A 144,179-nucleotide genomic window follows, 5' to 3' on the forward strand; every position below is an offset into this window, starting at 1 on the left:
CTTTAAATAAAACACTGCAGTCTTTCACTTGTACTGTATTTATTCAGTTACAATTCCAGATGTTTCTCATAATTCCAAAAATAAAATACTGAAATCAACATTACTGCAATTACATTACAGTAGTGAAATTCATATGACAGGAAATTCAGTTACTGTAAAGCAAAAATAAAACAAACTGAACTTCACACAAAAGAAGTTACATGTATGGATCCTGCCGTCTGTCGGGGACGGGCCACAGGACCTCGTCCACATCGCAAGCAATATCTTCTCTGGCTAAACATCGGGGAAAAAATCCCCTTGTGTGTCTAATCCATCCCTGAATTGACCTGATTTCAATATCTCCGCAGGCCTGTTCCATTGCTTGTGAAAGTGGCATTCGGGCGTGGGGTTGGCGGTCATAGACGCGCCATCTCCATGCTGAAAAGAACTCCTCTATAGGATTCAAAAATGGGGAGTAAGGGGGCAAGTACACCACTTCAAATCCTTCATGATGAGTAAACCAGTCTTGGACCAGAGCAGCCCGGTGGAAACTAACATTATCCCACACAACAACAAACCTGGGCTGCTCTGGTCTATTCTGTATGACGATGTCATGTAGACCATCAAGAAATGTGAGTATTTCCTGTGAATTGTAGGGCCCCAATTTGGCATGACGGTGCAGTAGCCCTTGAAGGCTAATGGCAGCACACAATGTAATATTTCCTTCACGTTGCCCAGGGACGAGCACAATTGCCCTTCGGCCAATAAGATTACGCCCCCGTCGTCTGTTTTTTGTCAGATTGAATCCAGCCTCATCAATGTAAATACACTCATGAGGCTGAGCAGCTCCATCCATGGCGAGCATTCTCTGCAAGAAAAAGTACATATTACTGTACTGTACAGTACTGTATGGATAGCATTACTCAAAGTACACAACTACACTGATACAGAATTGAACCACCTCATCACACAGGGGCCGGTTTAGCTTTCTGAATATACAGTGTCAATGTGGTACTGATCCAATGGTACAGACTCAGCTATTTGACTGCTCCTCTTTTGTATTGTAAATGTAGAGGACTGAAACACTTACCTGTACGTATTCACGTCGAAGTTCCTTCACTATGGCATTGTTCCTTTGAAATGGAACCCTGTACAGTTGTTTCATTGTGATATGGTGCTTTGTCAAGATGCGTCTAATGGTGGTAATGCATACTGTATTTATATTGCCAAAACTCTGTCTATCTGCAATTATGCGACTCTGTAGCTGGTGGAGACGGATCGCATTATTTGCCCTGACCATGTCCACTAATGCAAGTTCTTGTTGTTCAGTAAATAGGCGTTGACATCCACCGCCAGTAGGTCTTCTGATCATTCTGTAGAAAACAATGCAACCAGTATTTGGAATCGTTTTGTTCTATTTTTCAGTACTATACAAACTGTACTTTACTGTATTTACTGTACTTGTATTACAGTACTGTAAAACATCTCAAGACATGATTATATGTGTCACAACACAAGGAGCCACCCTTCAGTACAGTACTGGTGTAACAGTACATGTACGTTACATATACATGTAAGATGAGACAGTACTGTAAATACTCAAGCTACATTAATGTAGTAGAGGAATTAAAGACATACCTGTTTTCCTGTCTGAGTGTCCTTATGATGGATGCGACCGTGAAACGGCCAAGATTGGGGTGGACTCTCTGTCCAGCTTCCCTCATGGTCAGACCATGGTTTATGACATGGTCCACCACAGTTGCCCTAATGTCATCAGAAATTATGGTCCTTGCATGGCCTCTTCGTCCACGTCCTCCTCTTGCTCTGCCTCTAGCTTCCCCCCCCCCCTCCATGCTGGCAAGTTCTCCAAAATGGCTTAGCTAAGGCCTTTTTGTAGCTGACTGATTGGTGTTCAGTTTTGTTAGTAATTGTTTTCAGGTGTGTGTCTAATTGTTTTCAGTGACAGACTGTGTTTTGTATTTTGAATAGCTGTGTTTTCCCAATGGTACTGCGAGATTTACTTTTTGAACAAAGTGTCTTATGTATGAAATAGTGTGTTGTGAGCAGGAGCTAGTGTTTTGCAGAATTGCAACCAAAGTGCAAAGCAGCACTTTTGTCTAAGGTATGGTTACACTTTGTTTAAGGCAGAGCCACAACAACTTCAAGTTGGGTTCCTTTGGTTTTAGCATCTGTCAATCGTGTTTAAGCAAATGGCTAAAACTGTATAATGATCCAACGTTTGCGGCGCTCCGGATCTTGGGGAATCCTGTAGATGGCTCATTCCTTATGTCGTCCGCGTCTGTTCTGCATCCTGGGGCACAACAGGAATCTACCATATTTCCCGTTTGATTGAGTTTTCTGACAATAACAAATAGTCCAGCTGCCGGCTTCTGCATGCCAATATGGCGCCGTTTCGATTTGAACTGTTGCATGCCGGCAGAAGTGACGTCAACTCCCGGAGCTCTATACAGATGAAGTAAGCACAAGATAACTTACTGGAAGAAACTGAATTATTATCATGAGAACCAGAACAAGACAGCCTGATAACAGTCATGTGAAAATAACAGTTAAAAAGTATGTATGTGTAATAGAAACAAAAATATATTAGAATTAGTGTAACTCACTGTGATCCAAACAATAAATCAGCCATAGCTGATTAGCAATCATGAAATGAGGTCTGGGAGTTTTTAAGTTTCATTCTTTTATTACTTTTTTTCTGAGATCTGTTAAAAGGTCACCATGGCAGCCTGTGTGTCTCCAACATCAGCTACACAATGCAGCAAGTGTAAGTTCCAAATACCTGTCTTGACCACTTCATGAATGGTTTTGTACTTTAAACAGCTAGGCCAAACCTGTTATTTTTTTTCTCCATAGCCATTTGGATCATCGGTGACCGCTGAGTGAGCCATGGTGCTCAGAGAGCTGCAGAGACCCTCTGACACAACTTTGGCCTCCCTGACGTCCGTGTCTCCTGGTTCGGTTGGGGCGGACTGAGGTGGAAAGACCTTCTCCCCTTCTTTTTCAACTCCATGCATGGAAGAGCAGCTCCTGATGTCCTTCTCATCCACTGTGGCGGCAATGACATGGGGGTGGTCAGCAGTGTGAATCTGGTGAACATGAAGAAGGAGGACCTGCACCGGCTTCACCTTCTACACCCTCATATCACACTGTTGAGAACTGTTCTTCCTTCACAACCCAATGTTCCACTCACTCTTCAGCTCTCTGGGCCCCTTTTATTATTTTAAGTATTCTTTAAATGTACCGACACTTTGTGTCCTGTTATTTTATAAAATGTGATGTAAAAAATAAATGTTTTTGCTCAATTACTAGAATTTCTTTGGTTGAGACAAAAAAGGAAGGAAGAATCATTTATGCCAAGTTTTTTTTACAACAGGCCCATTTTAAGTCCAACAGTTTCTTAGCAGCCAATAGAAATGTGTTCTTTACTAACTTTACTTGGTTTAAAAATCTTACTAAAATAAACAGAGTGCCTTATTGCAAAACCCAATCATACTTGTTATGTAAATATTAGCTTTGTAGATATTTTTTTACAGATAGATATTTGTGTGCTAAAAAAACCATAAACTTAAATAATTTGTCATTCTTTATTGAAAAACAACAAAATACAGATGAGTGACTGGCCACCTGCTGCTTTTGTTCTCCTGCCAGATGAGATGATGGTTACAGGTGTGAGGATGCACCTTCTGTTATAGCCACATTAGAGGAGTGCAGCCTAGCTGAGGAGGAGAGAAGGAAAAACCACACAGAGTAGAATACTAACTAATAATTACTATTTCTTGTTGTGTAGCTCACCTTACGTGCACTTTAAAACCTGGACCTGTGCCTGCTCACAGCATCCCGTTTGTCTGGTCTTTGGAACTGGGCACAGAGAGGTTCTGGAACAGGAATTTTAATAATAATAATAATAATACATTTTATTTAAAAGCGCCTTTCAGGACACCCAAGGTCACTTTACAGAAAACACGTGATAAAATACAATAAAACAATAATAAAACCCAAACAAGAAAAAACAAAGAGAGAAACAGTTCAATAAAATCAGAGGTTGTAGGCAGATTTAAACATATGTATTTTGAGTTTTGATTTGAAAAGGGTAAAACTGTCGATGTTCCTGATGTCTGGAGGAAGTGAGTTCCAGAGTCGAGGAGCAGAGCGGCTGAAGAGCTTTCAGCCGCTCTGTCTGAGTACTCCTGATATGGGAGAGGATCCACCACCACAGAGTCGAACGGGAGGTCCATAAACTTGTGCAGGTGGAGCTGAGATTGGGGCTGTAAGGCTGGGATCAACTGACGACGCCCGGTCGAACTAGCTACAAGCTAACCTGAAGCTAACCCAAAGCTAACGCGGAGGTGGGAGCTAAGCTAACGGAGGTAGCAACCTAGCTACAACCGGAGTTAACTGTGCACAACACCAGAGCTTCTGAGTTAGAGATACGTCGGGCTGACCGCAGGGTAAAACCGGGTGGAACACAGAGGTCTCCGAGACCTCCACAAGCCGGCAGCTGCACAGCAGACAAGCGCTGCTGCGATCTGAGATGCGCAGAGCTGCCGCTGGGGAGACCCGGGTGGAAAGGTTTCCATCCCAGAGCTCCACAAGCCGGCAGCCCACGCAGCAGACAGAAGCCGCGATCAGACAGAGATGCGCCGAGCTGCTGGGAGGGGAGAACCGGGTGGAAAACATCGGTCTCCCGAGAGCTCCACAAGCCGATAGTCGGAGCCCAGCTCCACCAACATGTTATATTTCAACCCATTTTCTAAAGTGCAGCATTATGTTAAATGCACTGGGTTTTACCCTATTACATTTAAATTTCATGGTTAAACTGTACATGTTAAAATCTAAGCTCAGCTCGGCAGTGACCTAAAATACATAAATATAATTTTACTTACCGAAAAAAATGAAGTAGAGACTCCTTGGACGCTTTATTAGTGCAATTAATGCCACATCAAGTCATTTTGTCCAACAATTGCACAAAAAATATCCAAAAAAAGAATACACAAACACAGAGAGTCAAAATGCCGGAGCAGTTTCCAAGCCAGACCGAGGCTCTACTGAGCCCTTTCCACGGAGCTAGCTCGGTGGTCACGTGGGTCTGAGGCGGCGGTCACGTGTGTCGGATGCTCATTAATTATACAGAATTTTAGGCTTTTAATACACTTAAACAGAAGAGTGAGAAAATATTCACCCCCTCAGAGTTGTCATGAGTGTGAACTAGATCATTTAAACAAAAAACATGTTTTGGTACCAGGCTGTAAACATGTTTATTTCTGCTGTGAAATTGGTATTTTTAACATGGGAGTCTATGAGGATTTGCTTGCTTCTGACACCAGCCCCCAGTGGATGAAGGTGGAACTGCATTTTTTGGTACTTCCGGGTTGGGCCCATTGTGCCGCATTGTGGGGGCTTGGTAATATTGTCTCAATCCTAGCACCATAGTCTCCCTGCTCCGTGATCCTTCTACAGAAACTCACATTCACTCATTTTATTAACTGTAATGTACTTTTGTAGTCTTCCTAGGTTATTAACATGTTTCTTTTTGTCAGACTAGTCAAATGATTTCTCAACAATAAAACCCAATGTTACCTGAGTGTAAACATCTCACCCTGATTGTCGATTATTTATTATACTGTTAAAGTTTTCAGATGTGAGTTTATACACTGTAGTTAGAAATAGTCTGTAATAAGGCTTACAAAAGTAGTATTTTTCCTGTTTAATTAGCTGAATTAACAATAGTTAAAGACAGTAATTTATTATGCTTTAACAGCATCTTTCACAGCGATCACTCTGGGTTACATGATAGCTCTGGTTAACGGATACAGATCATTACAGAACATCCAGCTGAACTTCTTATTCAGACTCAATGACAGACATAGATAGCGGGTTGTGTCATAACGTGAACATAAAGCTTCTGTTTCTGGAGTAGTTCAGGTTTGTGTTGCATGCTGATTTAAAACAAGAAACCAAACATAAAAGGATTTTTTGTAAACAATTCAGGACAAGTCTATGACCCTGCTTTAACATAGTGAAAAGCTTTGTTACAGTACACACGACTTCATAAGGCTAGTAGAAAGCAACACACCACCCAGAATCCTGACAATGTTCACTTAAAATGACAGAAGAAGATCAATTACAATAAAAAGTTTGGCCTTTTCACTAGCATACAGGAAACAAAATCGAGCAAAGAGAACATACTATGCTGACACCAACGAACACAAATGCAGTTTCTGATTCCAGACACTTCAGTCTTAGAGTTGGTCTCTATGAAGCCAGCTCCATAGGCCCCTCCTCCTCACCATCGGCACGGTTAGCCCGAATCTCCATCAGCGTGCGAGCAAAGCGTGCCCAGTCATCAGGGTGGGCCACTGACAGCTGGGGGTCACAGACCACAAGAGAGTTAGCACGGCCAAGTTAAGCATCACTGTGTTGTATTAATCTTATTTATTTAGATCCACAAGGAGACACACTGACTGAACATTACATAAGCTTCAAAAACTCCTGAAAAGTAGAAGAGGTAAACTGAAACACTGCAGGTGTGTTGCTGGAAGAAGACTAAACAATTTTAGGAATGACACAAACAGAATTGTTTGGGAGGAGTTCCTCTGGGAGGATGTTTCGGTACCTTTCTTTATCAGTCCCTGATCCAAAGCAAAAATCTGAGTGAGTCCACACCCTTGTGATGAAGTTCGTCTGATCTCCTTCACAGCATTCCTGATGTTATTCCATCTACCATTATAATAACTGAAGCAGCAAACTTTGTGACAGGTAATGTTTGTGTCATTCTCCAAACTTCTGTCAACTACTGTTCTATACTCGGGCTTTACTTCTCTTCGTCTGCCATTTCTTCTAGACAGCAGTATTCTTAAGGAGTGACAGCTATTGTTTAGAACTGCAGAGATGTTAACAGAAACGTCAGGATAAACTCTAACTTCTCTTTGCTGGCATCACTTAGGTCTAATTTAGGCTTTACTGTGGGACAGAAGCTACAGGATGTCAGCCAGCTGTTCGTATAGCTGGACTGTAAATAATCAATACACTGGTCAGACTTTGGGGTTGTTTTAGAAGGTCTAAAATAACAGCCTGACTACAGCAAGCTTTGATGATGAAGACACACTCTTAAATGATGTCTGGCCTAAATAATTTAAACATCCATAACAGCTAAACCACTGAGACTGGACACTTGGATTTTTACTTGAACTTTCCACACGAGCAATTAAGTCTTAATAGGAAAACCTGACGATAGATATTCTTCAGATAATTTATTTAAAATCAAATTAAACTGAAATGGAAATATTTGAGTCTTTTTCTTTTCCGGGAAATTCTGAAGACATGCAGTAATTCCCAGGACAGCGCTTTGGAAACCGCGGTTTTCTTTTTTTTCAACTTTCTGTTCCCAGTTTTAGCCATACGGGCAAGTCTGTAGTAAAGTAAATACCCACACACACACACACACACACACACACTGCTCATTGGAGTCATAAAAACTTTAAGCCTCACTCACTTTTATGTATGTCTCTTCGTTACCATCAAACCCAGCACAGAGACCACCGGCTCTGCTGAGCCTCCCTCCAGTTTACCACACAACAAAAAGATGCTAAAATTAACTGAGTGGCTAGGCTAACATACAGTCACATAGGGATCTTAACCAGAGACTCTAAAACATGAAGAACATATAGAACGGACAGAGCGGCCGGCTGCTTTGTGGTGGAGAGGCACTTTAAAGGAAAAGGAGGAAAACTCAAAAAAAAATTTAAATAAAAAACCCTTTCAAATTCTCATTTGAGTTTCATGTAAAAGTTTTCTAGTAAATTTATTCCAGCTGTGATAATTTAGGCAGCTTTATTTATTTTAAAGGAAACACAATTCGGAATCAGTTTAGCTTATGTGTGGCGATGCATTTAGAGAGAACAGGCAGGAGGCGGATCTAGTTCAGCTTCACTAAAACGGTGAAATGGTTGCTTTTCACACCCGGGCTGTAATTAAAGCTAAATTCAAAAGAACCTGCATTCACAAAGAATCCAATAATTAGTTTTTAATTTACACTAAAACAAGCTGACTAGAGATGCATGTTTTTCTAAATTTCTTTAACCGGTTATTGACTATCTTAATGGTTAATAAACGGTTAAAGCTTCTATCCGGAGTATTTCTCTTATCCAATGGCACCATCTAGTGGCTGACAAGCATATCACACAAAACCGCTGTTCCTCTGTTTATTTAGGATGGCGACTTCACGTTTCTGTTTGTAAATGTTTTTCTGTAGCTGACAAACTGAGCTAAAACACGCTGTTTTACGAGTATTATTCTCATGTTGTGTTTTCATACATTTATATTTTAGAGACTTTCTTGTCCGTGAAAAGTTCATCAACTCTGCATCAGCCGAGGTGTTCCTTAAATGTGAAGTGTCTTAAGGGGTAGTTTAACGCTATTGGTTAGTTCTGGTCGGTGCTCAGTTTCCTATTGCACAGAGCTCTGCCAGGCAGGGGGCGTGCTTAGCAAAAAAATAAAAAAAATAAGACATATTGCTTATATTATGTCACAGTGCATGATAAGATAATCACTTTTACGGATTTCTGACAAATCATACACAATTTCTGAAAGAGGAAAACTCCGGAAAGCAGCTTTAACCGGAACACCCCCCTTCCCTGACACACACACACACACACACACACACACACACACACACACACACACACACACACACACACACACACACACACACACACACACACACACACACACACACACACACACACACACACACACACACACACACACACAAACCTTTGCCTCTACTCTATAAACAATACAACTAGGGATGGGTACCAGATTTGGTACTTTTTAAGGCACCGACCGACTGAGTACCGATTCACGTCATATGAAACGATGCTTTGTTTCGGTACCCGTTCTTCATAATGAGAACTTGCGAGACAGCAATTGGCCAAGATAGACAGCAGCGCCGGCGCAAGAGCATAATTCTTCAGTCACTGTGGGCGAGCTGTAAACACAGCTTGTAATGGGTAACTGGGTGATGATGAAACCAGCGACAACATTCTAAGTCATCATCTTAATCTGCTTCGGTAGGTAAATAAAATGTTTAAGATAAAGTTAGCTTGATATGTTAGCTTCTATTCAGCTAACAGTGTACTCGCTTTCTCCTCGGTACTCAGAAATCCCGACTAGAAGAAAGCGAACGCGCTCTATAGTTTAGCTTCACTTCACTAAATGCAATGGGCTTTTGGGTGATGATGAAACCAGTGACAGCAATCTAAGTGTGAGGCATCTTTATCTGCTCCAGCAGTAAAATAAACGGTTTAAGATAACGTTAGCTTGATATTTTAGCTAATGATGCATTTGCTTTGTTCTCAGAAATTCCAGGTAGGGAAAATCAACAGTTTGAAAAAGAACAGGGAAAGAAGAGGGTATAGGAGTACATGGAGCTGGTTTTAGTTTAGAAACTGTTGTGGTTTCAGATTTTAATATTGAAGAAGTTTGTACAAGACTACGATGATAAAATACAAACTGTTGTATGTTATTTGTCGTGATATTTATCAAATATGGTTATATGTAGAGAAAAAATATATATTTAATTAAAAAAGAGATTAAAATGATTGTTAAACATTCAAAAGTATCGAAAATTGGTACCGTTGAGTATCGCTATCGATACGTAAGTACCGAGAATCCCCTTAAATGTCAAAGGTACCATCCCTAATAATAATACTTTCCCCGTCTGCTCTTAATATAATTCAGAAGCACAACCCAAGTCCCACACTCATCACAGTGTTTAAAAACTAAAAGGGATGAGAGTTTGATGAGAGCTGATATGTCCATCAGAACCTGCAATGGGCCGTCTGGCATCAAATGGCCATGCTTAGATAAACACTTGAGTTTCCTCACATTGAACTAAATAATTACACATTTCTTTATTTCACTAAACAAATTACTCTTAGGAGGAAGATGCAAGCATGAGCATCATGGGAGGCTGACCTGTTTACTTGCTGGTCTCGGTTCATTTTACTGTGCAGCGATATTTTCCACGTTCTGCCGGGCTCAGCGCTCAGACGTGGGGCTCAGCTTGTTACCTCCCAAGAATAAAATGCTCCCACGCTGCGCTTTTTCTTGACCACTTCATCTTTGTAAATGTGCGATTATTGTAAGTGAAGAGCTATGTTTTTTTTAGTAAACAGAGCTCTTACACCCTCTAGTGGCACTGATGAAGCAGTTTAATTAACTTCCCGTTTCCCAGTGTGCTTAGCGGCATGAAGGTGTTCAGTAGCTGAACCGTGAGTGAGAGGGAACAGTCTGTTCTTGACGCAACTTGTGAACAATCACGAAAATTGAGTTGTTGTTCTTTACTCCTGTCAATACTGACTCAATGCATTCAACTAAGAACTTATAACACACAAAAACAGTTAACCGGGTAATGTTATTGTAACCGGTTATGACCCTGATGGAGGTTAACTGATTAACTACGTACATCCCTAAAAATGACTGAATATTATGAACCAGTTCCTACATAACTGAATGAAACACACTTTGTGTTCCACGCAGACTCTCTGCATGATGTTTGTAATATAAATAAGCGGTACGTGGGTGTTATCTGTACCTCTCCGGTATCGTAGATCCAAACTCTGCCCTCTGAGTCGCCCACAGCCACCTCCCTCCCTCCTGACGACCAGCGGACCCTGTTGAGAGCCGAAGCGCCCTCAATGGTCACGCTGGCAGCCGGCACCTACATAAAGAGGGTAGAAGACTGAGTTTACCACAATGACTCTTTATTTCTGATATTCATTGGTCTCAGTTCGGGCTGCTCTTACTTTACCTGCTGAAACAAGAATCAAAGACATTAGCAGAGCAGAGACATTTTCCTTATCATCAGAGGCATTTTGGCACATTTCCTGGCGGTTCTTAATAAAACAGGACATATTAAACAGCAGCAGAACCAAAGACAAGAAAACTATAAAGATTCCTGGTAGAAAAAAAAGATTAATAATCAATAATTTCACGAACACTAAAGCAGGGCTGTCCACTCTCACACATTGAGCAGGCCACGGGAGAACTGAATTTGCAGTAACAGGTGATGGACTTGCAGTGAGAACTGGACTTGCTACTGGACTTATTTCAAAATTTTACATTTTAGATCAGTAATGTGGATCTTTTTAATTTGCTTATTTTTGTATGAGTGTTAGCTCGTTGTTAGCACTAGCTACAGCAGGCTGCAGCAGAGTTGTTGGCCACAGCTGTAATTCCGATTTGAACCAGTAGAAAGCGAAAGCAGAGAAACTTACCTTGTGTTGATTTAACCCTCTCAGGCTCAAAATAAGTTTTGATAAAAGGACAAACAACTAAGTCATTCAGGAGTACTTCTGAGTAAAAAATGCTCATGAAATACGTATGTGGAGTAACCAGGTAGGTAGGTTTTAACGTTGCAAATCTGCAACGCCTGCCTCCAGAGGGTTAAAGCACAAGTGTGTGAAACAGACAGCATTTCTTTTAGTCTTTTTTACTGATTTGAGACCCAGAAGTTAGCTCTTTTTTTCTTTTTAGGAAATAGCAATAATATCTGATTATAGCCCAAGTCTACCACTTAGAACAGCGTCATCCCGACCCACTAGATGTTAACAAAACAAAGCTGTCAAACGTACAACCCCTCTTTCAGCCCGACACATCCAGTGTGAGTTACTGTAGAATAAATCATACATGAAAGTCATTACGGCTGCACTGACTTTCTTCTTAGTGCTCATGTTGCACCTTTAATAAACCCCCAAAACCATCTGCAGTGTTTCCATAAACTGTTTCTGACATGTGGCAAGCGGGTCTGACACATGTCACCAGTGGAGACAGAGTCCCGGGCATCAGGACTCCTAACACACCAGCCTCTGCGCACACCAAGCAGAGCTGACCACAGACTGGATGCTATTAGCTCGCTAGCCTCCATTCCCCCTGCAAAACTGGATCTGAACGGTTTTGTGTATGTGTGTGTGTGTGTGTGTGTGTGTGTGGTGGTGGTGGAAATGAGAACCAGGCATACTGCAGCTCTGTTAATGCTGTTATGACTCTGTTTTTTAATATGATGGCAACAATGAAAGTCTGTTACTATTAGGCTAGAATTGTGAGTGAGCGAGTGTGTGTTCATGTGTGTGTGTGTTGGATGCATTCGTTTTCGACAGAGCAAATGTTTCTCATAAAGCACATTGTTAGCTGAGTTAAGCCTCGATAATGAACTCTTCCTCCGTCTGTGAAAAGGCTGCTGTTGAGGGAGCCATGGGAAACATGCCGTCTGAGCAGCTGAAGGAGGAACCGGTTGTGATGGACTCTCGTGGCGCTGAGAACAGAAGCTACACAGAGATGTGACCTAAAGTGAGAAGACGTGACTTATATGGCGGAGTGGGGAGAAAATGAGAAGAGTGAGGAAGCGCGTATGTCGTGATGCTGACTTGTATTGAGGTTAAAGTCACTGTGGGTGTTGTCTCCATGGAAACCAAGAGAGAAGGAGGATGGAGGATCCTTTTATCCCTACTTTTACCTGAGTGATCAAAGGCTTGGTGCCAGCTCTGGGAGAAAGACTACTATTTTTCAGAACCATGCTTGGATGTACATATTTGCTTCATATGACAAGATGGAAGAAACGAAACCGTTCTCACCAGTTTACTAGAAACAAGCAGGCCATCAAAAAAGTTTCTGCCTATTAGACACAAGATAAAAGTCCTCTACAATTCACTCACTCACTCACTCACTCACTCACTCACTCACTCACTCACTCACTCACTCACTCACTCACTCACTCACTCACTCACTCACTCACTCACTCATCCTAATGTGGCCAGACTGATTTGACTACAGATTCTGCTAAAAAGGAAACAAAATTTCAGTGTTTCAAATAAAAGAGTTTTACAACTGGCTGGACACAAATTCTGGCTAAAACATGTGACTGAAGTGCTCAACAGGAACCGGAGCTTTCTTAGGACCAGCTTTTCCCATTTCCAGCATTCAAAGCTCCGGCTCTAGCACCAACACGCTGGTGTTACCTCCTAGCCTGGCTAAACATCCTAACCCTAACCCATCCAATGTAAAGCCTGGTTCATGCTTCTCCGTCAGCTCCGCAAGGGACAGACACGCACGGATTGACGGAAGCGTTTTGCTCTTTTACTTCTCCGTCTCCTGGAGTGTTGCAAAGCAATTGCCCGGCAGGACAACAGAGGGCGTAGCGCTGTTCTGTGGTATCCTGTCACGTATCGGTCCAAGATCGTGTGTTTATATTGTGTTTTTGTGTATATAAGAGACTTTTTCACGGACATATATGTCTCTCATTCTCCCACCGCTTCATGCGCTCCCCACCTCTAAACCCACGTTTCCTGTCATTTCCGTCCACAAATAAAACGCTTGCTGCGCATCTTTTCACTCCTCCAGTCACGGGAGAATTAAACGATGATATTTTTAGAGTTTTTTCGCGAGGTATTCTTCAAGCTTCTCCGTGTCTGCCGCTAGTTATCCTCGGCTCTCTTTGCAATGGCAGCGCTGTAAACAACAGCGGCGTCCTGACCAATCACAAGCTTGCGTAATCCGTCTCGTTCAACGGATGTTTAAAAAAGTGGGCTCGACTCCGTACGTACTTGCGTGCCTGCCGGAGCCCTACGCAAGGACGGATAATGGCGCTGCGTGTCTCCGCACTGACGCAGACGGAGAAGCATAAATCAGGCTTAACTAGATAGTCTAGCCTAGGGCTGGGCGATACGGCCTAAAATCTATTTCACGATATATTGAGGATTTCACCTCGATAACAATAAATGGATGATAACTACAGTTATGCACAGAAACAAAAGTTGTCCACTAGATAGGGCTGTCACGTGTATTACGCTGAGTCACATTTTTAGTACAGCTTCATAAAGGGACATGAACGTTGCCAACCTACACCCATCTTATAATGTTTTTATTATCAAATTTATTGACATGGGAAAAATTATCTCGATTAGAGTCAGAAATTTCGATGACAATACATTTTTGATTTTTTGCCCAGCCCTTGTCTGGCCACAACCCATAGAGAAAGCTCAATCTTGGGTTGAGACCTATGGTTGTCTTTCAAACTGTCTCCAAATGCAACTGGACAGCACTACGACCAATCAGAGCAACAAAGAGTATTCATCGCTATAGCAATCAATCAACTGGGCAGTCTGCCGACCATCGCTGAAGAAAAAGAAACAAATACATATTTTTTTCTAAATAAAGGACTATCTTTAACGTATCTTTATCTGCTCTTGACTCAAAGAAAGCCCATGTCTAAATTGTTGATGCCAAAACCAAAACAAATGAGTGCCATTCCTGAGCCGACGCCATCTTTGTATTTTTCCCCCATTGCATGACTCAAATTATTACAGTGATAGCCCCACCTGGTGGATGACTTTGTTTCTGCTCATACATGTAGTTATCATCCATTTATCGAGGTGAAATCCTCAGTATAACGTCATATTTATTTTAAGCCATATTGCCCAACCCCAGCTGATGGAAAAACTCTCATTTAGAACTATTTAATATTTAAATTTTGAAGTTAGGGAGCTTTGAAAGTGTTAAAATACTGGCTTTACCATGTCTTTAGAACAAAAACAATTCAAGAAAATAATGCAATAATTCCACATCAATGGCCTTAAATGCTCCCTTTCTAAAATATGCACTCCCTGAATCCTTCCCTTTTTTGTTATTTTCATGGGACTGTGGACTGAGGACTGGGGCTCCCTGCTTGTGGCCTGCAGCACATCTGTGCGCTCCTCTGATGGGACACAGTGTGGGAGGAAGAAGGTTCTGAGGTTATCTGAATGTTAGACGGAGGTTGTAGAAATGTTGGTGGGGTGGCTGGGCGAGAGCCACGAGGAGAAGATGTCACCCAGTCTGATTTAGAGCAACGCTGTGGGAAACGCCTACAGGGAATCGTGTGTGTGTGTGTGTGGTTCCGGCTGAGCCCCAGCAACAGGCCCTGAGGGACGCCAAACATGCACATCAACACACAACAAGATGACCCTCACTACACACCCATTGTGACCTAAATTCACACACCTCTGTGTCGTTGTTGAGGTTCCACAGGTCCAAGCGACCCATGCCATCCACTGCTGCAAACGTGGCGGGATGCACCGGCGACCACATGACATCATACACATAGTCGGCATTGTCCTCAAAAGAGTACAGGGGCTTGTTGTGCTGAAAGACAGAAGAAAGAAGAGAGGATATCTGTGAAAGAGTGTTTGAGTGGCATGGTGTGAAATAGCACTGAACATAAAAACGGAGAGAGCAGGGATTACAGCAGATGACACACCAGAGATAGATGGAAAAGAGTGAAAAGGAATGGAGAGAGGGAATGAGTGAGCTTCAGACAGAGTGGCGCTGCCTCAGCCTTGGGGCCTGTCTGGGTGCAGAGTCTAATTAAAAAGCCTTGCACATTCACACAGCACCATAAAACCACTGGGAGAGATGAAAGGGACGGGCCCTCCACAAGGTGTACTGTAACCTTAACACAACAGCTGTTGGAGAGATGGGAAAAGATAGGGAACGGGACGAAAGGAGGGGCGGACAATGGACGGGAAAGAGAAGTGATTGAAGTAGGATGTATGTGTGTTTAATACCCACAAATAGGTTTAGGGATCCTGGAAGTTTATTCCCAGGCTTAAACCGCAATCATAAAGTCAGCAGTCTCATAAATACATCAGCTGATCTTCAGTTTTAACAAAAACAAATGTCAGTAAAGATTTCTACCCAAGTGCTGGGACATGGACATTTAAATAGGAAACTTGTCAGTGCTCTCTAGTGGACAAACTGTGTCACAGTGACACAAGCCATTCATGAATGGCTCGAGTAGTTTTGTTCTTCCTGCTTCAGATGTTTGAGCTCAGACTGATGAAATAAACCCAGTCTTGATCAGTTATTTATTTATTTCCCGTGTCCTGTCTGGCTGCGAAGCAGACATAATTGATGTCTGGATGCTGGTGACAAGCCTTACAGATTTACTCTCAGGTGGAGCATCAAAGTGTCTGCTTTTAATGTTACGCCTGATACTTAAAACTTTATTGTTATTGTTTTTGAATGCTTTGTAATTCCGACCAGACACGGAGTCAGAGGTGAAAGAGAAAGGAAAAGACAAAAGGTGGGGAGAGAGGGGGGAGGGGGGTTTCCACAAAAATAAACAATAATGAACAAGAGTCTGCTTCTAGACCTGCAGAAAGAGAAAAAACAGAAAAAAATGGGACACACAACAATACATCAGGAGCAAGCTATCACTGCGTCAGCCTGATGATGAAATATAAAATCAACATTGTTTAACACAGATGTGTATCACAATAATAGGGGTTAAATAATGGAACAATTTAGAAGAAGAAATAAAAGTAAGTACACATATAAATGTATTTAAAATGAATTATAAAAAACATATTCTGAACAAGTATATAGTGGAAAATAGATGATTTATGTGGGTGTCCTTTATTCCAAGGAAAAGTGAATTGTATCAATTGTAAAAAGATGTTTTTTTTTCTTTTTTGTTTTTTTTCCCATATAATTTGGGGGTTTTTGGTGACTTGTACCATTTTGTTTGTTTTAATGTAGGTTTTGTGTTAGATTTAGTAAACAAGTAAAATTTACTTGTATAAAGGGGTAGGGATATATAAGTTTCCACTTCAGCCAACTCCTTTTCAAACACAGAAGAAGGGATGATATGTATTTTTTCTGTTTAAGGTATTTTTTTTAATTATGTATGTTTTCTTTGTTTGAAATAAACTAAACTAATAACTGAACAATCACACGATAATAAATCACAGTGCATTTAGTGGCAACGACAGCTTTAAGACATGTGTTGAACGTGCCCAAGCCCATACTTTTGAGAGCACCATGTGAGCACCTGTGTGTGTACACGCGCTTGTTTATGTAAGGTTTCTCTATAAAAGCGTCCAATAGAGAGTGTGAGGGACCACAGATCTGCCCCCCAAAGATGTGTAGGAGACAGAGGGAGCTCCAAGTCCCAGAGATCAAGGCGCTGCCCCAGAACACAGGAACCCCAAGGAGACTGCAACCAGAAAGGCCCCCGCCCCCCTCGAGAGGCACAGAGGATCGCCCCGGGGGGCCACAACCAGCAGCCGGCAGTCCCGGGAGATATCAGCGACAAGCCCACAGGCCCGCCCGCAGCCTCCCACCCCCTAGCCGGCCGAGCCCGGGACCCAGCGACCCAGGGCCCAGGGGCGACCACCCCGCCGGGGACCCAGCAGAGTCCAGGGACCCAGACCCCACCAGACAGCCACCAGGATTGATCAGGCAGATGCCAAAAATTTTAAACCCCCTGACCCGGGAGCCACGAACACTCAGGCAGACTGAGGCACCACACTCCACACCAGGTGTGGCAGGGGGAGGGGAGACGACGATCTATATCATCAAAAGAAGTCCCAGGAGAAGAAAGGAGCCAAAGGCCCCACCTGACATATACAGTCGTACACAAACACAGTCACACACTCCCTCCTTCATGCTCACACATACACATACAACCCAAGACTTAACCAGACGGCCAGATCTCCCTCCTAGCCTCCAACCCCAGGAAGACAAGCAACAACAGAGGTGTGCTAAGATCCCTAGTCTCCCTCCGCCTGCTCCAATTTAGTGTTATTGTGTGTTGATGAGGTGTATTCCATGGCTGTGGTGAGCGGGCAGTGCGGGCATTGTCTGGCCTATGCCAGCTGATGCCACCGCACCACCCCACTTGCACCCACAGCCCTCGGTGGCACTCGGGATGAGGCTGAGAAATCCCCCTGCCAACTGCCATTGAATGTGCTCACTCCCAAGGCCCTATGTGTGTGTTTGCGTGGAATGTCGTTGGTGGAAGTGTTTAATGTACAAATAAAATTGAGGGGCAGGTTGCCACAGGAATGCGGAAATGGGGTCCCTGACTTGTCCACCCCCCAAGGTCCTATGTGCATGTTTGTGTGATGATGTGAGGGAGCAGGAGGAGAGAAATATGCGGGGATGGGGAGGAATGGCTGGTTGGGCTTAGCCCTCCAAGTAGCCAGCTCTCCCACTGGCCCCAATAGGCACCTCTGTTGTCAAAATGCCACCCAGGGCATGGAGACCCCAGCCCATCTTGCCAGGACCCAAAGCAGCAGCATTGCAGAGCCTCACGGAGTCCGAGGGCACCAACCCAACCCCACCCCAGCAGAATATCTATGCCCATCCCTGCATTTGCACAACTTCCAGAATATATAAGACATGGGACATCCAGGTAAGATTGGGTCCTCCCCCTCCTGGACCTCCCCCTCCCCTGTGATGGGACAGCAGAGGAGCCAAGGTCTACCCGAGGCCCCTGAGCCCGGGTCAGGCACTGCTGCATGTTCCTGCCTTCTTCCCGACAGCATACATGTCAGGACCCGACCCCCAAGGCCCCGCCCAGATCCCCACACGGGGCCGGCCACCCCCACACCCCAAGCCCCCAGGCCCCCACCCAGACCCGCCCAGGGGCAATGCAGCTGCCAAGCAGCGACCCATGGCCGCCGCCAAGACCTCCAAGGGGCCCCACTCACAACCGCCAGTAGTCCACTCCCCGAGGCAACCCAAGCACCTCCAGAGGGGGGCAACGGCCCCCCAGTCCCAGACACCCCCAGTGAACCCACCTCCAGGGAACATCCGGATACTCCAAACTCAGACCCTCCACCCCCTCACCCACAGGACAATATCAATGGTCCCCCATCATCGCTATGTGATGGAACTGATCAAAGGAGCCCAGAGAGATTGATCTGAAGTGGAAGCAGAGGCTATATCAAGTGTAATATGATCTAACAAAAGATTTCTATACTGGTTAATGCAGAGAGTTTCTCTATTTTTCCAATTCAAGAGGATAGTTTTCTTAGCGATGCATATGGCAGTCAGAACCACGTGAACCACAGATGTTTCAATCGGGACATCGTCCAGGTTTCCCAGTAAACAAAGAGAGGGGGAAGTTGGGATATGACATTTCAGAGACTTTGACAGATCCTCACATACTCTACCCCAAAATTCCTGGACAGGTGGGCAGGACCACAGTGCATGAATGTAATTGTCAGGAACGTTGTTTGTGCAGTGTGTACAGGTGTCAGACAACACAAACCCCATCTTGAACATCTGATGACCTGTATAGTGTACTCTGTGTAGAATTTTGTACTGAATTAATTGTAAATTGGGGTGTCTGATCATTTTAAAAGTTTTTAAACAAGTTTGGGACCAGAAGTTCTGGTCAAAGCTGACTGATAGATCCACCTCCCATTTTTCAATAGGGATTACTATTCTATCGTCTATTTTGGACAGTGTCTTATATACTTTAGACAGTAGTTTGGGGGGTTTGAGATTATAGAAGTCTAATACCCTTAGTGGTGTTTGCAATTCTATTTTATTGAGTTTAAATTTTTGTTTGACTACAGATTTAATTTGGTGATATTCTAAAAAGCTATTCTTATCTATTCCAAATTGGGAGACTATTCGATTAAATGGGATCAAGTCCAATCCTTCATATATGTGTTCCAGGTATAGGATCCCTTTATTTTTCCAGTCCGGAAGGTTCATCATTTGGTTATTTTGCAAAATATCAGGATTATTCCAGATAGGTGTGCGTCTGCATGGTACTAGTGAGACGCTGTCATTTTTAGATACTCCCACCATGCTGTCAGAGAGTTGCTGATACTAACACTTTTGAAGCTTAATCAGTTTTTATGCAGCTGATGTTATCAAGGTCACACCTGAGTCAGAAGGACTTCATGTTTCCCAGAACAAAAGGATGTGTGAAGAGCTCACAGCTACTTTATTGTGTGGTTAAACCTCTTCCTCCTCCATCAACAGTAATAAAACCATTATAGGCAGATACCACAAAGTAAACAATTAAATTAAAAAAATATATATTAAATCACAGATCAAAAGCTTCCATTGTTAAGTATAACCACATTTCGCTGTTAAGACATACTGATTTCTACTATTTCAGGCAAGCCTTTTTAGTTATAATATTTCTGCAGCAATGCTTTTATTTAACTGAACCATGATTAGTTTTCTTTTATAATTTAAGGATAGTAGGTAGCTTCACAAATAATAAGAAAAATGAACACAATAATAAAAAATAACTATGTTGACAATGCAAGAATTAGGTTTATGTAGTTATCATCTGACTGGTAAAAATTACTAAAGCTCAGATTTAGTTTGATCCTCATAATTAAAGTGCTGATAATGTTTAAACACTAACACGGTGTGTGTGTGTGTGTGTGTGTGTGTGTGTGTGTGTGTGTGTGTGTGTGTGTGTGTGTGTGTGTGTGTGTGTGTGTGTGTGAGACAGCTAGGATGCCAGGGTTCCTGATGTGTGGAAGGGCTCATAGAAAGGAGACGTGTTGGCCGCAGGGCCAAATGAAAGAATGTGCTTCTCTTCCTCATTCTTGCTACTTTTTTGTCCTCCATCACATTTACGTTCTCACTGTCTCAGTTGTTCTGGGAGTGTACACACATGCACACACTTATGCATGCAGAAACACACCGCCAACATGAAGAAACGGCTGAGGCAATTTTTAAGCCTGGGTTGAAACCGGACAGATGACAGCTTTCTCATCAGCACTATCACTTACTATTTATTTACTAATATAACCCATCTTAGGGCAACTTTCTAAAGTTGGCTCTGGTGTCCATTAGTCATGGTTTTGTTTGATAACAGAACATTTAAAAGCACTACTCTACACTTTTCTACCAAATTCAAGGAAAAACTAATCTGAAAATTGAAACGTAATCCTTGTGGCGCCTCATGAATGAGCAGTTATCGTTGTCTTTTTGTTCTGACGAGCTTCCAGCATGTCTGAGCTAAAAAACAATCACTGACTCCAGCGTTATGCAGCCTTTAAGCCGGAGACGGCGACATGACATGCAGCAACAGCAATCAAATCATTTAAAGTTGTGAAAGAGAAGCCCAGGTGTGCTGTGACAGATTCTCTACATAAACTGGTGATTATTCCTTTGGTGTAACGGTGCTTCTCGACAATCAACCTGATGCCAATGAAAAGCCTGATTAATTCCCTATACTATGAGGTTGGGCTAGGAAGGTGCATCCATGAAATGAGCGACAGCTAAAAGTGTGGCATGCACAACTAAATTCTCCTGGAATATTCTCCTGTTGGTGTCACTCATGTTTGTGTTTCGAGAATAACTAGCCGTGGGTTAGTGTGAGTTTAACATGCAGGCTGAACATGAAATTAGTCTCCTACACCTATCTCCTGCATTAGCTTCTGATAGAAAATAGAGGGTGAAACTCTAGGATTAGAAAATCCTGACAGATCTTCGTCACACTGTCACCTAACATTCATGGAGTCACAAATCTTGACTCGTGACAGGGAAGGCTGCTGTTGATTTAGCGTCCAGGAAACAGCAGAGAACATCTAGACTATAGTAGAAGTTACCATTAGCATTAGCAACTGCACTACACAACAGAACTGTTATTTGTGGAGAAAGAACATGGTAGTGGTAGAGTTGCATTGCTTGCTGTAATCCAATCCAAGGTGAGATGTCCAAATATCAGGAAATAAGACGCCAAATACTGCTTTCTGAGGCTCAACTGTGATGTGGCTCACTTTTAGCTTCTGAAAATGGTGCATCACAGATTTTTTTCCCCCAGAGTATGACTTGCTAGGCATTCATTCCTACTGGAGAAACTGCAAATGTACTGATTTAACAAGTGTTCCACACCTTAAAGAATAAGCAATAAAAAGAAACAAAAAGCAAAACTATGAAAACAATAAAAGACAATGTAACAAGGAGTTAGATGCCTGCCCCGTAACCTGAGGGTTGCAGGTTCGAGCCCGATTTGTTACAGTCATTGTTTCCTTGGGCAAGCCACCCAACCCACCTTACCTGCTGGTTGTGCTCGGAGGGAATGGGTGAGTATTGCACAGTATAAAAGGTATACGATTGATATGATATAAATGTAGCCACTGGTCAGCCTGTCACAGATTTTGACTCTACTGTCCAAATGCAACAGTGCATGAATGTCAAGCTGCTTCAACTCTGGACAAACGCAGCAGTGGCTGCTGCAGCGCGGAGCTTCTGACTGGTTGTGTTGTAAAGCAGCTCGGGGGGGGGGGGGGGGGGGGGGGGTCGTAGAACCCTAGAACTGCTATTTTAAATACATACATTTGCCATTTCTACCAAGATTAAGCAGCTTTTAAAGAAAAGCAATCAAAACAATAGAACAAACATTGTCTATGCCCATAAAGTAAACACTTTTTAGCTCCTTAAATCCTCAGTTTATAGTTCTTTATATCAAGTTTATTTTCACATGAAATGGTTCTCTTTGCAAAAGTATTCCTGCTTGATTTGACCCTTGGATGCACTGAGAAACCTTTAACATTTGTTGACTTTTCTGTGTGTAAATAATCATAAAAGCTGACTGTTACGGCTACCAGCCTGGCCATTGGGATGCAGGAGCCAGGATCACCCAGCCCTGGTGATCAGCCCGACATCGCCCCTCCTCCTCCTCTCTCCCAGGCTGCTGAGGAGCACAGCTGAGCGGAATCCTCCTGATGACCCACACCTGGGATTAAAAGGCTGTGCCTTCAGGGAGGCAGCAGTGCAGGGGTTCTGCTGTCCTCCAGGCCTCATTTTGTTTTCAATCCCTTCATTTGTGATCAGTTTTAACTCTGAGTTGAGGAGTTTAAAGGAAAAAAAAAAACTGAGTGATCCATAGGAATCTTTGGTTGATGTCAACGTAGTTGACTCTGTTTTAAGGTGAACTCTGCTTTAGTTTTTAGACTTTTATCAACTTTGTTGTGTTTTTAAAACACCTTCAGTTTAGGTAAAACTTTTAATAAAGTTTTAACCAGGTGTTTTATATAGTTGGTAAGTTGTCTTAACTGTTAACCTTATAGTGAAATTTTCGTTTTGCATTAATAATGTTCGCCATCTGTTTGCACTTGTTTTTAGAACCTTTTACAACAATTAAACCATTTTAAATCCACTGTCGCAATTCTTATGTTACCCCCTCCTTCACATTTTATCACCTCCTGTCGGGGACGTAACACTAATCTAAATAACCGAATAACGTAATTCTGATTTTGAATCTTGTAGAAATGTCTAAAAGATCCGGATTAATTGCAGCTGGCAGGTCTTTGGCTGATTGACCAACATTTGTCTGTCCCCCTCAGATGGAAGGAAATTAGGTCAGATGTTCAGGAATAACCTGGAAACCTCCAAGGATCAACTCTACCATGAACTGGAAAATTGATGGACCACTCTGTCCACAGCGGACTGAAAGGGCCAAGAGACAAACTCATTTAAGCATGACAGTAATCTGCAGCTGTCCGCATGAAGACAAATGACGCTTTACGGTCCAGCCAGACAATCTGGCCACAGTGAATGGAGTAGTCAGTATGAAGCCTTCAAACCAAAGAACACAACACAGTCATATATGGTGGAACACAATGCTGTGGTACAGGTGTTTTGTCCAGGTGAAGAAGGACTCCCTACAAATCCTTCATCCTTGCCTGAATTACTACCTCCTTACTAAACAGTTAAAGCCTTATGCTCGGGTACACAAACCAGGACCTTCTAAAACAGGGCTGTTCATTTGCGGTCCTCGAGGGTTGGTATCCAGCTCGTTTTGGTTTGAACCCTGCTTCAACATGCCTGATTTCAATTAGTAAGAGATCAACAGGCTTCTGCAGAGCCTGATGAGCTGTTGCACAGGTGATTCAACCACTGAATCTAGCGTGTTGGAGCAGAGAAACCACTAAAACGTGCTGGATAGTGGACCGCTAGGCCCAGACTTGAATAGCCCTGTTCGAGAAGTTCCAAAGACCAGATATAAAAGTCCAGGGGTCTCATTTATCAAACATTGCGTAGAATTCTTACTAAAACCGTACTTAAGCTCAGCAAAAAAAAGTACTTATGCCAAGTAGGTTTGTGATCTATCAAACACGGAGCACGCACAGCTGCACGCAATCTCTGCTTCATAAATCGGAGACTAGCGAAAATGTTTCTCATCTGCATTTTAGTCACATCCCGCCCTCACCACGCTCACTTACTGCCATAAATAGTCAATGCAAAGTGTCTTGTGGATCTCATGCATATACATAAGCCGGCTGTTGCAGCGCTCCGCCAATGACGATGGCGACCGTAGATCAAGGCAGATCAAGGAAGCGCTATTTCACAAGCAGAAGTTACCTGTGGGTGAAGTGGAGAAATGAAAGGAAGTGCTTTTGCAAAACAAATAAGGGAAAATCCACGGTGTGGCACAGCGTTGCTGAAGCTGTCAATGCTGTGAGTTCTTCAGGGAGATCTGTGGCGCATATAAAAAAAAAAAGGTCCAATCGGGATTCGATCCCCAGACTCCCGGGTGAAAGTCACATGCGCTAACCAGTCAGCCAAACAGCGATCTCCCCTGTACAAGTAGCCAGGGCGAATGACCAATCAAGTCACAGTGACAGGACACACACACTGTCAGACGCATGACATTCTGTCTCAACCTGTCCCCGTGCTGATGTTCTGCATTCCGTATTCTGCGCTTCAGGCTGTGTGTGTGTGTGCGCGCGCATGTGTGTGCATGTGGGGGGTCTTGTTCTGTGTGAAAACAAAGCAGTACAAGTGATAATGCTGCAGGATTTCATAATTTTATGGTTCTCAGCAGCAGCACTGCAGGTGCTCTCCATGTCCAAAATGTGCGTAAGCCAGGTTCTTAGTCAACTTAAAGTTGCGCACATTTTTCTGCTAAGTTTTCTTTCATAAATCCCAAAGTTTGCATGGAAAGTTGCTTACGCAGTTTTCCAACCCCGTTTTGTGTGTAAGCAAGCTTGATAAATGAGGCCCCTGGTCATCGCTCTTTCCAGGCTGTTGCAGCCTGACTTTGGAATGATCTTCCTTTATCCTTATGTAGTATTGACAATCTGGACTGCTGAAGACCTTTTTTCTTAAAGCTGCATTTACCAAAATCTTTTGTTTTGAATGTGTAATCATCTTTAATTTGTTTCATGATATTTTACTTTGTTTTTCCAATTTTAATTTATTTCTGTTTTAAGATGATGTGCTTTGTTTTGATCTATGTGAAGCACTTTGTGATTCTCTGCCTGTGAGAAGTGTTATATAAATAAAATTTATTTACGTGAGCGCAAAGTGAATTTCGTTGTACACCTGTGCAGTGGCAATAAAACTATCTTGAATCTTGAATATACCAGCTAACTGGATGAGACATGAACAGATGGATGTTTTACCATTAGGCATAGGTTGGCGGCTGCCTGGGGCCTCTAGCCCTGACTGCTGGCACCCCTCTATTAATGCCACAATGGACTATTCCTTTAAGACACAGATGCACAAACAGGAAGTGATTGGTAGTCATTTCACTCCATCCAGTTAAATGGCCTGTATTTTATATAGCACCTTCTAGAGTCCTGGAACCCCCCAAGGCACTTTACAACACAATCAGTCATTCACTCATTCACACACTGGTGGGGATGAGCTACAATGTAGCCACAGCTGCCCTGGGGCGCACCGACAGAGGCGAGGCTGCCGAGCACTGGCGCCACCAGTCCCTCCGACCATCATCAGCAGGCAACGTGGGTTAAGTGTCTTGCCCAAGGACACAACGACAGTGACAGACTGAGCGGGGCTCGAACCTGCAACCTTCCGATTACGGGGCGAGCACTTAACTCCTGTGCCACCATCACCCCCAGTTGGTGGCAGTAATGCACCAAATTGTTGTCTGCCAAGTGCCATTAAACCACAAATAAGAAGAGAAAGCAGAAACAGAAGAAGAGAGGCGGGAGTGTTCGTAACAAACTCGAAGCGGTAGTCCAAAGATTAAGCATGAAATGGAGTTATCCTAGTGGCTCCAATAAGAGAAAGAAGCAGCTTGCCAGGTGAGAGACATAGTCCCTCCACCGTGTCCTGGGTCTACTTTTAGGTCTCCTCCCGGCTGGACATGCCTGGAAAACCTCACCAGGGAGGCATCCAGGAGGCATCCTGACCAGATGCCCGAGCCACCTCAACTGGCTCCTCTCGATGTGGAGGAGCAACGGGTCTACTCCGAGCCCCTCCCGAATGACGGAGCTTCTCACCCTATCTCTAAGGGAGTGCCCAGCCACTCTTCGGAGAAAACTCAGTTCGGCAGCTTGTATCCGTGATCTCGTTCTTTCGGTCACTACCCAAAGCTCATGACTATAGGTGAGGGTAGGAACGTAGATCGACCGGTAAATTGAGAGCTTCGCCTTCTGACTCAGCTCTCTCTTCACCACGACAGACCGGTACAACGCCCGCATCACTGCAGCTGCAGCACCAATCTGCCTATCGATCTCACACTCCAGTTTTCCTTCACTCGTGAACAAGACCCCGAGATACTTAAACTCCTCCACTGGTGGTGCCCCGATCAATTAATATAAGGTTATAAACAACTAAACAACCTAAATCTATGCCACATTTGAAATATAGATATAAATCTATGTTTATCGCTACACACATTTATCTAGATAGAAAGAGCAATAACAGCACACCAGGACAAACCCTCAGCTTAATTTCATTCCTAAAAATATTTTCAACTCGGATATTATTCACACTCATCAACAATCACCTGAACTGACAGTGACGCAGGGCCTCTAATTAACTCCTTCAGGGAGCAGAAGTGGAATTATTATGCTTCATCCAATCACTTAGTAGATGCTGGTTTCGGGGTCAAGAGAGCAAGACGGTTCAAGTTATGCACAATCATAAACCTACTCGCAGCTGTCACGACATCAGATGTCTGGCTGAGTCAAAATGGTCTCACTAACCACAATATTTGCACCGCTGAGTATAAAAACATTAGTAGACTCCTGTGTGAAGGCCTTTTTGAACTGTGAGGGCAAACACATGTGTATGAAGGTGAAAACAATTCCCAGCAAGCCTGCAAATGTGTGTGTGTGTGTGTGTGTGTGTGTTAGAGAGAGAGAGAGAGAGAGAGAGAGAGAGAGAGAGAGAATGTGTGAGTGAGTGAGTGAGTGAGTGAGTGAGTGAGTGAGTGAGTGAGTGAGTGAGTGAGTGAGTGAGTGAGTGACTAACTACTGGGGCTGGAGGACTGAAGGCTAACCTTGAAGGGACTTTGGGCTAGCATAGATGGCTTGCCTTAAGGTGAAGGGGTTTCTGTACCTACCAAGGGGGAAACTCCACCTGTCAAAAGCGAAGCCAACATAGAAGTGACAACATTTTCTGTTTCCCCTCATCCGTTAGAGGAGGGCCCCAGGAAGGAGCAAATCCTCATTGACTCCCATGTTAGAAAAGCCAACTTCACAGCAGACATGAACATCTTTGTTACGTTTGTACTGTGTTGTTATCCAGTTTCATTTTCTTTGGTTCTTCATTATACACAGAGCTATAAGTGTGTTGTTACCTTTGCTGACATATTTCGACGTTCACTGCCGCCGTCGTCAGAGCAACCGCCGGATGTTGATGGCGTCGCTTTCTTTTATCTGCGGGCAGCAGAGGTCGATATTGCCCTCTGCTGCCCGCGCCTTCTCAGCTCGTCATCATGTCCAATGAGTGGTCAAGGGTGTAAACTCCTTAGTCCCTGTTCATGGTCCTGGGTCCACGTCTCCTTATCTCTATTGCTTCTTTGATCCATCTTTTGAATTTCGGTTGCTCTGTGTTTATGATCTGTGAGTTCTCCCAGTCCATTATATGATTTTCTTTTGTACGGTGGTCTGTTATGGCAGATTTCTTTATTGGGCTTTCTGCTTCTTGTTTTGCTGCTCTTGTGTGTCTTCGACTTTTTTTTTCCTTCTCACACTCCTTTCTATGTTCTATTTTTGGTGTGTTGAGTTGGCATCCTGTTTCTCCTATGTATGTTTTATTGCAGAGTTTGCATGGTTTCATTTACGACTCCACAATTTTGTGATGTTTTCATTAACTCTTTCAATCTCTACACTATTTATTTGTATTTTTGTATTTATATTTAATGTGCTATTAAATACTATTTCTGAATATTATAATTTAAGTTTTTCTTCAAATTTAATAATAATTTGTTTCTATCTAGCCATGCCTTTATTTTTTTATTTCCGTATTCATCCTTTTGAATAGTAATTGCAAATAATCTCCAAAACCAAATATATTTGTGTCATCAGCAAAAAGAACAAGTTTTAACACTGAAAACTTGGCAGATATCATTAATGCAAAAAAAAAAAAGTTTTGGGCCTAAAACTGACCCCTGTGGGACCCCACAAGTAATGTCAAAACATGAGGAGAAACAATTATTGATCTTCACAAACTCTTGCCAGTTATTTATGTAAATTGTCACCCAGATCAATACGACCCCCCCATGCCATAATTTTCCAGTTTTTTAAACAATATTTGAAGATTTATTGTATCAAATGCCTTTTTAAAATCTGTAAATACCCCTGCAACATATTGTTTTTTTGTCTATTACATTTCTTACGTCTTTGATTGATCCTAATAAAGCCAGTGATGTTGGTCTGCTAGATCTGAATCTGTACTGACTGTATTTTATGTTTGTCAACAATTTTTTAAAACATGTATAATATCTGATTTTCAAGCTTATTAAAAACCCATTTGGTGCCTTTTATCCATCCATCCATCCATCTTCGTCCGTTTATCCGCAGGGGCAGCAGCCTAAGCATTGAGGCACAGACTTCCTTCTCCCCAGCCACTTGGGCCAGATCCTCTGGGAGAATCACAAGGTGTTCTTTCTAGTTCAGCTCTCTCTTCACCACGGCATACCGGTACAACGCCCGCATCACTGTAGGCGCAGCACTAATCCGCCTATTGATCTTGTGCTCCATCTTTCCCTCACTCGTGAACAAGACCCCGAGATACTTAAACTCCTCCACTTGAGGCAGGACCTCATGCCTGACCCGGAGAAGGCATTCTACCCTTTTCTGACTCAAGACTTCTATATAATATTCGGTTAAACGAACAGACTTCTTTTGCTTTACCTCAGTTCACAAAAGAAGTTGGGAAACTGGCATTAGTTTTAAAGCCCCACTGGACTGGAATAACTTCCCAGTTGATATACGATCAATCACATAATGTTAAGTTATGAGTAAAATTGGAATTATTCGTGGGTTAGCAAACAAGAGCATTGTGTGTATGGTTGAATGTATGTGAGTTACATGAAGTTATTTTTGGTTTGATTAGTTTTTGTTCATTTTGTTTATATTTATGTATTTTTCATTTTTGTCTCAATTATCTCAACTACCTGGCGGTCCTATGATGTGATAGTATAAATTTTATAAATCATATGTTGTTCTGTTTTGTGTTGTACATGAAAGAGGTCCCACCCGAAAGTTAGATGTTGAATTCCAAAGGGCTCTATCCTCCTGAAATACAAGTAAATAAACAAATAGATAGTCTAAAGTATTTACACACACACACACACACACACACACACACACACACACACACACACACACACACACACACACACACACACACACACACACACACAAGTAAGCACTGTTGCGTTACATGTTATGTGGGCAAAAAGACAGACACACATTCCTGCGGTGACTGTCAAAGGAAAGGGAATTCCCAAATCCTGAAAAATAACATGCTCTCCTGATGAAAATCCACAGAAATGCTTTAATACGTGTCGCGGGACTCTTTGCACAAGACTTACGGAGAGGCTGGATGCAAGCATGAGGCATAATTCATCTGAATGTTTTACAGCCTGTCACAGCCGAGTATGAAAGCTGAAACAGGATCTCGTATGAAGCTGTAGGCATAAACCTGATGAGGCTCCTGAACATAAACCGCCAGCCTCTCTTTGATTCGTGTCTGGGTTTGTTGTGAGACAGACATTTTCAGAAGTTTACATCACGTTGCACTAATAACTACAGGTTAAAACACACCCAGTTGCTCTTGTTCTTTAATTCTTCCTGTAATCTCCTGTAATCGTTTATATTTATCCTCTCATAGTTGAGTCTCTGCAGCAAAGCTGAACCTCTGTCTCACCACCAGAAAAATGTCTCTCAAGTGTTTTAGCTAACTTTTCTCTTCCGCAGCCTCGCTCTGACAGAAGTTGCGACTGTTTGGTTTTTACTGCCACTGAAAATGCTGCCAAATGGAATTCATCACGTTGGATTGAAAGGAGAGCAAATGCCCTGAGCGGGCGAGGTCACTCAAACCGCCGGGAGGAGGAGTGCCTACCTTTACAGGCTGTCAAACTTTGATTCCTTGAATGTGCCAGCCGGTGCTATCCTGTCAGTGCACTCACAGGTATGTGCAGAGAGGGTTGACTTGCACATCAGGGAGTGCAGGAGAAAAGTCTTTCTAAAGATTAAAAGCAACATTTAAGAAGATGGGTCCATATATAAATAAACACATCAGAAATCATTACTGAATTAATACGGTGTCAAAGCAAACCATTCCAACGGTTGTTCATCTTTCTGAATGATGTCCAAAATAAACCACCTGGCCCAAAAAAAGGTCACACTTTAATATTCCACTGAATTATCTTTAGCTTTGATTACTGCTCACATTCACTGTGACATCTCAGAAAGCTGCCAACAAATTCTCTATTGATTTAAAGAACTGTACCTGTGTCTTCTACTCTGTTCACTATTGTATAAGACATTCACTGAGCACGTCATTTGTTGGGGCCTTGTCCTTGATGTTTCATCCTGGACAGTGGCTCTCACACTCACTAGTCCTCGGCCTCCTTCCTTACGGCTAGAGTCTCAGGGTGCTGGACTTCGGATGGAACCCTCCAAGCATGTTGAAAAGCTTCCGTGTCTTAACATCTGATCTGTATTTCTTCCTTTGACCAGCTTATTATTCCTGCAGGAAGGTGTAGCTGTTCATTGCTCGGATCTTGTTCTTGCCATTGAGCTGACTTTTTAGGACTTGCCTTACTTGTTGTGGGTATTTGGCTGTGACTCCTTTCCTTGTGGCCTCATTGAGGTTGCCATTTGCTTGTGGGATACAAGCAAGGTACTTGTATCTGTCCTCAATGTCTGCTATTGTTCCTTCTGGGAGTGACACCCCTTCTGGGTGGACTATCTTCCTTTTATTTGTCACTATCCGACCACACTTATCAAGTTGGAATGACATTCCAATATCAGTGCTGTAAGACCTGGTTGTGTGGATCGGTGAGTCGATGTCTCGCTCACTCTTGGCGTACAGATTTATATCATCCATGTGGAGAAGGTGGCTGATTGTGGTTCCATTCTTGAGTCTCCTTGGTATATGCCACATCTGATGGAGACTTGTGCAGTTGGCTTACAATTGGCCTCAAGGCCCCACTGAGTTTTCAACAAAGGCTCTCAGAGTCATGTTGATGTGGTACAGCTCCAAGCATTCAATGACCAGTTAGCCATAGGATTTCCTGAAGGCTTGGGCGGTATTCAAATTTTAATACCATCTAGCTTCTGCCACACTGTGCCAAGGTGGACAGTATTACCGGCTTGTATGTATGTATGTGTGTGTATATATATATATATGTAGCATAGATAATCTCCATACTAGGATTTAACACTGTTTGCTATCAGCTTTGTTAGATCCCGAGAAAAGATCAGACACATTAGCATGCAAACTTATATCATGCATAAATATCCAGGATATTTATACAATCGATAGAAGTTCATACACCAACAGGCTTGGTCTATATTTAATCCAAAGATTTTTTTTAAATTTAAGATATTTAAATTAATAGCAAAAGTTTATTTATTAAACAGAAGACTTAATGGAATTTTTGCTTATTCAATAAACAAATATACACCTTTCTGTGTTTGATTTCAAAGAAGAGTCAGGTTTAAAAAGTTAAGAATTTATTACTAACAATTTTAAAGATGACAATTTGAAATGACAATTTAGAAATGACAGTTTATAAATGACAATTTGCAACAGCTTTGATATTAAAGCTTGGTATTAAAAGCAACCCTGTCTGAATGGAAACTAAAATGAAATGCGATGTTGGATGCGTGGATGGATCTCAGAAGATTTTTTTCAGAGAGAGAAATGCCTTCTGGGGGGAAAACGTTGTTTTGCAGCTAACTGAATTGTTTCTTAGAGATATAACAGCATACAGACGCCATATGTCGGAAGTGTCTACCTCACCCAGTTCAGGAGACCCTCTGTTGGATGCGAGATGTCAGGTGGAGATGATGTCCTCCGGGCACGAGGTTGGTAGAAGGACCAACTCAACTCGGTCCTGAGATGTCTCCGGGTCACAACGACTGATGAAACTAGTTGCGTCTCAAAATCAATAACTCTGAAGGAGTTTAGGTCAGGTGGTTACAGGTGGCGTTTATTTGGAGCGATTCTATCGGCGTGACAGAACAGCAGGTGGAGGCTTCGGGCGGCCTACCCTCGTCCTCTGGTACTCTCGTCGCCATGAGTTTTTGGTTTTAACAAAACCTCAGAACACGCCCTCTCAGTGTCAGAAAGCTTGTTGTTATGGAGCAAAGACATGTGAGGTGGTTAACTTTACCCTGGATTCAGTTCCCTCTGCATGATGTGTACATGTGCAAATGACCTTCTTCACACTGTTAAACATTACTCATCATCATAAATAATAATTATTATTAACCCAAAGAATAATTAGTCATTTCAGTAATTGAATACATTTATACTGAACCATGATGATTATTTCTGATGATTATAATAAACCTTGTAATAAATAGTAAAAAGAGTTTATTAAAAGTGATTGTCTTAAATCTTGAAGTGTCCTTCATCTTGCGGAGGAACAGCAGACAGATAAAAGATGGTTTTTAGCAGACTGTATGGCTCCTGTGATGGATAATCTGTGGGACAGAAGTTCAGCCAGGAAAGCATGACCTAGCTGGGGAAGTGTGACCTTTGGGACACAAAATGAGGCCATTCATGTCGCTACATATATATCATCATCATCATCCTCACCTTTATTTATAAAAGCACCTTACAGACATATATCATGTCACCAAGATGCTGCACAAGACTAAACTAAAAAGGTAAAAACAAAGAATATATAGGAACCCAATAAAAAAATTAAAAACAGCAAAATACAAAACATCAGTTAACACACATATTTAAAAGCCAGATTATAATAATGGGTCTTCAGCGTCTTCTTAAAAACCTCTACTGATGTGGAGAGTCGCACAGATAATGGAAGATCATTCCACAATTTTGGGCATGCTACCGAAAAAGGCCCGTCTCCTCTTGTTTTGAGCCTAGTTGTGGGGACTAGAAGCATGTGGTGACTCTCTGAGCGGAGCGAACGACTAGGTATATATGGCTGTAGCAAGTCAGATAAATATTCTGGTGCCATCCCATTCAATGCCTTGAAAACCAATAAAATAATTTTAAAACGCACTCTAAAAACGACCGGTAACCAGTGCAGATCTGCCAGGATGGGTGTCACATGATCATATTTCCTTTTCCCTTCTAGGAATCTTGCCGCAGCGTTTTGCACAAGCTGCAGACGAGCTATTGTACTCTATCTCACCCCATTTAAGACAGAGTTACAGTAGTCTAAACAAGAGGTGATAAACGCATGCACAACAGTCTCGACGTCCTTTCTAGTTAAAAATGACTTCACGTTGGCCAGACGTTGCAAGTGGTAAAAAGAGGACGATACAACCGCACCCACATGTGCATCAAAGGTGAAAGCGTTATCTAATGTCACTCCTAAGTTGACCACCGAAGAACATAGGTAGGCATTCATATCCCTACAATCTAGTTTTGATCGCTCTAAATCACGATGTAACCCAAACAGCACTGCCTCAGTTTTGCTTTCATTCAGACATAAAAAATTGTCTGTCAACCATGACTTATCTTCAGTTAGACGGTGCATTAAGGTAATAATGGGACAGTCGCCTCTATAATCCAAGGGTAAGTAAAGTTGGCAATCGTCAGCATACATATGAAATCGAATTCCATACTTCCTCATGATGTCCCCCAGTGGCAATATGTAAATCAAAAACAATAGCGTTCCTAATATTGAACCCTGTGGGACCCCCCACTGCAGGTGTGTGAATCCAGAACTAAACCCACCCATCCTTACACTTACAGTCCTATCCTTCAAATAAGATCTGAACCAGTCTAAGGCCAGACCAGAGATTCCGACATTATACTCCAAACGATGGAGCAACACTTCGTGGTCCACAGTGTCAAACGCAGCTGTAAGGTCCAACAAAACAAGTAGCACAGGATTTCCCCTATCAGTTTCCAACATAATGTCATTTAATACCTTTATCAGTGCCGTTTCCGTACTATGAAAAGCTTTAAAGCCAGACTGAAAAGTTTCCTTAATGTTAGACTCTTCTAGAAAATCCATTAACTGAGTATAGACACATTTTTCCAGAATTTTACTCAGAAAAGAGAGCTTTGCAATCGGCCGGTAGTTGCAAGGCTGCATACCATCTAACCCCGATCTCTTCAACAGTGGGGTAATAACCGCCTTTTATGTATGTATGTATGTATGTGTATATATATATATATATATATATATATATATATTTATATATATATATATATATATATATATATATATATATATATATTAGGGCCAGGATTTTAACGTGTTAATTACGATTAATTAATTAGAAAAAAATAACGCGTTAAAAAAATCAACGCATTTAAACGCAGCTTGCATTTCAAGCACGGCGGAACCTTTGTCATTGCACGATTTCCTCGTAGACTGAATATCACTGACGCACACAACAATGCACAGTGCTAATGGCTACTAAAACGGAATAAAAACAGTAAGAAGATCGAATTCCCTTCTGTGTATCGATAAATGTAGGTAATTTACCAACCCTTTTGCCTATTATAAATGACTCTCAAGATGGGAAAATACATTGGGACAGTTTAACTGAGCAGAATTTCCATAAGTATGGTAGCCGGTCGGATGTCCTTCTAGGTAATCTTAAACTCCCTAAGGGTACAATAACATGTGGGGACATGAACTGTAGAAATGTGCAGCATGGTGGAGAGCTGTGCCTCCTCTATGAGGAAATTGTAGACTCTCTGGTTACCTCGAATAGGCCACTTCGTAAAAATAGTCAGCAAAAAGCTAAGCCTGGTTGGACTGATCATGTAGAAGAGCTCTATGCAGAAGCCAGAAGGGCATATAGACAGTGGGCTGACTGAGGGAAACCAAAAAGGGGCCCAGTCTTTGAATATAAAAAATACACTAGTGCAAAGGTAAAACGTGCTCTGCGTTACATAAAAAGGAATGACGATATGCTTAGAAATTCTTCATTAGCAAACAAACTACAAAACCACAGTCCTATAGAATTTTGGAGAGAAATTAGAAGGATTAATACTTGTAGGACAGCCCTACCATCAAATGTTGATGGGAATTTTGGTTCTGAGGAAATTAGTCAATTAAGGCATAAGCGTTATTATGATTTGTTTAATTGTGTCAGGAGTAATCCCCCTGAAATTGATAAGGTAGACAACAACAAGGATGTATCTATTACAGTGCAAGAAGTCCATGACATTGTGATGAAGGTGAAGGATAATAAGTCACGGGGACATGATAAGATATCAGCAGATCATTTAAAGTTTGCGAGCAGGAAACTTTACTTGCTGTTGGCCATTTGTTTTACAGTGTTTTTAATTCACGGTGTTTTACCACAGTCTATGCTGTCAGTTGTCTTGGTACCTATTATAAAGAATAAAACAGGCAGAATAAACAGTAAAGATAACTACCGACCCATTGCTTTGGCCAGTACGCTGTCTAAGGCCCTGGAAGGGCCAATTTTGACGAGACTAGAGGAGTTTGTTTTTACATCAGATCATCAATTTGGATTTAAATTGAATTTAGGTACAGACGTGTAGTTTTGCCATAAAGGAAATTCTGGATCTGTACAGCAGGCACAACACGACCATATTTACATGTTCCATTGATGCTTCTAAAGCATTGGATATTGTTAATCACGAAAAGTTGTTATTAAAACTGCTCGACAGGAATGTACCTAAATATCTGGTGATATCATGGTTGTCAAATGGGTGAATTCAGTGTCCCTTCCTTTTACTGTTTGTAATGGTGTACGACAAGGCAGTCTTCTGTCTCCTTGTCTTTTTAATGTGTACATGGATGACCTGTCCAGGCTGCTGAGTGAATGCAGGACTGGCTGCCAGGTTGGGAATGTTGTTTTGAATCATTTGATATATGCAGATGATCTGGTAATCTTTTGTCCATGCAGTGCTGCTCTATTGTTAAGGATTTGCTCACAATATGGTCATGACTTTGACATGAAATTCAATGCAATGAAAAGTACCATCATGATTGTGAGGACTAAAGAGGATGGTAAACTAATTTTCCCAGAGTTCCACCTGACAATATTATTCAGATCCGGCATGAAGTTAAATATCTGGGGCACTACATCTCTACTGACCTGTTGGATGATAGAGACATTTATAGACAGTGCTGTTTGCAGTATGCACAAGCTAATATGCTCATTCGGAAATTTTCTAGGTCTCCTATTTCTGTCAAGCTGACACTTTTCAAAGCATTTTGTACGCCCATGTACACTGCATACCTGTGGAGGAACTACAGGAGAAGAAGTCTGTACAAACTTCAGGTGGCGTACAATGACGGGTTGAGGCTGCTGCTGAAGGTACCTCGCTGGAGCAGTGCCAGCCAGTTATTCATGTACGCTGGTATTCCCACTTGTACTGCTACCCTTCGCGATCTAATGTACAGATGTATGTGTCGGCTGATGGTCTCTGGAAATGGTATAATCTCTATCTTGCCCACAACGACACGAAGCATGACTCGTTTCTACTCTAACCTTTGGAATCACTGGCGTTGTTGCCTGTATGTCTGACTGATCTTGTCGGTTTGTATTGCTATTGGTTGTAATTTTATTGTATTAACTTGCTTTATTGTTCTTAATGTGTTTTTATTTTCTTGCAATTTTTTAAACAGTTTTTTTAATGCTCTAATCTTTATTCTTTACGAATGTATCAATTTTTACTGTTCATTGTGTTATTCTTCCTATTATGGACCTTAAAGGCCCGGAATAAAGTATATATTCTTTTTTGAAATTAACTTGTCTGTGAAAAGTACCGCCAACTCAGCACCAGTCTCAAATGCTAATCTCGCTTTGTCACCGAGACCTCTAAGTAGTCAAATGTCTAGGGCGATTGCATGAGGCTCTATAGGACGTGGGACAAACCTAGCAGAAAATGTGACTGAGGCCTAGTCCACACGTAGCCGGGTTTTTTTTTAAACGAATATCCGCCCCTCCAAAAACTTGCATCCACACCACCTCGTTTAAAAAAAAAACTGTCCACACGTACCCGGATAAATACGTTGTTAAGGACATGCCAGACCTGTAGGCGGCAGTACTTCCCCCGTTCTTAACCTCGTCCTTCGTCTGTGGTCTTCCGCAAGGAGCAGTAATTCCGCTTGCAAAAACAAACAAGCAAAAAGCACTTGGACAATTGATAAAGCGAGCGCAGCTCTGAGGGCATCCATGCTGTCGGCTAGTGTAAACACAGGTCGCACACGTGATGTCAGCAGTTTTTGTCGCAGAAAGTGACGTTGCGGACCTTAAAACTCCGGTTTTGTCCGTCCACACGCAGACACCCAAAACGGAGAAAACGCAGATCTTCACTTTGGCCGGAGTTTTTAAAAAGATCCGTTTTCGTGTGAAAAAACTCCGTTTTCGTGTGGACGACAGGCCAAAACGTAGAAAAATATCTACGTTTTGGCAGATCCCCGGCTACGTGTGGACAGGGCCTTATTGTATACATTATATTACAGTGCAGGAATTTTTATGGATTCTTTAATGGATTTCTAAAAATGTATACATATTTCCTGAAAGGAGAAAACTCTGCTCTGATTACTGGTTTAAAGGGATATTTGGTCATTTTGAAGTCAGTTATTTAATATTTCTTCCTGTTTGTAAAGACTTAACGCTTAAGGAGCAGCTTTAAGTCCCTGGGAGTTCACTTAGCTAGGAGATCTAACACCATCCAGCTGGTTAAAGGGACTGATTAGATCCTGTTGCAGCTTCTACAGCTGAGTTAGTGAGAGCATCTTGACTCGCTGCATCCTTTCAGCCAGTCTAAGGCTAACCCAATTACACTGCTGTGGACAACAAATACCGACAGAGTGGTAAAGACCACTGAAAAGTCAGCAGCACTCCATTGCCTTCTTTGCAGATCATTTACAACCACTGCATCTACAGAAGAGCTGCCTCCATCCTAAAGATCTCCACTCACCTGCAGCACGGACAGATCTACTTACCTAATTCTACTACACTTCAATGTTGTACTGAAAACACGGGTCTCCTTAACCTAAATACATTTAAAACTCCGAAAACCAAACTATTCAGTTAGCATTATCATCCACCTTCAGATGAGCTGACAAGCAATATGATTCATTCAATCAGTAGGAATTCATGGGTTTTCTCTCCAAATATTCAGAAACAATTTCTGAGGCAGAGGTTTCTTGGCGCAACTTGGAATCGTTCAGCAAGACATCTGAGAGGGTGGAGGATGGAGCTCCAGCTCCAATCACAACACACCAGCGTTGACATGCAGTAACATATTTTACTGAGCTTACTCCAACACACACACACACACACACACACAAACGCACACACACTGAGAGAAGGACTGATTTTGAACTAGTTACTCATCTAAAGTACTCGACTCCCTTCCTTCCTTCTCTCAGGGGTTCTCTCTTTGTAACCTTTCTGAGGCCACAATCAACCCCCCACACATCTGTTCCCTCTCTTCCTCAGGAACACACACACACACACACACACACACACACACACACACACATACACCGCGTACCTTGGTGCTCCAGAGTTTGACGGTCCAGTCAAACGAGGATGTGATGAAGAGATGAGAGAAGTCTACGGTGCCGACCGCACCGTGGCAGCTGATGCCAGTAACTGGCCCCTGGTGGCCCTCGAACATCTCACAGATGCCTGCTTTACTGGAGAACAACACAAGTTTGACTCTGGAACTTTAAAGGAACTTTTTAAGTGATGTTTTTTAGTTTTCTATCAAAACACAACAAAAAGCCACCAACCTGCCATGTCTGGACGCCGTGTACACGGTGCCCTCCTCACTCCCCACCACGTAGTTGTTCACGTCGCCAGTGGGGAAGGCCATGCCTGTCACTGCCACGGGTTTGGATTTATTATACACCAGCTCCATGGTTTCCTACACACACACACACACACACACACACACACACACACACACAAAATGAATGCATTGATTTATTTCTAATTTTGCCCTGTCTCAAACAGGATTCAGTATATGAACAAATATAATCGAAGCTTTCTTTGTTGTTTCTATATTTGTCAATTTTTATCTGTACAGCGTCCTTGAGAGTCCTGAAAGGCGCTTCAAATTAAATGCATTATTATTATTATTATTATTATTATAAACTCGTAACGGGAGACTGTCAATAATGCAGGACAGTGTCTCAATTTGCGAGGCGTTTGAAAATAAATGAACATGCGAGACATCTGGTCACCCTATCCCTGCCCCACGCTGCAAGTTTTAAGTTGTTTTAACCGTAATGGAAATTTGATATTAAAATGTCATTAACGTGCTTACAACTGAAGGAAATGGCACCAAACACCAACAACCTTCAGCAGGTAAAGGCTAATAAGGTGCACTGTGTCTTTGTGTCAAATATGTGAATTTACCCAAATAAAATCACCACATGGTCATCAGAGTGATTTGGATCCTGTTGTTTAAAATCGAGTGACTCCAACTGTCTCTGAGCATATTTAACACACTTGACATGGACCCCTTCTCCATCAGAATGCCTTTGTCCTTAGCTGAGCTGCTAATGTTGACAACCATTCAACTCCCTGAGGGGCTTTTACATTATATCACATATGAACTGACAGTAACAGTTGCCATGGTAACAACTTCACCCTGGATCAAGATCGAGTCTAAATATGCCATAGCTTAAAACAACAGTTAATTCATAACAATTACACCTTTGTTAAAACGTAGAAAACAGAAATGTCACAGCGTCGCACCAGTTATTACTCCTGATATGAAGTGTTGGCTGATCCTGAGCTCCATATTAAGGCTCCCTGCAGCCAGATCATCCACAAGCTTCATGCAGACCAGCTGCAGCCTGCTGCAGTTCATTCAAAACAAGTCAAGCTTTAGTCAAGTCAGATCTGCTGGTTGAATTCAGTCAAGTAATCCAAGCCACTTCTGTTAGCATTCCTGTTTTTCCTGATGACTAGAACTTATTAGCTCCATTCTGTGTGCTGGCTGAGTCCTTGGGTCCAATGCCCCAGAACCTGACAAGACTATTATATTTCAGAAGTCATCAATTTAAACTCCACATCCCAACACATTTTGGACCGCTGCCCTGGAATGTGAAGAATGTGGATTTCATTGTAATGGAATTGTCATCCTAATGATATTATTGCTATTACATGTTTTTCTGATTTCAAAAGAGCTCCAGCGGTCCTGAAGGGTACTTCTCGTGACAGGTTGTATGACACAGGTACCGTTTGGTGTACCTGAGGCTGAGAGAGCATGTCCAGACTCCACGAGCACATCCTGCCATCTGTAGATACAGTGATCAGGTTGTTGGCATTCTGGGTACCAACCACGTTCACGGAGTACACTGGGTGCTACACAGACACACACACACACACACGCACGCACGCATGCACACACACGGGGAAAGAAACAGAAGAACACAAGCATAATGAAGACCTTCTGAACAATGGTAAAAATAAACCACAAGTGCATCAAAAATGGCGTTTAAGTATCTCTGGGTTTTGTTCATCAAATAGGGAAAGATTGAGATCGCTAGGCAGATCGGTGCTGCTTCTGCAGCGATGCAAGTGGTTGGACCAGTCTGTTGTGGTTAAGAGATCTATGGGATAGTGTGAAAAGCTCAGCCATCCAGGAGGGGCTCGGAGTAGACCCGCTGCTCCTCCACATCGAGAGGAGCTAGTTGAGGTGGCTCAGGCATCTGATCAGGATGCTTCCTGGACGCTTCCTTGGTGAGGTTTTCCGGTCATGTCCAACTGGGAGGAGACCTAAAGGGAGATCCAGGACATGTTGGAGAGACGATGTTTCTCAGGTGGCCAGGGAACACTTCAGGATTCCCGGAGGAGCTGGCCCAAGTAGCTGGGGAGGGGTCTAGGCCTCTCTGCTTAGACTGCTGCCCCCGTAAATCGACTCAGAGTAAGCGGAGAAAAATAAACGGATGGATGTTTGGATGAATGGATAAACGGATGGATGGATGGATAAATGAATCGATAGATAGATGAATGGATGGGTCGATAAATGGATGAATGTATAAATGTAAGAATGAATGTATGGACGGATAGATGAACTAATTAATGGATGGATGGATGGATGGGTGGATGAATCGATAAGATGGATGGATGGATCAATAAATGGATGTATGTATAAATGAAAGAATGAATGAATGAATGAATGAATGGATGGATGGATGAATGAATGGATGGATGGATGGATGGATGGATGGATGGATGGATGGATGGATGGATGGATGGATGGATGGAATGAATTAACGGATAGATGGATGGATAGATGGAATGAATTAACGGATGGATGGATTGATGGATGGGTGGATGGATCAACAAATGGATGGATGTATAAATGAAAGAATGGATGGATGGATGGATGGACAGATGGATGGAACAAATTAATGGATGGATGGATGGATCAACAAATGGATGGATGTATAAATGAAAGAATGAATGGATGGATGGATGGATGGATGGATGGATGGATGGATAGATAGATGGAACAAATTAATGGATGGATGGATGGATGGGTGGATGAATCGATAAGATGGATGGATGGATCAATAAATGGATGTATGTATAAATGAAAGAATGAATGAATGAATGAATGGATGGATGGATGGATGGATGGATGGATGGATGGATGGATGGATGGAATGAATTAACGGATAGATGGATGGATAGATGGAATGAATTAACGGATGGATGGATTGATGGATGGGTGGATGGATCAACAAATGGATGGATGTATAAATGAAAGAATGGATGGATGGATGGATGGACGGATGGATGGAACAAATTAATGGATGGATGGATGGATCAACAAATGGATGGATGTATAAATGAAAGAATGGATGGATGGATGGATGGATGGATAGATAGATGGAACAAATTAATGGATGGATGGATGGATGGATGGATGGATGGAACAAATTAATGGATGGATGGATACATCAAAACTGGTGTATATTATAGGTCCTTGTTCCACAGCTGAACAGAGGTTCTACACATTCACCTCTGGCAGCAAATACAAAAGTATTTCTGAAAAACACATATTCAGGTTTAAACTGTTTCAGCGTTGACATCAATACCTTTACTGCAGTTAAAACGTGCTACAATCATAATATAATTCCACCCTGAAACTCGTGACATCATGAGAAACTTTGACGACCATGAGGAGAAAACCAAGAGTGCAGCGGGCTCACAGGCAGCCTGCATGCCAGTGTGCAGTCGTCCCTTTAAACCCCTCTGAGCCGAGGCCATGTGCTGCTGTTCAAGTCCACAAGTGTGTGAAGCCATTATATCATTACTGGGCAGTAATGGATTTGTCTGCTGCGCTGCACAAAGAGTCCATTCAGCAATCAGCACCATGCTAGCAAGCAGCACTCTAACTGGAGAGGACAAGAGCGGCGGCCCCATTATTTGAGTTCACAGCTACTTTAAACCTACATCATGGGTGTAGCGACGTAGCTTCTGTAGCTGCAGGTCCTAAGATGTTACCAGTGTATATTTATTGATAATTTGTTAGGGGTCAGTGAGTTCCCCCGGAGTCGAGCTGAGGTTTCCTTGTAGTTTTCTCTGAAGTGTGTCGTCTCTCATCCAGAGGACGTGCGCTGGTGTAGTCACGTCTTCTTTAGCACACATGCTTTTACTTTGTGGGAAGGTTTTTATATTAGCTATGGTGGTTTACAGTTCATACTCTATTTATTGCGTCTATCAGACACATTTTTCACAACTGTTGTTAAGCTGCGTTTGGTAGGCAAGTAGAGCCAGACCAATCCTGGGTTCTTCCTTCAGCTGTACCCTATGGGGTGCCATTTGCAAAGACAAACAGTCATAATTTAGCAGCAATATTTTGGGCTGTTTAGCCCATCATAAGAGAAAAAAATGGGTATAAATTTGTCAAAGTCATATTTTCACCATGCCATGCATACATTTGTATATGTAAAATTTCCTAAATAAATATTTTTGTTAGAAAGCTAACTATTTAATTTAGGGTTAAATATTCATTTTACAGACTAAATATTTAGCTTCAAATGAAATATTTATTTTCCAAACCAAATATTTAAATCCCTGCTAAATATTTATTTTGGAGCTAAATATTTAGTTCATAAAGTAAATATTTAGTTTATTTAATAATTATTAGCTTGCTAACGAAATATTTAGTTAGGAAATTTAACATTTATAAATGTATCAATGACATGGTGAAAATATCCCTTTGAAAAACTCCCATCTTTTTTTCTCTCATGACCCAAAATATTGCTGTTGAATTTTGACTTCAACTTTAAAAATGGCACCCCATCGAACTCACCACATCACCATTATCACCTACTTTATATCTGCATTCTGTCTTTACCACAAATATTTTATTTAAAAAGGTCAATGACTGTTGGGTAACTCGTCTTGTGAGACCTTTCAGGGGATTTTGAGGGGGCTCTGCAGCCATGTGTGCCACCAAGAGTTAGTCTATGCCTTGGTGTGGCTCTGTGGGCAGCAAACAAGCAAGTGCATGGTGGAAAGACGCTTTTTAATTTGCACACAAAAACCAAGCCTAATGCCCCCCTCCCTTACAACACATGGGAAACACTCCAGAAAACAAAAGAAGAGGTATTGGAAGTAATGATTCTTTCTGTTGATATATTTATTTTCCTGAAATGTTGAAAATTAAAAAAAACAACATAATTTTCGTTTTAAAGTGATTGTTTTTGCTGTTTTGTATATTTGACTTGCTGCAGATTCTGACTAACTGTTGTTTTGCTTTCTGCCAGGTCCCTTACATCACACACTGTCACAGATCTGAATGAAACTGAAGTCTGTGTTTTTCGCATCACTAACTGCTTATTATATTAACATTGAGAACTACCCTTACAGTGTGTGCTGCAGCGGACAGGGGAGTCCTTTGGACAGGGGTCCGACGGTGACTACGGTTGTCCCACAGGACGATCTGTCCTGAATAGGTCCCTCCGACAACCAGGTTGGGATGAAACTTGGCAAAACCAACAGAAACCACCGGAGACTGGGGAGAGAGGAGGGACATTTAGGTGAATTAGAGGCAGTCATATGTTCTTGTAGTGATACAGGGTTGTTTTAAGGAAATAAAATGTAACAAACAACTAAAACATGACTGATGGAATGGTTTGTTTGGATGAAATGAAGAACAGATTCTCAGAAAACAGGAAAATATTTGGTGAAACCAGACTGGTTACGAGTTAAAATGAGTCATCAAGATATCCCGATGGGTGGTAGAGGTGGGGACACAGACAGATGGGGGTGATGAGTCTGGCCCCTGAGAGGGTCTGCTGAGGAGAGCAGAGAGGGGTGACGCTGGGGTGGAGAGCAGACAAAGAGGGAGACTGTAGCCCCGTCTCCTCCAGCCGTTTCACATTACACCATCAAAACCCCAGCAGCCACTGGAGCGCTCACTGTAGCCTCCATCATGACAAGCGCACCCTTGAACTCGCTCCCCACCCTCAGAGCCGTGTTTATTGAGTTTTGGTTCCTCTTCACTTCCCATCCCACGTGGGCCTCCACCAGCAACGAGCTAGCTCCTCCTGACCCAGAGCCACCAGAGGATCTGTGAGTTATGAGAGGAGGCTTCAGCCCATAGCAGAGCGCTACAGGAGGGTGAGTGGTGTTACGCATTAACAAATTGAGAGGAGAAATAATTTACAAGCAATCTGGGGGCCAAGTGAGAATTAAACACGAAGCTCTCAAATACAAATCATGATTAAAACCAGGAAAAATGACGACGCGCAGGGTGCATTTTGCTAAAGGATTGTTGCCTAATATGGTCATAAATTTGATCACTGACACTTTTATTGTTCCTGAAAAGTGTTTGCCAGATATTCTCGTGTTAGAGCAGCAACTGCTAGACTTTGACTGCAGGACAAACATGCCAACAGTAATCAGAATCTTTAAAGATCCCCTATTAGCAAAGCAATGGTGGTGTTATTAATCTATTCATACATAAACGTATGGTTTTCAATAGTTTAATCAGAAGCTCTGTGAACAATATCAGTGAGTAAATGTTAATAAAATCACTTTGCAAGGAGCAATTATGTTTTAATCCCATGATGTCAAAAAGCATCATATCTGATCCAACTACTTGTGTTTAGGAGCCATAAATTATTACCAGGATTAGTACTTTCCTTTAAAACCTGCTAAATCAAATCCTAATACACCCTCTTGGGCAGAATATAAGTACTGCAAGTAGCAAGTGGCAGTTTTATTTATCTTAAAGAGGTCCTTCACTCATATTTACAACACAGTTGCAGTGGTCTCAGTTAGGAATGAATGCCTTGTAAGTCATACTCTGAGAAAAAAAAAGCTCCAGTGCGTTTGTTTTAGCATGGTGAATTCAGACGGAGGAGAAAGCAGCTTCAAACGGCAGGATTCGGAAGTCTTCTCTTCTGAAATGTTTACATTTAGCCTCTGATTGACTACAAGGCTCTACCACTGACTGCTTTGCAACATTGGTTTTTTTATCTACACAAATAATACAAGCCTAGAGCAGTTCTGCTGTGTGGTGGAGTAGCTAATGCTAATGATTAGCTTCTACTAGTCAAGACATTCTCTGCTGTTTCCTGGGCATTAAAGTGACAATGTGTATCTTCCCTGGCGATAGAGGGCAGTTCACACCTAAATCATTGCAAGCAAGTGGTATTTTTGTGTTCGAGTAAGGCCTTACCAACGGATGGCCATTAGGGTCAGAAATCCCAAAATAACTTCCTTTCATCACCAACAATGAGTGAAGTAGTAAATGTGTAAAACAACAAATTTTATGAATGACAAAAGTTTTGTAACTGATTGTTACAAATCAGTAAATGTATTTTGTCCTCACAGGCTCCCGTAGAAGGAAACATGAGGCCTCCCAGAGACTTAGATGCGCTACCGTGTATTTTAAACCTGGTTTTTATGGTTATATGTTACAAATATTTTCAACAACTGGGCATCATTTAATTGATGGATGTCTCCAGAGGTTAATGGAAAAAACTACACATTGTCACTTTAAACCAACAACAACGTTGCAAGTCATGATGGGTGAGTCCATGAATGTTAAGTGACTGTGTGCCGTAGATCTGTCAGGATTTTCTAATCCCAGAGTGTCATCGTTTATTTCTATCAGAAGCTAATGCAGGAGATAGGTGTAGGAGACTATTTTCATGTTCTGCCTGCATGAAAAACTCAGAGTGACTGATCATTTTCAAAAATACAAGCAAAAAATGGTTTCTCAGTGAAGGACATATTGAAATGCTGTGACTCATTGTTATTATAAATTATTCAAATTTTAAACAAACTATACCATTTTCTGGTTATTATTTCCTATACTAGTATTAGAGGGGTTAATGAGCATCAAGAGCAGCAGGCGAAACAACACATTGAAAACGAATATCTTCAAACTAAGACAAGTCTGCAGAAGAAAAGTCACTTTATGTTGTTTATTCTCCTCCTCTCGGTCCTCTCTCCATCCCTTCCACCACACCATATGTGAAGCGGCCAAACCCCAGTTCACAAAAGGCAACTGGGAAACAAACCAGAAGGAAAGAAAACACTTCTCTTTACTTCACTCTCTCGTGTTTGATACTTCAGAGGCATCGCTGCCTCCAGAGGAACGGCTCTATAGTTGCTTTAAAAGTCCACTCAAAATAAACAGAAGTTCTGCTCGTCAGCTGTCCAGAGAGCTCTAAAGTTTATTTATGCAGAGTCAATAAAAATAAAACTGGAAGTTTAAGGCTTTGTTACTGACTAGATTAGCCTGTAGGAGCATAAATGTGTATCCTTATTAACTAATAAAACAAACTATTACTGATGTGTACGTTAAAAAGTAAATAGCTTGCATTACATCTCTACTGTAACGTGCTTTATTTACCATTCTTAGCCCTTTTAGGTGTTCCTACCACTAGCAACAACGTCTATGTAACACACCAAACACGTTTTAGCTTCATACAACAGCAAAAACAAAAATACTGCTACTGTGAACACATTTTAGCTTAAATTCAAAAGCACATTCTTAAGTCTTTCTAAAGTGTCTTCTAAAATGAACACACACCACCACAAACATTTAACTGTTAAATCAATCAGTCAATAAAAAATTCACTCTTCTTTAGCACATTTTAATCCTTATATCTAAATTTTACCAGAACTGTTTATAGAAGACATATCATGACCTTCTTCTTAAGTTAAAATAGGTCTATGGTCGATACCAAACGTGTTTATGAAGTTCTTTGCACTAAATCCCTCTCACAGAAAGCAATCTCAACAGTTTTATTCTCGACTAATTTAGTACCCTCGAATGAGCTGTTTCAGGGCTCTGTCACTGTTAGAAAACAAAGTGGAGTTGCCCCCCCCCCCCCACACACACACACACACACTCAGGCACTCATAAGCTGAGAAGCTGAGATATCTGGGAGGGGCTCAAAGTAGAACGAGAGGCGAGAAAGGTGGCTCTATTCTATTTTCCCCGTTTGTGATGTCACAAAAACAGCTCAGCATACAGTATAAAAGCTGATAAAGTTGCTGCCAAAGGTATTATAATCTGCTCACTAATGCAAACCCATTATTTTAGATAACTCCATGAAAAACAATGTTTTAAATTACATAATTAAGAGTTTTTTTTAAAAAGCTGTTGTTGAAAACTTAAGCAATAAACTTTAGTGCAAAACATTAGTAAAATAAATTAGTTAACATTCATATTCCTTCAGAGTTTGGTAAAATAATCTGTTTTAAAGATCCTTCTAAAGTGTAATCATCACAATTATTTTGTCTCCAACTTTTCAGCTTGAAACCCAACATGATTCAAATTTGACCATTAACGCCATCAGAAATTGTAAATAAACGTAGAAAACCACAAGAATAAACATAGAAAAACACAAAACATCCACGCTCCGTGCTCCTCCTTTTTCCTTCCACCAGTTACCACCCTATGTAAACATCCCTACCCCACATGAGTAATGACAGGGAAAGCAAAATTAAATCAAGAGACCCCTCAATTTGCTCCATATGTTAGTTTAACTCTGAAGTCCTATCAGTGTTGGCATCTTAAGAGAATTCCCAACTAAACTCTGAATCCCCTCTTTGAGAAACCACAGGTTATTTCATCATATGCTGTCAGGCTTAGCAAAGATGCTACTGACTATTAGCCTGGCTTTGACCTAAAACTGAAATATGAGGCAGCTTCCAGAAGCAACTTGTACATTAAGTCATTCCAGCTTAAAGTGTTCCTAAACATTAACACATATGTGTTTGAGTAATAAGCTTTTCTAAAATTATGGTTTGCAATCAAGACACCAAAATAAGAGCAATTTGTTCCAATTTGCAATGATGTTTGTGATTAAATGGGAGTTGGAAGACAAATTCTCAGTTTTGGTGTCATGTAAAGTCAAATAAAAACTTTTATAGTTGAATTATGGAGAGTCTGGCTCTTTCTACTCCGTTTTGAACTTCTGCCATCAATAGTGTCAATGTAAAATGTCGAATACATACTGCTATTTTAGAATGTAAATTTGTTCTTTTTGGTGTTGATTTGGAAGACTGAAAGTAAAGCTGTCGTCAATTACACTTCACACAAGATAAAGACTTCACTGCAGTGTAAAAGAAATGAAAAACTCACCCAGAATATAGATGGTCTATGCTGGATCTTATTAAGTTCCTCATATGATCGAATGCAATGAATCCCGTCAAGCTCATCCCAGCTGAGGCCAGAAATTACTTGGACCAGTTTCTGTCTCAAAGGGTCTGAACCCCTAGACCTGATGGGTGTTACTCTGTGCAGAAACTTCAAAGGATTTGTTTAAACTGAAGGTGAGGAAACTCGCTTATCCTCTATCTGCCTTCATCGGAACATCTTACCCTGCTCCTTCTGGTGTGTCCTCCTCACCGAGTAACCTTGCAGGGGGCCCTTCGCCCTGGCCATGCCCATTCTGGCTCTGGACTAGATTGGTTTTAGCAGCTTGGAAAAACAGCTCCAATGGTATAGTTTTATTAACTGGGGCAAAGTTAGCTAATACAAATCTCTGACACAATAAAACTTACACTTATCTAGTTTGGGAAAATGTATTGAGCAAAGCTTTTAGCACTGGCAGGAAAACAGCTAAAAATGCATCTAATTGGTTAATACTTAAAATTATGATTGAAAATCAAAATTAGGAATAAAAAAATAACTCAGTCATTCTGATCTAAGTCCTTTTTTATAGAGAACCGATCTGGTCATGGGGAACTGTAATGGCAGGATAGTTTTAAGGTGGTGCTTCCACACACCCAAGTAGCCTAATAACACCTAAGTAGCCTAGCAATTAAGAACTTAAAGCAGGACTGGCCTCAAATCAAGGTTACAATCCCATCATGCCATCAGAGTAGCACGGCGTGATAATCCAGAGTTGTGGTACTTAATTTTTACCTCTTACAGCATGAATGTCATGTTTGAACATAAGGATGCCCAATGGCTGCGATGGACTGGCTCTTTGTCCAGGGTGTACCCCGCCTGATTGCCCGTTGACCGCTGGAGATAGGCACCAGCCCTCCCCCCGCGACCCTGCTTGGACAAAGCGGGTTCAGAAAATGGATGGATGGATGGATGGATGCCCAATGGTACGCATGGTAAAGGGCAGCCAAGGCCGCAGCTCGTTGATTGACATTGTAGTCATATCAACTAATCTGCAACTATAAAGAGAGGAGCAGAACTGTCAAGTGATCACCACCTGGTGGTGAGTTGATGAGATGGAAGGGGAAAGAGCCACGTAGACATGGCAGATCCAAAGTCTGCTGTAAATGCCTTGTAGAAGAGTCAGTCAAACTGTTCTTGAAATACCATCTTCGAAAAAGTTTTAACCGCATTCCAAGGGCAGCAGGGGACATTTATCACATTGGGGCAGCATTAGCTCAGGAGCTATAGCGGGTTGTCCAGCAATCAGAAGGTTGTTGGTCCGATCCAGGCTCCTGACTGAGAATGCCGCTTTTGTGTCCTTGGGCAAGGCACTTAACCTGCTTGCTGCCTGCCTGCTGGTGGTGGTCAGAGGGACCGGTGGCGCCAGTGTTTGTCAGTCTCGCCTCCGTCAGTGCTCATCATCACCAGCGTTTGAATGTGTGTGTGGATAGTGAATCACTGTGTTGTGAAGCGCCTTAGAAGGTTGTAGACTCCTAAAAAGATGCTATACAAATACAGGCCATTTACATCTGGGTCATATTGGTCTGGGCTGGGTGGGGTAACTGTGTTTACATGTGCATTGTCTGTGCTGAGCCAAGGGTTTTATCCATCCTGTTCCCTGGCGGTCAGCTTGGGGCTGAGCCAACCCAACACACCCACTAGGGAATGATTGCTCGGCTGAAGTTCACGCCTACCTACTAGTGAAAGCCTCTGATTGGCGCAGATAGAATCCCCCAGAGGTGACTTACCAAATGCTTGATTCATTATCAGTCAAGATGCTGTGGAGTAAACATCTTCTCTAACTGCAGAATGGACCAGTTGCGGAAGCATGACGGCAAAACCAATAGCTGTGGATGGGAGAGGACCCCATGGCAGCACCGCTGCTCAATGAGAAGAGTAAGAAGCTGTGTGCTTCATGTCAGAGTCTCCAAAAGCAACACTGCTCATAGCCACTTTTGTTTACTAACTTGTGGCACTTAAGAAGGACACCACAGGCTTTTCTGCATATATTTTGCCCTGCCCACATGCTCGGAGACATCTGTGTTCCTGAGAAGGCTGTGTAAACAAAACTTGGCCACTTGGGGCCACCCAGATATAAATTTTCCTATAGAGTCTGAAAAGCCCCTCTTCTGCTCTGCCATTGATTAAGCTGCTGCTGTTGCTAGTTCTGGCCACATTCAATTTGTATGGAGCTCCTGAACAAGCTAGTTCACAAAGTTAGCTCAGTTCTGAGCTGGCCACTGGATACAATTGAGGAGACACGTGAAAGGAGGATTCTGGGGAAGATGACCTCCATCTTAAAAAAAAACCTCCCACTCACTGCATTCCACTGTGGAGACCATGGACAGCTCCTTCAGAGGCAGACTGAGACATCTCAGATGTAAAACAGAATGCTACCGTAGGTCATTCACCCCCCCTGCAGTTCGAGTGTATAACTCCTCAGTTGAAGTTGTACTGGCATTATCTTGGTAACAAAAACACCAACGCAATATTCATTATATGTTAAATACTCGTACAAAACCGGATTAACCTTGCATGTCTGTGTCTCTTGCAGTATGATGCGTTGTGTTAGAACCCAAGTTTTGTCTATTTTTAATTCATATTTTTTGTGGTCAAAGTTTACAATACTAGGTTATCGCCTATGTGTACATGCATGTACCTTTGTCATTATTTATCTTCAAATTATTTTCCTAAGTGTTGGTGCTGCTGTAACAAGTGAATTTCCCTGCTGTGGGATTAATTCTATTCTGTGTGCCAGTTGTGACAGTAGGGGTTACTGTCGCAACCATCGACATATAAATACTGGACAATTCATTTCCATAGGCTCCAATAACACGTTTTTGAGGCCAAATGGGAGGTGGCCACCACCGCCATTTGACCGTGTCACAGGTTCCGTCAAGCCCAGCCAATTCCACAAATGGGAAGAGAGGTGGAGCTGAGGGTGGGGCTGTAAGGCTGGGATCAACTGACGACACCCGGTCAAACTAGCTACAAGCTAACCTGAAGCTAACCCAAAGCTAATGCAGAGGTGGGAGCTAAGCTAACGGAGGTAGCAACCTAGCTACAACCGGAGTTAACTGTGCACAACACCAGACCTTCTGAGTCAGAGATACGCTGGGCTGACCGCTGGGTAAAACCGGGTGGAACACAGAAGTCTCCGAGACCTCCACAAGCCAGCAGCCGCACAGTAGACGAGTGCAGCTGAGATCTGAGATGGGCAGAGCTGCTGCTGGGGAGAACCGGGTAGAAAGGTTTCCATCCCAGAGCTCCACAAGCCATCAGCCCGCGCAACAGACAGAAGCCGCGATCAGACAGAGATGCGCCGAGCTGCGGGGAGGGGAGAACGGGTGGAAAACATCGGTTTCCATCCAGAGCTTCACAAGCTGGCAGCCCGCACAGCAGACAAAAGCCGCGATCAGACAGAGATGCGCCGAGCTGCGGGGAGAACCAGCCGGCAGCCCGCGCAGCAGACAGAAGTCGCAATCAGACAGAGATGCGCCGAGATGCGGGGAGGGGAGAACGGGTGGAAAACATCGGTCTCCCGAGAGCTCCACAAGCCGATAGTCGGAACCCAGCTCCACCAACATGTTATATTTCAACTCATTTTCTAAAGTGCAGCGTTATGTTAAATGCACTGGGTTTTACCCTATTACATTTAAATTTCATGGTTAAACAGTACATGTTAAAATCTAAGCTCAGCTCGGCAGTGACCTAAAATACATAAATATAATTTTACTTACCGAAAAAAATGAAGTGGAGACTCCTTGGATGCTCTATTAGTGCAATTAATGCCACAGCAAGTCATTTTGTCCAACAATTGCATAAAAAATATCCAAAAAAGAATACACAAACACAGACACTCAAAATCCTGAAACAGTTTCCAGGCCAGTACGAGACTCTACTGAGGCCTTTCCACGGAGCTAGCTCTGTGGTCACGTGGGTCTGATGCTCATTAATTATACAGAATTTTAGGCTTTTAATACACTTAAACAGAAGAGTGAGAAAAAATTCACCCCCATCAGAGTTGTCATGAGTGTAAACTAGATCATTTAAACCAAAAACATGTTTTGGTACCAGGCTGTAAACATGTTTATTTCTGCTGTGAAATTGGTATTTTTAACATGGGAGTCGATGAGGATTTGCTCGCTTCTGACACCAGCCCCCAGCGGATGAGGGTGGAACTGCAATTTTTGGTACTTCCGGGTTGGCCTCAATTTTTGAGCCGCATTGTGGGGGCTTGGTCGCAACTGGGCCCACTGGTTTCTCTAGTTAGAGAAAGGGCTTGGTGGGTTTGTCTGAAGAAGCAGCAGACAGGTACCAAAGGGCCAAGTAGGATTGCAGCACAGGTGGTTGCTGAGGCAAAATCCCAGGATCAGGGGATGTTTGGCAAGGCAATGAAAAGACTACCAATTAGCTCTAAAGAGGTGCTGGCAAATTGCCCAGTACCATGGAGGAAAATGTGGCAGCCCCTCGAACTGTTTAAATACTGAGATGTTTGACTAAATCCATCCTATGTACCTCATGGCTATGAATGTTACTGACTTAGCTGACAAACCTCTTTAAAATTGCATGGTCACTAGGAGAAGACCCTGTAGAGTGACAGACCAGGGTGGTGGTCTCCTTTTAGAAAGGGGGACCAGAGGGTGTGTTCCAAATATAGGCAGATCCCACTCCACAGCTTCCATGAAAAGGTGAACTCCAACATACTGGTGATGAAGTTCTGGGGCCTCACTTATCAAGCACGCTTTCGCACAAAACGGGGTCGGAAAACTGCGTAAGCAACTTTCCACACAAACTTTGGGATTTATGAAAGAAAACTTAGCGGAAAAATGTGCACAACTTTAAGTTGACTAAGGACCTGGCTTACACACATTTTGGACATGGAGAGCACCTGCAGTGCTGCTGCTGAGAAGGATACAATTATGAAATCCTGCAGCATTATCACTTGTACTGCTTCATGTTCACACAGAACAAGACCCCCCACATGCACACACATGTGCGTGCACACACACACACACATGCGAGCACTCACACACGCGCGCACGCACACACACACAGCCTGAAGTGCAGAATACGGAATGCAGAATATTAGCAGGGGGACAGATTGAAACAGAATGTCATGCGTCTGTGACAGTGTGTCACAGATCTACGCTTGGCTGACTGGTTAGTGCGCGCGACTTTCACCCGGGAGTCTGGGGATCGAAATTCCGATTGGACCTTTTTTTTTCCTGCCACAAGATCTGTCTGAAGAATTCACAACATTGACGGCTTCAGCAACACTGTGCCACTCCGTGGATTTTCTCTTATTTGTTTTCCAAAAGCACTTCCTTTCATTTCTCCACCTCACCCACAGGTAGGGTTGGGCATCCTTTGATTTTGAACGATTCCGATTCCAATTCCAATTCCAATTCCTTGTTTCGATTCCAGTTCCTATCGATTCCTGATTCCGATTCTTTCAAGACATGACATGTTTTAAATGAGCTAGCTAACCACAGGTCCAACTTGATGAAATAATCTTAACTTCAACATGAATTTTAATTCTATGAACAATAACATCGCCTTCATTTAGACAAAAACATGTTTTGGAGAAAAAAGAAAAAGACTTGCAGCACAATCAGTGTGTTTGTTTCTGACCACAACAAAAGTCTGGAAGAAGCCCCTGGGATGAGAGACTAAATGTCTCCGACATATCCAGAAACGTCTAGCTCAGTGAACACCGCAGCAGCCGCGGCGTTGTGGGTGGGGCCTACCCTCAGACAGCAGAGCGCTGCTCACAACAGGTGACAGCAGCCGGTACCGGTCGCTCTTTCATAAGAAGATAATCAATAAAACGATTTACATAAAATGGATCCAGAAGTTGTAGCCCGTCTCTGCCTACAATATTTTGATATTTTTCACCCTGTTGGTGGTTTTACTGAGCAGGTGCCACTTTTGTCATACGTTTCTTTTTAAAACATGTTTAGACTGTTCAGAATACAAATCCAGGCTCTATCACGTTTGATTGTTGTAATTATACGTTGTAGGTGGGGGAGGTCAGAAAAGGATCCGATCATTTTGTTTTCCCTCATTTACAGCGACGGAGATAACGGTGCAGTGCGCCTGGCTCTGGTGTTAATCAAGTTAAATTTGTAACAATTTTCACAAGAAAACAGAACAGTTAAAAGCAGGGCTTGTGTTGTGTTGACCGGATAGTTCCCGTATTTGGCCGTTTATTTTGATGGAGAAAGATTAGAAAGAATTACCCCGACGCATGCAGACGAACTGACACTTTATTCGTTTCGCAAATCGCAGATGTAGCTAAATCACTCAAGAAAAGATTTCCTTCTGAACATCTGAGCTGGACACCGCTCAGTCAGTGCGTACATAAGGTGCACAGCGAGCTGAAGATGTGGAGAGGAGCTTGGAACGCGTTGCAGAACCAGAGCGCATGCGGGAAGATTCCTTCCACTGAAGCAAGAGTTTTCCAAACCCGGTCTCTCAGAGAGACTTGTCACTTAGAAAATGTTCCCTGATGATGAAACTTTGGCTGAATTGTGCTTGTTCCTGTCTCCAATGTGGCGTCTGAGGAGAGTCCCAGAATCTCACATCGTCTTCAGCTCAGAAAGCGCCTATATGATTACGCACAAGCGTGACGCGTCAACCCGGTCACACAGTAAGACCGGGTTGGACCTGTTCAGGTTTACGCAGACAATCTTTACATTTAGAATTAGCTTGCAGATGTAAAATTTATGCAGTAAAATATAAAGCATTTTATTTAAATATCATTCATTATTTTACAAGCACAGAGAGCTGCATCAGATGGATGGAAGAGCCGCATGCGGCCCCAGAGCCGCGGGTTGCCGACCCCTGAGCAAGGGCATGTGCGGAGGACACACACACACACACACACACACACACACACACACACGCACGCACACACACACACACACACACACACACACACACACACAAGCAAAATATAGTTGTTTTCAATTACATTTATTGGGCCCACTTACATTTTCTTAGGCCCACCCACAAATTAGTTTCTGGCTATGCTAATGGTGACTTTTGACAGACTTTCTGAGCTCCGCAGCCATTACACTTTTCACCTCGCGCACCACCTAGCGGCAGCTCTTTGGGAATCCCTGGTCTAGCTGTTTTCAGCTAAAACTCTCAGGATGATCATGTCCAGGATGACTGAGAACTACACCTCCATGCTGCAGCAGCATTCAGTCAGAACAGAAAGTGAAACTTAAATATAGCTGTCTGTCTGACTGCAGTGGTGACTCTCCGTGTGTGTTTTTATTTCTGCAGTGAGGCAAACTCACCTCACACCGTCCAGAGTTTGTTCTTTAAAGCTTCTATTAAATCCACCGTGTTGATGTATTTAACAAGTTTCCTCTGCACTGCAGGAGTATAAGTTTACATTACGCATTAAAGTTCTGCAGAAGCGTTTGTTTATATTTGGCCGCTGCACAGCCGTGGGGGGAGGGGGGATTCGGTGCTGCACACAGACAGCAGGTGTGATCAGATCTGAAAAGCGTTATTTTTCACGGAGATCGGCCGTGGATTCCTCTTCCGCCGGCATTCTAGGAATCGAAATAAAAAACTTTGAACGATTGTGGGAAAAATGAACAGTTGGAACCGGTTCAAATCGATGCTCGACACTACCCACAGTAGGGATGGGTACCTTTGACATTTGAATCGATCCGGTACTAATTCCCGGTACCTAGGAATCGATACCGGTACTTAACGGTAGCAATTTTCGATACTTTTGAATGTTTATTATTTTAATTCTCTTTTATAATTAAATATATATTTTTCTCAATATATAACAATATTTGATAAATATCACGATAAATAACATATAACTGTTTGTATTTTAACATCGTCCTTGTAGTTTTATAAGCTGATAATTAAACTGAAGCAAACATCTTTACTGTGAACTAAATTTACTGTGTATCTTCATTCCTTTTGCTGTCTTTTTTCATTTGATTTTTCCTACTGGGAAGTTAGAATTTCCGAGGAGAAAGCGAACGCACCATTAGCTGATAACAACGGTGGCAATGGAAGCTAATATACCAAGCTAACGTTATCTTAAACAGTTTATTTAGCTGCTGGAGCAGATTAAAACGATGATGCCTCACACTTAGATCGTTGTCACTGGTTTCATCTTCACCCAATCACCCGTCGCATTTAGTAAAGTGAAGCCAAACTTTAGAGCGCGTTCATGTTCTTCTAGTCGGAAATTCGGAGTTCCGAGGAGAAAGCGAATGCACCATTAGCGAAACGGAAGCTAACATATCAAGGTAACGTTATCTTACGCATTTTATTTACCTACCGGAGCAGATTAAGATGAGGATGTCTCACTTAGATCGTTGTCTGTCGCTGGTTTCATCATCACCCAGTTTCCCATCACATTTAGTGAAGTGGACCCAAGCTTTAGCGTGCGTTCTTTCTACCATGCTGCTCTGTTTACAACTCGCTCGCAGGGACCAACGACATAACGCTCTTGCGCATGCGCAGCTGTCTTGGCAAGTTCTCGTTATGAAGGATGGGTACCGCAACGAGGCACCGTTTGAAATGACGGGAATCGGTGCTCGGTCGGTACTATGGAATTCGGTCGGTACCTTAAAAAGTACCGAATTCGGTACCCATCCCTACCCACAGGTACCTCAATTTCTGCTTCTGTGAAATCGCACTTCCTTAATCTGCTTTGATCTACAGTCGCCATCGTCATTGGCGGAGCGCTGCAACAGCCGGCTTATGTTTATGCATAAGATCCACAAGGCACTTTGAATTCACTATTTATGGTTGTAAGTGGGCGTGGTGAGGGCAGGATGTGACTAAAAAGCAACTGAGAATGTTTCTAGATAGTTTCTGATTTATGAAGTAAAGACTGCGTGCAGCTGTGCGTACTCCATGTTTGATAGATCACAAACCTACTTGGCGTAAGTAAATTTTTTTGCTGAGCTTAAGTACGGTTTAAGTAAGGATTCTACGCAATGTTTGATAAATGAGACCCCTGGTCAACAATATAATCTTGAAATGAGGAAGGGCAATGGTTTCCATCCTGGCTGTGGAAACATGAACCACTTCTTTGCTCTGAAGTTCTGAAGGGGAAATAGAAGTTTGACCAACCAGTCCCCATGTGTTTTGTGGACCTGGGGGAGTCTTATGACTTTTGGGCCATTCCCATCTGTACCGGGTCGGCCCGGGCCAGGTAGCCCCAGTCGGCCCCAGTCGGCCCCAGCCTGGCCACCAATCAGAGGCTTGCTCTAATGGAAGGTGTGAATTTGCTGTCAGCAGTGGGTGTGTTGGCCCTGGTCGGCCTGAAGCAGAACCCCTGGAGAAGAGGGCTGAGAATGAGCCTTGGTTGGCCCGGAAAAATACCAGGCCACCCAGATATGTAAACAACCTACGCTACCCGGCCCGGGCCGACCCGGTACAGATGGGAATGGCCCATTTGTCCCCATGGACATCCTTTTTTTGTAACAGTTCATGCAAAATATGTCATTTGTAATAGTGTTTTAGGATGTTTTGATTCTGGCAGATTTCAAGATCTTGGTGTTTCAGGACTCACAGCAGGGTCTGACCCAAACTTTGGGAACACTAGTAGAGATCGTGGAGTGTCGCAAGGTCTTAATCTAGTGTCAAGCAAAGTGATTATATCTGGTTGTTGGTGAAAGCTTCACATCAAGCAGTGGAGTAGGAAAAATGTCTTAACCAACTCGCAGTGAAACAGCCATTAAACCCATTTTTACAAATGTCAATTGTTTTTATTGAGTTAAGTAAACCCCATACTGATCCAGTTTCTGCTCATTTCTGACATTCCCATCACAGAAGCACATCAGTCTAAATACAGTGTTACTGTATCTCCACATCAGCACTGACTGCACGCTAAGCCTGACATTTCATTTCCAACCTCAATGGCTTTGTGAATGCTTCCCATCCCACATGCAGAGCAGGCTGGACACCTGCTAAGTCATCTCCTGCCAGACCAAAGAGAGAGGATGCAGGGAGTGGGAAACTACCGGAAGAAAAAGCAGCAGCAAGAATCCCTCTGGCATCCAAGAACCTGGGATGAATTGCACAGGTTTTACAGGGTTTCTGCTGTCAGAAAAGTGGAATTTGTATGTCCTAAGGGGATGTTTGATATATCTGAGCACGTCTGAAAATGAAACTTACACAAAAGTATCACCTACCAGTTCTTTCCCAATGGTTTCTGAGACTTAAGTGTGTCTGGCACTGTGTATTTAACTGATGGCAATTGTTATGTAACACATACTACACACATGATACTTTCCAAAGAAAGATGGCATGCAGCAAGGGATTAGAGTATTACGGGTAAAATACCTAGAGTGGGGCTGCATAGTGGTGCAGTGATTAGCGTTGTTGTCTTGCAGCAAGAAGGTCCTGGGTTCAAATCCCAACCTGGGTTTGCATGTTCTCCCTGTGACTGTGTGGGTTCTCTCCAGATACTCTGGCTTCCTCCCACAGTCCAAAAACATGACTGTCAGGTTTATTTGTCTCTCTAAAAGTGTCCTTAGGTGTCCAATCTGTGCAGGGTGTACCCTGCCTGCATGCCCAGAGACCGCTAGAGAGGCACTAGCCCACCATGACCCTGCAAGGATAAGTGAATAAAGAAAATGGACGGATGGATGGATACCTAGAGTTGCCTTTGTTGTATCACTGGATCACTCTTTTATAAAGCAAGAAAGTAGAAAGTGAACTTGCGAAAGCAACATTTTGTGAAATTGATACTAAGAAAAGAAAAGCTATCTTAGATAGTATACTCTCCCAATCTCCGAGTTTTATCCTCCTCCTCCTGCCCACCCCACCTCACTCACCACACTCATCTGTTTTTGACTCAGCCTTATCAGGACCAGATGGATCCGACTGTCTTTTCTCGCATCAAGACTTTCCAACCTCGCCTAGCCTCCCAACCACCTTTCTCTCCCCGGCTTCCCTCGTTTATGACACCCCACAGATTTTGTCACTCTGTGGTTTCTGGCAAGTAAAGAAAATTACCAAGCCAGAGTCTCCATTTCACAGAGCACACAATGAAGCAAAAAGGCTCTGGGAGCACAAACTGGCCTTTTTCTGCCTCCTAGAGCTCCTTTGCTTTCCACAACTTCTTCATTAACGTGCGCCACACTTTCACTGTTGCTTGTAGCTTAAAACAAGCTTTTTGAACCAAATTAATAAATCATGTGAATTATTTGTTTCCTAAAATATGTATTATCATTTTTTTTACCATGGATATAAACATTTCCACCCCGTCATGTCTCTGACAAACTTCTATCCCCTGAAACAGGAGCGCCAGAGCTTTTTTTCCACAGGAAACTACTCACAAGGCATTCATTCAGACAACAGGCCATAGCACACTTACTGAATGTAACGAGAGAATAAGATCTTTAACCGAAAGTGTAAGTTCTACTGGAGGTTTAGCAAAGACATTAAGGATTTTAATGATAAGACTGAGTCATTACATCTTGCTTCCTTTCTCATGTTGGAACAAACACACAGGCTACTACTACTACTACTACTACTACACAGTTCTTCTGTTTAACTCTTAACCTTCCTAACCTTCACCCTTCTTTTCACTTTCCATTTTTGGAGGTACCCCAAACTTTCTGGAAGTACCAAAAGCTCAGAGATCAACACAAAGTCAGGGAGATATTAACAAAAATATGACTGAGACCAATGGGATATGACAGTAGCAGCAGGGGTTGTCAAAGGAAGGCGTGTGATTGTGGCATGGGGGTTTAATCAGAGCTTCTGAGTCAAACAAGCTCTTTCATGTGGTAGAACGTTGCCCACTTGAGAGGCTGGTGTGAAGTTACAAGATTGGACCCAACTGGGAGGAGGTGATGATGGGTCTGACTGTCAGGATGACCGTGATGAGCAGAGCCACGCCGGTACCAGAATCCATAGTGGAGGCTTCTCTAACACAGTGGTTCCCAAACTTATTTAGCCGCGCACCCACTTCTATGTCCCAACCATGTCGACCCCCCCCCCCCCCCCCCCCCCACCAGGGCATGGCTCTCTCTCTCTCTCTCTCTCTCTCTCTCTCTCTCTCTCTCTCTCTCTCTCTCTCTCTCTCTCTATATATATATATATATATATATATATATATATATATATATATATATATATAAACAGACAGGGTTAAAAAAATTCCCCACCACTTTCATTTTTTAAATAGTAATTAATAAACATTCGATACCATTACAATTTCCTTTGATTTCATTTTAAATAAATATTTAGAGTGCCCAGGTAGCACATAAACAATGCAATTTAACGGTTTTCTTAAAGTAGGAACGTTTAACCTGTGGCCAGAGCTCTCTCCTTCCTTCTGCTCTGTGTAAACCTGAACTTATGACCTACTTGTGCGTAATCAAATGTCTATAGGGGAAAAGATATAGCCATGATGTTCACTTTTACCTCAGACCGACTTATTGCTGTTTTATGGTGTGGCTGAATCTGCGATCCACTGCCACGCTGACTGGAAAAACAAATGCTGCAGTAACAGGACTTGTGGTCAGGTTCATGAGGAGTCACTGGCTGGAGCGGACCCGACTCATCCCAGAAGCTAATATCTTAATTTGACCTTGAATGAAAAATAACCTCTTAAAAGTTTTTATCACGATGGAGGCAGCGTTCATTTCTGCCTTCAGTCTGACGGCGTGCCAGAGTTAAAGCAGCGTGCGCGCTTATTGAATCCGTGTGTGTGCGTGTGCTATTAAACATTGGCGCTATTAAAACCAATGTTGTAAAATTACTTCTGCCCAGCCCAGATGTGCTCACATGTGCACCCGAGAGCCGTGGTTCCGCTGGAACGCGTCTGACCTCTGACAGACGCACTCTGAACTTCAGATCTTCAGCTCGCTGTCAATAGCCTGAATGGGAATCATTTCTTGTTATTTTGTTACATCCACAATGTTCTGTGTGTGAGGTTTACTATGTCAGAACACCTGCATGAGACAGGTGTTAATTACAATCTGCCAGAATGACTCACCACCTTCAGATTTCTCCAACACCGTTAAAAATGATCAAATACGGAACATATCGGCGTGTGCAGGCCAGAGCGCTGAAGCTCGGCGCATTGTTATTATGAAGCTAGGGCACATGTGGAGGACACGCGTGCAAAAATATACTTGTTTTCAATTACATTTATTGGGCCCACTTACTTTTTCTTTGGCCCACCCAAAAATGAGTTTCTACGCTAATGGTCACATATGACAGACTTCTCTGAGCTCCGCAGCCATTACACTTTTCACCTTGCGCACCCCCTAGCGGCAGCTCGCGCACCCCTGGGGGTGCGCGCACCACACTTTGGGAATCCCTGCTCTAACATACAGCCCAAACACTGATTGATGCAAAACACACACTGCCTTCACCATGTTGTGGATCAATGGCTGCTAATGCAGGGTCCTTGTTAGGTCCATGTTAGAGATCATACATGTCAGAAAATAAAAACCTAAATCATGTGAAAGATTTAAACTCACGTTATATTTGTGGAGTTAGATAGCTTTACAGTGGCGTCATATTTGACCCGACCCTTTACTATAACTTCATAACTTTCAAACTGAGACCTGGTATAATTTTTTATAGTTTTAAAAACACATGCTGTGTAGTTCAGGGCTGAAAAATTCTGGAAAGTAATTGCGATTTTTCTCTTCAATATTGCAATAGCAATTTAATTCACAATTATTTTCTCAAGGGACTAATTTTTTTCGACTAATGGAAGCAAAAAAAAAAATCTATGAAAATGTGTATTGAATATAAACAAGTTTAAGTATACACATTTCACATCCATCCATCCATTCATTTTCTGAACCCGCTTGTCAACGTAGGGTCACGGGGGGGGGGGGGGGGGGTCTGGTGCTTATCTCCAGCGGTCAATGGGTAATCAGGCGGGTAGACCCTGGACAGAGAGCCAGTCCATCGCAGGGCAACACAGAGACACACAGGGCAAACAATCACACACACTCACACCTGAGGACAATTTAGACAGACCAATCAACCTAACAGTCAAGTTTTTGGACTGTGAGAGGAAGCCGGAGTACCCAGAGAGAACCCACGCATGCACAGGGAGAACATGCAAACTCCATGCAGAAAGATCCCAGGCCGGGAAGCTAACCCAGGACCTTCTTGCTGCAAGGCAACAGCTCTAACCACTGTTCCACTGTGCAGCACATATGTTCAGTTTGTTTAACACACATGAACAAGTTTATTTGTCTACATAAACACAAACAGTCACAAGTAAAGATAAAATTTTGTATTTGAAGGTGCGATGCTTTGCAGCCAGGAGCACATCCCTTAAAGGAGCATAGGTATTAGCATCAACTGTGAAAATTTATTTGCAGGAAAGAAGTGTGTCCCATTAATAGAAGTCCTTTGTGTTTAGAGTTTTTGATGTCTTGTCCATGTAGAGCTTCCGTACGTACATCAGTTTCATCCATAGCTGCTAGCCAAAACTCAGTGGAGTTGAAGTCTCTTAGTTTTCTAGCTTTACTAAAATATCTGTCTGTACTTATTTGATTAATGGCAGTTTTGACTTTTTATTAGACTCCAAATGTAATCATTTGGCACGTTCCTAATTCGTAATTTATAAGAATGTAATCAGCGATATTAGCATTAGCATCCCTATGGGTTTTCCATGTAAATTAGCATTGTGCTAACCACTCACTGCCAGTCAAACCGCAGCCTTTGTGATTAGAAAATCTCCTTTTGTCACATCGCAGTTTAATTGCATAAGCAATTAATTGTTCAGCCCTAGTCGAGTTAATTAATTCCTACTTGATTTTGTGTTAGTAAAGTTTTGTAACTAGGCTGCTCATTGTGTCATACCCTCCTACACTTTCATTTTAGACACCATTTCTTTCATGTCTCAAAACTGAATGATGAGAAAATAGCATCATCTTTTGAATTGATCTCTGTGAAAACAAAAAGCTCTCGCGCTTCTGTTTCAGCTCATAGTAGTGAGCCACAGCAGAGTTGATCTGAAGACAGAAAGATTTGGATTCTTCCTGATATTTGGACATCTCTCTTCTCATCGGCTAAAAACAATGTGACTCTACCACTGACTGTTTGCTCTGCAACATTGATGTTTTATTTCCACAAGCACAAGCTTGTAGGAATTCTGCTGTGTGGTGGATTTGCTAATGCTAACAGTTAGCTTCTACTAGCCAAGGCATTCTCTGCTGATTCCTGAATGCTAAACCAACAACAGCCTTCCTCACCGTGAGCCAAGTTGGGTGAGTCCATGAATGTTAATTTACAATGTGACATGAATTGTCAGGCTTCTCTAATCCAAGCATTTCCCAGTCTATTTTCTATCAGCGGCTAATGCAGCAGATAGGTGTAGGAGACTATTTTCACATTTAGCCTTAGTGTTAAACTCAGAGTGAAATCACATTTAAAAAATAACAAGTAAACGGTTACTCAGAGAACTTGATCTTCAATCCAAACATCTGCAAAGGGATCCCGAGACTTTAAATGCCTTCTGTGCGAAATCCATGGAAATCATGATAAAAAATAAATGCTACTCTTTAGCGCCATGCAGTTCAGAGTAAGAATTGCAGCTACGGTGGCCTAAAAAGGTAACAACCTCCAACTTAGCATGAGCATGATAGTATAATCAATTTTCAATCTCTCTCCAGCCTAACCCACATAAAGCATATAACCACTCAACCAGTTAAAAAAGCATTTCTAATTATGACTGTTATATTAAACTATCCGTCCTGAAGGAAGCAAGCAAGTTCTGTCAGACTTTGAAGCTGTCATTGATTCACACATGGACGAGGCGTGGCATCAGCCGTGGGGTCTAGTGTCACGTGGATCTGGTAGCAGCGTTGGAAACATACTGGCTGCAATTTAGCTACCAGCTAATGGATTTTGATCAATCACCGGCTGGAGGAGGGTTGGCTGGAGCCGCGGACACACCATGTATGATGTGCAGAAACTGCCAAGGACTACCAGCCAAAGGAAACCCATGTCTAAAGTTAACATTTGAAAAGAAGCCTTCGGAGAAGCAAGTTGTTTCTGTAACACGTGGAGTACATCGCTATTTGTAAAGTGGAGATCAAGTAAAAAAAAATGCTGATTTAGCCACCGGCTAGTGGAGGGAACGGCAATCCGCGGCTCTGGAGCCGCATGCGACTCTTTCATCCATCTGATGCGGCTGTCTCGGCTTGTAAAATAATGAATTAATATTTAATTAAAATGTATTTTATTTTACTGTATTCATTTTTTATCTGTATGCCACTTTTAAATTTCAAGATTGTCATCTTTTAAAATCTAAACAAAAATGACACAGACCTGTGTCTCTGTTTTCATAGTTCTTCAAGATTTTAGAAAAACTTTTTGCATAGATTGGACAATTTTATTAATAAACAAAACCTACTCGTAGACAGTCAGTATGGATTCAGAAATTGCAGATCCGCATCTTTAGCTTTACTGGACTTAGTAGAAGAAATAACTAGCGCTATTGATAGAAAACAAAATGGCGTAGGAGTATTTATAGGTTTATGGAAAGCATTTGGCACTATAGATCACGATATTTTATTTCAGAAAATGGAACAATATGGTGTTAGAGGTATTGCATTAGACTGGGTGAAAAGTTATTTGACTAAACGTGAACAGTTTGTGCAGATGAATGAATTCAGTTCAAGTATAAGCAACTTAATTTGTGGAGTCCCACAAGGGTCAATTCTGGGTCCAAAGTTATTTATTTTATATATTAATGATATCAGTAAGGTCTGGAACATATTGAAAATGTTTATTATTCCAGATGATACCAATGTATTATGTGTAGGAGATAACAGAAAATTTGTTAGATGTTGTCAGGGAGGAACTGATAAACCTGAGGCAATGGTTTGACAAAAATAAACTATCAATAAATTTAGAAAAAACTAAATATATAATATTTGGAAATCGAAGCATCGATACAAATGTGAAAATGATGATTAATAATGCAATGATTGATAGAGTTTGGGAATGTACATTTTTAGGTGTCATAATTGACCACAAACTATGTTGGAAACCACAAATCAAACAGGTTACTGCAAAATTAGGAAGAAGTATAGGAATACTATCTAAAGTTAAATATCTCCTAAAAAGCAAAGTGTTGCATACATTGTACTGTTCCCTTATTCCACCATACCTCAATTATTGTATAGAGGTGTGGGGAAATACTTATAAAACCACCTAACAGCCGTTATTTCATCTTCAAAAAAAGCAATAAGAATAATACATCATGTAGGATTCTATGAGCATACCAGTAATCTATTTTTAAAATCTAATCTGCTTAAGGTCAACGATATTGTTAAATATAACTCGGTGAAATAATGTATAAGGCGAAAAATCAACTTCTTCCACTGAACTTACAAAAACATTTTAGGGAGAGAGAAGGAGATTATATGCTCAGAAGCCAAAATAACATGAAACAATCATGTGTACGTACCACACAAAAAAGTATGATCATTTCAGTCCGAGGAGTGGTTTGGTGGAATAGAGGAAAACATAAAAAAATAATGTAAAACTGTTGTCCAATTCAAAAAATTATATAGAAGAAAACTTTTGGAAAATTACCAATTTGTGATGAATTACGATGGACATTAAAGACTTGGTAAAGCAAAGTCAATAAGACGTAATTTTGAATTTAGATTTAGATTTTAGATTTTATTTAAGATGTAAAAGTATAAGTGTTTATATGATTTCTTGCTAATGTGAAAATTTAAGTTTTGTCTATTGATTTTGTTTATGATGAATGTGTAGAGATGTTTATTTGGATTTTGGAAATGGAAAGATGTTGAGGGATAGGGCAATGACAAGCCTTGAGCTTCTCCCTATTCCCCTTTAAGGACCAAAGAGGAATATTTAAATCCTCTATATAAGAAATGTTTACTTTGTATTTGATTTTAATTTGTTTGAATGGACTGAAGTGAATAAATAAATAAATAAATAAATAAATAAATAAATAAAGTCCTGAAATAAATAAAACAATTGTGTCCCTCTGTGTCATAAAGGCAGTGTGTGTGTGTGTGTGTGTGTGTGTGTGTGTGTGTGTGTGTGTGTGTGTGTGTGTGTGTGTGTGTGTGTGTGTGTGTGTGTGTGTGTGTGTGTGTGTGTGTGTGTGTTTTGCACTTCAAGCACTGGTCTAAACAACCTGACCAGTGTATCCTGAACATTATAAATACATAATCTAACTTAGTAGTAACATTTCACCCATGGCCCCAACGCACTCTCGTTCTGCTCCGCGTGAACCAGAACAGGTTAAACCTGGTCTACAGGTCACCTGCTTGTGCGTAATCAAATGTCTCTATAGACGCTTTCTGAGCTGGAGAGGATATGAGATCCTGGGCTTTGCCTCAGACAGGCTCATGGATGCGTCTCAGCGTTGCCACATTGGAGACAGGAACAAGCACTATTCAGCCAAAGTTTCATAATCAGGGAACATTTTCTAAGTGACAAGGATTTGTAAAACACTCGCTTCAGTGAGATGAATCTTCCCGCATGCAGTGATAGCGAGCTGCGCTGAGCTTGATTGATTTAGCTACCTCCGCGATAAGCGTAACGATTAAAATGTCAGCGCATCTGCATGCTTCGGAGTAATTCCTTCTATTCTTTCCTCGTCAAAATAAACGGTCAAATCCGGGAAATATCGAGTCAATACAAACCCTGGCATTTAATTGTTCTGCCGTCATGTGAAGATTGTTGCAAAGAGAAACATTAAACTTGACTAACACCAGAGCCATGCGCACTGCGCTGTTATCTCCATCGCTGTAAATGAGGAAAAAAACTAATTGATCAGATCCTCTTCTTACATTTTGAACATTGTTTAATGTAAAGTTTTATTCAGTACAAAGTTTAACTGCAACAATACAACGAGACAGAGCTATTTGTATTCTGAACAGTTTAAACATGTTTTAAAAGGAGATTTAAACCATAAGAGCACTGTAAGAGTAAACATCACAGCTCTAAAACTGATCTCCACTTGTGTGTGTCACACGTCATGTAATCAGGATGCAGAAAATCCATGAATTAGGAGATGTTGTTGGGCCGCTGCTTTGACAAAAGTGAGGCGCAAACCCCCTTTCAGTGTTCCACACCTTTAATTGTATTTGCATAATAGTCTTTTTTGAGTTTCTGTAAAAAGACGAGAAGGTTTAACTGTTGGTCAGGGTTAGCACTGAAGGATGGAGAAACCTTAATGAATTAAGATGCTAAATTCCTACATGTGCAGTTGTTTTTATGAATATTATTTAAATGTTATTCTACTTGTTCTTATCTTTTCAAATTTAATCCGTAAGAATATTATTTGGACATGGTTAAATTATATTATTGCTATGTAGAACAGGAATAACAGAGAGGTGTTGTTGATTAAATAGTAAAATGGCTTGCCATACATGCTTGTTGCAGACAGATACAGGGAAAACGTAGAACAACACAATATGAACCGGCGTTCACTTGATTGTTCTAATATTATTACTGTTAAATCTGTTCAGTCACTAACATAATCTGACTCAGTTGGAGCTAATTTGTCTGCGTGATGATTTCAGAGATAAATTTCTCTTTTAGCAGCTTTGGGATTATAAAATATTCCTGGAAACGGAGCAGTCGTGGTGGTTGTTTGTTTGGCACACCAAATTGGTCCTTGTGGTAACTCTGGGAGCGTTTAGCCTGTGGCGATGCACTGCATTGCTCCTTTATTTGTTTTTATTTAAAAAAAAACACTGTATGTATCCAAAACACCTAACAAAAGTTTTACAAACACGCAGCTATTTTCAAGGGCTGGCCATGGCCACCCCTTGGGGGTGCCATTGGTCACATGCACAAATAACTCGCCCATCGTAATTTCTTGGACTGATGATTGGCGGTGGGAAATGATTACAAATCACCCAACCCTACTGGATACACACAATTTGATAGTAAACAAGTAAAAATATTACACACTGGGGTTTTAAATGGTCTCTCTGTTCAAGCTGAATTATGGAAATAAATGGACTTTTGGACACGTTTCACTTGTAAGCTAGACAAAGCTAATTTTATTTTTAGAAAATCATAAATTTTACAAAGTTTTTATAAACACAGAAACCCTAATTTATTAAATTAGTACAGGAATAAACATCTTCATCAGAGAAGCAGAGCTCAGGAACACACACACGCACACACACGCGCGCACACACACACGCATGCACACACACACACACGCACTCATACATACATACACACACACGCACGCACGCACGCACACACACACGCACTCATACATACATACATACACACACACACACACACACACACACACACACACTGCTACAACAAAAAGTAATCTGTGTGTAAATCTGAGAAACAAAATAAGAACTAGTCTGAAGTGTTGTTTGCTAACAGCAGCAGGGTTTGCCACACAGCGTGCAATACGTGCATGTCTGAGTGTTATAGCAAATGGCAAGAGTGTGATTACAGATGCAGGGGGGAGAAAGCACATGGTTTTTATTCTTGCCTGAAGCAGAAGGTGGAAGTGAAAAAGCTGCAGAAGAGGAAAAGGCACCGAGGCCTCTGGTTTCATGGGGTTAAACAGCAGAACAGGCTCACACATTAAGAGCTCTCTGATATACAGCTAGCTAGAGCTGTTTGCAAAACCAACTTTCACCATCACGTTTATGATCTTATACTGTATTATGTATTTAAATACTGGATCTTAATGTCATCATCTACTGCTCTTTAGTGTCACTTTTCTTTTTCCTGTCAAAAAAAAACAGACCAAGGCGGAATTCCAGGCCATGCTGGCTAGGGTGTTGGGCACTCAAGGGTCTTCTTTTTCTCTCCTCTCAGCATTAGCCCTCAATTAAAACACATCTCTGCTTGTGACAAGTAAACTGTGTGTTCAAGTGACTTAAATGAGTGACACAATGAAGATTTCAGAATTCTCCAGGGCTAAATGGTGCCATTATGTTCCCGTCCACTTAGCCACTGCCGGGCAGCTCTGCTTCACGCGACAGAAGAAGAAAAAGACCCCTCTCCCGTAGATACACACAGCATTTTATTGGCTGCTTACACAAATACTCTTGTTTCCAAAAGTCTACTGCTCTGTGCTGACAATTCACAGATCAGCAGGCACAGAAACCACACTGGTAACAACGTCAGGCGTACATGTTCGGTGCATATTTTATGAAGGCACCACATTGAAAGTCTGCAGAAAGTTCCAGTGACAAGATACGTGGCTGTGATATGTGCATGTAACCGCACTTATTTCTGCAGCAGCTGGACATATGGTGCCATGAAAGGATGTAAAACTAATTCTACACAGTATTTAACTTGGTTTGTTCTTAAAGGAATCCTTTAAACTGTCAGGATTGGACAGTTGATTTATATCTCATGAGAAAGACCTACGGCAGCATTACTGATGTAGCATCAGACCCAAGTGGGTGGGCTAACACACACACTCATGCAGTGTTAGATTAGAAAGTGGTAAACCATGGCAGTTCACGACTCAAACACATGGTCTTTCCAAATTCATGGGACCTCTGAAAATCCTCAACCTCATTCTACCGGTGTCTTTGTGTCCTTCCCTTTAAACCTCAGCCTTTTAAAATCTGGCCTCCACAAGTCCTATAAGACTAAACGGATGGATACAATTCACTCTCAGTAGAGTACAGGGTTGGAATTATGGCATATGTGTTCTGGTCGTGGGGGTTTTCTGAGCAGTGGCGGTTCAACCATAAGGGGCGCTAGGGTGCCACCCCACCAGTCTCACAGGAAGAAGTTAAGAATCACTAAATATTTAAAGTGAGAGTCAAGGCATGGGTGGAGACGTATTTCATCCACACTTCCTGTTAGGAAAACGCTTCTGAAAGAGGCGCCGTCTGGCGGACCGAAACAGCGGCACTGAGGCAGTGGTAGACTCACTGCACACCCCTCAACACCCCCGCGTGCACTGTCAGAGTTTCTCAATCTAAAAACGAGTTGTTAACTAGCTCGTGCACACTCGCGCGTGCACGCAAGCACGCACTCGCACAAGACTTACCCCTTGGGAAAAAAGCAGGCACAGATTCTGCAGCATTCTGGAGTATTTCCAGTTAATCACAATCATTTGATGAAAAGGGGAGGAGGCAGTTTTTTCAAGGAGGCGAGCGGCTCCGAGCGCCAACGTGTCATATCAGCAGGTGAGTGGCTGAGCCAGGTGGAGGTGCGGCTGCCTAACCTGGAGACCAGTGCAGCGCAGCCGCGCAGTAATTTGCGGACGTCATGTTTTTCAGCTTAGCCATCAGCCACAGCTGGTTCTGAATAAATGTGGAGCAGAGTTTTTAACCTGAAGATGGAGATTTAAATTTACTCATAAAACCCTTGGTTGGTACCCTCAAGTTAGGTTTGGGAATGACTGGATACATTTAAACATTCAGTTCAAACATTATAGTCATATTCTAGACATCTGGAAATACCTGACAGTGAAAGATGTACTCTGGGGTTGCCTTCTTAAACTTCATGTTCCACACCAGGGCAACACCATCTGGTTCATGAGGAGCATCTTCATTGTTATTATAGGAGGCGACCAACAACTCAGGGTACTGACAGAGGGAAAGGAAAGAAGCAGGAGGGCAGAACAGATAAAAAAAATCCATAAATATAAAGTGATTTTCTCTTAAAATGTCAGAGAATGAAAGTTTTGAGAAGAATCTGTGGAGAGTTATTGGAACGTGTTAAGGGATGAGATCAGAGTGACCTGAGGGGACCAGTCCAGACAGGTGATAACACGATGTTTGGACCAGTGCTCGTCATAGAAGAGTCGGCTGAAGGACAAACTGGAGCCACTACCTGAGTCTCTAGAAGAAGAAATGAAGAGAAGAAAAAATGTACCAGGTGCTGGGAACATGGCTCAGAAAGTTAAAAGACTTAATACATAAACTATGATGTGATGTATTCATTTATTAAAAGAAACATATTGTGATATTTCAACAAATGTATGGTTGATACAAAACATGTTCATGACGTTCTCTGCACTAAATCCCTCTAATTGAAAGTGTTGTGGAAATGTTATATTTCATTACTTTGGTTCTAGTAACAGATCTGTTAGCTGAACGTCCTGAAAGCATTCACACACACACGCACACACACACGCACGCACGCACGCACGCACACACACACACACACACACACACACACAGTTGTCCTCCTATACACACACACCCTCTCTCTCACACACATGATCCACTCCCATTCCTTCCTTATCTTTTTCTTTAAATAAACTCTGTGACCAGATGTTCGGAGCATTTGCCACTAAATCGTGATTTGGTTGTGTGTCTGCCTCATTGTTTCTTGTCCCTCTCTCTAGCTGCAGGAAATGGGTTTATTGATAAACATATTGATACATTTCCATGACAGAGAGCAATCTCAGCAGTTTTATTCTTGACAGTTACAGTACCTTCTGGAGTGAGCTGTTTCAGGGCTTTGTCACTTTAAGAAAAAAAGCTGGAGCTAGCCACGCCCACCGATCCCCTACTCAGGCTGCTGTAAGCTGAGAAGCTCCAATATCTGGGAGGGGCTCAGAGTAGAGAAGCTGCTCCACCAGCAGCAGCAGTTTTCTTAAACATGAGAGGTGGTCCAATTCAAATTTTGTGACATCACAAATGGGGACTTTTTGAAATGGCTTGTTCTCACATAAGTCCTAAAACCAAACACTGACAGAAAACGGATTAATGGATTTTTTTCACATTTGGAGTGATCACAGGCAGTAGAGACCTTCACAGCAGCATAAAAGGATGCAAAAATACTCTTAATACCTTAAAGCAGGGATTCCCAAAGTGTGGTGCGCGCACCCCTGGGGGTGCGCGAGCTGCCGCTAGGGGGTGCACGAGGTGAAAAGTGTAATGGCTGCGGAGCTTAGAGAAGTCTGTCATGTGTCACCATTATTGTAGAAACTCATTTGTGGGTGGGCCAAAGAAAAAGTAAGTGGGCCCAATAAATGTAAGTGAAAACAAGTATATTTTTGAGTGCGTGTCCTCCACATGTGCCCTAGCTTCATAATAACAATGCGCCGAGTGCTTCAGCACTCTGGCCTGCACACGCCGATATGTTCCGTATTTGATCATTTTTAACGGTGTTGGAGGAATCTGAAGGTGGTGAGTCATTCTGGCAGATTGTAATTAACACCCTGTCTCATGCAGGTGTTCTGACATTGTAAACCTCACACACAGAACATTGTGGATGTAACTAAATAACAAGAAATGATTCCCATTCAGGCTATTGACAGCGTGCTGAAGATCTGAAGTTCAGAGTGCGTCTGTCAGAGGTCAGACGCGTTCTGGCTGAACCACGGCTCACAGGTGCACATGTGAGCACATCTGGACTGGGCAGAAGTTTAAATAGCGCCAATAACGAGACGCAGTGACTTGAGCGGCTGTGCTGCGCTCGCGTGCGCGCGCACACACACACAGATTCAATAAGCGCGCACGCTGCTTTAACTCCGGCGCGCCGTCAGACTGAAGGCAGAAATGAACGCTGCCTCCACCACGATAAAAACTTTTAAGAGGTTATTTTTCATTCAAGGTCAAACTAAGATATTAGCTTCTGGGATGAGTCGGGTCCGCTCCAGCCAGTGACTCCTCATGAACCTGACCACAAGTCCTGTTACTGCAGCATGTGTTATTCCAGTCCGCGTGGCAGCGGATCGCAGATTCAGCCACACCATAAAACAGCAATAAGTCGGTCTGAGGTAAAAGTGAACATCATGGCTATATCTTGTCCCCTATTGACATTTGATTACGCACAAGTAGGTCATAAGTTCAGGTTTACACAGAGCAGAAGGAAGGAGAGCGCTCTGGCCACACAGGTTAAACGTTCCTACTTTAAGAAAACCGTTAAATTGCATTGTTTATGTGCTACCTGGGCACTCTAAATATTTATTTAAAATTAAATCAAAGGAAATTGTAATGGTATCGAATGTTTATTAATTACTATTTAAATAATGAAAGTGATGGGGAATTTTTTTAACCCTGTCTGTTTAGCTTGACATCTGATATATTAGAGAGAGAGAGAGAGAGAGAGAGAGAGAGAGAGAGAGAGAGAGAGAGAGACATGCCCCGATGGGGGGGCGGGGGGGGGGGGGGGGGTTCGACATGGTCGGGACATAGAAGGGGGTGCGCGGCTAAATAAGTTTGGGAACCAATGCCTTAAAGTAAAGAGATTAATTCCTCTAGGTTTCTTCGTCCACTTCTCCACCAATTCAATTACAAAAATCTTTAATGGTAAACTCCTAACCCTGAGGTTATGTTTAGGACCGCACACAGCCCGGTGATCATCTGTGTGATGGGGACATTTGTTACTGGTGGATAAACACTAACACAGGTACGTGCGATGGAGGACAAAAGAAATGAGGATAATTTCTAAAAAGCACAATGAAAGTAAAAACACAACAGTAGTGTGATTGTACAGCTCAGCTGGTGTGATAATGTCATTTAGATTTATACTGAGGTGGCTGAGGCATCTGCAGTTGCATTACATGAATAAATACCATTATAAATAAAACTGACACATTATTTGTCTATAAATATCTTAAAGATGTGGAGGAGAAAAACTGACAATCCCCGCAGCCAGCTGGATATGAAATATGTTTCAGTATAACCTTCCTTCCACAAGGACTGTAACTTTAGACTCTTTTGGGATTTTCTCACAGTAAAATTCTCACATACTGCACCTTTAATGCTCTGTTTACTAATGTAAATCCACTCCTGGCTTGTCCAAAATGATGAATCAACAGTAATTACATTAAAGAGAGGAGCGCTGAAATGCTGATCCGATCCGCGTTTTTCTGCTTTCCTTGGATTTTAGTTTTTTTTCCATGCTTATAAAAAAGTTTCATCAAACACAAAAAATGCATCACTAGAATCTCTGCAGTGCTCAGACAAATGTTATTGAAGTCTTTAAAAGCTGTAAAAACGCAGCTTGAATCTATAAGAGAATATCTGACGTTACTGGCTGCAGCAGAACATTGGGCCAGCTATGAGTTCTTACCTCTAAATGTCAACTCTGTTACCAGGTCATACACATTTCTCATATTGGAGCACAAATTAACACAAATTACAGGCAGCAGCATGACATCCACACGGCTTCAGAATGGCATCTATGTTATACTTAGTCTCAAAGTGCTGGGTGAGACTGTATAAAAAGAAGCAAGGCTGAGGAATGTAGGCTATGCTGCAGCACGTCGCTGGGGAGGAATTAGGAAAAAGAACAGGTCTGATGCTGAGCGCTGGGCCTGTTTTAGACATAATCTTTATTTGACCACAGGCTTCGTGCTTCTCTGCGGCTGTGGTGGTCAAAATCCAAGTAAGTCAGTGAAAGCAGTTGTTCCATAATAGCAGAGCGGTAACCTAAAACAGCTTTGCACTCACGACTCTCCCAGCTTCCACCATAAGCTCAGATAACCTCCATCTCCAAGACAATGCTCTGAGATGTGACGGCTGTCAGTTTGCAGGAATCATTTACCATCTGAGAGCGTGACATCATTATGAAGACATGCTTTCCAGAGAACAAAGACTCCTGGGCTTTAGGAGCCACACAGTGGCTGTTAGTTAGCTTTGGGAAGCTGGTGATGTTTAGTGAATGCTTCCATTTGCAGCTGAGATTTTTGTTAAGAGAAATTTAGATTGCATCTAAATGGAAAGTCTGAAGGGTGAGTGTGCACAAAACTGCTCACCCCTCTTTTTCCTCCAGGTCTCGGCCACTGTAGTCGAAGAAAATGTCGCTGTCTTCAGCCAGAGCCCTCTCCATCACCCGGATGCTGCAGTCAAAGAAGCTCTGGAACTCAGAGGAGTGCAGGATCTGCTGCCTCTCCTCTTCCGTCAGCTCTCGCAGGAATGGGAACGAGCCTGAACAACAGCCAGGAACAATCAGCAGTCAGACAATATTCAGGCAGATGGTCTAGTTTAACTGTTACATGGCCTTTGATGACTTTAAAAGTGAGTGTCAATAACAGATATAAACTCATCACCATGGTAAGACTCCTCACTGTTACCCAAAGTTTCTACCTGCGCCCTCCAGGGTGAGCTGAGCCGTTAGCCGAACCAGCTCAGTCCAGATGGAGGATTAGGATTAGTGCCTTCATCACATTCCTCTACCGACATTGGAGACTTTTTAAAAAGAACGGTTCACAGGATCTTTCACGGAAGCAAATTCAAAGAGTCGGAGTACCCGGCCTGGAGGGTTACCGGGGTCCCACCCTGGAGCCAGGCCTGGGGTTGGGGCCCGTGAGCGAGCGCCTGGTGGCCGGGCTTTCGCCCATGGGGCCCGGCCGGGCCCAGCCCGAACCGGATACATGAGCTCATCCAACTGTGGAACCACCACCCGCAGGAGGAACATGAAGGATCCGGTGCAATGTGGATCGGGTGGCAGACCAAGGCGGGAGCCTTGGCGGTCCGATCCCCGGACAAGAAAACTGGTTTTTGGGACATGGAACGTCACCTCGCTGGCGGGGAAGGAGCAGGAGCATGTGGCAGAGGTTGAGCAGTACCGGATAGATATAGTCGGACTCACCTCGACACGTAGCATTGGCTCTGGAACCCAAGTCCTTGAGAGGGGTTGGACACTCTCCTTTGCTGGAGTTGCTCCGGGTGAGAGGCGGAGGGCTGGGGTTGGCTTTTTGTTAGCCCCAAGACTCTCTGCCTGTGTGTTGGGGTTTACCCCGGGGGATGAGAGGGTAGCTTCCCTGCGCCTTCGGGTCGGGGAACAGGTCCTGACTGTTGTTTGTGCTTATGGGCCAAATATCAGTTCATAGTACCCACCCTTTTTGGAGTCCCTGGGACGAGTGCTAGATAGTGCTCCATCAGGGGACTCCATTGCCCTGCTGGGGGACTTCAATGCTCACGTGGGCAATGACAGCTTGACCTGGAGGGGTGTGATTGGGAGGAATGGCCCGCCTGATCTGAACTCAAGTGGTGTTTCGTTATTGGACTTCTGTGCAAGCCGCAGTTTGGCCATAACGAACACCATGTTCGAACATAAGGATGCCCATCGGTACACTTGGTACCAGGGCAGCCTAGGTCGCAGGTCGATGATAGACTTTGTAGTCGTATCATCTGACCTGCAGCTGTATGTTTTGGACACCCGAGTGAAGTGAGGAGCAGAGCTGTCAACTGATCATCACCTGGTAGTGAGTTGGATCAGATGGCAGGGGAAGATGCCGCGTAGACCTGGCAGACCCAAACGCATAGTGAGGGTCTGCTGGGAACGCCTGGCAGAAGAACCTGTTAAGACGGTCTTCAACTCCCACCTCTGGCAGAGCTTTGACCGCGTCCCGAGAGCAGTGGGGGACATTGACTCCGAGTGGGCCTTGTTCCACTGTGCGATTGTTGAAGCGGCTGTTCCTAGCTGTGGTCGCAAGGTGGCCGGTGCCAGTCGTGGTGGCAACCCCCGTACCCGCTGGTGGACACCAGAGGTTCGGGGAGCCGTCAGGCTGAAGAAGGAGGCCTACAGGGCGTGGCTGGTCTGTGGGTCTCCGGAGGCAGCAGACAGGTACCGGATAGCCAAGCGGGGTGCAGCAGTGGCAGTTGCAGAGGCAAAATCTCGGGCATGGGAGGAGTTTGGTGAGGCCATGGAGAAAGACTATCGATCGGCTCCTAAGAGGTTCTGGCAAACTGTCCGGAAACTCAGGACAGGAAGGCAGCAACTCGCTCACACTGTTTACAGTGGGGATGGGGAGCTGCTGACGTCAACTGGGGGTGGAAGGAATACTTTGAGGAGCTCCTCAATCCCACCTATGCGCATTCCGAGGAGGAACCAGAGCCGGGAGACCTGGGGATGGACTGTCCAATCTAGGGGGCAGAAGTTGATGAGGTAGTCAAACAACTACACAGTGGCGGAGCCCAGGGGGCGGATGAGGTTCGTCCTGGGTATCTCAAGGCTATGGATGTTGTAGGGCTGTCATGGTTGACACGTCTCTGCAACATTGCGTGGTCATCGGGGGCAGTTCCTGTGGGGTGGCAGACCGGGGTGGTGGTCCCCATCTTTTAGAAGGGTGACCAGAGGGTGTGTTCCAACTATAGGGGGATCACACTCCTCAGCCTCCCTGGAAAGGTCTACTCCAAGGTACTGGAGAGGAGGGTCCGATAGTTGAATCTCAGATTGAGGAGGAGCAATGTGGTTTTTGTCATGGCCGTGGAACTGTGGACCAGCTCTATACCCTTGCAAGGGTGATGGAGGGGGCATGGGAGTTTGCCCAACCAATCCACGTGTTTTGTGGATTTCGAGAAGGCTTATGACCGTGTCCCCAGGGGCACCCTGTGGGGGACGCTCCAGGAGTATGGTGTGGGTGGCTTTCTGTTAAGAGCCATTCAGTCCCTTTACCAGAGGAGCGTGAGTTTGGTCCGCATAGCCGGTAGTAAGTCGGACCTGTTCCCGGTGAGGGTTGGACTCCGCCAGGGCTGCCCTTTGTCACCGGTTCTGTTCATTACCTTTATGGACAGAATTTCTAGGCACAGCCGTGGTGTGGAATGTGTCAAAATTGGTGGCAGGAGAATCTCGTCTCTTCTTTTTGCAGATGATGTGGTCCTCCTAGCTTCATCCAGCTCTGACCTTCAGCTCTTGCAGGGTAGAATTGCGGCCGAGTGTGAAGCAGCTGGAATGAGGATCAGCACCTCCAAATCTGAGACCATGGTTCTCGACCGGAAAAGGGTGGCTTGCCAACTCCGGGTCGGGGGAGAGGTCCTACCTCAAGTGGAGGAGTTTAAGTATCTTGGGGTCTTGTTCACGAGTGAGGGTAGGAGGGATCGGGAGATCGACAGGCGGATTGGTTCAGCGTCTGCAGTGATGCGGACGCTGAGCCGATCTGTCGTGGTGAAGAGGGAGCTGAGCCAGAAAGCCAGGCTCTTGATTTACCGGTCGATCTACGTCCCAATCCTCACCTATGGTCATGAGCTTTGGGTAATGACCAAAAGAACGAGACTGCGGATACAGGGTAGGGTGGCCGAGCTCAGCCTTAGAGATAGGGTGAGGAGCTCGGACATTCGGGAGGGACTCGGAGTAGAACCGCTGCTCCTCCGGATCGAAAGGAGCCAGTTGAGGTTGTTTGGGCATCTGGTCAGGATGCCTCCTGGACGGCTCCCCGGGGAGGTGTTTCGGGCATGTCCTGCCGGCAGGAGGCTCCCGGGTCGACCCAGGACATGCTGGAGAGGTTACATCTCCAATCTGGTCCGGGAACGCCTTGGAGTCCTGCCGGAGGAGCTGGTGGAGAAGGCTGGGGAGAGGACGGTCTGGAGCTCCCTAGTTGGGATCCTGCCCCCGCGACCCGGACCCGGATAAGCGGAGGAAGACGACGAAGACGACGACGTTGGAGAGTTTTTAATCGGACATAGACTTGGTCATGCAGGCAGATCTGTATGGTAATATCCGATAAAGATTTATTTAAAAGTGATAAATAGAAATGATAATAGGTGAAAGGAATGGAGCCTTCAAACTGTAATCTTTGATGAAAAATGACTGTATGATGAAACGGTTTCTGAAAATCAGAAATTCAGCTCTCAACGTTCTTACGTCTTTTTTTATAAATCATTTTTTCCAGATCTGCTTGTCTACATGATGGACTGAACCAAACCGAAAGCCTTTTCTAAGTGAGTAAGTGCAGATAAACGTTAGCTCAGTGTGTCCCGGGTTCTTCTACCACTGTTACATTATAACAAAGACAAAATTTACAGACTGCCATTTCTGCTTCCAGCAAAAGCACTAAAATATGTGCTTCTGATGCCGAATTAACCTTCCCTTCATTTCCATGAAAACCACAATCCCATCCAGAACATAATGAACTACAAACAACTTCTAATGCATCTGCTCTAATAAAACTCCTACAGCAAGAACTGCATAAACTAGAGGAAAACAAAGCCCTCTGAGTGGCACGCCTCCCTTTGAACATAATGGCTGCACAGCACGCCGTCCCGTTTTGGAAGTCACTGTCCCCAAGAGCACATGCAACTTTTTACACACAGACACACACACGTGTATCGACCTTTACCCCGCCTCTTGACTTTGATCCCCTCCATCCCTTTGTATTCATTACGCGTTGTCAGAAAAGACTCAGTGAATCGAGTGGCAGGGATCAAAGGCCAGAACTTCTAATAGGCCAGGAGATGGATGACTGTGTGTGCACGAGTGTGTGTTCGTCTTACAGACAACGTGGTACATGGAGCTAAAAATGCATTTTTCTGTCCATTCAAGTGTTCATCTGGCCTTTTATCTTAATGTATTCAAAACGTTGTGCATTATTTTTGTTCTTTTGTCTTAAAAAATAAAAGTTCACACACACACACACACACACACACACACACACACACTACTCTATTCCTTTCTACTTTGGAACACAGCCAAGGGGTCAAGTGACAGGTTTTTAATCAGTGCTGACCCCCACATGCCATGGAGCTGATATGCCGGACCCGCCTTAACCCCAACTGTAACCTACCCCCACCCTCCCATCTGATACAACCACCGACTGGCTGAGAGCGTCACACACCAGTGACCGTGTTTCATGACAGACTGACCAGCAGCATGTGAGAAGATGAAGGAAGAGCGAGACTGAAGGAAGAATGAGAATGTTTGTGTTCTGCAGAGTGAGGCTGTCAACTCTAGTTCTAAAACAGAGTTTAAATGCTCTAAAAGCAAAAGAAAGTCAACAGTTGAAGCTACAAAAGAGGTTTGAACCCTAAAATATCCAGAGTTCAGAGATGGCAGACACTGATTCATGTCAGCGTGTGTCAGAGTTCGACTTTTTATTGGTGACTAGAAGTTTTGAGAGTTTATAACACAAATAACTTTTATAATACTGGAATCAGTCTAAAGTACCATAAAATACCTTTAGTTTGATCTACTGACAATAAAAATCCAATTAATATTTTTGTAACACAAAATCTGTTTCAAACATATGAAGACACCAACTTTATCGAGTTTAAATAATTGTCCAACCTACAAAACACTGCCTACATATGGCTGTACACGATTCATGCATTATAAATGACATCTTCCTAGGTTTGAGGCCCCAGGTGTTTTTGGATCAGGTCCTGCCTCCTACACACCCACTTTCTGCCAAATAATGGGGAAAGTAAAAAAATTTGAATCTGGTGCTAATGTCAATTTATGTTAGTAATCCACCTTAGACTGAGAGACCATCTAAGGCTCAGAAACCCTCTGCAGGGGTTCTGGATTCCTTAGCTGAGAGACTTTGATTCTAGAAAATGTAACCTTTTCACAATATTCTAATTGTCTGAGATTTTAAAAGTGAGGTTTTCATAAGCTGGAAGCCATACTCATCAGAATCAGAATCAGAAAAGGTTTAATGCCATTGTCAGTGAACAAACAATTCACAAACTGGGAACTTGCTTTGGTACTAATGTGCTACATATAACATGAATAATAAGATTAAAAATAGAATAAAATAGGAAAAAATATTTAAAAAAAAACTAGAATAAAACTTTCAGCTATAAAAAATGGCAGGTAATGGTAACATGGCCGATAACGTGACGTTGTGTCGAGTGCAGAAGACGAGCATGGTTGTGTGTTTATAAGCTGTTCACAAGTCTAACGGCAGATGGAAAGAAGCTGTTTTTATGGTGGGAGGTTCTGGTCCGGATGGACCGTAACCTCCTGCCTGAGGGAAGCGGCTCAAAAAGTCTGTGACCCGGGTGCGAAGGGTCAGCTGCTATCCGACCTGCACGCCCCCTGAGTTCTGGAGACGTACAGGTCCTGGAGAGATGGAAGGCTGCAGCCAATCACCTTCTCAGCAGAGCACACAATGCGCTGCAGTCTATGTTTGTCCCTCACTGTGGCTCCAGCGTACACACAGCGATGGAGGAGGTGAGGATGGACTCAATGATGGCCGTGTAAAACTGCACCATCATCTGGGCCGGCAGCTTGGCCTTTTTCAACTGCCGCAGAAAGTACATCCTCTGCTGGGCCTTTTTGATCAGGGAGCTGATGGATGGCTCCCACCTAAGGTCATGTGTGATGGTGGTTCCGAGGAAGCGGAAGGAGTCCACAGTGGTGACGGGGGTGTCCGTCAGGACGAGGGGGAGAGATGGGGCTGTTACTTTCCTGAAGTCCACAATCATCTCCACTGTCTTCTGAGCATTAAGCTCCAGGTTGTTGCTGCTGCACCAGTACACCGGCCGTTCCACCTCCCTCCTGTAGGCGGACTCATCACCGTCAGAGATGAGCCCGATGAGGGTGGTGTCGTCCGCAAACTTGATCAGTTTAACGGAGTCATGGCTCGAGGTGCAGCAGTTTGTGTACAGGGAGAAGAGCAGAGGAGAAAGTACACAGCCCTGTGGAGATCCTGTGCTAATTGTCTGAGTGGTGGAAATATTCTTCTCCAGCCGCACGCACTGCCTACGGTCTGTCAGGAAGTCAGCGATCCACCTGCAGGTGGGGTTGGGTACGTTGAGCATGGAGAGCTTGTCCTGGAGCAGAGCAGGGAGGATGGTGTTGAACGCAGAGCTGAAGTCCACAAACAGGATCCTAGCGTAGGTTCCCGGGGAGTCCAGATGCTGCAGGATGAAGTGGAGGGCCAGGTTGATGGCGTCGTCTACAGAACTTTTAGCTCTGTATGTGAACTGCAGAGGGTCCAGGAGGGGGGAGGTGAAGGACTTGAGATGAGGGAGGACCAGGCGCTCAAAAGACTTCATGACTACAGACGCCAGCGCCACAGGCCTGTAATCATTCAGTCCAGTGATACGGTGTTTCTTAGGGACAGGGACAACGGTGGACAGCTTAAAGCAGGCTGGAACATGGCAGGACTCCAAGGAGATGTTAAAGATGTCTGTGAAGATTGGACACAATACCTCTGCGCAGTGTCCCAGGGTAGCGGGGGAAACACTGTGCGGGCCCGGGGATTTCTGTGGGTTTTGCTTACGGAAAACCCTGAGCACATCCTCTTCTGTCATTGAGAAGGCAGTGGAGGGGGAGGGGTGGTCAGCGGGGACTGTACTATTCACAGTGGTGAAGGTGGTGGGGGATAGCCTAGTGAACTAGACCAAATTCTTGCTTTGCAAAGAATGGTCTAGGCACCCTCCATTTGAACCTCCGCAGCTCCTATCAGGACTCTGGCTAGCCAATCACAGCGCTCTAGAGGGGTTTCAAACACATTAAGAGCTGTGATTGGTCCATAATGGTGGGCCAATCATAGTGCTCTATCTGCTTAGTAAACAAATCACAGAGCTGTATCCGCTTTGTGGGCCAAGCAGGGCACTCTATATGCCTGGTGGGTGGGATGATGCAACAGAGTGAAACAAGAGTATGTCACATTCATTGTCCAGTAGAATGCGGAGATCATTTGAAAGACAACGGTAGAACCCGCCCCACAATCGAGAGCCGTCAATGGAGCGTGGCCAGACTAAATAATACATTTATTTAGTCTGGCTTGCATGTGACACCAGAGTGGCTGAAGAAACCTGTGCAGTAGGGGGTGTGGGGGATGGGTGTTGCATTTCAAACCTTGCATAAAAGGAGTTAAGTTGTTCAGCCAGTTGTAGATCGTCAGCAGCATGTTGGGCCCTAGGCTTGTAGTTAGTGATTTGCCTGAGCCCTCTCCAGACAGAGGTGGACCCACCCACACTGCCACACCCACTAAAAAAACTGGAAGTAGGTCTGTCGGCGTTGATTTTCTGACGTTTAGAAGCTCTTCACGGGTGTAAGAGCACACTGACACACAATTTGCAGACAAAAACAAACAAAACACGACGCACGTTAGCACCAGGGCATCCTTCCTCGGCGCCATCTTGGTCGATCACAGTTATAATAAAGGATGAAATAGGTCTTTGCATGTAAAGAGTCTATCTTATATATTAGTTTCACTTTTTAAGTTGAGTTACTGACATAAAAGAACTTTTGCACTATTTTCTAATTTTTCTAATTTCACCTGTCATAATTTCACCTGTCATTTCATAAGTCATCTGATCTGTGGCGTATCACGTGCAACCATGGCAACTGAGAAGTCTAGAAAACACTCTTTCACTGAAACTGAAATAGACATGTTTGTGAGTGACGTAAGCCCCTTTCAGACAGGCCATGAAAACGGAAATGTTCTGGACTCTGTCCGTAAGACCTTTGTGTCTGAATACAAACATCCGGATAACGTTTTCCGTAATTTAACCAGACAAAGCCCCTAGTAGCAGGTCCGGACTTGTTACGGACAGGGTGGCTGCTTCAGACTGGTGAGGTAGAGTTCCGGACAGGGAGGAGGGGGAGGAGGAGGGGACCGGGGGACGCTGTGCGCACCTAGATAGCTCACTCCTGTAGCATGCGGCGAACCACGGCAGCTCGCCCCCTACGGTACCGCCTAGACGAGCGACGGAGCGCTTCACACTGCTTCAGTGATTCCTTTAACCATTGAACTTCATCATCCAGGTCTCTTATGCGTCTTCGAGTACGCAGAATTATGCTTAAGCGCCTCGTGAGTTTTATCTTGAGAGGCGCTATAGAAATGATATATTCTTATATTCTCGGTTCGGTTCGGTAACCAGGTTCGGTTCCGTGTTTGACATGTGTTTCCCTACCGCTCCGCATGGAAGCGGCAAAATACTGTTTAGCATATCATAACAAGCAGATTCTCAGTGGTTTGCTCATAAAACAGAAGACCTGCAGGTCTCTGTGAGTGAAAACATCCTAATACTGTTTCAGTTGTAAACATTGTGCTCCATCCCTGTGTTTGAACTCACAAGTTGCTTCTTGATGCCACAGATACAGTATGTGATGATTTAGATTGTTTCTTTATTTTACTCCAGAATAAGATTAAATGATTACAAAAGCAGCTCAATGTAGTTAAATTAGTCATTTAAATTATTCTAAAATGCTGCAGTGCGCACGCGCGCGCGCGTGTGTGTGTGTGTGTGTGTGTGTGTGTGTGTGTGTGTGTGTGTGTTACATATTGTAGCCTCCAGGAATGGTTAGTTTTCCACCTACAGTCTGACCTCTTCAGTATCTGGCCATTTGGAGACATAAGTCTTAACTGGTGCCTTTAATCTGCAAGAAAGATACTGTTGTTTGCCCAAGGTCCCTCGCAAGCTCCCCCTTATCTAAGACTGCTCTTCTTCACAGAACAAGATGGATGAACTTTCATAATTAAATCATGTAATGAAGTGAACAATATGAGAAACTAATCATATAATGAACTGGACAGTATGGTTAAATGAAATGTTTTGATTAATCTGTGCTTAAACTACTGAAGTTGAAATGAATATTATTATTACGCTGAAAGATTAATAAGGATGAAATGAAATATATGACCCATATATGTAATCAGCGCACTGACTAGACAAGACATACTCACCATATCTCCATGACGCAAGTTAAAATTAACTTAACTTAAATTTTTTTCTCAAAATAAAGAATAATTTTAAACAACTGAAACCTACAATCCTAGAAATACCTCGTCCAATCAATGTGCACGTCCTGTTCTCACTGATTGGATAGAAATCCCTCCATCAAACTGTGTGTGTGTGTGTGTGTTTGTGTGTGTGTGTGTGTGTGTGTGTGTGTGTGTGTGTGTGTGTGTGTGTGTGTGTGTGTGTGTGTGTGTGTGTGTGTGTGTGTGTGTGTGAGTGTGTGAGTGTGTGCCATCGACATATATATATTGGACAATTCGTGTCCATAGGCTCCAAATATAAGTTTTTGTGCCAAAATGGGAGGTTCCCACCAACCACCATTTTGTCCGTGTCACAGGTTCCGTCAAGTCCAGACAATTCCAAAAAATGGAAAAGAGGTGGAGCTGAGGGTGGGGCTGTAAGGCTGGGATCAAATGATGACACCCGTCGAACTGAAGCGATGTAGCTACAAGCTAACCCAAAGCTAACGCGGAGGTGGGAGCTAAGCTAACGGAGGTAGCTACCTAGCTACAACCGGAGTTAACTGTGCACAACACTGGAGCTTCTGAGTCAGAGATACGCCTGGCTGACCGCTGGGTAAAACCAGGTAGAACACAGAGGTCTCCCGAGAGCTCCACAAGCCGGCAGCCGTGCAGCAGACAGGCGCCGCTGCAGTCAGAGATGCACCGAGCTGCTGCTGGGAAGAACTGGGTGGAACACAGAGGTCTCCAGAGAGCTCCACAAGCCAACAGCTGTGCAGCAGACAGGCGCCGCTGCGATCAGAGATGCGTTGAGCTACGGGGAGGGGACCATATCGACAGTCGGAACCCAGCTCCACCAAAATGTTATATTTCAGCCCACGATACATGGCCCCATTCATTCTGTCCTTAACACTGATCAGTCGTCCTGTCCCCTTAGCAGAAAAACAGCCCTAAAGCATGATGTTCCCACCCCTGTGCTTCACAGTTGGTAGGGTGCTCTTGGGATGCAACTCAGTATTCTTCTTCCTTCAAACACGACAAGTTGAGTTTATACCAAAAAGTTCTACTTTGGTTTCATCTGACCACACGACATTCTCCCAATCCTCTGCTGTATCATCCATGTGCTCTCTGGCAAACTTCAGACGGGCCTGGACATGCACTGGCTTCAGCAGCGGAACACGTCTGGCACTGCAGGATTTGATTCCCTGCCGTTGTAGTGTGTTACTGATGGTGACCTTTGTTACTGTGATCCCAGCTCTCTGCAGGTCATTCACCAGGTCCCCCCGTGTGGTTCTGGGATTCTTGCTCACCGTTCTCATGATCATTTTGACCCCATGGGATGAGATCTTGCGTGGAGCCCCAGATCGAGGGAGATTATCAGTGGTCTTGTATGTCTTCCATTTCTGATAATTGCTCCCACAGTTGATTTTTTCACACCAAGCTGCTTGCCTATTGTAGATTCACTCTTCCCAGTCTGGTGCAGGTCTACAATTCTTTTCCTGGTGTCCTTCGAAAGCTCTTTGGTCTTGGCCATAGTGGAGTTTGGAGTCTGACTGTTTGAGGCTGTGGACAGGTGTCTTTTATACCGATAATGAGTTCAAACAGGTGCCATTAATACAGGTAACGAGTGGAGGACAGAAAAGCTTCTTAAAGAAGACATTACAGGTCTGTGAGAGCCAGAGATTTTCCTTGTTTGAAGTGACCAAATACTTATTTTCCACCCTGATTTACAAATAAATTCTTTAAAAATCCTGCCATGTGAATTCATGGATTTTTTTTCACATTCTGTCTCTCACAGTTGAAGTGTACCTATGATGTAAATTACTGACCTCTGTCATCATTTTAAGTGGGAGAACTTGCACAATCGGTGGCTGACTAAATACTTTTTTGCCCCACTGAATGAGCAGCTACTCATTATGGCTAAAAAAGAAAAGATTGTGTGAAAATGGGCTGCAGCCCAAACACTGCTATATAAAGTTGAACCAAAACAAAGACAAACAAGGTTGATTACTTGAAGATGTTGCAGGACATGTTTAAACCTTTTAGCTGTTTAGCTATTTATTCCTGCAGAGGCAGTCTGAGTTGGTGTAAACAGCCTGTGTGTAAATACATATAGGTCAGCTAATAGCTGTTGGGAAATAGCACAGGTAGCATGCTAAGTGTTCGGTTTTCCTCCGGATATTATGGTGCTTCTGCTGAAACATTTTAGTCTGGATGTGAGTTCTTAGGTAGAAACCACCATGTTTACAGACATTCAAGGACACCGTCTCATGTGTTTGGACCTCTGTGCTCATTCTAGTGTTTGTAAAAGACCTTTTTGGTGGTGACTGGAGCCATTCCAAAGAGGTCTGAATAAAGCAACTGGACTTCTTTGGTTTCTTGAAGATGTTTCGCTTCTCATCCGAGGAGCTTTGTCAATTTGTCAATCCTCTGAAGAGCGTTAACTCTCTGGCTTGTCAAAGCTCCTCGGATGAGAAATGTTAGGGTTGCCTTCATTCAAACCTCTTTGGATTACCATGACCTAGATGACTGAGAAACTTCACCAGCAGATTGGAGCCAAATTGGTGAATCTGTCCATGATCAGAGAAAATCACAAAATTGGTGAAAAAAAATAAATAAATAAGCAAAGAGACTGATGCTCTTTGTACCTTCTTTGGTTTCCTTGCTTTCATCTTCATCTCGCTGCTCAGACTCTGGGCCTGGCTTTGCCTCCATCATCTCTTCATCTTCCTCTTCCTCCTCTACTGGAGAAAGAAACAAGCAAATTGCCCTCATGTTAATCAACAGCTGTTCCAATTTTCCCCGACCTCCCTCGGAGTGCCTCCTCCACCCCCTCCTTCTTAACAAAATAATTATTCCCAGACATGCACCAGTACACCTGACTAGCATTCAGTCCAAATTGGTTGCATTTACACCCAGAAAGATATCTGTGTGTGTTTCTGGTTTAGAAAATACACAATTAAAGAAAAACTGCTTTTGAGTTTCACTCTTAGTGATGTGGCGGGGGTTTGGAGAAAGTAAATCTGTTTATGATCTCTGCCAGCGGCCATTTTGGTCACACACAGGCTGCAGGAAATCTAAGTTCTGCCTGCTTTCCTCTCTCTCTTTCACCTTTGACCCCAAGAATAAAGATCCTGTGGTGTGTGTGTGTAAATGGGGATTCCCTCCGCATTCACTCCAATCAGGCTCTGCAATTACACTTGGCTCTTCTGAATTAATTGTGACGTGTGTGTGTGTGTGTGTGTGTGTGTGTGTGTGTTTCGAGTTCAAGTATGAAGGGTTACTGTCAACACAGACACCTGCTTGTCCATTACTGCTGCCCCAGCCCTCAGGGCTATGTGTTGGTAACCCTCGCCAACCTTTCCGCTGTTCAGGTTTCCTCTCAAACAGATGCAGAAAGTTTGGGGGGGGGTTGGGGCTCTGAAGACCTCTTAACACCCTGACACTGTGATCAAACACCTGCGGTCTGCGCACACACACTACACACACACACACGCACACACAATCTGCCTTTCTCTCCGAACCAAACAGGGGCCCTTGCCCGCGGTGCCAGGGGTGGTGAGGGGTTAACTGGCAGGGTCAAGCTGACAACAGTTGCTCAGTCCAGTGGGAGGAAGTGACTACATCACGCTCTCACAAATGTCATGTCTCGCTCCCTCCCTCCCTCATATACACACACGCACACACACGCACGCACGCACACAGACACACAGTTTGGAGTGTGTTTAACTCAGCTGGAGTATGGCCCGGGGCACTGTTAAAACCCACTTGCTCGAGGGCCACTCTCACACCGGATGAACTGTCCATTTATCACTAAGCTTTTGATAAACTCACTGCTTCTTTTAAAGCTGCAACTGCTGATCGCTTGTCTGAATTCATCTTTAAGATAATAAATCCTTAACCCAATCATGATATTAGGTTTCAGAGTACATCCTGGTCTGTGTTTTTTATCTATATGTTTTAATTTCTCCGTTCAGCATGGCATGCTTGATGCATGACTTTAATTTTCATTCTATGTCTACATAATAAATGACTGCTAAATCAAACACATTGAGTTAAGGCGCTGTCCAAGTTGGTGGTTTACAGTGAGCAGAAAGGATCCAAACACCAGTGACCCACCAGTTTGGAGCAGAGGCCAGAGAGAAAGAGACGGGCAGACGGCCCAGAACAGGGAAACCCTCATCTCCTGCTTTTTACTTTTTTTTTTAAATCAACCCCTTAGAGGCTTTATCCCTCTCCACTGTAATGTACCCATACACTTTATAGTACGTACAAACGCTTCAGAAAAACAGTAACATGCTTAACGTGCAACTGTTAGTCCATTTTATTTGTTTGACCTGAAGTGACTGGTCCGGCGGTCGGAATGTGTGGCGATGGGGATGGGAGGAGCGTGAAGAGAGGAGAGAGACCACATTGAGGAGCGGTCAAACTGTCAGCCTGTGGGACCACAGGAGTCTAGAGCAAAGGAGCAATGATTCATGGTTTATGGGTTACCTCACCGAGGGGAGACGGTCCAATTCCCGTATGAAGATACTGCTGATGTCTTTGCCAACGGCCATGCATCAAGCTGTTCTGTCAAAGTCCCACACCAAAAATATCCCCGCTATTTCCTTTTAGTGGAAGCTTTCAGATATACTTTTTTGAGTATTCAGTGCAAAAAAATAGGTCATAGCAAATGATGCTGGAAAAAAAGACAAATAAAAAATGTATGTAAAGTGTTCAAGCAAAGACACAGAGAGGCCCTGCATGATTTTCTAAGGCGCTGTAAAAGAAGCAGCAAAAGGAAATCATATGAGACAATCTCACAGCAGGACAGTGTCTGCCAGCTACCCTGGAAGTATCTACACACATACTTTCTACACCTCATTCCAGTCACAAGATGCTTTCTCCTTCTACCTGCCGCTTAATACCTCTCCTCGCTGCTGGACAGCCGTTTAACTGGTATACTCCCCCTCAACGCAGGCGGGGGTTCACCTTGATGAAACTCCACTTGGGGGCTCCTGTTTTGGCCAGCGACATGCTTGGGGTAATGATATCCTCGGTACCACCGAGCCTCTGCATCTCACTGCTTCAATCTTCCCCCAGCTGCTTACTCAGGCTGACCGGCCTCAGCCGGTTCCCAAAAGCCCAGCAGGTATGTAGACACGGTGTGGACCAGATGTATGGCACATACACACAAATACAGATGAGTAAAAGAGTGAATGCAGACAGAACTTCACAACCTACACACACATGCATGCATGAATCTGTTGTGCGTGAATAGCTCGTGTGATTTTCATTACACTGTTCTGGTCAATATAACAGTGAAACATTCATTGCTACAAATGTTGCAACTAAAACATGGAAAACGTGCTCTTTACTCTGAATCTGGGGAAACGCGGCCATAGCTATAATAATCATGCTGATTTTTGACCCAATTCCCACTGTGTGTGGTGTGTTAGTGGCATGACGTCGTGTGCAAAAAGTCAATATGTGAATTGATGATCTGGCCACGACCAAAAGATAGAGTTTGGACGTGGGGCAGAATTTACAGTTGCCTTTCAAACTGTGTCCACATGCTATTGGACAACGAACAATGTGACATACTTACCTCTATGGATGTCAGTCAATGAGGCAGTCCAACATACACTGTCGAAGAAGACACTAATACATCCTTTTTCTGAATCTGATACTGAATCTGAGTGGGCCATGTTCCGTACTTCCATTGTCGAGGCAGCCGCTGGGTCGTCGGTGCCTGTCGTGGTGGCAAACCCCGAACCCGCTGGTGGACATCGATGAGTAGGGATGCTGTCAAGTTAAAGAAAGAGTCCTGTCGGGTCTTTTTGGTCTGTGGGACTCCAGAGAAAACTGATGGGTACCAGGAGGCCAAGCAGAATGTGGCTCGGGTGGTCACAGAGGCAAAACCTGGGCATGGGAGGAGTTTGGTGAGACCATCGAGCAAGACTTCCATGCGGCTTTGAGGAGATTCTGGTCCACCATCCAGCACCTCAGAAGGGGAAAGAAGTGCGTTACAACACTGTTTATAGTGTGCTGCTGACCTCTACTCAGGACACTGTGGATGGGCGGAGTACTTCGAAGACCTCCTCAATCCCACCGGCACATCTTCGAGTGAGGAAACAGAAACTGGGTTGGGTTCTCCAATCTCTTGTGCTGAGGTCACTGAGGTGGTCATAAAGCTCCTTGGTGGCAAAGTTCCGGGGGTGGATGAGATCTGCCCAGAGTTCCATAAGATGTTGTAGGGTTGTGTTGGCTGATGCGCCTATGCAATATCACATGGACATCGGGGGCAGTTACACTGAATTGGCAGACTGGGGTGGTGGTCCCCCTATTTAAAATGGGGAACCTCAGGATGTGTTCCAACTACGGGGGGGATCACAGTCCTGAACCTCCCTGGTAAAGTCTATTCAGGGGATCTGGAGAGGAGGGTCCGGTGGATTGTTGAACCTCGGATTCAGGAGAAGCAATGTGGTTTTCATCCTGGCCATGGAACACTGGACCAGTTCTATACCCTTAGTTTGGGAGTTTGCTCAACCAATCTCCATGTGCTTTGTGTATTTGGGGAAGGCGTTCAACCACGTACCTCAGGGGGCCCTTTGGTGGTCACTTCGGGAGTATGGGGTACCAGGCCCTCTGATACAGGCTGTTAGTTCTTATATGACCAGTGTCAGAGCTTGGTCTGCATTGCCAGCAGTAAGTCGGGCTTGTTTCCAGTGACAGTTGGACCCCGTCAAAGCTGCACTTTGTCACCAATTCTGTTCATAACTTTTATGGACAGGATTTCTAGGCGCAGCCAAGGTGCTGAGGTAGGGATGGACAATATAATGGCGTCAATTTCGGTATCGGCCAATTTTAGTAATTTTTTAACATATCGGTCCGATAAAAAAAAACTGGGCCGATATTAACAACAATATTTTTTCTATTTTGTCTCCATTTGTTTATCTGTTTCAGAGGATGAGGGGGGTGATGTGTAATTGTTTAGTCATGTGAACAGTGAATGTAATCATCTCAGAAGTGTAAATATGTGCGTTGTGTGTATATAATAATGTAAATTCAGCTTTAATAATTTTCATTCTATACAAAATCTGCTGATTTTAGAAGCATTAATGTCAGTATATCGGTATCTGCAAATATCGGTTATAGGCCATAACAGTGATCGGCCCAAAAATTTCATATCGGTGCATCATTATTTTGAGGGGATCAGTTTTGGTGGCTTAAAGATTGAGTCTCTGCTTTTTGCAAATCATGTGGTCCTGTTGGCTTCATCAGAGCGTGATCTCCAACTCTCACTGCAGCAGTTCACACCCGAATGTGAAGCAGCTGGGACGAGAGTAGCCCTCTAAATTCAAGACCACGGTCTTGATTCGGAAATAGGTAGAATGCTTTCCCTAGGTCAGGGATGAGGTTCTGCCCTAAGTGGAGGACTTTAAGTATCTTGGGGTCTTGTTCATGAGTGAGGGAAAGATGGAACACGAGATTGACAGGCGGATTGGTGCTACAACTGCAGTAATGTGGGCATTGTACCAATCTGTCGTGGTGAAGAGAGAGCCGAGCCAGAAGGCAAAGCACTCGATTTACTGGTCAATCTACATTCCTACCCTCACCTATGGTCATGAGCTTTGGGTAGTGACCGAAATAATTAATTTTCTCCGCAGGGTGTCTGGGCTTTCCCTTAGAGAAGGGGTGAGAAGCTCAGTAATCTGGAAGGGGATCGGAGTTGACCCGCTGCTCCTCCACATCGAGAGGAGCCAGTTGAGGTGCTCAGGCATCTAGTTAGGATGCCTCCTGGACACCTCCCTGGTGAGGTTTTCCAGTGCACATCCAACCGAGAGAAGACCTAAAGGGACTATGTCTCACAGCTAGCGAGGGAACACCTTAGGATTCCCCCAAAGTAGCTGGCCCATGTGTCTGGAGAGAGGGAAGTCTGGACCTCCCAGCTTAGGCTACTGCTCCAGCAACTGACCCCTGATAAGCGGCCAAAAATGGATGGATGGATGAATGTGTCTATTGCCAACAAACTTATTTTAAAAAGATGTCATTAATCAAATGCATGACTGAACAAAATCGATAAATATGTCTTTCATTTACTGTGTTTTTTGCATATTTAAGGTTTTAGCATAACTTCAATTAAGCATACGTTCCAGTTGACTACAACTGCTGCTTCATGCTTATGTGTTCATTTAACTTCAGCTAAACTATGTTATCTCATCATAGCAAAAAATAAAAAACGAATAAATAAAAAATAAACAGTACCACCTACCGTTCTTTAATTTTTGCACTGCGTATTTGTAGTGTACGTACCCAAAATAAATTACTCTCTTTAGCATAAATATTATTTGCTGTAGCGCCGTTTACAAAGATGGGGGTTAAGCTTGTTTTTTTTCTTACACACCCACTGGCCAACAGAGAGATGTCCGCGCTTGTAATTACAGAATGAGTGAAATTACTGTGTTTTAAACTAAATATTGGGTAAAATATCAAGACTCATAAACAGTCTCATTCAAGTCCAAAGTCACTAATGTACAAGTCCAAGTCTTTGCACAATTTTTCAAGTCAAACCTAAAGTAATCACATTAATGACTTAAAGCAGCTTTCCAGAGTTTTCCTCTTTCAGAAATTATGTATAATTTTTCAGAAATCCGTAAACGTGATTGTCTTATCACATACTGTGATATAATGAAAGCACTACGTCTTTTTATTTATTTTTCTTGCTAAGCAAGCCCCCTGCCCCGCAGAGCTCCGTGCAATAGGAAACTGAGCGCCTACCAGAACTAACCAATAGCGTTAAACTACCGCTTACGTGCTTCCAATTTAAGGAACACCTCGGCTGATGCAGAGTTGATGAACTTTTCACGGACAAGTAAGTCTCTTAAATATAAATATATGAAAACATGACATGAGAATAATACTCGTCAAACAACGTGTTTTAGCTCTGTTTGTCAGCTACAGGAGGACATAAATAAACTAGAAAAATGAAGTCACCATCTTAAAAAAACGGAAGGAGAAATTATTTGTGTGATATGCTTGTCAGCCACTAGATGGTGTCATCGGATAAGAGAAATACTCCGGAAAGAGACTTTGGGAGTTTCTCAATGCCAAGGAACCTCGCTTTGATGTCTTGGCCCCGCCCCAGTTGCCTAGGAGATACGTCATCAGGAACCGCCAAGATGTGTTCCAATGTTCATGTTCTACCGAGGAGTGTGTTCTCCGTTTGTTAGCCGTTTAGCTAGCTGAGCAAGTATACACGGGAGGTGTCTTGCAGCCTAGCCTTGGTCAAAAATTACCCAGAATACATCGCTGTATTTTCAAAAGGATGGTGGATCAGAAGCCGGCAGCTACTTCGGGGGTAAATTTCAAGTTTAAAAGTAAGTCAACTAATTTAAAATGTTTTTTTTAGATCCAAAGAAGTTATCTATGGCTGGTAAGTTGTTTATTAGTTGCAGCTTTGGTGGCTAGTGGGTAGTAACTCACTTATATATTTAATTTAACAAATATATTCAAAATTTAAAAAGTAAAAGGCTCGTTATATATTTATATTGAAACTAACCCCCAAATTCCACTACCTCCGCTCCGGCACGAACTCCGGAGCAAAATCGGTCCCGTTGTAGTCAATCAGAGCAATTCCACTACTGCGGCCGTGCTCCGGCAGTGCAGCGCAGTGCGCCGCCCTCTGTTCCGGCGTCCGGCAAAAATAGAATCGATCCTATTTTTGCCGGACGCCGGAGCACCTCCGCAGTGAATGGACAGAAATCACAACCGCCCAACAGGAAAGGGAGCAAGCACAACTTCCGTTTTTCACAATAAATCGATAAACAAAAGGCGTTTTTTGTTTCATATGCACAGGTTTAACAACTTTTAACAACTATGGCGGCTGAAGTTTAAATGCACAAAAGTAAGCCATAAATACAGTTTCCACTATCAAAATAGTCACACTTTGTTGATCCAAACACTGCTGATCTCTCAACACAAATGATGGGCAGATAAAACGGTTCATTTCGATGCTTCTCCCACACAACGGGTGTTTGGATATAACTTCCGCGTTTATTGCTCGGACTGTATCGCAAGATCTCGAAAATCCCGCGCATGCTTGTTTGCCCACTTCAGGTCTCCGCACCGGAGCGGAGCCGTTGTAGAGCGGGTAGCAGTAAAAATTGAGTTCGGAAGCGAGCGGCTGCGGAAGGCGGGTGCGGACCGGAGCGGAGCGGAGGTAGTGGAATTTGGGGGTTATACATATAAAATATAACGTTATCTCCCATGTCACGTGATGTTACATGACTGCCATGGAAGCTGCAGTCACGTGATGCAAGTCTGTTCCATTTAACAGTTTTCTTTGACCAAGAAAGGACAGTGGCCTCGTAAGTAAGGTGGTTGACCTCACAAGACATCGCCTCGCAAGGCCAGGCGCCTTGACATTGAGAAACACCCTTTAAGTCTGACGTGGATTCATGTCATGTGACTCAAGTCCACACCTCTGTTTATTATTATTTCTATTCTGGCTTTTGCATTTCATTAAACCTCCTGGGCCACCGTAGTCTATTAACAAAAAACAATGTATATCAAAACTATTTCAATAAAAGAAACACTGGAGTCCAGAATGGGGTGTTGGTAAGCTCTAGGTTAACATTATAGAGCCAAAAAATGATGTCAGCTGACAATATAAATATATTAAAACATGAATTTATTGAGCTCAAATTGAAGGCACTGGCAACCGCAACGTCCAGACCCAACCAAATGAGAACATTCTGAAGGTGCTGGAAAGATTTCTCAGGTCCAACTGCACCTTTCCTGATAACTCGTCCATACGTGACGTAAAATTGTAGAATCTGGCAGAAAAAACACCATTGTGAACGTGTGTCACAAAGCTGGTCCATAAATATCTGTGTGAGACTTTCCTGCATTATTTGGCCCGCTGATGCAATTTTAAAACACAACCAGCTACTTCAGAAGATGATTAAGTTTTCATTGCACTCAGCAATTTCTGATGCGGAGTAAAGAGTGAACCAACTCAGGCTGATCTGTTTGTGGATTAAAGTAGAAATTGTCTTAATGAAGGCTGATCAACCGCTGAGAGTTTCATTAGCTTAAACATTTTGCATTATTTCACAGTTGGAGGTTACTGCTGAGTGTGAGGAGATAAAGGTATGACGCCGTCATCTTCTTCTCCTCGTACATAAGGCACAGTGCGTCAGAGAAGTGATGGGCTGGCATGTGCTCTGTTTGCTAAGGATCAAAGCATCTGCTAGGCTTTTCGTCTGAACAACATCCAGACCTAGAGCTGGAGTGCTGAAACAGTTGGAGCGACTGGCGTAGTTATCAAAGAGCAGCGGGTGACAAGACCAGGTCCAGAGTTCGTCATCGACTAAAGTAAAGCAGATTTACCACCAGGTGACAACTGAGTCACACGCAGTCAACGATTACAGAACTTATAATGACTTAAAAGAATCTTATTGTTATAACCACAAAGAGAAAGAGACGTTGTGTGAGAGAGAAGAGACTTCAGGGCAGCCCACGAACTGGAAATAACCACGTTATTTTATAGACAGTCGGATGGAAACACAAAGCTTGCAGGGGTTCTGAGCTGCTGACTGCTCGGAAGACCACAACACAAGCAAGGAGCAGAGGAGTAGGAGGAGGTCAACGAGACTTGAAAGGCTCCTCTATTGTGGCTCTGGCACGACACACACACGCACGCAGACACACACACACGTACACACACACTTATTTTTAAAGAGATCCACAGCATAAAACCATCACCTCTGGTCTCGTTAGAACTGACCCACAGAATCAAGGGAACCCGTATGGTTCTTGTTTAAAATAAAAATAAAAAATATATATATATATATGTATGCGTGTGTGTGTATATATATATATATATATATATATATATATATATATATATATATATATATATATATATATAAAAGGAATAATAATATTATTAAATAAGCGTTTCTGAAATAATTATGCAATTTTTATTCAATCTGACAAACCCACAGGAAACTTCTAATTAACCTTCAGCTGGCATCCTTTTATAATCATTACGGTAAAAAGAAAAACAACTGCCATTCGTTCATAAAGTCAGTGAGAATTAAAGTTTCTCCTTGGTTTTTTTGTTTTGTTTGACAGTTAAACCACCCATTCTCTTTGACTGAGCCCAGAGAAACACAGCTAACATTTTAGGAGACCTCTGTTAGTCAGCCAGGAAGGAAAATTGCTGGTTTAGAGCAACCCATTTTGTGAAGTCGAGCAGATCTTTTTCTGGGAGGTGAGAGGGCAGACCAACCTGCTGGGGAATCTCTCTGAACTTTACACCACGCAGACGGACATCACAGTGGCAACTACTCAAAAACACTGCCTCCAGTCCTGAAGTTTTCCTCATGAAACACTTGTTCTACAAGACAAAGTGTAAAAGCATCAAAACTCAAGCTCTAATAATCCTACAAAATCTGTCTGCTCATTTCACTCATTTTCCACCCCTTTTTCCATTTATTTGAACAGAAAATATTATTTAAAATTCATCATGGTTCATCAAGTCATGATTGCCTCAGTGGGGGTAAAAATATTCCCCACATACCAACACATTAGCAGCAGGACCTGGAGTAAACCCGGCAACGCTAAAACCCACAGCAGGATTTAGATTAATGCATCTCCTTACCACACTGATCAAGCTTTGTGTGTGTGTGCGTATGTGTGTTTGAGCCTGCACCATAAACACACACGAGCCCACACATAATCTGCTTTCATTACTGCTGCCCATACCGTCCCTTTAAGGGTCTGTGGCTAACTTAGCTGAGTGTGAGCAGCTAGACGCTCTCTCTCTCTCTCTCCCTCTCCCCTTGCCGTGCCACCCATGCTTGGCCTCGACCCAGAGCCACAGCTTTAAAATGAGCCATCGTGGTCCTGCCATGCCATGCTCTGAGCCCCACCGCAGGGCCCTGATTAAAACCCATGACTTAAAACTTTCCAATATGTCAAAAAATAAATAAATGAATAAATAAAGACAGGGGAAGAGGAGCACCAAAAACACTCCTATGGCGCAGACTCAAGTTTCATAGCATCATGAGAGCTGGTATTTGTGTCATTAAGACTGTCTACGTGTGTGTGTGTGTGTGTGTGTGTGTGTGTGTGTGTGTGTGTGTGTGTGTGTGTGTGTGTGTGTGTGTGTGTGTGTGTGTGTGTGTGTGTGTGTGTTCATGTGTGCATGGGTGTGTGTTCATGCATGCTTGTGTGAGTATGTGCCTGCATGTGTATGTGCATGTGCATGTGTGTGTGTGTGTGTGTGTGTGCGCTTGTGCGTGTGTATGTGTGTGTGTGTGTGTATGTGCATGTGTGTGTGTATGTGTGCATGGGTGTGTGTTCATGCATGCTTGTGTGAGTATGTGCCTGTGTGTGTATGTGCATGTGCGTGTGTATGTGTCTGCGTGTGTATGTGCATGCGTGTATGTGCATGTGTGTGTGTGTGCAAGCCTGTGTGTGGTTCAGATACTGATTGGTGGTCTGTGTTTCCCACTCTGATGACAGTAGTGTTTCATTTAGCTCCATGGTAAAAACACAGACAGGCTGGACTTGCTTTGCTTTTATAAGCAGCTAAAGGTCGATTATTTCCAGGTTAAACTAAAATAGACAACAAAGTACTGACAGATGAATCCACTGCAGTGCCAGCAAAACCAGCTTGGCTTCATCCAATTAATTAGGATGATTAAATGCAGCACATGATAGAGATTAGGTGGGCTGTAATCGTTTATTGTACCATAATTCAATTTCATACAGAAATCTCATAAAACATTTATCATTTCTGGTTGGAGAAGAAAGTAGAGCATGTGTTAAGAGTGCCCCCTGCTGGTGAGCTAAAGGATTACAAGACTTCTATCTAACATGAAAATAAATCAGGAAATGTAAGGGTTAAACCAGATAAAAACTAAATATAACAGAGGATTCAGGAGTTTGCCAGCTTTTAGTAACTCTCCATTACCTTTTGCTATTTAAACTCTCTTTTTCTAGAAAATTGCACAAGTTTGAAGGTTTAAAATGTTTTAAGTTGAGTAAATTTCAGTCCAAACTTGTCCGTTAAAGCGTTCACAACCACAAAAGCATAACGACTGCTGCTATGGGGAACGCTGAAGCGGTCGGTGCACCGTTTCAAATAAAAAAAACCCGGAGATCAGAGAGAGAGAGAGAGAGGGAGAGGGAGAGAGAGAGCGAGAGAGAGAGAGAGAGAGAGAGAGAGAGAGAGAGAGAGAGAGAGAGAGAGAGAGAGACCACCCAGGCAAATGCTACAGAGCCCTTGGGGTTTTACACATGTATAAAAAACACACCAGGGTGGAGTTTGCATGTCAAGAAGTCAAGTTCAACTAAATCAAAACCGAAGAGAAGAACACGAGTAGGTTGATTTAAAAACGAGAAACCCAAGAGTGTGTTTCTATTCCTCTCGAGCATTTATCGGCTGACAAATGTTATTCTGGGTGATGGCCGTGAGGATGCCAGAGGGAGGAGGATGAAAAGGGTTCATGTGCCTTATTATATGCTGGTCAGAGAAAAATCACCATCATCTGGGACTTACTGGGAACACCTCAAAAGTAATATTTAGCTTTTTTCTGTGTTTTAACAGCCTTGAACATTCTGAAAGAAACAGCGTTGATCGATTCTGTAACATGAAACAGGAGCGAAGGCTGACCTTTGGAGAACAGTGGCGATGAAACCAAACTCTAGTTGTTTTAGAGAAAGTGTGATGGTTTTCTCTGTGTGTGTGTGTGTGTGTGTGTGTGTGTGTGTGTGTGTGTGTGTGTGTGTGTGTGTGTGTGTGTGTGTGTGTGTGTGTGTGTGTGTGTGTGTGGTTGTTATTTCACACTTCATAAAAGGTCTCCATGAATCAGATCACATTTTTAAGGTTTTCCATGAAGATGCAAGCTAATGCTGAACAATGCTGTTTTTCTACATCTTGTTCTCATTCCCATACCAGTCTGTGTGATATTAATATCAGATCAGGAATATTTTTAGTCATTCAGATGGACCCAGCTGCCCTGAACACTCAGAGCTGGTTTAGGTGACAGAGACAAGAGTGTTGTGATGACAGAAGAACGTTTATCGTATCCATCATCTGTCATTTCCAGCAAACACAAGACTTGTGTAACAAAACAGTGGTTTATTACAGGAGCTGAATGGCCTTGGCTCCATCTCTCCTTCAACGTCATGCAAAAGGGACATCCTCCATCCATCATCTGAACCCCTTAGCCCTCAGTAGGGTCATGGGGAGCTGGTGTCTGCAAGTTCATCAGTCTGGTGATATGTGAGGGATGCCCTGGACAAGTCTCCAGTTCATTACAGGGACACGGAGAGACAGCCAGTCACTGGGGACAATTTATGGGCCATTCCCATCTGTACCGGGTCGGCCCGGGCCGGGTAGCGCCAGTCGGCCCCAGCCTGGCCCGGTTGATTCCACACATCCTTGCCTTAAGCCCATGTGGGCTGATTCTACCCACCAATCAGAGGCTTGCTCTAATGGAAGGTGTGAATTTGCTGTCAGCAGTGGGTGTGTTGGTCCTGGTCGGCCTGAAGCAGACCCCCTCGAGAAGAGGGCTGAGAATGAGCCTTGGTTGGCCCGGAAAAATACCAGGCCACCCAGATATGTAAACAACATACGCTACCCGGCCCGGGCCGACCCGGTACAGATGGGAATGGCCCAATAGAGTCTCCAGTATACCAGAGTACCTGGACAAAACACACAAATGCATGGGATGCACATGCTAACTCCAAGTAAAAGACAGCAGCAGGATTGAAACCTGCAACCTTCTCACTGCGAGGCAACTTTGTTTTCAACTGCACCACCATGCAGCTCTAGCAGGACAGCCTAAAGCAGTGGCTCCCAACCTGGGGTCCGTGACTCCCAAGGGGGTCCCCACAATTTAGTCTATGCTGAATTAGTGAGGTTACCAAGATTTGTAAAGACTACATTTATAAAATCCCACACACCCAATAGCGAGATTGAAGCTCTGTATAAGTTACAACTTTGTTTTCTGTACATATGCGAGTAGGAGTTGTGGTTGGGGGTCCTGGCCTTTACTGGACCCAGGGAAAAGGGGACCTCAAGGAAAAAAGGTTGGGAACCGCTGCCCTAAAGCATAATCCCATCCTGACATAGTCCAAGAGAGTCAAGCCACAGCGAGGCACGAGGAGGGATGCTACCATGAGCTTACATGGAAGGACTGAGGGATGGTCCTGATGGGAAAAAGGGAGAGCATCTTGGAAGTGAAAAAGCTCGGAGTACTTTTTGTGAGGAACAGCAGGATTTTTATCCTGGGAAGGAACCCGACCTGGAGATCCAGATTCCTCGGAGACCACAGCTGTAGTACTTATTACAGGTTAGAAGACATCACATTTTCTGCAGCATTTTAGAGGATTGTTAGCATTACTTACTGCACCATTAGAAGTATACCACAGATGTAAAATATTAGCTAAGAAATCTAGACCAACCGTAGAAGCAGTAAAGATTATGCTCTAAAGGTCTGTCTAGCTGCACTCCCTTGTAGCTTCAGCAGGTCTACCATTGGCCCAAACAGTTTAAGGTCTGTCCAATCACAGCACTCTGTGTTTGTAGAGACATTGGGAGGGTTTAGCACCAGAGCTATGATGCAGAAAAACTAAGATGGCATCAGCTCATGAACGTTTGAAACGGCTTTGGCATCAACTTTGGGTGATCCAGACTTGGGCTTGTCTTTGAGACATGAGCAGATAGAGGAACTTAAGTCCTTTATTTAGAAAAAGAATGTGTCTTCTTTGATGGTGCATCATGAACCGACCCGTTGATTGATATCCGTAGTGATAAATGTGTTGTCCATTTCTCTGTTTGGTCCAAGCGTTGTCCAATAGCATGCAGAGATAGTGTTAAAGACAACTGTAGATTCTGTCCAGCGACAGAGATCTGTCCATGGGTCGTGGCCAGACGATATGCTCACATATGTAGGATGGCTTCCCAGGCTATTAAAATATTTTATTTGAACAGATTTAGTACTAAATGAAACATATCGTCACTCATTCAGCAGCATTTTTCTCCCTTTATACGTTTTTCCAGTTTCATTGCTGCCATGTTGGTTTCATTACTTTACAGATTACGTTTTTTTTTTTTTACTGTTTTGCAAATAACAAACCTAAAACATAATAAATCCCTTTAACCCAACATATTCATAGTACTGGGTATCAGACGGACTACTGTTAAGCTCCAAACCCAGAGGGACTATTTTATATTTAGAAAGCTGTTGATGAACATCTAACGTTCAGGGCCGAGTTACTGAGCGTGTGGTAGGAACACCAAAGTAAACACGATCAGGATCCTTTATTAACCTCGAGTTTGATTTCTTAATGTCTCCATTAAAGTAAAACCTGAAACCAATGAGGTGTGTGTGGGCCTACTTGCTATGGTGTGTCCAGCAAACTTCAGCATGTAGATGTGAGTCTAAATGTTTAAAGCTGAATGCTTATGTGTGCGAGTATGACTAAATACAGAAACAGTCAAAATGTCGAGGTGTGAGCTTTGTTTTCACATTAAAGGCCATTAGCAGACCACAAAGTGGAAGAAGAAAGCCTACGTTTTGGGTGAATTTCTGACCAACGTTATGTTGAGGCTGAAACCTAATGAGCTAGAAAATGTTGCAATCTCACAAAAAAAAGTCACGGACTCATAATTACAAATAAAGAAGCTCAAACATTAAGATGAACTCTTGAACCGTTGAACGTTTCACCCTGAGAAGGGGTTTTCTGGTGATGCAATATCAAATTATCCTCAAACACAAAGAATTTCTATCTGCCAGGGTTCTGGTCCACCGCTACTGCTCCAGTAGTTTGTTTATCTTCTGCTGATCAGCTCCACATCTGTTCTTCTTTCTCACATTTCCAGTATTTCAGCATTTTGGAGATGCGCAGAGGCAAACCAGTTTGGCTCAAACTGGGTCAGCCTCTAACTGACAGATACAAAATACCAACAATCCCCTGATAATCTCATTTTTTACTCAGATTGGAGAAAAATGTGATCACTTTAGACTGGGACCACTAAATTAATCCTAATGGTTCCCGAAGTGTGATATTAATGATTTACCTAAGGCGACAACACACAATTAAAGCTATGGCACGTAAGTTTGGATTATTAAATAACTGTAAAAATATCTTAATTTGACCATCTGACCCTGTTATACGAGGAAAAAGTAGGTAATCTTTTATTTGTCTCCTAAGTCCCTCCCCTGGCCTCTACAGCTAAACGAATCATTCCTCCCGCATTGACCAATAGCGCTGCTTTTCCACCAGGGGGAGTTGTCAACGAGAACAAGCCTCAGTCACCAGCGTGCTAAATGGCGTCACGTGTCTCAGTCGACCTGACACCACAAGAAATATGGTTATAGCTTCCTGCCTTAACGTCTGATACAAATTTAAAAAGTTTAAAAGTGCTGTTTTATAATTCACCATGAAATGGTCTACAGTGGAGTCGGACTTATATTGGTGATGCTTTTAAAAGATGAAGGAAGCTTTGTGACCTACAAAGCCTCAGAACTGATGAGTTGGCAAAACTGCTTTTGTACAGGTAAATACTAAGTAATCTATTGTATTTTAGAGAACTGTAACTCACTATTTTCTATTAAAATTAAAGAAGTGATGTTGCAGATTTTTGCTGTGTTGGCTGATATGGCGCTAGCTTGAATGCTAACAGCACTGAAGGCATGACAGTCTGTAAAACAAAAGATAAAAGATAACAGGAAGAGGAGAGTTGAACGAAAAGGGACTTTATCATTTGTGTACTTGAGCCAAGGGGCTTTAATCTTACGACATATCAGACTATTGTTTAAAATAGTTGTATAAAGTAGTGATGCTAGCGATTAGCGATAACATCGCCATTATTGCTTTCTGTCCGTTTTTAGACATTTCCCAGTTAGAACACCACAGATTTGAGTAAACGGGTGATTAGCGTGTCCTGTAGAGTTTTAGAACGACTTAGAAGATAATTAAGCAGTTGAAATCGATTGTTTCTGAGCAGGTTGCACTGGCCTTGTGCTAGCCTGTTGGGCTATGAACTCTGGCTGGTGTCTGATTGGGATTTACTGCAGATTATATTAAGGCCCTGTCCACACGTAGCCGGGGATCTGCCAAAACGTAGATATTTTTCTACGTTTTGGGTGTCTGCGTGTGGACAGACAAAACCGGAGTTTTAAGGTCCGCATAGTCACTTTCCGCGACAAAAAAGTGCTGACATCACGTGTGCGACCTGTGTTTACACTAGCCGACAGCATGGATGCCCTCAGAGCTGCGCTCGCTTTATCAATTGTCCAAGCGCTTTTTGCTTGTTTGTTTTTGCAAGCGGAATTACTGCTCCTTGCGGAAGACCACAGACGAAGGACGAGGTTAAGAACGGGGGAAGTGCTGCCGCCTACAGGTCTGGCATGTCCTTAACAACGTATTTATCCGGGTACGTGTGGACAGAGTTTTTTTTTAAACGAGGTGGTGTGGATGCAAGTTTTTGGATGGGCGCATATTCGTTTTTAAAAAAACCCGGCTACATGTGGACTAGGCCTAAAATGAGTAATTAGCAGCTCTTGCAGAATTAGATGAAGGCTTAGGAAGGCTGCCTGAATATCTCCACCAAGGAGATTATCTTTTAGCCTGTGATTGTTTATTATGAACAAAGTGTGTATCCGCAAAAAAAAAAATGTAAAGCACATACTTCCGAAAGTACAACAATAAAGTTGGAATACAACATGTAGTTATATAAACATTGTATATTCAGGTAAAAACAGATAAGTGCTGTTCATAAAATGAAGTTACAAATGGATAAAATAAATGGATGTCTAACCTCTCAAATGTGTAGGAAAAAATGTGTATTTATTCTAATCATATTGTCGTGTTTTATTTATAGACATGAAGATGCTTTGGAAGGAGTAGAGGTGATGGAGCACGGTGACAGTCCAACCAAGGGATCTTCACACATGCGAGTACAAAGTTGTATCTGTAAATCGGTCAGAGAAAGTTTTAAAAACTCGTATTTCGTTCCTGTGTGGAAGTTCAATGGAGCAGTGATGAGGAGTACAATCATATTCAAAACTCTGCACGTTTTCAAGTTTTTAGAAAAAGTCTCTGGTGTTGCAGACTAAAACCTTTGTTTACTTAATTCAGCACAGAATCATCTGATGTCACAAGATCACCTAACAAAAAAACAAGAGTTGTTTCATCTTCACAGGAAGACAAAACAATAGAGATGGGCAGCAGTGATGAGGACTACATAACATCTTTATGCACAAGGTAATTTCTGTTAATCGTGTCCACATTCATAAAAACCTGCAATAGAGGATAAATAATAAAATTCTTGAGTTCACAGGAGGGGAGAAATCATGAGAACTAAACTCAAACTGGAAGCTTAGAGCAGTGATTCCCAACCAGGAGTACGCTTACCCCTAGTGGTCCATGAAAGCATTACGGGGATACACAGAATAATTTATATTTGATTTTTACCCAGATGTTGATAGCATTCGCTGTGCCGTGAGGTGAGGAAAAAAAATAAAGCATTGGGCTGGGGTGTGTTATGCTTGATGAATATGCAAATAAAGTAATTCACAGTAATATGGTTTATATCATATTGTCAATTATCAATTTAGACCAGCCACGACTGTGCATGAATTTTTTTCAAGCTGCATCAGCTTTGGACTAGAGGCTGCTGCAGCGCGGAGCATGCAGATTCTGATTTATCCGGTAATGTTGGTTATGAGGACCTAATTTGGGTTTCGAGAGTATGGTGCTGAACAGAAAACACACAGACTTCCAAACGTTCCGACATCTCCAGTGATTTAGTTTGAATAAAATTTCCATTTGCAGCTGTTTCTCCCATTAATAACGCTTGAGGTTGTGCAGCTCCTCTCTCCCCATCTCCTCAAACTGCGCACCGTGACTCTGACCTCTAATAACCCCAGACCCGCTGATCAGAGCATCGCTCAACCAGAAGCAGAGAGAAATAAACCTCCAACTTATTTATTAATATCGACCAAAAACACAGCAATGCATCATTTTACCTTAAAGGGACTTTACGGAGTTTTGAATTTTTATGCTCGCGATTGCCCCCTCAGGCCAAAAGCGTAACAGCAGCTTCAATAGTAGGGTCGTGCACGAGGCGTGCATGCTGTACGTGCACACTCCTTAACGAGAATAACAGCTGAGACAGTCCCTTGTGTGTGTGTGTGTGTGGCCCGGAGGACAGAGGACAGGAGAACGTGTAGCTAATTAATTAAATAATTTGGTTCTGTACCTTTCTCTTCAGCACAGCCGCTAAAGGTTTAAGATGGGTCAGTCCGTCAGCTTCACAGAGCTTCCCTTCCCTTGCTTGAAAAATTGTTCCAAAATGAAAGTTGAACCCACATCTTTTTATCTGTGATTCAATGCCGTTCGGTGAGTCTCGAATAAAAATTTGGGCATCTTACTGTAAAAAATATATCATTAATGTAAAAAATAAACTCTAAATAATCTATGTTGATATCCAGAATCGAACCTGGCTCTTCTGCACGAGGGTCCGCCGTCTTGCTAGGTGAGCTAAAGCGCCAGTGACATCTTTTGTATCTGTAATATTTATATCATTGTTGACAGCTGAAACAACGTTCAAAGAACGGTTCGGAGCGAAAATGGCTATTTTGTTGCTAATTTGCAGGAAATATCTAGAAGAAAGTAGCTAAGGGTCCTCAGAAATGTAGCTAGGTTCGTCACTAGGCATTAGGAACAGCGACAAAGTCGCTGAGTTGGCACTACCTCACTCTCTGCTGCAAAAGCTACTGATAGCAAATGCTACGGGCTATGCCTGAGCGTGAACGCGCATGAAGCAGCCCGCTCGACCCAAGCAGCTCTCTTTTTCTGTGATTTTACAGAAAAACACGCAATCACAGTAAAAATGCCAGGGCTCATTCTACAGGACCAGGACATTGCAGGAGAATGTATGAAGAAGACATTTATTATTTCTATACATGTTTTGCCTGTCAAACTTCCATAATGCCCCTTTAAGTTATCCTCACTGAAGCAACACTTAACTTCTATGAGAAAATGAAAAACATGAAAAGTGATTGAAATGAATCAGGAAAATAAAAAGAAAATTTATTTCTGTTTTTTTTTTTTTTTTACATTTTTCACTTTATTTCAAACTTTAATTTTGTGTTTTCATCACATAGCTTGTATTTTATCTTCATCTTTATTCATTTAATGAGGATTTTTGTGTTTGGAGAGCAAATCATATTAACATAAAAACTACTTAAAGGTTTATTTTTTAATAAGTTTTGAATGTTAAACATTCTTCGATAATGTTTCTAAGTATTTGTTACGCTGAAGCACATACTGACTCAAGATAATGATTAGAAAATATAAAAAATGTTGCAAAGTATGCCTTTAAATTAACTTTGCTGAGAGATCTTTTTCATCCAAATATCAAAATAAAAATTGGCTTGAAAGGGATGCATGGTGGTGCAGCTGGTAGCATAGTTGCAGGTTAGAATCCCAGCTGCACCCTTTCTGCATAGAGTTAGCATGTTCTCCCCATGCATGTGTGGATTTATTCCTGGTTTCCTCCCACAGACTAAAGCATGCACGTTAGGTTGAGCAGAAACTAAATTATCCCTAGGTGTCTCTATGTGTCCCTGTGATGGACAGGACACCTTCTCACCTGCTGAAGACCAACACCAGCTCCCTGAGAACCTAGTGAGGATGAAGTGGTTCAGATGAGGGAATGAGAGCTAACAATAATCTTAACGTTGATTTAATCCCTTTTGGTTCTTTCAAAATGAGAATCACTTCTTTCTCTCACAAAGGATCTCCCTCCAGTCTGAACCAGCAAACTTTGCTTGACCTTACTGGCTCCTGTTATCGTCACACACCCACCAGTCCTCACTTCATTTCCCAGTTTTGAGCCCTCATAACAAGCAGGTCCATTCATACCAATTATAATAGGTCGTAATAGCTGGAGCCGACCATAGCCGGGGCTGATGTGATTGTCTGAGACAACAGACGCTTGTTACTGACACATGAGGGAAAACACACGTAGTGACTAGTGTCAGCATTTAAAGTTTTTTTTTTTTTGCTTTGGTCATATAAAAAATACATGCCTCAGCCAGACCTGGGTGATAAAATCAGGAGAATACAAAAAATACCTTCTTGTTACACCTCATTCGGTCATTAAGCTAAACCTTGAAGAATGCTCACTATATCCACTCTGAAACCCTCATCCTAGCTCTGATAACGGAAAGCTGCAGGAACAATCTGTAGCTGCGGTCGGGAAACGAGCCCAGCTCAGTTACCAACAAAAGGAACAAGCCTGAGCAAACAGGCAGGTGCTAGCACTTTTTCCCTGTCTCTACACACACCGCCTTTGTAGTCGGCTGCAAAGGACGGGTCTCCTGAGGCCGAGGTCAGCTCCCTGCAGACCACTACAGCTCCACTCTGCTTCCCAGATGTTTGCAGGCTCCTATCTACAGACCTGCTCATCACGCAGGCTGAACACAAACAAACCTAAAAGGAGCCGAGAGTAGTGTGTGTGTGTGTGTGTGTGTGTGTGTCTGTGTGTGTGTGTGTGTGTGTGTGTGTGTGTGTGTGTGTGTGTGTGTGTGTGTGTGTGTGTGTGTGTGTGTGTGTGTGTGTGTGTGTGTGAGTGTGTGTGTGTGTGTGTGTGTGTGTGTGTGTGTGTGTGTGTGTTTGTGTGTTACACACACTAGTCCATACACGTGCACTTGTTGAATACATGATCTATTCCTGGTGGCCAAGGAAATGAGGGGAGTCGAAGCAAACCATTTGGATGCAGATCAGGAGTGACGTGTGTGTATGTGCGTGCATGCGTGCTTCAGTGTGTGTGTGTGTGTGTGTGTGTGTGTGTGTGTGTGTGTGTTTGTGTGTGTGTGCGTGTGCGTGCTTGGTGGTTGCTGATAAAGTGGGGGGATCAACACCAGACCACCTATTATAATGACAGGAAGCAGGAAGTACAACCCCTTCACAGTCACATGGCTGCCAGCTGTCTTGGCAGCAAAAGGAAGATAGAGAAGATAATAGGGTGTGTGTGTGCATGTGTGCGCGTGTGTGCGCGTGTGTGTGTGTGTGTGTGTGTGTGTGTGCGTGTGTGCGCGTGTGTGTGTGTGTGTGTGTGTGTGTGTGTGTGTGTGTGTGTGTGTGTGTGTGTGTGTGTGTGTGTGTGTGTTTGTGTGTGTGTTCTTGTACTTATTACCTACTAAGGACTGTCGTGAGTTGTGACCAACAGAGTCAGGACATTTTTCAAAGTGAGGACATTTTTGTGGTCCCCACTTTTTTTAAATGTCAACCAGTTGGTTTTGGAGGTTTGGTGTGAATGAAGTTTTAGTTAAGGTTAGGGTTAGGACTAGATCAGCACTGGTTATGGTTAAGGTATGGGTTGTGGCTTAGGCATAATACAGTTGCAAAAATAAATGGAAGTCAGTGAATAGTCCTCACTTAGAAAGGTGTGTGTGTGTGTGTGTGTGTGTGTGTGTGTGTGTGTGTGTGTGTGTGTGTGTGTGTGTGTGTGTGTGTGTGTGTGTGTGTGTGTGTGTGTTAGAAGGTCTTTCTGAATACAAATGTCCAGATTCGTAACTGGAGCAGACTTTTAAATGAATTTAATGGAAAAACTAAACATTTTCACCTCAAACCGCCACAGTTGGGTTCTGTTCCAGAGCGGGCTTCAAGCTCGGACCCGACCATATGGATGTGTTTAGTAGCTGTGGCTCGGCACACATCTGAACGCCCACTCGCAGAGACGCAAAAATGCACATTTTCACATGAATCTCACATTCTGTGTGTGTGCAAACTTTTCTAAAACTCACTCAGACACACACAAACACACATGAGCACACACACACACACACACACCTGGAAGCATACCTTTTGACTTGCATCTCTTTTTCCTCACATTAAGTCAAAATTGAGCTGATTTTGTATTTAGGAACACGATCTTCCTTCTTATAAAGTTCCAGACACAAAGTTCCAGATCTGTGAGTACTTTAAGAACACACATGTGTACACAGACATACACACACACACACACAGAGTCAGTGTTGGTCAGAAGACACAAACAACTCTGAGCTAACGCTGCTAAACACTTTAGCTTCTAATGTCCGCATTTCTGCGTTTGCTACGGTGGTCATATTAGATGTGGTTTCTCCGGTGATCCGATAATTGTTTTCTAACCGTTTCATGAACATTTCTGACCCTTACCCTCGGACTGGTTGGGGTTGGACGGCGTCTGCGTCTCCTTGCTGTAGGAGACAACCTCTTTGGGCAGGAAGTCCACTTGTGTGATCTTAGAGGCCCCCAGCCTCTGCATCCTTCGCCTGGATAAGAAAAGCACACTCACATTAGCATAGCATGGAGGAACGCTAAAAAGTCTCGTGAAGAAAGAATCAAAATAAGGCATGTTTCACATGTACTAGTTCATTGGTGTGTCAGAGTAAAAATACTAGAAAACTACAAAAGCATCAGAACAGAGCTATATTCAGCAGTGCTTGCATATCTGTTTTGGGTCTACTGATGTATTATTATAACTAGGGCTGCACAATATATTACAAATATATCGTAATCGCTATATCAGCATGCACAATATGCATATCGCAAAGAACAAATAAATATCGCAATGAATGGTCAGCTCAAATGTTTGCTACACATAATGCATTCTGTCCATCGAACGGAAGAATGATGCTTTTTTAACAAATCAAATAGAGCTCTTCACCCATTTGGTCAACTGGGTGGGTTCTCATAGGTTAGACGCCCGCCCCCGAGGCGGACGGCACTTCATTTAGATGTTAGCAAACACCTGAGTTAGCTTTGTTAGCTCTTTTTGCTGATTCTGCTTTTCCCGGGATCCACGGATTGCCTTTTCTTGTTCATTTTCTTTTTCCCTTTCCTCACATCTTTTGCTTTTCTCATTTTTTAGATTTTTAATTTTTTTTGTTTTTGATTATTTTTGTTCCTGAGTTAAGTTTTTATTTATCGCAAGTAATATCGTCATCGCAATATTAATCATTGTTATCGAATATCGCAGGTTTTCCTAATATCGTGCAGCCCTAATTATAACACATTTATCCAGATTAGTAAACACATCATCATGTTTGCATAAACGGATCTGTCTGCGCTCTAAACCAGAATGCCGTACCCAAGCTCTGAGTCCACCTGCAGCTGCAGCACAGACGGGTCTGTGTCCCACTGCAGCGTCCTGGTGCCAGGAGACAGAGAGCAGCCATGTTTACAGATATCACACAAACACTGGAGAGCGCTTTGATGAGTGAAGAAAGATTTGTTAACGCACAGACAAGTTTTCTAGAGTTCTGCTACAGCATAGAAACTCCCGCTGATCAGCATGCAGACTAATTCTGTCAAAAACAGAGAAGTGGTAGTGGAAACAATGTCACAAGGTTGCTTGGAGACATTGTTACTCCCACAAAGACCAGGTTACACATTTGAATAGAAAGAATAAAAAAGGAAAATCTTAACAAAACAGCTCTTCAGTTTGGGCCTCTGGCCAGACACCCAGAGCTTGCACTCGTATGTGCCAGTCCCCGTGCATTAGCAAACATATGAAGTACTTGACAGTATAATAAACATGTGCATGTGTGCCCTTAGTGCAGGAAACATGAGTAATCTAGGAATTTAATAAGCATTAAAAGTGCAGAACTTGATGTAGTTTGACCCAAACTGCGAGCCGTAGAAATCAAAGGGTTTCATGGTGAGTAGTGGGTTGAAACATAGCAGCTGTGAGGAGATAGTAGGGCTGCTCGATTATGGCAAAAATAATAATCACGATTATGGTGACTGAAATTGAGATCTCGATTATTTAGGACGATTTTTCAATTTATGTTGATTTTATTTGTTTTTATTCTGTCATAAAATTGCTCAGGGCACAATCAGGACAAAAATAAATAAGAAACAAGATGATCACTAAAATAACTCCTGATTCCCAGTATAAAAAGACCAATATACCTATAGCTCATAGTCTATGACCCAAGGGCTGTAGACCTTGGTTTAACTCATTTAAGTCTAACCAGTACAGACCCAAATACCAATACCTTGCAAATACTGACAGCAGGAATTATACAGTGGCATTTATAACAAATAAATGCAAATAAATTGATGTTCACAAAATGTTGCATAACATTTATTTAGTCGTGTCAAGGTGCTGTAGGAGAGTGCACTAGCACCGTGTCCTCAGGGAGATTAGTTATCAGCGTGAGGAACTTATTTCTACCTTATTTATAAACTATTTATTTACAAGTCCATCCGTTAATGTAATAATTGTCCCAACCACAGCTGCACCCCCCTCCCCCCAAACCGGTCTCACAGCAATCGGGGGAAGCTGCACGTGTGTTTAGCACGCCGCACGTGCACATTTAGCCATTTTTAGCGGCTCAGGAGTCCGCAGGTGCGGTGTGTGTGTCACTCACTCTGGTTAATCCAACAGGGAGCCGGCTCCGAGAGCTGTCTTTAGCGACTGACACATCACTACATCATTCCCTTTCCTAATGTCCTGATGAACAGTCCGGAGCGCAGGCGGATTGTTTAGCTAACCTGCAGGAAATGTCGACGACAGTTATCCAGAAAGTAGCTAAGGGTTACCAGAGATGTTTCTGAGGTGTTCGCTAGGTACTTTTAAGTTAAAAAGTCAAGAAGGGGGTCTGAAAAGCTGTTGGATATAGTGTAAAAGTCGCCAAGTTAGCAACACTGTGGGAGGAGCGCTTCATTTGCAACTCGGGGCAGCACGAGTGGGAGGTGCAAATAATCGGTTTGTTTTGTTTATATAATCGTTCAAAACTCAGATCGTAATCGTGATTAAAATTCGATTAATTGAGCTGCCCTAGGAGATAGCAGCTGCAGCTTGAGCTGGTAGAAGGTTAAACGTGTGTGTTGACAGGCTGGCTGTGTTACAGCAGCCAGATGACCTCCAAGGATCAGCTCACGCGAGCAGAGATGCTTCAACCTGGTATTATAGGAGACAGCGAGGCTTGAGAGGGAAGGGGAGACGGAGCTCTGCACTGCTTCGGCTTTACACACGCGGGTGGGAACGTTCCATGGTGGAGGAACGTCAGATTCAAAGGGAGCATCCGCTAAAATAAAGAATCAAAGCAAAAAGGTGGGCAGGGTTCCTGGGTTTGATGTGAAAGTGCTTACCTTGAGATCTGAGCTTGGGACTTGTTTTTAGAGAAACCTGACCTACGAAGGGACACACACACACATACACAGGCACAGATGGAGAAGCTGAAGAGGCCATGCCATCATCTCGGGTGGATTTGAGGGAATCATCTTTCATTCCAGGAAACATTCGCTAACTTACCGGTTTGTAAAATCCAATTGGTAAAAGCTAAGAAGTGATAAATAAGCTTCAGCCCCAATTCCACCCCTGGAAACAACAAACCACCGACAACCCCTGAAGGCAACACTCACACATTGACCTCACGTTAAAAAGCAAACGGAAGCTCTCGGTGACCACTCTTGTTCCAGAAGCATCCACACGAGCGTATTTGTAATCCCAACAGAAGTCCTGCCTTCTGAAGGCGCTTCCTCACACACACTTCTGCTGATCTAACTTCTCTCACAGTCAAACCTCTCAGCAGTGGTGGTGAGAATCAAGGTCATCAAAACACAAAACGTCGTGATAAATACGACACTAAAACCACAGCCATACACCCAGCCTTACCTGAACCTGTCGGGTCAAAATCAAGAGATAAGAAAAAAAAATGTGTCAAAAAGCTTGAAGGACTAAACGTTTACATGTAGTCTGTTATAGTCTAATATGTTTGTCTACGTTAGCATCTTCTCTACGAGCAGTTTAGAAAAGTAGAGTGAGAGGTTTACCTGCCTGCTGCTCCTCCATCCGCCGAGTCCTGACTCCCCGTCTCACTGGGCGTGCCCACAGACTTGGAAGGGGACACGGGAGTCGGGACTAGAAAATAAAATAAATAAAAAATGTCACCATCAAACCAGACTGATTTAAAATAGCAACAAAGTAGAGCTAAAGATGGAAAACAGGATTTGTTTTTTGTTTTAAACCCGTTATTAATAACTTCAGAGTAAGAGAAGACAACAACCTACTTTCAGGGGTTATTTCAGCCACTAGAGAGCAGCGGTCCCCCATCAGCTCAGTGAAATCTAAAATCGCTCCTGGATTCGTTTCTGTTCCCAGCACCAAACAAACAGTGGTGGTGACACTGGCTGGCTCGTACCTAACGGAGGTTCTGGTGAAATGCCAATGCTCTGCAGCAGGGCCTCGGTCTCCCTGCGCTTCCGATCCAAGTCCGAGTCCACGGGGGGCACTTCTGTTTTCTGCTGGCTGTCTGACTTCTCCAAAGACACAGAAAAGCATCAACTCAACAGAGCTTCATCACCGAGACTCTAAAGCTGCATTGTTTAGAAGAAGAAACAATATTTGTCCCTGCCAAAAACACGGATTATAGATCCTCGTGTCCTTACCTCCTTCTTCTTCCTCTCCTCCTCCCTTTTCTTCTTCTCCTCCCTGATTTGGGCGAGGCGCTGTTTCTTACGCTCAAGCTCTGCTTTTAGGTCACTTTTGTCCGACATGGTGAGCTTTAAATGGGTCTGTGAAGAGATGACACCACGGCCTCCTCTCTGAACTCCAGTGATCAGCAAACCCTCCTCAGAGACTTCACACAGACAAGAGAGGAGGTTAAAGGAGATGCTCACACTGAAGGTCACGTGTGTACAGCCAGATCACGTGTTCGTGTTTTTTTAAATATCAGAAATGATCCATAAATGTGTAAAGTGACGCTTCTTGAACAGATATTTTAATTAGAAGCATTTTCCACTCTGAGATCATTTAGCAACAGAACCAGAACAATGAAGGCTTTATTTTGCTGTCATAACACAACAGAGTCGTTTCATTTAGTTAGCAGGTAACTACCAGGTTAGCTAGCAGCAGCTGCGACAGGATCCTCCACACAGGAATTAGCTAAGCTAAGCGTTTCAGAGTGGGAGAATTAAGCTGACATGAACGGATAAATGAGGTGTTTTACTGTTTTACTCGTACCTTGTCCACTTGTGGTGCTAATGACGTGCCACCGCTGAAGATGCTGTCTCACGGCTGTCTAGACGCAGCCTTGCATCAGTGGATGACGAACAACGTCTTCAGCTTTGTTTGCTCACTGACTTCCCGGGTTAAATCGGGTCCTTTCGGCCACCCAGCTGCAAAAAGAGGAAGGATGAGGCAGGTGCAAGACCAGCCGGCAGACTCATCCTTCAGGGAGAGCAAGAGGTGGATGTTGAGAAGCAGCAGGAGGAGGAGAGGAAATCCCTCCTCTTCTTTAGGACCGTTCTGGATGCGCTGTCATCACAACGGCGCCCTCTGGAGGTCAGCCGGTGAAACGGTGGGGGGCTTTTATTCATTTGCGATGACAAATGGCGTCATTTGGAATCGTAGGATAGAAGAGCTCTATTATGATTGGCTATTTCATTTAGCAGCAAACGGTCTTCCCTACAGCGTGAAGACTGCACTTCCACCAGCAGAACAGCTGTTTTCTGGAGTTTTGCAAAGAAAATGAGAATGTAGCCCTATAATAACCATTCTGTCCGGTTTTGCAAAGTAGTTTTTTTCTGTTTGTTTAATTTTGTTGTCGTCCCTTAACCGCCTTAACCCATTAAAGTAAAGACATAAAATACCCTAAATAAAATAATCCCAATGCCCGAGGCTCGGGGGATGCCAGAGATTTTGGGCCCCATGAAAAAAATATCAAGTTGGGCCCCCTGGGGGCTCGCTTGTCCATAGCTGGAGCTGGGGTTCCACCCTCCCAGATTCGAAGGGAGAAAAAAATATAATATATTTACTTTATATTAGTGTTTCAATTTTGCTTAATTATGTAGGTCTACATGCATTCTTACTTATTTACATATCATTTTCACCAGCTGTCTGTCATTAAACAGTGAATTTCCTTCAACAGAATTAGCAATATCACTGCTGGAAAAAGCAGGAAATGCACATGCTGAAAGGTGTTAATCTCCTTTTCCCTATTACTCCCTTAAAATGTATTTATTTATTCTAAAATTTTATTTGATGATAAAATTCAAATTAGGATATCTAATTGAATTTCCATGTTGTGTCAAAGCTTTACATAACTACATTTTCAGCTGTCTTTCCTCTTGAAATCAAGTATTTCTGTATGACTGACAAAAATTAAGGATTCACTGCTGACAAGGTGACTTCTTTATTAAGTGTCCATGGCTTCATCATAGACACAAAATGAACAAGTACACATATCAAACCGGAGTCAGTTAGGGTTAGATAACATTTTAAAGTCAGATAACTTTGCATGAATATGTATATAAATCTCTAGAAACCCATTTTTCTCAACAGCAAAAAAATATTCAGCCTTGACTGTACACAGCAAGATTTATTATTTACAGTGTTATAATTAATAATGCTCCTGAGAGACATACTTAGTGACAGACTAAATAACAATGCTTCAACCTGCCCAGCATCCAAAACAATCTAAACATTTTTACTGATTATCATTATGTGGAAAAACAATGTGTTTATCACCAAAAATAGCCTTTTTATATTCCTTTGTAGTAGTACTGATAGAGAAGAGAGCCTTAAGTGATTCCCACAGACCCCCTTAAATGAGGCTGCTAGCTAACATGCTACATTGCTCACCTTCTTGAGGTTCATTGGGTTGTGAGGGGATACCTGCTGACATATCATCAGCTGCTGATTCTGGTAGGGACAAGGACAACAACCCATTTACCATAATTAGATGAAACATATTTCCTCTCACTGTGGATATCAGAGCTAGCAAACAGGTTGAATTTAACCACTCACTAACTAAACCCACCTTTCTTTGAGAAAAACTGTGTGACATACTGGCGCCCTCTCTTCTGCCTGTCCTCTTTCTCCTTTCTTTCTTTCCTTTTCTGTGACCCAGACTTTGTTTTTGCAGACACATTTACTGCAGCCTTGTCGCACTCCATTTTATGCCATTAGGAGGGGGGGGGGGGGGGTCAAATTAATTAGTCAAAATAAAGTAGGGACCTCTGAATAAATATACATTTCACAAAGACTAAAAGATTGTTTGTTTAATGTCTTAAATGAGAAAAAATACTGCAAAGTAAAGTACTTGTGATTTTTAAACTTTATTTATGTTTTATTCAACTTTGAAACTTTTTTTGGCCCCTGACAGCTGTGGGGCCTTAGACTCTTTCTAATCATTCACTGCTTTACAGCGCCCCTGGCCCGAGCCAACAGATAAAGTCAGTCTAGTGTGTTGAATGCAACAAGATATATTAGCCGTTTGATTATAGATTCACTAGGATAAATACAATAAAGTTTATCTCTCACCAAATAGAATATTTACTAAGAAATCACAATGTAACCATAGAACATTACTTTGTATATATGTTGTGTGTGTTGATGTGTGTTTGTGGGTGAGTTGGTGAGTTGGTGAGTTGGTGTATATGTGCATCTGCTCTGTCTTCTCCATCCCCAGTGAGTCGTGGTGGATGGCTGCTTATACTGAGCCAGGATCCTCTGGAGGTTTCATCCTGTTAAAAGGGAGTTTTCCTCTCCACTGTCGCTAAATGCTTGCTTAGTATGTGTAAATCACAGTTACTGACTATTGTCAGTGACTTGATGCAATTTGATGGGTTACTTATATAGGAAACTTTTTTCTGATTGGCTTAATGAACTGACCTGTATTAAAATGTTTACTATGTGAAGTGCCTTGAGATGACTTTTGTCGTGATTTGGCGCTATATGAATAAACTTGAATTGAATTGCATTGAATTGAATTGAATTGAATTGAATTACAAGTATACTTGTGCCGTTTTTCAGAATCTGAAACTGGTGTGCTGGAAAACAGGACAGATTGGTTATTATAGCACAAGGTTCATATTTTCCTTTCTAAAAAAAACTCCTTAAGAACCAGCTGCAGGCATAAAAACAACGCCACATTTAGGGAATACCGGTTTGGCATTTTCAGCCAGTCAGAGGCAAGAAAGGCGGGACCTTCCTTGAACATCATGCGATTCCAAATTACTCGTGCAGGATGGTTTGAACCAGGTTCAACAACAAATTTATTACAACACTGGGATCACAAATTACGAAAATCCTAATCATAACCCTAAAACAAACAAAATGAAAATACTAACAACAAATGCCTCAAATATTTAAAGAGAAGAATTTCTTCTTGATAAAGCCTTTTCAGACATCCATCACATCCATTCAATTTTTAAAAGCAACCATGACATACTGAATAGTAAGTCGTGTACTTTTTCCTGGAAATAATGTCTTTTTAGAGACTAAGGGGAAAATGGATGTAGAAAAAAATTGTTGAAACCCTTCAGTCAATGAAAAACCCACAATGGTCACAAACACAACTTTAATCTGACAAAAGTAATTATACACAAAAAAATTTATGAAATTTAACCAATGGAAGATAACACACAGGAAACGCCATCTGTCGGTCTACGTACCCAGGGGAAGCCTCTGATTAGATCCAGAATGCCGAGGTCTTCAAGGACCCTCCTTGGCACCGAAGCCGGTAGAAAAGCAACTGTGCCGACCAAACTAGTCTTGGAATGCTTCCAGGTCATGACAGGTTATCACTGGCGTCTCCGAGACCCTGAAGGGGTCGTGAGGTTCAGCTTTTATTCTGAAGGAACCGTTGCGGTCAATTGTACTTGCAACAGATTTTATCCAGCTTGTCTGAGGTTGTTTATGGCTGAAGAGGAAGTCCGGATGGCCTGTCCGAGACTTCTCTAGAACGCTTTGAACTAAAGAAAAGGTGGCGTGGAATAGTTTTTATAATTGTCATATTTTGGTTTTCTGGCGAATCAGAATTTGACATGCAAAAGATGGTTTACACAAACACCACAGAAAACCACGCCTAGCCAGAAACGAAGGTTCTGATTGGGTCAGACAAAAGGAAATGTGTTGTGTGACTTTAGCATTACGTGTCCTTAGTGTCTTGAGCAAATGTCCAAGATTATAATAACTTGTAAAATACTACTGATCACAGGATTATAATATCAATTAATAGCATTGTCATTTCACAGATGGATTGAACATTGGGCTCACATTATCATAAGCAAATAATAAAGTTGTTGATTATGTATTTATCAAAATAGTTCTTTGTCTTGACAGAGGTGAAGCAGTTCAGATGAGCGGAGTGCATGAAAGACCTTGGCCACTATCTCATGTAGATTAGCCTGTCAGAGACTTTATGTCTCTGCTCGAGCAGACACAGCAGATCATGACCTTTAGGTTAAAAACAGGACATTCATGATGCTACATATCCCCCCTTTTCAAGGGCATGGTGGTCCAGGCAGAGACCACCTGACGTTGAACAAACCAGAGGCCAGAAGGACTCCGTCGAGAAAGCAAGGTGTAATTTCCCAGGCAGAGGCCAAAAGTGGTGAACGAACCCCACACCGAAGGACAGTCACGGATAATTCCTTTGGAAGTGGTTAAATCAACAGTCAGTAGATCATTAATATATCCGTGGGAAGGGAGTAATTCAAGCAGCAGCAGAATTTTGTATCTCCACGTGGACGGAATAATTCAAACAGTAATTTGATCCTTGTAATTGTACTTAGTGTAATCCAGAGTAGGAGGAAGACGAGCAGGCAACAGATCAGGTCCCAGCGAACAAAGTTTCCCAGCAGCCATGGCCGGAATCAACGGACGTCCAGGTCCAATGAGCCGGAACACCAAGCAGCAAGCAGCAGAGTCAGATGACAAATCATAGGGCCACCCCCAGGAATCGAGGAACATCGGCGAAACTCAGCAGAGGAGAGAGAGCACAGCACAAGGCACTTGGTTGTAGACACAAATGGTGTTTGATGCAAATCAACAAATAAAAAGAAACCTGTCAATATGTGCACCTGTATGTTCTTTGTAAAGCAAATTATGTGAACAGAGCCCAAGTGAAGAAATTGATGCAATACACTATGTGTACTGGAAAAAGTGGCGTAAAAGAACAAAATAAAACCCTACAATATGTGTAAGGGAAAAATCACGCCACTAAGCAAAAATGTTATCAAAATGAGGGCAAAAATGATTGTAACCCATAACTGGTAAATCAACAAGTTAATCAAAAAGTTATCAAACTTAATCTACTATAAATAACAATATAAAAGTAGATATATGAGTGACAAAGAGCACTAAAATGTAAATCAGTGAAGTTAGTAATCAACCTATATGTGAATGTACCCCATAAGGAATTAAGATTAGTGAAAATAAAAATAAATTTGGATAACACAACAGTATAGGGAATAAACACTTTTACTGTTAAAACTTACTCATTACCTGACTTCAGAAACCCACAGCATGACCATCTCAAATCACCCAAGTCTGCATGTCATGTCTAAACAGGAAAGACAACCATGCACACACACAAACAAACAAACTTGTGTAACCTGAAACAGTGGACCATGGGACTGACGACGGAAAATAGAGATCACCCCTCTTTCGAAGGTGAAGACCTAGCTGAAGGCACGGGAGGTGCCAGAGGAGGTACAGGTGCAGGAGCGACCGGAGCAGGAGCGACCGGCGCAGGTTGCGGTATCTGGACAACCTGCACGAGGCCACTATCTCATGTAGATTAGCCTGTCAGAGACTTTATGTCTCTGCTCGAGCAGACACAGCAAATCATGACCTTTAGGTCAAAAACAGGACATTCATGAAGCTACACCATTCACACTCACTAACATCTAGGGACAATTTAGTCACCAGTTGACCTAAACACGTGTTTTTGGTCTGTGGGGGGAACCCGAGCACCCGGAGGAAACCCACGCCTACATGGGGAGAACACACTAACTCCACGCAGAAAGGAAGCTTGTGAGAATTTAACCAGCAACCTTTCTGCTAGGCAACAGTGCTACCCACAATGCCCTGTTTTTGTCTTGTTTGTGGGATTGGGGAGTGAAATGTTTTGTATATTTCTCAGATAAGGTTTTGGGGACACGGTGACTGATTTAACTTCAGATTAGTTGTCCACGCTCTGGACCACCGAGGTGCCTGTCTCCAGACATTGTGGTGGCCCGGTGCCCCCCATCGGACCTCCGAGGTTCGGTCTTTTCATGTAAGGGTCTTTAGGGCTGGGGGGTTACTTGTCACACCATGCCTCGTGTTGGCGTAAACATGCAGGTGTGACAAACTTCCTGAAACGCCTCCACTTAGAAACTTTGACCTGTGCTGCGCTAAGATGGAATTGCTCCTGAAGCTGATCTTTTAGCATTTCCAACTCTTTCTTGTGTTGCTTTTTAACTCTACATTTATCCAGGTGAAGTGTCTCCATAACTTCATGGAGGTTGGTGTTGTTCTCCATATTTTTCATCCTGGCCATTAGATCACGATGGAAGCTGACCGTGTTTCTGCCTTGGGCGAGTGCTGTTTGCAGACAGAGACTTGTCAGTTGCTCTTCCGTGATCTGATCTTCTAGTTTTTCTAGATTATCCACCTGCTGTAAAAGTCTGTCTGATAGTTTGAAGTGAGGCGATTCCTGCTGAGCTTGTACAGATGCAGGGACCTCCATCTCAACAGATAAACCAGATTCTTTTTGGAAAGTCTCAGATTCAGACGCCTCACCATAAAAGGAGGATTTTGTCTGAGTTTCATCTACAAAAATACCTTGGAGTTCACCTGGACAACAGACTGGACTGGATAAAGAACAGCCAAGCTGTTTACAAGAAGGGACACAGCAGACTGCACTTCTTGAGGACGCTTAGGTCCTTCAGTGTCTGTAGCAAGATGCTGCAGATCTTCTACAAGTCTGTTGTTGAGAGTGTAATCTCTTCAGTCATCGTCTGTTGGGGTAGCAGCATCAGAAGCAGGGACCTGAAAAGGCTCAACAGCCTAATAAAAAAGGCTGGCTCTGTTCTGGAGACGACTGTGGAACCACTGGAGGAGATGATGCAAAGAAGGATTCTCCAGAGAATCAAGAAAATGATGGACAACCCTGAGCATCCTCTTCACAAGACTGTCCGACAACGGAAGAGTGTCTTCAGTCAGAGGCTTCTTCAGTTTTGCTGCAACACTGACCGCTACTGGAGATCCTTCTTGCCAACAGCCATTGTAATATACAATAACTCTTTGATGACTTGATTATTATTATTATTCTGAGCTACTACAGCAATCAATTTCCCTCTGGGATTAATAAAGTATTTTTGAATTGAATTGAATTGAAAAGACACCCTTTTCTTCGTTTTCAAGATCTGTTTGGAAATATTTTCGCTTTCACGTTCAGAGTCAAAGTTAATCACTAATCCACTTTCACGTTATGCAGACAAATATTGAACCACAACGTTTCAGTTTTGTTTGAAATCAAATCACACTCATCCTAGAGAAACAAGCTTGTAGCGTCTACGATGGACGTCCAAACCTCTCACTGTGTCTCTGGCTCGACTGAATGGTCTGAGTAGAACAGGCTGATGTTTGAGTGATGATGTAACAAAGTTGTCATAACTACCAGGAATGGAATTTTAGAATTAGCATACAAGTCGCAAGAATGTAATTAAATACGCACATAATAATTAGGCTAATTAGATAGCAAAGATGCATTATTTACACATGCAAGAAGACTATCTTGTGCCAGGTTGTAAGTCCCTTTTAAAAAGGTCTTCAGTTTTTTTTCCTAATTTAACTTAAATTATTGTATTTTAAAAATGTATTTAAATGTATGAAGTTGTTTATTTAATTGAATTTATTTGTCTGACTTTTTTGTTTATTTATTTATTTATTTATTTATTTATTCTTTCATAACAGAATACTAATTTTTGTGGTTCAATTTGTGTGCACACCAGCATGTGTGTGTGTGTGTGTGTGTGTGTGTGTGTGTGTGTGTGTGTGTGTGTGTGTGTGTGTAGCTAAAGATTTGTGTGTGTGTAACTCTTGATTTGTAACTTGTGTTTACATTTTCATGTGTGACATCAGCTCTTACACATACAAATCATGGAATACACACACACAAATCACCTGGTACACACACACAAAATGACATTACACACAGATCAGTTTACAAGTACAAAAATCCTTTTGAGACTCTTCTCACCTGACTGATTTGTGCATACATGGTGCGTTTGAATGCTGGGTGGAAGCTGGGAAATTTGAATTTCCTTTGGATTTAGTCTAAACTTGTGTTGACGAGACAGATATGCATATTTGTTATTATTATTATTCACTTGTGCACATCCTTGTGCGCTCACAGACACAGTTTGCTCCCTCTCAGTGTACAAATGACCTCCTCGCCATGTATATTTTCACTCGTGAGGTTCTAACTTCCACACGCGAGTCACGTTCGCACACGCGATGTAGACAATACGCGTGCACGGGTTTTGGCGGAAATCTGACGCCATAAAGAGGCTAAAGACAACTGTCAGTCTCCCTCGGACTGGAGCTCCATGCAAGATCTCATCTTGTGGAGTATCATTGATGATAAGAAAGGTGAGGAATCAGCCCAGAACTACACGGGAGGAGCTGGTCAATGACTTGAAGAGAGCTGGGACCACAGTTTTAAAGGTCACTGTTGGTAGAACACTTAGCCGTCATGGTTTCAAATCACGCATTGCATGAAAGGTTCCCCTGCTCCAGTCATCACATGTCCAGGCCCATCTGCAGTTTTCCAGTGACCATCTGGATGATCCAGAGGAGGCATGGGAGAAAGCCATGTGGTCAGATGAGAACAAAGAAGAGCTTTTTGGTCTAAACTTCACTCGCCGTGTTTGGAGGAAAAAGAAGGAGAAGTTGCATTCAAAGAACACCTTCTCTACTGTGAAACATGGGGGTGGAAACATCATGTTTTGGGGGCGCTGTTCTGCGAAGGGGAACCATCTCCTCTCTCTGTCTCTCTCTGTCTCTCTCTCTCTCTACACACACACACACACACACACGTATATATATATATATATATATATATATATATATATATATATATATATATATATATATATATATATATATATATATATATACATAGATATATATATATAGATATAGATATATATATATATAGTTATATATATATATATATACATAATTTTTTATTTTCTTTCAAATATACTCCTCGTGTATTAATTTTCATAGTTTATTTATTTATTGTGAATTATGGAAGGATCGGTCCTCCTTGGGTACTGATCTAGTTTAATCCGCCTCTGGTCACCAGTACAAGCCCTGCTGGCAGGCCCGGAGTGGCTAATCGGGAGGGTCTGGAGAATTCCCGGTGGGCCGCGCGATGTTTGGGCCGGTGCTCTCGTTTTTGTTTTTTATCATTTTATTTTTATTTTTTGGTGCCGGTGTTCAGTCATGGCACTGAGGCCGCCGGGCTGATCACATACGCTCCTCCCGGCTGTCTCTACCTGCAGGCTGCAGCTCTTTTTTTTTTTTTTTTTTTTTTTCCGTATGCGCCTGTGCGCACCACGTGACCACGCAGTTGACGGAAAGATGGAAAGTAGAAAGAGCAAGGGTGGCGCGGAGAAGGCAAGAATTAAAAAGAGGAAAGCGCTGGAAACAGATGCAGCTAAATGTGCAAAAATGAGCACCTTTTTTTCTCAAACAAGCTTGCGGTCTTTAACTTCAAATGAAGATAAAACGGGTAAGGCAAGTCAAGATGTTAAACTTTACCGGCTGCAAATCACCATTCAAGTTAATTAAGCATCAATAATGAATTATATGGCGTCATGACATAACGTTATGTAATATAATTAACAGTATGGTGTGACTGATGCCACCAAACTGTCTTGTAGCCCCTCAGAGTCAAACACAAGATCCAGTAGGCCTAATAAGCACCAGGCAGAAACCCACCATTCCAGAGCGGGCATGTACAGGTAGGATTACTTATTAAGTCAGTGAACTGAATATTATTAAAATTTATATGATGAAAAGTATCCTGGCTCTATATGAAAGTGTTCTAAAATGCTAGATGATTCAGCATTGATCAGAATGCGTGTAAAAAAGGAAAATGAATGCTGAATTGTGACCATTTTCACACAATGTAGTGTCAGAAGAAGAGCCAGGAGCCAGCAGTGAGGGTATTGCTCCTGTTGGGATAGAAGGTGAGCCAACTCATGTGCAAACATCAGTTTCATTATAATAATTTTAATGTCCAAATAATAGTAGTGACCTGATGTATTTTTATTAGTAAATGCACAAAGCCCACAACAGATCGCTATTAGAATGAAAGTAAATTGAAATAAGCCTGCATATTTTGCCATAGAAAATATTTTAATTGGTTACAAAAAATGTGTTTTCCATATCAAATGTGTTAAAGCTTTACAGATGATTATTTTAATTGTGTGCAGGTGAGTCTAGGGAAACTGGAAAAAGTGTGAAAGGGAGTGCTGAGTCATTTCATTTTAAAGATTTGAAAATCTCAGAACAGCTGTTTGAACAGAATGTAGATTGTTATATTGTTAGAGAATGTGTTGTAAAGAACAATGTTGGAGATGTGCACTGATGTTCAAATAAACCTACATTGTAAAGCAACTCTTTCTTGCACTGAATTACAAGGCTTTACCGAGTAGTGTGCTTTTGTAGACTATACATATAAAGTTCTAACATGATTTTAATAATAATTCGTTAAGTGGGCCGGTCTGGGGTCTGAAACTCCAGGGCTGAAAATGTGTCCCACTCCGGCCCTGCCTGCTGGTGTTTGGAGCATCGTGTCGGTAGGTGATGCTGTTTTACAGGACTCTTGTGTGTGTGGTGGAAGCCCCGCCCACCGTTTAGGACCATTGCACGCTGGTTGGCCGATTCCAACGTTAGTGTCGCTCCTGAAGGCAACGTTCCCTGCTCGGTGTGGAAGAAGTTGAGTCTGAGGTAACAAACATGGAAGGAAGGAACCCTTTCTAGGAACGTTCTGCCTGGGAACTCGCAGTCAGTCTCTCAGGGGTGATATGGAGGACATTTGTGTGACGTAATTAAAGGGGTTAAACGGGACTGTGTCGGAGGAAGAAAGGACAGCCTGGCCCCCCTAACCGAGACGAGGCGTTTGGGGTGTCTAACGGAGGGCAGGAAAAATGAGGTTCACCCAGTTTTTGCTGAAAAACGGCTCTCTGGCTGGGATACCGAAACAAGTGGAGAGGTTCTCCAAGTTCTCCCCCTCTCCCTTGTCTATGAAGCAGTTCATTGACTTTGGTGAGTGGTTTGCGCTGCAGCTGAACACACCAGCGGCTGTTACACGATTGTTGTCTGCTGCAGGTCACGTATTCACACCAGCGTCCAGCTTTGTCCGACAACCTGCTCATGGTTTTGGTGTTACTGTCCCTCATGTGACTGCAGGCTCTGCCAACGCTTGTGAGAAGACATCTTTTGTGTTCCTGCGACAAGAGCTCCCAGTCAGACTAGCCAACATCATGAAGGAGATCGATTACCTCCCTGACAAGCTCCTGGGCACCCCGTCGGTCAAGATCCTGACCAGCTGGTAGGATAGCAGGGTCATGCCTGCCTCTGTCAGTGGTGTCCTCAGGGTACTGGGACACTGGTGGACACTGGTGGTTGTCCTCTTAACTGGTTACGCTTTAAACTGGGATCACAAGGTGCACTTAACAGAATAGAGCTTTCAGACAACAGTGTGTGCTGAAGTCCTCTCAACACGTTAAACTGCCCCACACAGAAGCTTCAGCTTCCCTCTGATCCCTGAAGATTTATTAGCTAGATAAAAGATTTAAGATGGTTTTAGGTTTAGTTTTGAGCTGTTTTCTCTGAGGCGTTCTTCAGCGTAACATTAGAGATCGTAAACATGCCAGATCTGGATGTTTTGACCAATAAGTCATCTGAGTGTGACAATATCCATGAGCTGGAATGTCCTCAAACAAACATACTAATTCACCTGGAAAACTTTCCCCAACTGCTTTGGAATATGTCCACATGATCAGCAGCCAGTTGGACAGAAAAAGGGAACTTCTTCTCTAATTACAGTGTCCTTAAGATGGACTTGTGAACATGAGTAAATGGCAGAACGGCTGAAATGTTCTTGTGGCCAATAAACCAGCTGTTGGCATCTGCCGTTCAATCAGCACAGCTGTTTAGTTTCTGTCTTCTAGATCTGACTGTATACATAACAGAAAAGGCGCTACAGCCACAAACAGGAGGGTTGTTTTCTGTAGCTTTGCTCTGATTGGTTCCTCTCCAGCTGTAGCATCATGACATAACACAATTCTCCTGCAGATGTTAAGAAAACACTGGGGTCAAAAGTAGTTTCCTCACATCGAGCGTCTGCAGAGGACACAACGCAACAAACACACTTCCTGCTGCCGCGTTCCAAGTGTGTGTGTGGTGAGATTCACGTGACCTGTTCTTGTGGGTCGACTTGTTCCATATTTGAGGGCTGAAGGTGACTGAAGGGAAACACTGGACACACACACAGCGTCGTCACTCTGCCAGTCACCTTTCACCCAGTTCTCCTGCTGGGAGACAAAGTGAGCTCAGCGCCCGGGTCTCCTCGACCCTTTGACCTGGAAGAGGAGTCGGTGTCGTCGGACTGTTTTTGTTTAAGAGGGATGGAAGGGTTTGTGGGTATAACAGTTCCAGACATTTAACGATTTTCTGTTGTCTCTTTCAGGTACTCCCAGAGTCTGATGGAGCTGATAGACTTTTTAGAAAAAGATCCGGATGATAAAGACATCCTGAAGAAGTGAGTCATTCCCAAACACTCCTCTACTTTTATCTACATCATTTGACTCATTTAGTGACAACATAAGGACTGATGTACTTTAGTAATCATGTATTTATCTTGAGCTGTTTCTCATCAGCGGAAACAGTTTGGGTCAAGTTATTGGTTTTTACTCACCTTGTGCTGCTGACAGGTTTAGGGTAAAAGACGAGCCACACTCCTGCAGGCTAAATGGCCTGTGGCAATTATAAACCATTTAATTATTCAGCTTGTGTTTAAATATTTACCGTTTTAAATCCGGGTTAGCCGATTAGTCCAGCCACCCGAGCAGAATAATCTGGAACAATCCTGGGCCCTCATCTATTAACTGTACTTACAAATGCATCTGTGTGTTTTTCGTGTGTAGGAAGGACTTTATGCATGGTGTGGTGTTTACCATCCTGCACTTGAACATAAAAATGTTCCTAAATAGAAGAACAGCTCAGATCAAGCGTAGGAACAGCATCTAGTGGTAGAGCGGGGGAATCGTGACCCTGAAGGTCATCCACGCTTGTTCCTTATGCAGAAAATATTGTTACCCAATAAGTAATTCTGTCTGTGGAGAAACGGCTCCATCACATAACTGGTGTTAGAACCTATAAAAGACACTTGTTAGGGATGGGTACCGAATTTGGTACTTTTTAAAGAGCAAGTCACCCCGACCAGATTCGTACTCAACTCCCACTTCCTGTTTGAAAAATGCAAAAAATGCTGTTGCCTAGCATACCGAGAGGGCGGAGCCACTAACAAATACTCACACTCACGACATTGTGACATCATAATGTACCATCTAACATCATAGTGTACCTCTTAGCCAATAGCGATGGCAGATTTAAATTCAAATACAGTGCTGAGTTTTTACCTGACGACGGTGCATCGCCGACAGTTTTAGGCCGAATATTTAAATTTGAACCAAGATGAACTAAAATGCCGAATTATTGACTACACGTGTCTACAGCACGATCAGACACTCATTTATATAGTTTATCAGCAAAAAATGTTAATTTGGAGTGACTTGCTCTTTAAGGTACCGACTGAATTCCATAATACCGACCGAGCACTGATTCACGTCATTTCAAACGGTGCCTCGTTGCGGTACCCGTCCTTCATAGCGAGAATTTGCCAAGACAGCTGCGCATGCGCAAGAGCGTTATGTCGTCGGTCCCTGCGAGCGAGTTGTAAACAGAGCAGCATGGTAGAAAGAACGCACGCTAAAGCTTGGGTCCACTTCACTAAATGTGATGGGTAACTGGGTCATGATGAAACCAGCGACAACGATCTAAGTGAGACATCCTCATCTTAATCTGCTCTGGTAGGTAAATATAATTAGCTTGATATGTTAGCTTCCGTTTCGCTAATGGTGCGTTCGCTTTCTCCTCGGAACTCCAAATTCCCGACTAGAAGAACATGAACGCGCTCTAAAGTTTGGCTTCACTTTACTAAATGTGACGGGTGATTGGGTGAAGATGAAACCAGCGACAACGATCTAAGTGTGAGGCATCATCGTTTTAATCTGCTCCAGCAGCTAAATAAACTGTTTAAGATAACGTTAGCTTGGTATGTTAGCTTCCATTGCTACCATTGTTATCATCTAATGGTGCATTCGCTTTCTCCTCGAAAATTCTAACTTCCCAGTAGGAAATATCAAATGAAAAAAGACGGCAAAAGGAATGAAGATACACAGTCAATTTAGTTCACAGTAAAGATGTTTGCTTCAGTTTAATTATCAGCTTATAAAACTACAAGGACGATGTTAAAATACAAACAGTTGAATGTTATTTATCGTGATATTTATCAAATATTGTTATATATTGAGAAAAATATATATTTAATTATAAAAGAGAATTAAAATAATAAACACTCAAAAGTATCGAAAATTGGTACCGTTAAGTACCGGTATCGATTCCTAGGTACCGGGAATTAGTACCAGATCAATTCAAATGTCAAAGGTACCCATCCCTACTTGTGACTAACATGAATCTGACAGTGTAGCATGGCTGATCTGGTGCTGTTGGAGACCCGTCCTCATATTTCCATCACACTGTTGTCCACAGCTTCTCAAAGACTCTGGTAAACATCCGGAACCGGCACAACAACGTGGTACCGACCATGGCTCAGGGCGTGCTGGAGTACAAGGAGGCCTTCGGCGTGGACCCTGTCACCAACCAGAACGTTCAGTACTTCCTGGACCGCTTCTACATGAGCCGCATCTCCACACGCATGCTCATGAACCAGCACAGTCAGTATAGTACTCTGTGACCCGCTGCGAGGTCATCAGCGCTGACACTAACACTCACAGGGGAAGTTTCTCTTATATTCTGTCGTCATGTTAGAGCCACGCGTGTCAGCCAGTAACATTCAGAGTCCAGTGAGCACTGGAGAGTTCACACGGGCTCTGTCCTCCATGTCGGCCTCTTTAGAGTCACTCACAAAGGCCGTTGTGTTTCTGCAGCATTAATCTTTGATGGCAGCGTGAACCCAGCCCATCCCAAACACATTGGCAGCATTGACCCCAGCTGTGATGTTGTGGAGGTAGTAAAAGGTAAGTAGGGATCTGCACACACACACACACACACACACACACACACACACACACACACACACACACACACACACACACACACACACACACACACACACACACACACACACACACACACAACAACACACACACACACACACACAGTTTATTTAGAACTTCATTGTAATTGTGAGATTTTATGTCCTCGTGGATTTTCTGTTTTATCTATTTTATTGTGTAAAAGTTTCAGATCAGCAAAAAAAAAAAACTGAGTAAACTGTCTAAACGAACCCGGCCCAACTGCTGTAGAGCAGAATTCATGGTTCCATCAGTTACATTGAGGGATCCAGGTCCTGAAGCAGCAGAGCTGCCCCAGACCATCACACCACCACCACCATGTCCGACTGTTTTTCGTGCTGTAGAGACACACATTCCAGAATCTTTGGGATCAATCATTTCCTTTTTGATGAATGTGAGGTGAACCTGTGTGCAGAACAGAAGAAAGCTGTTCTCAGCAGCATGGATGATCATGTTCCTCTTAAGTGAACCAGATCCAGTGTTTAACATTCAGCACTCGTCATCATTTCCAACCCTTACTTTTTCTCTCCTTTCTTTGCAGATGCCTACGAGACATCAAAGATGTTGTGTGAGCAGTATTACCTCACCTCTCCTGAAATGGAGATCAAAGAAGTCAACTGTAAGTCTAAGACTTGATTTCTTCATTCTTCCACTTTCTTTTAACCATATTTCTGCTTTAAAGTTCCGTGGAAGAGGATTTTTCGCTTGTTGTTGCTGAGTCAGCTCTGTGCTGGTTTAGTCAATTCAATTCAAGTGTATTTATAAAGCACCAAATCACGACAAGAGTCGTGTCAAGGCACTTCACACAGTAAACATTCCAATACAGGTCAGTTCATTAAGCTAATCAGTAAAAAGTTTCCTTTATAAGGAACCCAGCAGGTTGCATCGAGTCACTGACTAGTGTCAGAGTCTTTACAGCAATCCTCATACTAAGCAAGCATGCAGCGACAGTGGAGAGGAAAACTCCCTTTTAACAGGAAGAAACCTCCAGAGGATCCTGGCTCAGTATAAGCAGCCATCCTCCACGACTCGAAATAAAAATGTTTAAAGCCTAGTCTTAAAAATAGACAAGATGTCTGCCTCACGGACTAAAGCTGGGAGCTGGTTCCACAAGAGAGGAGCCTGATATCTAAAAGATCTGCCTCCCACCTGTAACGTAACTATTTTAGATATTCTGTAACTTTTATCGGTTCGAGAGTATCTTTTAGATACACGTGACTATGAATTTCAGAAAATGATATCTGCCATGTTTAGCCAAAACCCAGATAATCCAGCTGTGAACCTCGTTAACCAGATGTGTGGTGTTTGACAGCTAAGAGCCCCAGCCAGCCCATACACATCGTGTACGTTCCCTCCCACCTCTACCACATGCTGTTTGAGCTCTTCAAGGTACGCGAACCAAGCATCCCTGACCCTTCCTGACTCTCAGCCACTGACGCTGTGTCCCTGTTCTGTGTCAGAATGCCATGAGAGCCACGGTGGAGACCCATGAGACCTGCCCCACGTTACCGCCCATCAAAGTGCGCATCTCACTGGGCAACGAGGACCTCACCATTAAGGTAACCAGCCAGTAGAACCCCCGAGATGACCTATCACACATAATATGGTAATGATAAATGTTGTTTCTAAGATGTCTGACCAAGGAGGAGGAGTCCCTCTGAGGAAGATCGAACGTCTCTTTAGCTACATGTACTCCACCGCTCCCAGTCCCGTCCACGTAGATAACTCCAGGAATGCTCCTCTGGTGAGATTAAACCGAAACTCTGCAGTTGTCTCAGATCGTCTGAGCCGAAACCTTTGACCTTTGACCTGGGCTCTACTGTGAGTGTAGAAACCCAAACAGATGCTTACTCAGCAGAAATCAGTTTATCACAGAGTCTGTTTAGTCCTGAAGCCCTCCTGAGTTCACCAGTGGAGCTCCTCCTCCTCGTTCACAGGCTGGTTTTGGTTATGGTCTGCCCATTTCCCGCCTGTACGCTAAGTACTTCCAGGGTGACCTGCAGCTCTACTCTATGGAGGGCTACGGCACAGCGGCCGTCATCTATCTGAAGGTCAGTTTGACGTCAGCGCTGGAGGTAGTTGTTATGAGTCTGTAACTAAGTCGTCTTGCCCCGTTCTGTCTAGGCCTTGTCCTCAGAGTCGGTGGAGAGACTTCCTGTTTTCAACAAGTCGGCCCTGCGCCATTACCAGACCAGCATCGAGGCCGACGACTGGTGCATGCCCAGTAAGGAGCCGAAAAAACTAGGAAAGCATGAGAGGAGCCAGTAACGGTGGAAGTGGAGGAACCAGCCACACTTGTGTTTGTAAAATCTGAGGAGATGTTTGGAAAACGGATTCTTGAGCGTGAAAGACCACCGTGTGATTTCTGTTTTAATGACTTGGTGCGGCACGTGCAAGTGGAACAAGTCCTTTTATCTTTTCCTAAAGCCATTTTTACTCACACCAAACGTGTTCAGGAGGCATATGCTGATGTTTTGACTGATTAGGTCATTTCTTTACTTCTGTCAGTAGGTGATGGCTGCTGGAGATGCAGTCTTATCTCAGAGTTGTGTGTATTTTGTTTGGACATAGTTAGAGTGCCTGCGTTTATCTGCTACCAAGTGGAAAACTGCAACAGAAAAGAGCCAAACAGCAGATTTGATCTTTGTTAGCTGAAGTTTTGCTGCTTTCACACCTCTGACCCCGAGTTCTCTGCAGGTGTTTGCATCCTCACACAGTTTCACAATAAAAAACAGTCAGGACTCCCGTCTGTGTGACAACAACTCAAAAGACTGGCTTCAGTGAGCAAAGTTGTGATTTAGCTGCAGGCTAGACACGTCAGAGCCGAGAACAGTCCAGGCGACGCCGGCCGGAGAGGACTCAAGTTCAGCAGCACCATCGGTGGCTCTCGCCGAGGGAGCAAAGTCGGTCTGTGGCTTTGTTTCTGTAACGTTAGCAGCTGAATTATGTTTGTGCTTTTGTTTCCATGACAAATGTAGAAGAGTGTAAACATCACTGTTTCCTCTAGTCGAACCATTTCAGGTGACGTTACGGTGCAAATAGTAATGAAGTCATTTTTACCTGTGATACCTTCCAGATTCACCTTGTTTAATCCTGTCCTCATGTGCCCTAAACACACACACGTGTGTGTGTGTGTGTGAGTGTGTGTGTGTGTGTGTTAGTTTAGACCTGACAAGTAACATAAGTTTTTAGTAGTTTTGTTTTTTGGTGCCACATTTAAAAAGAAGTCAGAACTAAGTTGAAGTGCCAACATAATTCAGTATTATGGGATGTATTTTGGGGTTTATGGTAAACATTGAGGTCCAGCTGCAGGATTGGGTCTGATAAATGTCCGACTTCAGATTTAAGTTTGGTTTTTCTCATGTATTTCTGTATTTCTAAGACATAAATTGGTCCATTTAGAAATGGCTCGGAGCCTAAATAGCTCACATATTAATGAGATATTTAAACATGTTTTTATTTTTAATTAGGAGTTGTAATCACTCTTCCTGAACAGCCTCTCTTTAGATAAAACAATCACACAAAAACACTTAAAACATGCCTGGAAATGTCAGTTTAATGTTTTGTTGTTTTAATCTGCGTTTGACTTTCCCTTTTATGTTTATTTTGGGTGAAAACTGTTTTATAACGCCGTTATCTTTATTGAACAGGTTTGTCGAAGCACACTGACTCCAGCGTGGCCCACACACACCAGTCGTGTTTCTTCTTTAGTCCCATTTAAAGCTTTTTACTAAAGTTTTGGTATATATTTTTTTATTCTTTAACTTTTCAGCTTCACTTGGAGGCCAGTGTGTGCTTCATGTCTGAAAGGACCAGTTACTGTTGAGAAAAGTCCCAACATGACGCCGTTTGCAGCTTTTAGTTGTTAAAAGCCAGTTTGCTGCCTTTGACGGACGTGTGTGAACTCACACATCATAAATAATAATCAGGTTTTATTCACAGGTTACCAGAAATAAAGCAGACTTTGAAGCAAACCTGTTGGCTGTAATAACTGCTGAGTCACCGCCCCCAGTTTCTGGAAACTTTGCTCGTCTGTCAGTCACCAGCAGACACAGTCCAGTGGCCGTGGCCGGCTGCCAATCGGGGAAGAGAACAAGCTGTTCTGCTTGGTGATTCAGCTTTTGTTTGCCTCCATTCTGCTCAACAGAAGAGACGGAGGTCACACAAACGTGCAAAAAATCTTTAAAGAGGAACCATTTTTATTTATTTTTTAAAATGATGGGTCATTGAGTGTTTCCTGCAGGCTGGACGCTAAAATTGTGTCCCACACCTATCTCCTGCATCAGCTTGTGATTAAAAATTGACAATGAAACACTGGGATTTGAAACGTCTGACAGATCTACGTCAAGTTCTTGCTTGGACTCAACCATCTTCAGAGAACATCTCGACTAACCAGTGGAGGTGTTCAGTATTAGCTAACTGTTAGCATTAGCAACTCCACCACACAGCAGAACTCCTCCAGGCTTGTGTTATTTGTGGAGATGAAACATCAAAGTTGCAGAGCAAGCGGAGTCGGTTTTAAAAGTCATGTTGCTGTCATGCAATCACAGAGATTTCCAAATATCAGGAAACAAGACTCCAAATCCTGTTGTCTGCAACTACTTTCTCTTCTGGGTGAATTATCCTGTGCTGCAACTGGTGCACCGGAGCTTTTTTCCCCCCAAAGTATGACTTGCAAGGCGATCTTTCCTATTGACCACTGCACATGAAAAAATAAGAGTGAAGGATCTCTTCAAATGTGTGTGTGTGTGTGTGTGTGTGTGTGTGTGTGTGTGTGTGAGTTAGACCCCCACAGGTTTATTTTAAGCCTGACTGTTTAGTCATCCAGACAATGTTCCCTGAACAGAGCCTGACCGTTGAACGCGCAGAGCTACGACACACACGGGGTGTTCCAGGATCTCCTCTGAGCTACAACGATAATAACCTAGGACTGGACTGCTCTGTAACTGTAACACCAGGTGAGTTGATGGTGTTTCCCTGTTGACCTTACCTAATGAGTCCAGACCTGTCGGCTATCAGGCGTGAGGATTGTAAAGTTCTGTGTTATCAGAAGCAGAACTGGAACCCGTGCAGGTTGTGTCACATAAAAACAAGTGAAAATTGGATTGGGGTTTAAAATAGAAACTCCTGAGTGACCTGTGGACAGGCATAAGGTCCATGATGATTACACGTTTAGCATCATCAGTGTTAACTTGCTGCTGTTAGACTAACACGGCTGCACTGAGTTAAAATTAAGCCTAACGTTTAGACGATGAGGGCCAAAGCCAGTTTATTTTTATTTTTTGCAGGATTAAAACTAGATCAAAAACATTCGGTTGCAGGGAGAATTTACAAAACTGCCTCAGAGAAATGTGAGTTTACTAAAGAGCTCGATAACCTTTAGATAAAAAAGGACTTTGGACAAAAACAACCTCCCTCTCTGCTTTGCTTCAGCCTGTCTCTGCAGATGTCACACAGGTCTGCAACATCAGCAGCTGTAAAGGTTGGATTAGTCATTAATCTAGATTAGATGATTTGAAATAAAGCTTTAAGGGACAGAAAGTCCTGATCAGGTCGGTCTGCGTCAGCCTGCATGTGGTGTTGACAGAATGGAGAACTCTTATTTCCGTAATTAAAATGGATGATGTGATCCGCCACCGTGGTAGAAAAATGTGTTTTATTTCTTGAAAAACAAAACCACCTTAATTATCACACCCAACCTCTGATCAAGCCCAAGGTGCAATTTGTAAGACTGTCACCCTGTGGTCAAATGTGGTCACTGCAGTCCATTTGTTCCCTTCCACTTGCTTGTTGACCCCTCCAGGCCGGGGGTGGTGAAACATGGTTGACAGTTTATCCCTTGGCAAGGGTCAAGTGATGCGCTACCAAAAATATAAAAAAGCACCTGGGGCCCATCTGATCTTATTAACAATGTGGGAGGGTTAAAGCAAAAATATTACTCTCACTTCCATTCCATGAGTTTCATGGCTGCTGCCAGTTATGGATTATTTCTAGTTGAGAAGCAAAGGCGAGTGATGCACAGTGAGCTGATAAGTAAAAAAATACTACTAAGACTCTTATTTTTAAGGTAGGGAGAACTTACTACACTTATTACGGTAGTATGCTTCCAGCATCATAGAAAGTGTTGTTGTTTGCTGTCTTACTGTTAGCTTGCTGTTGTAGTTTGACTCAAGGAAGTAAACTGCTAGCCTGACCTGCCAGACTCGTCCTCTGTTTAATTCTGCGCAGAGAGGCACTCGAGGGGCGGGACTAGGCAGCTCAAAAAGAACCCCTCAGAAAAAAGACGGAAATGCCGACTGTACCGCGCGACGCTGTAGTTTTCTAGCTGTGGTCAAAAATAGTGTCTGGCAACGGCGCAAACATCTTTTTTTTTTTAAAGAAGAAAGGCTTTTAGCACTTCTACTTGTTGTGGTTTTAAAGATGTGGCCAAGTCATTTAGACCAGAGGAAAGAGCCACAGCGAACGCCGCTTCAGTCGCCATGTTTATGACAAACTCAGCGTTATGGTGTGTGACGTACGCTGCTCAGCGCCGATTGGCTCGGTTAGAATTCTCACGGGGTGGGGTTATTTGAATAGGAGAGTTCCCAGACCCTTTCTCTGTGCAGAATTAAACAGAGGAGTCTGGCAGACCAGGCTAGTAAAACGCCACAATCGACTCTTTCACACATTTAACAGTTATTTTGAGTTTCTGGTAAAAGAAAAAGTAGCTTGAGATATTGTTAGAGGCAACTATTTGCTTCTAATTCATCATTATCATTGTTAGCTCAACGTTAGCCTCTAGCATGCTTAACCAGAAATTAGAGTAAAACAAAACGATGCCATGGCTACTTATGGGTGCAATAAATTACTTCTGGGTCACTCCTGTTTACTGGCTTACTAGCTCCTGTTTACTTCAAACAACTCTGGAGCTTTTTGCCTGCTGGTGCTGACAAAAGCCTGCGCTGCTACATTAGCTCACTGCAGATTTGGCAACCTCACAAACTAGAGTGTAAACAGTAATTACATCCTGCTTTTGTTTCTTTGAATATCAGTGTACCCTTCCTTCCAACATGACTGAGACATTTGTGTTTTGATTTTAAAGGTAGAATTCTTACATGTTGCTCCTTTAATTTAAACCTGACTGGTTATGTCTGCTGATCTGAGCCTTGGTTGATTGTGGGTTTTTACCAGTTGCATCAGAAGAACCATATCCTCAGACTGGTGAGTGTCACTAAACACAACAAAAATAGACTTAGTTAGCCAGGTTGCCTTCCTCCTTCTTGATAAAGCCTGACAGCAGTATTAAGTTACTGTTTCTATTTGTAGAACTTCTGTTGTGAGGGAACTGGATCATGTCCATGGAATAATGCAGTCCTCTGGAAAAGCAAACACTCGATGTGGAGTGGATGATCAAGTGGGTGTCATGTGAACGGAGAGGAGGGGTTAGGGTAAGTTTGGATCATCGTTGACATAAAGCAGCACTCATCAAAAACAACCAAACGGATGCATTTTCTCCAGCCAGCATCGTTCTTCTCAGACACCAACCCTGTGAATAAATGCCTGTCCATCAGTACAGGATCCCCTCAGGTTCTAACAGTAGATACGTCTTCATGGACGATGGAAGAGGCAGCCATGGAACGCCTGCTCCACAAAACCCCCTCAGACTTGCTCTGATGGCACACCTGGTGAGGTGAAGCAGGCTGCGTGGTGTGTTGGTGCAGACGGCAAACAGCGAGTCGTAGAAGCCTCTGTGTCGCTGAAGAGACAAAACAAATGGACATCTGATCGCCACTTCAACCATCAAAAGGATTCAAGCTTTTTAGATACAGAAGGCAGCAGGAAGTTACACAAATACCTCGTAGCAGTCATCCGGGATAGCTGATCTCCACTTTCTGGTTGGCTTTAGATGCTCGTATGAGTTGGCCATGATTTCTACAGCTTTAGGAAAGTCGCAGCAGGACTGCAACACCTGTGGAGTACACCAACTTAACCCTCTCAGGCTCAAAATAAGTTTTGAAAAGAGGACAAAAAACTAAGTCCTTCAGGGGTGCTTCTGAGTTCAAAAATGCTCATAAAATACGTATGTGGCGTAACCAGGTATGTAGGTTTTAACGTTGCAAATCTGCAACGCCTGCCTCCAGAGGGTTAAAGGCCTGGCACATGCCAGATCAGCCGAAGCTGTTCGGGTCAAGGCTTCAAAATAACCTCATGCTCAGTATGAAACAGTCTCACAAGAGGTGGTGTCACACAGGATAGTTTGACCCTCAGCTCCAACTAGAGCAGATTTGATCATCTCCACTAGCAGAGGCAACACCACAAACCCAACATCTGATCACAGAAGTGTTCTGAGTTAAGGAGGTCCATCTGAAGGTTGGGGATGGTTCTGACTTAGTAGGCGATCATCTTGACCAGCTTCAGAGATGGAGCTGACTAAATCTGGAGCTACTTGAACTGTTGCGACAAAAGGGTAAGCCAAGCATAAACAGGTGTGGTTCAGTCGTGCTCCAGATCCTCGTGTTAACTTCATAAAATGATTTCATGGTGAAGTGTAATCGGCTGAGACGGTGTCAGGTTAGGTGTCATCTAACAAAGGTTTAGTGATGGTTTCCCCAAATCTACATAAGGAATGAAAGCCAAATATGTGTAAAACCAACAGCAATCCAGCTTTTTAGTGGCTTCTAATGGTCGTTGTGTACCTTATGGAACTGTGGAGGGTAGATCCGCGCTGCACTGTAGTTCAGCAGCAGCTGGTAGCAGAGCTCAGGAATAGCCATGGGCCTGACCCCTGTCACTTTCAGGAGATACTGAATGGGGGCACAGCCGTTGATGTCCATGGCCCGTGCGTCTGCTCCGACCTCCAGCAGCATCTGCATCAGGACGTGGTCACAGTTCCAGGCTGCCTTGTGCAGAGCTGTTTTATGGTCGTCTTCTTTAACGTTGGGATCTGCAACAGAAAGCTGTTTTCTTTTAGTTCCTCTTTCAGGTTGTTTTCAGGCTTCAGCGCCTCTCACCTGCTCGGTGGTCCAGCAGAATGCGACAAACTAAATGGTGATCCTGGCTGTAGATTTGCTGTTTCGAGTCAAATGCCCAAAATACTGCAGTCATCAGCGGTGTCTCCTGGTAGGCGTTGAGGGCATCCACAGATGCTCCGTGGGCTAAAAACAAAGCCACCAGCTCTGGGATGCCAAATCTGGCTGCTGCGTGTAGAGGTGTGTCCTCTTCCTTATTGTGGCTGGCCTTGTTGACCCTGGCACCTTCACAGAGAATTTTTTTTTTGTAAATGTGAGAATTTTCAGTGTTTTTGTTTGAATCTTTGTTTATACCTTTGAGGATGAGCTGCTTTGCACAGTCGACAGAGTCCCTGGTGATGCAGTAGTGCAGAGGCGTGTGTCCACTCAGAGACAAGCTGTTGACCTTTGCCCCCTGAGCCAAGAGCAGAGCCACACAGTCCCTGTTGGACACCTCACAGGCCACATGCATCGGCGTCTTCCCATTGGGCATTTGGTTGATCGCTGCCCCCTTCTGGAGAAGCACCAGAGCTGTTTCCACAGCGTTGTACATCACACACACATGGATGCCCATCGCCCAGGACTTCTCCAGTTTGTACCCCGGGAGCCAATATCCTACAAGGAATCGGACAACTGAAGCTTTTTACAGTGAAAGGTCAAACAATGGAAAAAGCATATTTACAGTAGCTAAAAATAGATTGTGACGTAACGTTGCAATGCACTGTGGGCTGTCGCCCCAGATAAACTACAGTAGAATGCATTTTGCACGGGTGCCTATGGGTCTGAGAAGCTCGGCGCATCTCAAAGTTGTAGTTTCTTCTCCTAAATATGTTCAAACAGGAAGGAACCAAGCACCGCAGTTGGAGGAGGTGTTAATCAGACTCTAGATACTCAGGTTGAATGCCAGAGGGGACATTTTTCATCCATTTTCCGAAGCCGAGTAAGGTCCGTGGCCACATGGAACAGCTGTAAAGGACAACGGGCTAAGCTAAAGACAGACAAAGCAAAGCAGTGGCGGTGTTTATTTGAAGGAGCGGCTTTTCACATGGGTGGGGCAGATCGAGGGTATATATGCTCCATACAAATTGTCAGTGGGACAGGTTCTACGTCCGAGTATGATGAGCTGATATTAACAACAGAACGTCTCGGCCAAACAGCATCCAAACGTGGACGATAAAGGCTTTTGACCAGAGGTGGGTGGTATTTACTGAGTAGTGACACAAATAACAACCTAAGAGTAACAAAAATAACGTAGAGAACATGTAACTTGAGCACTGTGAGTAATGTGTACCCGTTTAACCCTTCCACTGTCTTATCGGGTGACCCCACCAGGAAAGTTGACCATTGAGCCGGGTTGATGGTTTATCCCTTGAGGTCCCCGTGGTAGGGGCAAGGAGTGAGCACCACCTCACCCCTGCCACGTGGACCTCAAGAGATAAACCATCAATCCTGCTCAATGGTCAACTTTCCTGGTGGGGTCACCCGATAAGACAGTGGAAGGGTTAAGAAAAAAAAGTTTGGATTTTGTTTCTGTTGATTAATCTGAACCTCCCCCTACCACCTGTGGCTGGATCAAAGATTTCCTCACCAATCGCCCACAGGCTGTCAGGTTTGGTGACAAGCGGTCATCCACTCTGATGCTCAGCACTGGTTCCCCTCAGGGCTGTGTGCTAAGCCCCCTGCTGTTCACCATCTACACCCATGACTGCATTCCTATTCATCGCTCCAATAAAATCATTAAGTTTGCAGATGACACCACTCTTGTAGGTCTTATCGATAACAACGAAGACGCAGCATACAGAGATGAGGTTTGCCATTTATCAGAATGGTGTGATGATCATAACCTCTCTCTTAACATCAGAAAGACCAAGGAGATGGTTATTGACTTCCGAAGGAGTAAGGATGCCCCCCGCCCTCTCTGCATTAAAGGAGCTGAGGTGGAGAGAGTTCCCTCCTTTAAGTTTCTCAGGATTTACATCTCTGAGGATCTGTGATGGACAATCAATACCACTGCCTTGGTCAAAAAAGCACAACAGCAGCTGCACTTCCTGAGGGTCCTGAAGTGGAACAGGCTGCAGACCAACCTCTTGGTGTCTTTTTATCGAGCAGTCATTGAGAGCGTGATGACTTACTCTATCCCTGTGTGGTACGCGGGGTGCACAGTAGCTGATAAAAACAGATACCAGAGGGTCATTAGAGTGGCGGAAAAGGTGATTGGATGCACCCTTCCCTCTTTGGACACTTATCGCCTTGCAGTGGTGTCTCACTAGAGCAAGGACCATCTCCAGGGACATTTACCACCCAAACCACTACCTTTTTGCCATGCTGCCCTCTGGGAAAAGGTTCAGATCCCTCAGCTGCAGGACCGACAGACTGAGGAAGAGTTTCTTTCCTTGGGCTGTTAGAACCCTGAATGGACCGAAAAATCAACTCTATTGATATTATTTATTGTATTTTGTAATGTTTTTGTTTTTATTGCATGGTGCATATTGTACTTGTTTTAGTAATTTTTCTTAGTATTTTTAGCGGATGCCTAATGTGAAGCTCCAGGAAATTTCGTTGAATGGGCAATCATTTAATGACAATAAAGGATATCTATCTATCTATCTATCTATCTATCTATCTATCTATCTATCTATCTATCTAATTTGTTTTTATCACCATCTAAGTGCTCTGTCCATAATGTTTCCATTGGCAAAAGTAGTTTGTTTGTATATCACTAGCACCCAGCAGCACTATAACCCAGCTACACGTGCACACATGTAAACTGTAGGTCAGCACCCTCTAGTGGTTAACCTCATGGACCTATTGAAGTAGGGAAATGTTTCATTATATCTTTCTCACCTTGTTTGTATGATGCTAAAACCATGCTTGGGTCATCCACTTCCAGCACAGTGTCGATGTCTAGTTTTCCAGTGTGCAGAATCTGCAGAACCTCCTGTGCATCGTTGGCCTGCAGGGCCTGAAGGAACTTTTCCTTCAGCTGTTTGAGAGACAGCTGTCTGGGACTCAAACACTCCATGAAATCCTGGAAGCCTTCTGTCACCAAATCAACAAGGTCAAAATCTACTACAGTGGTCAAGGCATTGATGAGGATGGAAATGACAGAATGGAAGACGATGATGAAGAAATGTAGCATATCCACCAAGACAAGGCCTCCATAGCCAGAGTTAGAAAAGGAAATGAAGTAAGAGAAACGGGAAGAGAGCGTCATCAGAGGAAGGCAATAGTCCTGAGGTGAAAATAGAAAGTGTGTTGGGGGGGGGGGGGGGGGGGGGGTTTCAGAGCTGGCTAACTCTGGACCAGCTGTTCTGCCAGTGCATCCATCATTCATGAGAGGTCACATGGTAAAAATAACCAACCTCGTGAGAACCATAGCTAAACAAAATCCAGACAGAAACAGTTAGTGTCATGGGAAACTCCTCTTGATTTCACGTTGGAGTCCAAAGAGCGGGATGGGTCAGTGGTTCTCCAAGAGTTCTAAAGTTTTCCTTCCAGGTTCTCCTTTGGCTGTTTTTTCATCCCAGAACTGGAGTGTTTTTAATGGTTTGACCACAAAACAACAAGTAAACAGAATCTGTTTCTGAAGAGCTGCAAGCAGAAAAGAGGGAGGATTCCATCAAAGACCTGAAAATGGGATTTCAGCCCAGTGGGAATCCCCTCACTGCTGCTTTAAGACTAAACACGGTTAATTTGGTCTTTTTCAGGTGACACCACCATTTTTGACATTTCTAGTGTACAGATAAAATTTACTCATTCAATAATCCAGAGATTAGAAATGAGGTTAAATGAGTTAAAGTGTAAAATTTGGTGACAGGAATGAAAATAAGTGAAATAGTGACAAAGCTGTGTGATGAAAAAAATTCTAAAGAACATTTTGAAGAACCTGAAAAACTGTTGGTCAAAATCAGTCTGAAAGATTCGGAAGAGCTGGGAGGTTAAAAACATCACCCTGCTGGAGGCAGACCACTTGTGATTATGAATGAGTGAATGTAGAAGTGGATGAATGTATGGATGATGAATGGTTGGATAATGATGATGGATGAATAGATGGATGGATAAATGAATTAATTATGGTGATGGATGAATGGATTGATGGATGATGATGATGATGGATGGATGGATGAATGATTATGATGGATTGAAGGATGGATGATTGATGGATGAATGAATGAAGGATAGATGGATGGATGATGGATGGATGAATGGATGATTTATGGATGGATGAATGAATGGATAAATGAATTAATTATGATGATGGATGAATGGATTGATGGATGATGATGATGATGGATGGATGGATGAATGATTATGATGGATTGAAGGATGGATGATTGATGGATGAATGAATGAAGGATAGATGGATGGATGATGGATGGATGAATGGATGATTTATGGATGGATGAATGAAGTATGGATGGATGATGATGGATTGAAGGATGGATAATTGATGGATGGATGGTGATGATGATGGATCGATGAATGAAGGATGGATGATGATGGATTGAAGGATGGATGATTGATGGATAAATGAATGAATGAATGAAGGATGGATAGATGATTGTTGGGTGAATGAATGATGGATGGATGGATGGATGATGATGATGGATGGATCAATGAATGGATTATGATGATGGATGAATGGATTGATGGATGATTTATGAATGGATGAATAATGATGGATGTTGGATGGATGGATGATGGATGGATGATTTATGAATGGATGAATAATGATGGATGTTGGATGGATGGATGATGATGATGGATGGATGGATAAATGAATGAATTAGGATGAAGGATGAATGGATTGATGGATAATTTATGGA

At 43.1% G+C, this 144,179-nt stretch overlaps 3 protein-coding genes across 11 annotated transcripts; 1 reads left to right on the forward strand and 2 right to left on the reverse strand.

Moving 5' to 3' along the window:
• Nucleotides 1-6,033: 6,033 nt before the first annotated feature.
• On the reverse strand, nucleotides 6,034-115,301 carry LOC107383294 (cytoplasmic dynein 1 intermediate chain 1). Of its 7 annotated transcripts, none has more exons than XM_054745057.2 (18): nucleotides 115,161-115,301; nucleotides 114,587-114,777; nucleotides 114,340-114,454; nucleotides 113,972-114,059; nucleotides 113,288-113,329; nucleotides 111,279-111,338; nucleotides 110,345-110,460; nucleotides 87,778-87,873; nucleotides 75,509-75,680; nucleotides 71,537-71,636; nucleotides 71,256-71,381; nucleotides 44,053-44,199; nucleotides 40,419-40,532; nucleotides 38,951-39,084; nucleotides 38,710-38,854; nucleotides 15,037-15,177; nucleotides 10,595-10,720; nucleotides 6,034-6,363 (listed from the first exon to the last, which is right to left on the reverse strand). In XM_054745057.2, the coding sequence occupies exons 2-18, from the start codon at nucleotides 114,692-114,694 to the stop codon at nucleotides 6,253-6,255; spliced, it is 1,941 nt and encodes a 646-aa protein (XP_054601032.1). In that variant the 5' UTR covers nucleotides 114,695-114,777; nucleotides 115,161-115,301; the 3' UTR covers nucleotides 6,034-6,252. The 7 variants fall into 7 exon arrangements, with proteins under 7 accessions (XP_054601032.1, XP_054601030.1, XP_054601026.1 ...); XM_054745055.2 differs by having other exon boundaries at nucleotides 87,778-87,870; nucleotides 114,340-114,457; XM_054745051.2 differs by having other exon boundaries at nucleotides 114,340-114,457.
• Nucleotides 115,302-125,904: 10,603 nt separating this feature from the next.
• Nucleotides 125,905-133,128, forward strand: pdk4 (pyruvate dehydrogenase kinase, isozyme 4). Its single transcript, XM_015955843.3, has 11 exons — nucleotides 125,905-126,251; nucleotides 126,396-126,537; nucleotides 127,678-127,749; nucleotides 129,822-130,006; nucleotides 130,220-130,309; nucleotides 130,908-130,985; nucleotides 131,679-131,755; nucleotides 131,827-131,925; nucleotides 131,997-132,110; nucleotides 132,304-132,417; nucleotides 132,491-133,128. Exons 1-11 carry the CDS (start codon nucleotides 126,134-126,136, stop codon nucleotides 132,632-132,634), a joined length of 1,233 nt encoding a protein of 410 aa, XP_015811329.1. The 5' UTR covers nucleotides 125,905-126,133; the 3' UTR covers nucleotides 132,635-133,128.
• A 4,748-nt stretch (nucleotides 133,129-137,876) lies between these two features.
• Nucleotides 137,877-142,882, reverse strand: asb4 (ankyrin repeat and SOCS box containing 4). 3 transcript variants are annotated; one of them, XM_015955842.3, is made up of 6 exons: nucleotides 142,198-142,882; nucleotides 139,669-139,968; nucleotides 139,357-139,599; nucleotides 139,042-139,289; nucleotides 138,201-138,314; nucleotides 137,877-138,101 (listed from the first exon to the last, which is right to left on the reverse strand). In XM_015955842.3, the coding sequence occupies exons 1-6, from the start codon at nucleotides 142,685-142,687 to the stop codon at nucleotides 137,913-137,915; spliced, it is 1,584 nt and encodes a 527-aa protein (XP_015811328.2). In that variant the 5' UTR covers nucleotides 142,688-142,882; the 3' UTR covers nucleotides 137,877-137,912. The 3 variants fall into 3 exon arrangements, with proteins under 3 accessions (XP_015811328.2, XP_015811327.2, XP_054600996.2); XM_015955841.3 differs by having other exon boundaries at nucleotides 139,357-139,968; XM_054745021.2 differs by lacking the exons at nucleotides 137,877-138,101; nucleotides 138,201-138,314 and adding an exon at nucleotides 138,712-138,960 and having other exon boundaries at nucleotides 139,357-139,968.
• Between the last annotated feature and the right edge of the window lie 1,297 nt (nucleotides 142,883-144,179).

This window comes from Nothobranchius furzeri, chromosome 11 (genome assembly GCF_043380555.1).
Source record: "Nothobranchius furzeri strain GRZ-AD chromosome 11, NfurGRZ-RIMD1, whole genome shotgun sequence".
NCBI lineage: Eukaryota > Metazoa > Chordata > Actinopteri > Cyprinodontiformes > Nothobranchiidae > Nothobranchius > Nothobranchius furzeri.

Coding starts and splice junctions, on each gene's coding strand:
- LOC107383294 (XM_054745051.2), bottom strand. CDS start 114,694: ATGTCGGACAAAAGTGACCTAAAAGCAGAGCTTGAGCGTAAGAAACAG. Junction 87,874..110,344: donor CAACCCCAACCAGTCCGAGG/GTAAGGGTCAGA, acceptor TTCTTTCTCCAG/TAGAGGAGGAAGAGGAAGAT. Junction 75,681..87,777: donor AAGCAAGGAAACCAAAGAAG/GTACAAAGAGCA, acceptor GCTGTTGTTCAG/GCTCGTTCCCATTCCTGCGA.
- pdk4 (XM_015955843.3), top strand. CDS start 126,134: ATGAGGTTCACCCAGTTTTTGCTGAAAAACGGCTCTCTGGCTGGGATA. Junction 130,310..130,907: donor TGTTGTGGAGGTAGTAAAAG/GTAAGTAGGGAT, acceptor CTTTCTTTGCAG/ATGCCTACGAGACATCAAAG. Junction 132,418..132,490: donor CGGCCGTCATCTATCTGAAG/GTCAGTTTGACG, acceptor CGTTCTGTCTAG/GCCTTGTCCTCAGAGTCGGT.
- asb4 (XM_015955841.3), bottom strand. CDS start 142,687: ATGAATGATGGATGCACTGGCAGAACAGCTGGTCCAGAGTTAGCCAGC. Junction 139,969..142,197: donor TTTAGCATCATACAAACAAG/GTGAGAAAGATA, acceptor GATTCCTTGTAG/GATATTGGCTCCCGGGGTAC. Junction 139,290..139,356: donor TCTGCTGGACCACCGAGCAG/GTGAGAGGCGCT, acceptor TTTCTGTTGCAG/ATCCCAACGTTAAAGAAGAC.